This window comes from Chiloscyllium punctatum, chromosome 30 (genome assembly GCF_047496795.1).
Source record: "Chiloscyllium punctatum isolate Juve2018m chromosome 30, sChiPun1.3, whole genome shotgun sequence".
Taxonomy (NCBI): Eukaryota; Metazoa; Chordata; class Chondrichthyes; order Orectolobiformes; family Hemiscylliidae; genus Chiloscyllium; species Chiloscyllium punctatum.
The window spans coordinates 80,264,802-80,408,980 of record NC_092768.1 but is presented as its reverse complement, the minus strand read 5'-3'; positions in this window follow the sequence as shown (position 1 = coordinate 80,408,980).

Genomic DNA, 144,179 nt, shown 5'->3' with positions numbered 1-144,179 from the left:
TGCCATCATTTTATTCACAGTCACTCCGCGATTTTTTGATTCACTCCAGTGAAATATCTTTTCATACCTTGCGTCATGGCCTCTTCCGGTCAAGATCCTGAACCAGTCCAGTGAGAAACCTCTGTTGATTTGAATCCCAGGATGGAGAATCAGACGAGATGAACAGCGCCTTTTATTGGTGGGACCCCTTCACTGCAACCTCACGCCTCAAAACGGGTCTCTGCCCGCGTCAACCTGTTCTGTACATTCCTGCATTACACCGACTGACCAACATCAGATTACCACAGCTCCACTTTCTTTACTTTGAAACCCAAGGCGATAATATGAAGCGTTTGCAAAATTGAAGAGAGAAACTTTGTTGCCGAAGGTGGTTATGAAGGGAAGGACAGACACAAGGGTGTGTACAATTCAGGTCGCTTTGGATACTGTCAGCATTACCGGGGGCCCGTGCTGAGGAGTCAAAGTTTGTATCGTCCAGACATGGATACAGTTCCCATTCAGGGAATGAAGGTTTAATTCTCTTCATGTGAATTGTCTGAATGAAAACACATTCCCCGTTCCACACAGAAGACAGACCAGGATCCCTCCAGAATCAGCCCAGTGATTACTTGAACCATGTAGAAGGTCAATGACAGCAGACAGATACGATAGTGACCCCTTCAAATCTCCCTCCAATCATCTCACCTTCCTGAGTTGGGAATATGTTGGTGTTCCTTCAGTGTCTCTGGGTGTAAATCCAGGAAATCCCGCACTTGCAGCATAATGGCTGTACCTCCGTGTGAAGGAGTTCAATGGTTCACAAAAGCAACTCATCTCCTCCATCTCTGGGGGATTTAGGGATGGACAGCGAGTCCTATTCCATTGAGTGATATCATTATCCCAGGAATACGTTTCTAACAGTGGTAGGTTCCAATCGGACACCTGCAGGAGATCGGTAGTAAGTTGGGAAGTGGAGCAGGGAAGTGAAATTGACGTGAATGACAATGAGGACTGGGAGGCATGAGGCAGGAAGTGAGTCTGGATCTGGTGGTGCAAGGCTCAGTGTCGCTGCTAATGGGTCAGCCTTTACTGCAAACTGTTTACATTGGCTCACACACCATTCCTGGGCAATTCATGGCAATGACACTGTTCCTCTTTGTGTGAGGTTACCTCTGTGTGTATTAAAGCCGTCAATACTCCCCAAGAGGATGAAAAATGTCCCATTTGTCCTGTCAGTTTCAACAGATACAAGTATCTGTTTGAAGCCAATGTAAGAGAAGATTGCCCTTTTATGTGCCTTTGCATTGAAGAATGTTCAATCGTGAAATGTCTGGTTTTGCAAAAGCGGGGTTTGATTGCAAATCACACTGAGTAATATTGATACAGAAATGTATTTCCGAGTTACTGTGGTCATGTGGTTAAGGAACTGCACATATGGCCGTCCCTTAGTTATTTCAAACCCCTCCTTGGGAAGCAGCTGACCATAGGGTCCAATCCCAGCTGTGCCCGCTTGTTGTATTGAAGGCCCGTAGGTTCACCTTTTATTAAGTGTCGTGTTACTGATGAAGGGACTCAGCATCCTGTTTGAGTTCGAGCCTGTTATGGTTTGGTAAACCCACTCCTTTTTCCTGGTTTAGGTCCAGCAGGGCATGTTGTCCTTCCTAACCAATACACCAACCTGGAGTTTCTTGTCGCTGTTCCAAAAGCACTCCTTCTTCTCCTCCACTTTTATTCTCCCTCCTTCATTACAAGTTTGGTGGGAATAACGAGGTGAGGCAGGAGACACTGCAGAAAGGCCGTTGGATGTTGTGGTTATGGCACAGAAACCACGAGTGGATCACCCTCATTCTCTGCTGTCGCCATTCATTCATTTTACAGCATCAGTAATGTTTCCATATTCTCCTTTGTTGTAGTTTTTTTTCTATTGGATAAGGAATGCAACTTTAATTTCGAAAGGGTTGCAATATTTTGAGGAAGAAATGCCCCTTGTATCACATCCAAGTGGCAGACGTATTATCCATAGAATGTGAGCCAAGTTTTACAGATTCCTGCCAGTTTCCAGAAAACCTCTCAGCAGCTCCATTCTCAAACTATCCCTGAACGTCAGGCTTTTCATAGAGTAGGAATGGGAAATGAGGGATATTGGCAAATAAAGGGTCAAAGAATATGATAAAGGGTGAGGTGGATACACAGAGATAAAGACAGAAAATTAGAGACTCATCTTGAGGGAGACCCTGAAAGAATCAGATCTCGGGTCGACCTGGCTGCAAACTGGCAAAAAAACAGGATTTTGATAACTATCCTCATTCGAGCGATAAAACTGACCATTATCCCGACATTGTGGTCTAGAAATGAAGAACTAATCTGGTTCTGTCGTTGTGAATCATTGTCTCTGTTTCTCCCCACAGATGTTGTCAGGACTATTCAGTTTGCACGTCAATTCTTGTTTTTGGTTCAGATTTCCAACATCTGCATCTCTTGGTTTTCTGTTCAACTTTAAAACGGTTGGCACAAACGGTTGGAAAAGTGGTCAGAAATATTCTTACCATGATGTGTGTGCAGAACAAAGCCCGCATTCCTTGACCGGCAATAGAACCCGTGTCACGGCGGTGAGATCGCCAAATGCTGGCGACTAGACTCCAAGGGAAGGCAGAAGGCGCCCTTACATTTATTCAGAATGAAAACACTTTTGCCTTTTCATTTCTGATCAGTCTTGCTGCAGATTAGGTCCTCCTTGCCTTCGAGCTTTCACAGAGTGGGAAGAGACCGTTCGGCCCATCGTGCATTGTAGCCCATCGGATATCCATGTATTCCAGTGCCAGTTTCTAGTTTTGGATCAAAATGTTATGTGTCCTGATGTTTTAAGAGCAAATATCAACGCGATTCTCACTGTGAATTTAAACGACACGACAATGGGACTGAGGGTTGACATGGTCACACTGTGTTGTAACCACCTTGAGGACCTGAACCTCATTTTCACCCACAGAGGGAGACACACAGAAACACATCCCGGGAGGAACAGATGTCTCAGGATCATACCAGCTCCTTGTGCTTCACTTCCGCTCTCTGCTCCACACAACAGCTTCTCTGACAAAGGCATCTTTAGGTGGAACACTCGCCAGTTTGACAGGCAATGAGAGATGTGGAGCAGAGCTGGAATTTAAAATGGACAATAGACCTAAATGCAAGTTTTAAATTCGACAACACACTGATCCAAACCATTCAGATCCTCAGAACCTGACAAAACAGGACCAGCCATACACCTGTCTGACATTGAGCTGTAATGGACCCAAAAGCAACATTCCATTTGAATACACAATGATCCAATCTCTGCAGCTCGAAAGAACCGAAGGAAATAGCAACTGACAACATGCAATTGGCTGAACTAACACGTTACACTCGAGACATGTAGGATGTCAACCTACAATCGTCTGAGTCAAAGTCAGATGTTTGATCTATTGCTTCACTAGCAGGGTGCACACGCACACGCTGGACACCTTTCCATATGTGATGTAAACATGGAGATCTGGGAAACAACATTCATAAGGTGATCAACCAGCAAAGATAATCCACTTTGTGTAACACGGCCCGTCAATGGCAAAGCAAATACATTTGTCCTCAGGTACCTGCTTCTGTGTCGCCTGTTCTTCTGCTGGACGTCTCCAGCATTTTATTCACAGTTACTGCGCTGTCTTATGATGCACGACAATGAAATGTACTTTCATACTTGGATTTAGTGTCACTTCCGGTAAAGGTCCTGAACAAATTCAGCGAGAAACCTCTGGTCATTTCCAACATGGAATTTGGAATCAGACGATTTGAACGAAGGCTTTATTGGGGCCGCCCCATCACCGCAGATCAACGCCTCAAAACGAGCCGCTGTTAGTATCAAACTGTTCTGTACCTTCCTGCAGTAAATCAGGTTAGCACAGCTCCACTTTCTTCACATTGAAACCAGGGCAGCAATATGAATTGTTTGGAAACTTAGAGAGAGAAACATTGCTGCTGAAGAAGATGATGACGTGAAGATCATACACAGAGTCTGGACAGATCAGGTCACAAGTGTTACTGTCAGCTTCAGTAGGGTCACTGGTTCGGAGTCTGAGTTTGTAATGCCCAGACCGGGATACAATTCCCAGTCAGGAAATGAAGATTTATTTCTCTTCTTGTGAATTATCTTATTGAAAGCTAACTCCTGCTTCCTCACAGAACACAGACCCAGACCAACCCAGTGATTGTTTACATCTATCTAGAAGGACAATAGCAACAGATACAGGAGAGAACTGTAACCACAAATCACCCATCTCGGACCACGCCTTTCTGAGTTGGAAATATCTCGCTGCTCCTACAGTGCTTTTGGGTCGAGATCATGGAACTCCCTCCCTAACAGTATCATGGCTGTACCTTGAGTTCTTCCAGGGTTCTGTAAAGTAACTCAACATCTCAATCTCTGGAGTAAATAGGGATGGACAGTGATTCCTATCCCAGTGAGTGGCGTCCTAGGCCACGAATGAGTTTAGAACATGGTGGTTATATTCACTGTCGTGTGGAAACAGGCCTTTCGGCCCAATGCTGTCCCTCCATAGAGTAACCCACACAGACCCATTTCCTTCTGCCTAATGCACCAAACACTTTCGGCAATTGTGCTTAGAAGGTCTACTCTCAAACTATCTCCGAATGTCCGACTTTTCAAAGAGCAGAAATGGAAAATAAGGGATATTGATAGACAGAGAGTGCGGGCATGTGGGAGAGAGTGAGGTGGATACACATGAGGAAATGATAGACGAGTAGAGAAGCATATTGAGGGAGATCCTGAAAATAGAAACTCTCCATTTAAAATGGGTGCTCACTGACAGAAAGGGGAATAAAAAAGAACAATTGAAGGTCTGTGTTTCACCAGCTCAAGGCAACGGAATCAGCATTACACCCGGAAAGGTCGGTTGACATTCAGAAAGTTGACATTTCTCGGCTAATATAATATTCTGATTAATATGTTGATTTGCTAAATAAAACTGACAATTACTCTGACATTAAAACAATAAAATACATAACTGGTCTGGTTCTGTCGATCTGAAACATTAAACCTGTTTCTCTCCACAGATGCTGCCAAGTCTGCCGAGTTTCTCTGTCAATTTCCGTTTCTGATTCAGGTTTCCAGTATTCGCAGTGCTTTGTTTGAAGGTCCTCTGCATTAAGTATGGGACAACACTTGATCAATTGTCAGCTCCATACTTCATTCCCTGCTTCGGGAAGGCTGACCCTACGATTAATGGGACGAGGAAAACTCCACTTGCTGCAACAGTGAGAAAACTGAATCCTCACCAGGAGGCTAACAGGGAAAGCAAAAAGAAAAGGCACTGTGTGTTTTCATCATGAAACCGCTTTTGTCTTTTCATCTGTGATTAGTTTAGCTGCAGGTTAGTTTCTCCCTTTCTTCCGATTTTTACAGCGTGAAAAAGACCTTTCGGCCCATCTGCAGTCCGGGTCACTGGACTTCCATCTATTCTAGTCCCAGTTCCCATAAACCTGCGTTTCTGATGTTACCAGGGTGAATCTAAATGGGATTCTCCCTGTGATCTTAAATGACCCAACAATGACTGAAGTTGGACATGGTCACATTATGTTGTAACACCGCCGAGGAACTCAACCTCATATTTACCCACAGATGGAAACAAACAGAGGTCTCAGGATTAGTCCCGTTCCATATGCTTCCCATCCGCCAGTTTCTCCGACCAGCTCACCGCAACTGGTCAAAGAGGTCTGCAGCACAGAAAATGCCCTTCGGGCCATCAAATCTGAGGGTAAAGCCAAATGAATTTCAAGTCCATTGCCTTAAACACGCATCGACGATTCCAGAACCACACTGTCCTCTTCATTTTCCAGGTGTCTCAGCACATTCAAAGAATACGGCAGGAGCTCGATGGGTCTAGCAGTATCTGTGAAAAGATAAACAGAAATAACGGTTGGAGTGTGGTATATATTTCTGTTTGAGAACTCGAGCAGCCCATGTCTTATCAAATGATTAGCCTGTCTTGCTGAAGTTTGAGCGAGAATATACCCTCCAGGAAGTTGTTCAAAATGTAGTCGGCAGGATTCAACCCTGCATGGGGAAACATCAATGGATTATTAACCCATCGCCTTACTCACTCTGCCACGAATACTCTTGCGTGCAAGAGGCTTAATATTTCTTCTAGAATGGAGAGTTGTAACCTGAAACACCAGTATTTGGCTTGTCCTATCCACAGCATGACCCCAGTATTCACTCTCACCCTCTCTTGGTTCAGAACGGAGGAGGATGCTGGGAGATCAAGTTGAATGACACCCACATTGATGAGAGGTAAAGGGGATGGGAAGGATCCATTTTCATGTGGAGAGAGATTCATAAACACAGCAGTGGATCGAGAAAGAAAAATGTCCTTGTACTTGTCTAGCGCTTTCCCCGCGAGCTGGATTACGGTCAGTGACGTGCTTTTGAAAAGATTCACCATTGGCAAACCAAAGTGCAAATCTAGTCGATTTGTTTAATCAGAGGTCAAAATAGGAAAATATTTCAGGTACATACAGCTGGCACTGGGCAGTGCAGACCTATTCTCAGGGGGTTATTCTGCTCTGATTTACATCTGGGACAATTTGGGAACAGGGGGGTTTCTAACAGCGGAACGGGTCACAAATTTCAGACTCTGATGAGAAGGATATTCTTTCTTTCAGAGGGGAGCAAAACGATGGAATTCTATAGGTCGAAGGGCTGTGAAGGCTAGCTGTATTCAAGACTGAGATAGACAAACATTTAGTTAATTCACAATCAAATGCTACGGTGATCAGGCTGAAATGGGGGGGGGGGGGGAGGGTTGAGGATTTTCTGACAAAAGAAATGGCCTTTCCTGATGTTCACAATGAAAGAGATTGTCTCCAAGAAAAGACAGAGACTAAGTCGCCTGTAAACTAATTGCCTGTAAACTAATTGCCTGTAAACTAATTGCCTGTAAACTAAACTTATGGCTCGCGTTGTTCGATGGGACATATGTGATTTATTGTGCAAAATCAGCTCTAATTGTTTAATCAGATGTCAAAATATGATTTTTTTTTCAAATACTCACAGCTGGCAGTAGAGAGTGTAGACCTACCTTCAGGGGTTCATTCTGCTTTGATATACACCCAGGATAATGTGGGACTAGAGGGCCTCATCACAGCGGAAGGGGACAAACATTGAAGACTCTGATGGGGAGGATATTCTCTCTATGAGAGGGTAGTAAATCAGTGGGCGGCACGGTGGCACAGTGGTGAGCTGCTGCTTCACAGCGCCAGAGACTCGGGTTCAATTCCCGCTTCAGGCGACTGACTGTGTGAAGTTTGCTCGTTCTCCCCGTGTCTGCGTGGGTTTCCTCCGGGTGCTCCGGTTTCCTCCCACAGTCCAAAGATGTGCAGGTAAGCTGAATTGGCCCGTAGTGTTAGGTAAAGGGGTGAATGTAGGGGTAGGGGTGGGTTGCGCTTATGTGGGTCGGTGTAGACTTGTTGGGACGAAGGGCCTCTTTCCACACTGTAATGTAATCTAATAGAGGGCTGTCAAGGCGAGGTATTTTCACGGCTGAGATAGACAGACATTTAGTCAATTCACCATCAAGGGCCAGGGAGATAAGGCTGAGAAGGGGAGTTGAGGATTAAACAAATCAGCCCGTGATCTCATTGTAAACTCGCCGACTTGATCGGCGAAAATGCTTCCAACTGCTCTAATGTCTTTGCTGTTACTTGGAAGATGCTAAACCCCTCTGTAAACGAAGGAAAGCACAAAGTTAGGAAGAGATGACTGCAGGCAAACGGAGTCACAATTATTTATTGAAAGGAAAATCAAACTGTCAATTTGCCAGATTTCTTTGCTAACGTGGGCGGTCCATTTGACCAAGGGAGCTGTTGGTTGGAGTGTTCTTGGATGTGAAACAAATAAAGGTCAGTGACATTTGTTTTCTGGCAAAATACATGGCCTTTTCTGATGTTCACAATGAAAGAGATGGTTTCCAAGAAAAGACAGAGACTAAGTCACCTGTAAAGTAATCGAAGACCAAGATATGACTCGCGATGTTCTATGGGAGATATGTGATTTATTGATTATTGTTCTCCAAACTTCCTTTACAATGGAACCGGGAGTGGGAGCGGGGAAATTAAACCCAACCATGATTATTGCCATCTTTTATCACTCACACACTATTTATTTCTTGTACGTTTTATTTCACATTGTGGTTACTGCGAGTGGGCTTGTAAACTGCATCTGCTGGAGAGTTCTTTCCTCACTGTTCCTAATCTCTTCCCAAACACATTCTGCATCCTTATCTCCTGAATGAAGGTTATCTGTAACCATTGTAATAGTGTCACTAAAAGCTCTGCATATCACACGCCTCTGTATCTTATCTCCCAATATTAACTGATACTTTACTGTGTTGCAATTGTTCATAATAAGATTAAAAATACAAAGTAGAAACAGGTCAACATGGGTTTCCTAGCACGTTATTGCAGCGAAACCGCAGATGACTGCCCACCGATCTAACGGACAACACAGAATAAGCTCAGCACTAGAGGACATGTCAGGAACAGCACCAGAAACACAACAGAAATATTTCTCGGCGCTGCTATGGTGGATGTATTTCTCAATGAGCAATCGGGAGTTACATGTGTTCCATCAGGAGTGACGTCACACCCGGAAGTAACCAGTATCACAGACGGTCATGTAATCCAAGTACCAAGCCCCGGACTCCGAGACTCTCAGTTCCCTGTGGATAGCTCCAAGGAACAGCCGTCCGTGGAGTTTATGGGTTAGTTGAACTTTATGAATGCAGCTCGCTAGTTGTCGGCCTGTTTCTCCGATATAGTGTTTCATGCAGTCGCTGCGTGGAATCTACACAACCAGGTTTGTACATGATGGGTATTGGGTGTTGTGTTCTGGGGAGTTTTGTCTGAGTGAGGCTGTCGGTTTATGTGTCTGTTGTAACCCAGTGTGTTCAGAGGAGTCTGACTGTCAGTTCCCAGCAATTTATTTTAATAAAGGGGAGTATCCTTTTCAAATTGCCTGGTGGCATATCCTCGTTGCGAATTTCGTGTGCCAGATATCTGGGAATGAAATCGTGGGGATATCCATTATTGGCAAAGAAATTGTGGGGCAGTCAGGAATTGTCACGGACCAACTGTCCCGAGTAGCAATCCGTCCAGACGGCAAGGTTTGGTGAGAACAGCACAATAGTAATAGGACAGGGCAAACAGAAGGCAGACAGAGAATTTCTAGAAGCAGGGCACTCATCCGCGGATTCCAGCAATAAACAGATTCATCTGGACCCAGTCTGTAACCCCAAAAACCGGAAGCAGCAGGAATGAAACCAAATCAATTCCAACTGCCCCAGGACAGCAGCGCTTCACAACAGACTCTGCAGCCCTGAGGATGTCACCCAGAAATGTGAGGAAAATGCTGCAAACCATCTTCCCAGCTCCGCCAAACATTCCAACACCAACAACTCCAGGAGGCACACGGCCTCCACATCTTTCTGCTCCAAAACGCTCCGGTTTTCTGCAGCAGAGTATTGTACCCTGAACCCCCAGGAACAAGGTGAGGATGGCAACCCGTACACGGCCAGGAACGGCAGTGAGAGTGAGGGTGCGAGTGAACCCATGACTCGATAGAGACTAGAACTTAAATCCAGCGCCTTAGACCATCGGCCACGCTACAATACTGAGGCAAACTATCAAAATTGTCATTACTAGTGTTTCAGCATCGTTTCACTTCAGGCACGAACAGATCGCGCATTCAGGAACGAACGTGGTGCAATTTGGAAAGTATTTGAAAGCGTTTGCAAGGTTTGCACTGTTTGGACAATAGCACGAAGCAGAATTGGCTTCGACAGTTTTCCCTGGAGCTTCAGGGCTGAGGAATGGCCTTACAGAATTTTATAAAGTCATGAGGCAGACGGACAGAGAAAAGAGTCAGGGAGTAATTTTTCACAAGGCACATGAGTTCAAAGCGAGATAACATTGGTTTAATGTGAGAACAGTAACATTTAAAGGGGATGTGAGGGACACTTGTTTTGCACACAGAGATTTCCGTGTGCCCAGAATGAATTGCCATATTTAGGGGCAGAGACTGGTGCCCTCGCAACATTTCAAAGGCATCTGAAAGGGTTCGGAGAGATAAGGGACAAATTTTGGCAAATATTGGTTAGATTAATTTCGGTTATCTGTTTAGCAGAGGCAAGTTAGATAGCAGGGTCTGTTTCCATGCTTGGCAACTCTGAGACGCTCCAGAAGCTGACACCAGCTTGAATTGACCATTTGATAAAAAAAAAACGCCTGCTGTTTGTTACTCAGTGCGTTGGGCGATTTTTCCTGGAGGGTGGAGTTTGGCCTGAAGAAAAATACCACACAAATTGTGTTACCCCCTCAGCACTCCAGCGAATCCAAAAACTGACAGCTCTTAGCGTGGGACAGAAGCAAAACAGAAAAGGCGGACCCATTGCCAGACACACTGACATGCTGACTTTGAGGGAGTGCGATTCGTCTATGTCATGTACTGCTCACACAAATGGCAGCGAGACAATTCCAAACCGGTGCTTCCAAACAGACTGGCGCTTTAATGCATTGTCAAGTCCCAGAAAGTGCTCAAGTAACATCCAACAAAACAGAACAACAATGAACCATGAGAAGTGAAGATGACCAATTCCATTCTTGATTAAATTGGGTCAACAATGCGCTGGTCCCTCCATCTGATGGAGAGGACCAATCCCCAGCCTCCCTGACCAGGACAGGAATAAAGGAAACCAGAGAGCTAGAACAACGTTTCACACCGTGATTGCCCACCGTTTCACCACAGCAACAAAAACCGGCGAGCAGATTCAGTGTAGGATCTGGTTTCACATCAGCAATGAAATATCAATCCCCACTCACTTTCAGGGAAAACGGTGCCCACCGTAAATTGTCTGGAATATGAATCCCCAGCGCAGTCTGTTTGGGCCCCGGGTTATACTGCTGTACAGACTTTCATATGGACAAAGTCCTTTTCAAAGGGAGTGTTTGTGGCTGTCCATACGACAATGGCAGCTGTTACCCTCACTCTCACTGCCGTTCCTGGCCGTGTACGGGTTGCCGTCCTCACCTTGTTCCCGGGGGTTCAGGGAACAATACTCTGCTGGAGAAAACCGGAGCGTTTTGGAGCAGAAAGATGTGGAGGCCGTGTGCCTCCTGGAGTTGGTGTTGGTGGAATGTTTGGCGGAGCTGGGAAGATGGTTTGCAGCATTTGCCTCACATTTCTGGGTGCCATCCTCAGGGCTGCAGAGTCTGTTGTGAAGCGCTGCTCTCCTGTGGCAGTTGGAATTGATTTGGTTTCATTCCTGCTGCTTCCGGTTTTTGGGGTTACAGACTGGGTCCAGATGAATCTGTTTATTGATGGAATCCGCGGATGAGTGCCCTGCTTCTAGAAATTCTCTGTCTCCCTTCTGTTTGCCCTGTCCTATTACTATTGTGCTGTTCTCACCAAACCTTGCCGTCTGGACGGATTGCTACTCGGGACAGCTGGTCCGTGACAATTCGGGACTGTCACACAATTTCTTTGCCAAGAATGGATATCCCCAGGATTTCATTCCCAGATGTCTGGCACACGAAATTCGCAACGAGGATATGTCACCAGGCGATTTGAAAAGGATACTCCCCGTTATTAAAATAAATTGCTGGGAACTGACAGTCAGACTCCTCTGAACACACTGGGTTACAACAGACACATAAATCGACAGCCTCACTCAGACAAAACTCCCCAGAACACAACACCCAATACCCATCATGTACAAATCTGGTTGTGTCGATTCCACGCAGCGACTGCATGAAACACTATATCGGAGAAACAGGCCGACAACTAGCGAGCTGCATTCATAAAGTTCAACTAACCCATAAACTCCACGGACGGCTGTTCCTTGGAGCTATCCACAGGGCACTGAGTGTCTCGGAGTCCGGGGTTTGGAACTTGGATCACATGACCGTCTGTGACACTGGTTACTTCCGGGTGTGACGTCACTCCTGATGGAACACATGTCACTCCCGATTGCTCATTGAGAAATCCATCCAACATAGCAGCGCAGAGAAATATTTCTATTGTGTTTCTGGTGCTGATCCTGACATGTCCTCTCGTGCTGAGCTTATTCTGTGTTACCTGATGGATCGGTGTGTGTTTCCTTGATCGGATTGTGGGCAGTCATCCGCGGTTTAGCTGCAATAACGTGCGTTGGACACCCAGGTCCACCAGTCTCTATTTTGTTTTTCTCATATAATTCACGATTGCAACACAGTAAAGTATCAATTAATATTGGGAGGTGACATACAGAGGCGTGTGAAATGTGGAGGTTTTAGTGACACTTATACAATGGTTAGAGATTACCTTCATTCAGGAGATAAGGATGCGGAATGTGTTTGGATACAGATTAGGAACAGTGCGGAAAGAACTCTCCAGCAGATGCAGTTTACAAACTCACTCGCAGTAACCACAATGTGAAATAAAACGTACAAGAAATAAATACTGTGTGAGTGATTAAAGATGGCAATAATCATGGTTGGGTTTAATTTCCCCGCTCCACTCCCGGTTCCATTGTGAAGGAAGTTTGGAGAACAATAATCAATAAATCACATCTGTCCCATAGAACAACGCGAGTCATATCTTGGTCATCGATTACTTTACTGGTGACTTAGTCTCTGTCTTTTCATGGAAACCATCTCTTTCATTGTTACCATCAGGAAAGGCCATATATTTTGCCAGAAAACAAAAGTCACTGACATTTATTTTTTTCATATCCAAGAACACTTAAATCACCAGCTCCCTTGGTCAACTCTACCGCCCACGTTAGCAAAGAAATCTGAGAAATTGACAGTTTGATTTTCCTTTCAATAAATAATTGTGACTCCGTGTGTCTGCAGTCATCTCATCCTAACTTTGTGCTTTCCTTCGTTTACAGTGGGATTTAGCATCTTCCAACTGACAGCAAAGATATTAGAGCAGTTGGAAGCATTTTCACCGATCAAGTCGGCGAGTTTTCAATGAGATCACGGGCTGATTTGTTTAATCCTCATCTCCCCCTCTCAGCCTTATCTCCCTGGCCCTTGATGGTGAATTGACTAAATGTCTGTCTATCTCAGCCTTGAAAATACCGAGCCCTGACGGCCCTCAGTTGGAAAGAATTCCACTGATTTGCTACCCTCTCATAGAGAGAATATCCTCCCCATCAGAGTCTTCAATGTTTGAACCCTTCCGCTGTGATGAGGCCCTCTCGTCCCACATTATCCTGGGTGTGAATCAGAGCAGAATGAACCCCTGAAGGTAGATCTACACTCTCTACTGCCAGTTGTGAGTATTTGAAAACATTTCATATTTTCACATCTGATTAACCAATTAGAGCTGATTTTACACATTCGATTTGCCAATGGAGAGTCTTCTTCAAGAGCACTTCAATGGCTGTAATTCAGCTGGCGGTGTAAGTGCTAGTCAAACACAAGGACACTCGGTGCACTGCTGTGTTTATGAATCTCTCTGCACATGAAAATGGATCCTTCCCATCCACTTTACCTCTCATCAATGTGGGTGTCATTCAACTTGATCTCCCAGCATCCTCCTCCGTTCTGAACCAAGAGAGGGTGACAGTGAATACTGGGGTCATGCTGCAGAGAGGACAAGCCAAATACTAGTGTTTCAGGTTACAACTCTCCATTCTAGAAGAGATATTAAGCCATTTGTACGCAAGGGTATTCGGGGCAGAGTGATTAAGGCGATGGGTTATTAATCCATTAATGTTTCTACATGTAGGGTCAAATCCTGCCGACTGCATCTTGAACATCTTCCTGTACGGTGCATTCTCGATCAAACGTCAGAAATCCCCTGTCAGCAAGGCCAGGCCAGTTATTTGATTAGACACAGGCTGCTCGAGTTCTTAATCAGAAATATCCCACACTCTAACCGTTATTTCTGTTTCTCTTGTCACAGATACTGCTCGACCCATCGAGCTCCTGCAGTATTCTGTGAATGTACTGCACAGAAGTACTGCTTTTTATTAGAATCCTTTAATCCCAGTCCCTCTGTTCACTGCCTCTGGTCAGGGGTAACACTTGGTCCTGCCCGTCAAAGTGCCCAGGCCCACGGTTCCCACTCCCATCATTATAAACAGCCGCAGGAAATTGCCGGTTAACCATCTTTACTCCAAAGAGAAACTCACCAGCCTTGGGAATCTCTCCACAAAACGGGACTTCTCATCCCAGGACACGGTATAAGACAGAGGATTGTGAAGAGATTTTGGGAAAATATTGTCAGTTGGCAGGTGCACAAATGTTAAAGGCGCATCCCGTATAACACAGTTTCCAGCTTTGTGAATCTTCGGGAACTCTTTGGGAAATGGAATCAGAGGAGGATGAAGAAGGGCGAACTCTTGGGCTGAGCAGAAATAGTCAAGACACCTTCCTCTTCTTTAAGAGGACGCCACATAAACTGATCGGAGACATTGAACGAATTCTCGTTCCTGTACATGAGGAATACAAATCTCATCTGGACTCTAGATCAATGAAATAACTCGGGACCACACAAGACACTGGGAGGGTCGAAGGGAGATGGTCCCGGTTGGAGGAGAGCTGGTTCCCAGTGACATGGGTGTGTCTGTAGTGGGTGGGATCAGACTGTTCCCATGTCGCCATAATGAATGTCTCAGTCTATATTCTGGCAAAGTAAAACTGATAGAGGACAGTTGGCGTTCTGGGAAGGGCAGACTGAAGTGGGAAGTCAGTCAAAGCCTGCTTTAGAGGATCGTGCAAGGTGTTAGGTTAGAAGTTTCAGCGCATTCGACTGTTAAATGGAAGGTTCCTGGTTCAAGTGCCCCCAGGGCGACAGCGATGGTTGTTCTTGCTGCATCTGTTTTGGATGCTGCACAGTTTCTTGTGTCGAGTGGGGTCAGGAAAATGTTCTCCAAGCGGAACCCTTTCGTGTGAGGATCCACAAAGAAGTTTCTGCATTGCTTAATGGTTTATGTAAAGAACTGTGGATTCTTGGAATCTGAAACAAAAACAGAAGCTGCTGTCGAATCTAACGGGTTTGGCAGGACCTGTGGGAGATTACCGAGTTCTGATGAAGTTTGAAATGTTGTCTCTGATTTTCTCTGAATAGATGCTGTAAGATCTGCTGAGTTTCTCTTGCAATTCCTGTTCTTGGTTATAAATGAATGTCCGTTCCATCTATCAGGATGATACAACCAGTCCCACCATGCACCAAAATGTAACGCTTTTCAAAACTGTGAAGTGATTGGATTCGAACAAACCCGATAATGATTCACTCTTCCTCAGCTCCACAATGAGAGACACCTGGAAAATGAAGAGGACAGTGTGGTTCTGTAATCGTCGATGCGTGTTTAAGGCAATGGACTTGAAATTCATTGGGCTTTACCCCCACAGCCTGGAATCCTACCGGTTACGATTCAGTAATGTCAACAAATTAAAAGGGAGATTACACCCTGTCTTCATCTTTCACATACAAAACACAGGAGAAGGGGAAAAAAAGACATTTCAGACAGGTTGGGAATGGTGGCAATCCACAACCTTCTGTCTATCAGGGTACAACACACAGAAATCCCCAGAGAAAGTTGAGGCACTATGAATTGAACAATTCCATCCCAACTTTGTTGGAGCTACGAGCCATCCGTTGGAAAAGGAGATGAAAACAGTCAGGGGCCAGTCTTCGACTGGTGCAGACTTGATGGGCCGAAGGGCATTTTCTGTGCTGCAGACCTCTTTGACCAGCTGCGGTGAGCTGGTCGGAGAAACTGGCGGATGGGAAGCATATGGAACGGGACTAATCCTGAGACCTCTGTTTGTCTCCATCTGTGGGTAAATATGAGGTTGAGTTCCTCGGCGGTGTTACAACATCATGTGACCATGTCCCCAACTTCAGTCCCATTGTTGGGTCATTTAAGATCACAGGGAGAATCCCATTTAGATTCGCCCTGGTAACATCAGAAACGCAGGTTTATGGGAACTGGGACTAGAATAGATGGAAGTCCAATGACCCGCCCTGCAGATGGGCCGAAAGGTCTTTCTCACGCTGTAAAAATCGGAAGAAAGGGAGAAAGTAATCTGCAGCTAAAATGATCACAGACGAAAAGACAAAAGCGGTTTCATGATGAAAACACACAGTGTCTTTTCTTTGTGCTTTCCCTGTTCGCCTCCTGGTGAGGATTCAGTTTTCTCACTGTTGCAGCAAGTGGAGTTTTCCTCGTCCCATTAATCGTGGGGTCAGCCTTCCCGAAGCAGGGAATGAAGTATGGAGCTGACAATTGATCAAGTGTTGTCCCATACTTAATGCAGAGTAACTTTAAACAAAGCACTGCGAATGCTGGAATTCGGAATCAGAAACGGAAATTGACAGAGAAACTCGGCAGACTGTGGAGAGAAACAGGTTTAATGTTTCAGATCGACAGAACCAGGATAGTTATGCATTTTATTGTTTTAATGCCAGAGTAATTGTCAGTTTTACTGAGCAAATCAACATATTAATCAGAATATTATATTAGCCGAGAAATGTCAACTTTCTGAATGTCAACCGACATTTCCGGGTGTAATGCTGATTCCGTTGCCTTGAGCTGGTGAAACGCTGGCCTTCAATTGTTCTTTTTTATTCCCCTTTCTGTCAGTGAGCACCCATTTTAAATGGAGAGTTTCTATTTTCAGGCTCTCCCTCAATATGCGTCTCTACTCGTCTATCATTTCCTCTGTGTACCCAGCTCACTCTCTTCCACATGCTCCCACTCTCTGTCTATCAATATCCCTTATTTTCCATTCCTGCTCTTTGAAAAGTCTGACATTCGGAGATAGTTTGAGAGTAGACCTACTAACGGGCTTTCCCCGCCCCTGACTAGAGTGTGTAGAACTGTACTCACATTCTCCGGGCAGAGTCTATGTCACTGAGGCCTGTGGTAAGGTGACATTTCTTCACTCAAAATATGATGAGCTTTTACAATTCTTCATAGAATTCATAATCCACCAAATAAAAACAATTTCACCCCAATTATCCGATTTAAGTGAAGCCTTTGCTTCAATTGAACGAATGAATGGTGACAGCAGAAAAGGAGGGGTATCATCTTGCAGTGTGTGTGCCATTCCCACAACATTGCTGGGATATCTGCAGTGTCTCCTGCCTCACCTCGTTATTCCCAACAAAATGGGAATGAAGGAGGGAGAATAAAAGTGGAATTAGAAAGATAGAGCGTTGACTGGTCGGGCCACAGGAGGCGGTAGGACGTGGGAACATGAAATACCAATGGGCTGAGCTCAAACACCAGAAGGATTCTGAGCCGTCTCTTTCGGTATGGTGGGTCAACACAATGGCATTTACGGGATGGTTAAGTAACGAACCTTCAATATACAGGCCATGCAAGGCCAGGATTTGACACCATCCTGGTCTGGTTATTACCAGACGCTTTAACTCATTAATCCACGGAGACAGCGCAGACACTGCTCTCCAAATCCCGATCTGCAGTTCATTAACTATTCAATCAGAGGAACTCGGACATTTGTTTCGGGTTGAAATTTGCTCGGTGAGAATTTAAATCAGTCTCCCCTTATACAGAAAAGAATAGTTCACAGCTGGACATTCCCCAGTGAAAATGCACAGAAAGAGGCAATCTCTTCTTGCGTTGGGTTCAAACTGATCCCTCCATCTTCATTAAACTGACAGGATAAAGAGGATGTGTTCATCCTCCTGGAGCCCATGAACTGCGTTAATATGTACCGAGGGAATATCACCCAAAGAGAACAGGGTCATTGTGGTGAATGGATCAGGAGTGTTGTGTGAGTCAGTATAAACAGTGGGCGGTATAGGCTGATCTTTTAGTTCTAACATTGAGCCTGGCTCCACCAGCTCCTCTCTCACTTACTGATTCAATCCTTCCAGGCGTCTTTACCTTTCATTTTATTTCAATCACCCCGCTCCTCTGAATCACTTCTCTCGATAACTTGTAGGTGTCCACCTTGAAACTGGAGGAGTCGCATGGTGGCTCAGTGTTAAATACTGCTGCCTCACAGCACTAGGGTCTCAAGTTCAATTCCAGCCTCCACCAACTGTCTGTATGGTGTTTGCACATTCTCCCTGTGTCTGCGTGGGCTTCCTTCCGCAGTCCAAAGATGTGCAGGTTAGGATGAATTGGTCGTCCTGAATTGCCAAAAATGTTAGGTGCATTCGCCAGAAAGGAGATGGGTCTAGTTGGTTGGTTACTTTCTGGAGGGACAGCGTTGGGCCGCAGGGCCTGTTTCCAAGCGATAGGGAATCTAATCACCCTGTTCGAAACTCATTCGTGGCGTCGGACGCCACTCAATGGGATAGGAATCACTGTCCATCCCTATTTATTCCAGAGATTGAGATGTTGAGTTACTTTACAGAACCATGGAAGAACTCAAGTTGCAGCCATGATACTGTTCGGGAGGGAGTTCCAGGATCTAGACCCAAAAGCACTGTCGGAGCACCGAGATATTTCCAACTCAGAAAGGCGAGGTCCCAGATGGGTGATTTCTGGTTACAGTTCTCTCGTTTGTCTGTTGCTATTGTCCTTCCAGATAGAAGCAAACAATCACTGGGTTGGACTGGGTCTGTGTTCTGTGAGGAAGCAGGAGTTAGCTTTCAAAAAGATAACTCACAAGAAGAGAAATAAATCTTCATTTCCTGACTGGGAATTGTATCCCGGTCTGGGCATTACAAACTCAGACTCCGAACCAGTGACCCTACTGAAGCTGACAGTAACACTTGTGACCTTATCTGTCCAGACTCTGTGTATGATCTTCACGTCATCATCTTCTTCAGCAGCAATGTTTCTCTCTCTAAGTTTCCAAACAATTCATATTGCTGCCCTGGTTTCAATGTGAAGAAAGCAGAGCTGTGATAACCTGATTTACTGCAGGAAGGTACAGAACAGTTTGATACTAACAGCGGCTCGTTTTGAGACGTTGATCTGCGGTGATGGGGCGGCCCCAATAAAGCCTTCGTTCAAATCGTCTGATTCCAAATTCCATGTTGGAAATGACCAGAGGTTTCTCGCTGAATTTGTTCAGGATCTTGACTGGAAGTGACACTAAATCCAAGTATGAAAGTACATTTCAATGGAGTACATCATAAGACAGCGTAGTGACTGTGAATAAAATGCTGGAGACGTCCAGCAGAAGAACAGGCGACACAGAAGCAGGTACCTGAGGACAAGTGTATTTGCTTTGCCATTGAAAGGCCCTGTTACACAAAGTGGATTATCTTTGCTGGTTGATCACCTTATGAATGTTGTTTCCCAGATGTCCATGTTTCCATCACATATGGAAAGGTGTCCAGCGTGTGTGTGTGTGCATCCTGCTAGTGAAGCAATAGATAAAACATCTGACTTTGAATCAGACGATTGTAGGTTTTCATCCTACATGTCTCGAGTGTAACGTGTTAGTTCAGGCAATTACATGTTGTCAGTTGCTATTTCCTTCGGTTCTTTCGAGCTGCAGGGATAGGATCAGTCTGTATTCAAATGGAATGTTGCTTTTGGGTCCATTACAGCTCAATGTCAGACAGGTGTATGGCTGGTCCTGTTTTGTCAGGTTCTGAGGATCTGAATGGTTTGGATCAGTGTGTTGTCGAATTTAAAACTTGCATTTAGGTCTATTGTCCATTTTAAATTCCAGTTCAGCTCCACATCTCTCATTGCCTGTCAAACTGGCGAGTGTTCCACCTAAAGCTGCCTTTGTCAGAGAAGCTGTTGTGTGGAGCAGAGAGCGGAAGTGAAGCACAAGGAGCTGGTATGATCCTGAGACATCTGTTCCTCCCGGGATATGTTTCTGTGTGTCTCCCTCTGTGGGTGAAAATGAGGTTCAGGTCCTCAAGGTGGTTACAACACAGTGTGACCATGTCAATCCTCAGTCCCATTGTCGTGTCGTTTAAATTCACAGTGAGAATCGCATTGATATTTGCTCTGGAAACATCAGGACACATAATATTTTGAGCCCAAACTAGAAACTGGGACTGGAATACATGGATGTCCGATGAGCTGCAATGTACGATGGGCCGAGCGGACTCTTTCCACTCTGTGAAAGCTCGAAGGCAAGGAGGACCTAATCTGCAGCAAGACTGATCAGAAATGAAAAGGCAAAAGTGTTTTCATTCTGAATAAATGCAAGGCCGCCTTCTGCCTTCCCTTGTAGTCTAGTCGCCAGCATTTGGCGATCTCACCGCCGTGACACGGGTTCTATTCCCGGTCAAGGAATGCGTGTTTTGTTCTGCACACACATCGTGGTAAGAATATTTCTGACAACTTTTCCAAAGCTGGCAGAACATCGGTTTTGTGCCAACCGTTTTAAAGTTGAACAGAAAACCAAGAGATGCAGATGTTGGAAATCTGAACCAAAAACAAGAATTGACGTGCAAACTGAATAGTCCTGACTACATCTGTGGGGAGAAACAGAGACAATGATTCACAACGACAGAACCAGATTAGTTCTTCATTTCTAGACCACAATGTCGGGATAATGGTCAGTTTTATCGCTCGAATGAGGATAGTTATCAAAATCCTTTTTTTTGCCAGTTAACAGCCATGTCGACCCGAGATCTGATTCTTTCAGGGTCTCCCTCAAGATGAGTCTCTAATTTTCTGTCTTTATCTCTGTGTATCTACCTCACCCTTTATCAAATTCTTTGACCCTTTATCCCTCATTTCCCATTCCTACTCTATGAAAAGCCTGACGTTCAGGGATAGTTTGAGAATGGAGCTGCTGAGAGGTTTTCTGGAACCTGGCAGGAGACTGTAAAACTTGGTTCACATTCTACGGATAATATCTCTGCCACTTGGATGTGATACAAGGGGCATTTCTTCCTCAAAATATTGTAACCCTTTCGAAATTAAAGTTGCATTCCTTATCCAGTTGAAAAAAACAACTACAACATGGAAACATTACTGATGCTGTAAAATGAATGAATGGCGACAGCAGAGAATGAGGGTGATCCACTCCTGGTTTCTGTGCCATGACCACAACATCCCACGGCCTTTCTGCAGTGTCTCCTGCCTCACCTCGTTATTCCCACCAAACGTGGAATGAAGGAGGGTGAATAAAAGTGGAGGAGAGGAAGGAGTGCTTTTGGAACAGCGACAAGAAACTCCAGGTTGGTGTATTGGTTAGGAAGAACAACATGCACTGCTGGAACTAAACCAGGAAAAAGGAGTGGGTTTACCAAACCATAACAGGCTCTAACTCAAACAGGATGCTGAGTCCCTTCATCAGTAACACGACACTTAATAAAAGGTGAACCTACGGGCCTTCAATACAACAAGTGGGCGCAGATGCGATTGGACCCTATGGTCAGCTGCTTCCCAAGGAGGGGTTTGAAATAACTAAGCGACGGCCATATGTGCAGTTCCTTAACCACATGACCACAGTAACTCGGAAATACATTTCTGTATCAATATTACTCAGTATGATTAGCAATCAAACCCCACTTTTGCGATTTCACGATTGGACATTCTTCAATGCAAAGTCACATAAAAGGGCAATCTTCTCTTACATTGGCTTCAAACAGATATTTTTCATCTGTTTAACCTGACAGGACAAATGGGAGGTTGTTCATTCTCTTGGGACGTATTGACGGCTTTAATACACACACAGGTAATCTCACATGAAGAGGAACAGTGTCATTGCCATGAATTGCCCAGGAATGGTGTGTGAGCCAATGTAAACAGTTTGCAGTAAAGGCTGACCCATTAGCAGCGACACTGAGCCTTGCACCACCAGATCCAGACTCACTTCCTGCCTCATGCCTCCCAGTCCTCATTGTCATTCACGTCAATTTCACTTCCCTGCTCCACTTCCCAACTTACCACCGATCTCCTGCAGGTGTCCGATTGGAACCTCCCACTGTTAGAAACGCATTGCTGGGATAATGATATCACTCAATGGAATAGGACTCGCTGTCCATCCCTAAATCCCCCAGAGATGGAGGAGATGAGTTGCTTTTGTGAACCATTGAACTCCTTCACACGGAGGTACAGCCATTATGCTGCAAGTGCGGGATTTCCTGGATTTACACCCAGAGACACTGAAGGAACACCAACATATTCCCAACTCAGGAAGGTGAGATGATTGGAGGGAGATTTGAAGGGGTCACTATCGTATCTGTCCGCTGTCATTGACCTTCTACATGGTTCAAGTAATCACTGGGCTGATTCTGGAGGGATCCTGGTCTGTCTTCTGTGTGGAACGGGGAATGGGTTTTCATTCAGACAATTCACATGAAGAGAATTAAACCTTCATTCCCTGAATGGGAACTGTATCCATGTCTGGACGATACAAACTTTGACTCCTCAGCACGGGCCCACGGTAATGCTGACAGTATCCAAAGCGACCTGAATTGTACACACCCTTGTGTCTGTCCTTCCCTTCATAACCACCTTCGGCAACAAAGTTTCTCTCTTCAATTTTGCAAACGCTTCATATTATCGCCTTGGGTTTCAAAGTAAAGAAAGTGGAGCTGTGGTAATCTGATGTTGGTCAGTCGGTGTAATGCAGGAATGTACAGAACAGGTTGACGCGGGCAGAGACCCGTTTTGAGGCGTGAGGTTGCAGTGAAGGGGTCCCACCAATAAAAGGCGCTGTTCATCTCGTCTGATTCTCCATCCTGGGATTCAAATCGACAGAGGTTTCTCACTGGACTGGTTCAGGATCTTGACCGGAAGAGGCCATGACGCAAGGTATGAAAAGATATTTCACTGGAGTGAATCAAAAAATCGCGGAGTGACTGTGAATAAAATGATGGCAACTTCCAGCAGAGGCGCAGGCAACCCTGAAGTAGGTTCCTGAGGGTAAATATGTTTCCTTGGGCATTGAAAGACATTGCTTCACGCAGTGGGACATCCGATGGGAAACAGTGACGATAATTAGTTTTACTGATTGTTCACCTTGTGAATACTGTTTCCCCCGATGTCCATGTTTCCATTTCATATCAACTCCCTGTCGGACCTCCGGCTGACATTGGGCCACTGACATCATGGATAATGTCTCTGACTTTTGGTGGTTCGAATCCTTCCTGATTTGTGTGCAATGTACTGCAGGGATTGGATCAGTGGGTCCCGAATTTGGGAGTATTGTACCTCAATGTGTGACAGATTTTGAGGAGCTGCAGACATTGGGTCAGTGTATTTTCAAATTTGAAAGTTGCATGTGAGGCAATTGTCCATTTAAAATTCCAGTTCATCGCAACTTCTCTCAATGTCTGTAAAACTGGCTTCAGTTTCACCAAAGGCTGCCTTTTGTCGGAGAAATTTGTGTGTGTGTGTGGGGGGGGGGGGATGTGTCTGAAGTCGGTGGAGAGCTGTACTGAAGCACAAGGAGCTGGTATAATCCCGAAACCTCTGCCCTCCTCCTCCCGCCCCCCCCCCCACCACCCTCCCCCCACCCCCATCACCTCCGGGCATGTGTGTCTGTGACTCACTCTATGGGTGAAAATGTGAATGGGTTGCTCAAGGGGATTTCACTTCAGTATGACTCCCATTGTTGTCTCGTTTAAGATCACAGGGATAATCTTTACTGAATTTTGCGTTGAAAACATCAGAACACACAAGGTGTCGTGTCAAAGCTGGACACTGGATCGAAAACACATGGATATCTGATGAGCCATACTGCACGATGGGCCGAATGGTATTTTCCAATTGTGTTAATAAAAACCTCGAACACAACGAGAAATTAATGTGCAGCGAAAATGATCCAAAATGAAATGTATAAGTGCTTTCATTGAGAATAAATGTGACAGTTTCTGTCCCCTTCCCTTTTAGTCTCACGGTTAGGAGTTGGTGCACTCTCTGAAGGGGAAAGGGGGATTCCTGGTCAGGGAATGGGCGATGTGTTCTGCAAAGATATCTTGCTAACAATATTTCTGACCGATTTTCTGAAGCCGTCAGGTCATTGGTTTTGTCTCAAGCGTTTTTAAGTATAACATGAAACAAAGAACTGCAGATGTTTGAAATCTGAACCAAAACCAAGATTTGATAGAAAAACTCAGTAGGACAGTGGAGAGAAACAGAGTTAATGCTTCATATCGGCAGAGCGAGGTTACTTCAACATTTCTGTATTATATTTTTGGTAAAATGATCAGTTTTCCCTGTCAGAATATTTATCAAAATCTTTCATTAGCTTACAACCGTCAATGTTGAAAATTCAAAATGACTTTGTTGGCTGTAAGAATCCTTCCGTTACCCGGAGCTGGTGAAAGGCTGTGCTTCATAGTTACCTTTTTATTCCTATTTGTTTCTGTCAGTCAGCAGCCATGTCGATTGGAGAATTGGTCCTTTCAGTATCTCCCTCAATATGCGTCTCCATCTTTCTTTCTTTCTCTGTGAATGTCCCTGACCCTCTTTCACATTCTCGGACGCTCGGTCTGTCCATATTCCTCATTTCCCATTTCTGCTCTTTGAAAAGTCTGACATTCGGAGACAAATTGAGAGTGGCCCAGCTAACAGGCTTTCTGCCCCCTCGGTAGCATGTGTGGGATTGGGCTCACATTCTCCGAATAATGTGTCTGGCTCTTATTCCTGAGGTGAGGAGTCATTCCTTCCTCCAAATATTATGATCCTTTCGAGTTCTAAATAGACTTCATAATCCACAAGAAAAGAAACCGCAGTCACAGTGCAAACCACAACGATAGGAGTGCAATGAAGTATTTCCTGTTGGTGTGGAATGAATGAATGTTGACAGAAGAGAATTAGGGTGAACAGCTCTTGGTGTCTGCGCCATTACTGCAACATTCACCGGCGAGTCTGCCATGTCTCCTGGCTCACCTCGTTATTCCCAACAAACTGGAAATTAACGAGGCGTAATAAAGGAAGAGTAGAAGTGGAAGTTCTTGACAAACACAGGAAGGAAACTCCAGATTGAATTAATAGTTCAGAAGAAACAATATCCACTGGAGGAACTAAACCAGGGAACAGATCAGGATCACCAAAACAGGCTGACACTCAAACAGGACTCATGGTTGACTGATGAGCAACACTGACTTGGGAGATTTTGAAACAACCATGCATTTGGTAAAATACACAGGCACCACTACGATGTGAAATCTTGGTGGGCTGTTTATGATGTGGGTAAGTTCACAAACTGAGGCACGGCACCACACCACAAGTGGTTTTCACATCCCAGTTCCTTCACCAATTGATACCAGGAACTGGGAATTGTGTTTTCTGTATTAATGTTGCTCAGTGAGAATTGCATTCAACCCCGACTTTTGCAAAGACAGTTTATGGTTGAACGTTCTGCACTGAAATTGTACAGAAAAAGACAATCTCCTCTTCCATTGACTTCAAACTGATATGTTCAACTGTTTAAACTGACAGGATAAAGAGAATGTATTCATCCTCTCAGGACCCATTAACTCTTTTAATACACACAGGGAACCTCACAAAAAGAGGAACAGGGTCATTGTGATAAACTGACCTGAACAGGGTGTGAGTTAGTGTAAACAATATGGAGTAAAGATTTGGAGGTGCCGGTGTTGGACTGGGGTGGACAAAATTAAATAATCTCACAACATCAGGTTATAGTCCAACAGGTTTATTTGATAGTACCAGCTTTTGGAGTGCTGTTCCTTCATCAGGTGGTTGTGGAGCATAACATCATACCACACAGAATTTATAGTAAAAGATTACAGGGTGATGCCACTGAAATTACATTTTTAAAATTAAAGTGTATTTCTGTTCAGTCTGTATACTGTCAGAAATACCATGTTAGATGTTCTTTCATATGTAAACCGTATGTAAAAATAGCTAAATTCTCAGGTAAATCTTTAACAATAGGTGCGCCCTCAGCTCAGATTCAGCCTTGAAGGTGTGAGGTTGATATCTACCTGTGTCCCAATGTTCTGTCGTGGTCGAAGCTGGGGGTTCCCTGCCTCATGGCTTTCAAGATGTATTTAACATCGGCAGTGAGGTTCACACATCGGGTCCCATTGCCAAAGGTGATGGGACAGCCGGGTGTGTTGTCTTTGTGTACCTTCGGTAGGCAGGAGAAGTCGCCTGAATAAGAAGTACATTTCTGAGATTAGATCAGAGTGGTGCCGGAAAAGCACTTCAGGTCAGGCAGCATCCAAGGGGCAGGAAAATCGACGTTTCGGGTAAAGTCCTTCATCAGGATTTCGGAAGTGCCGAGCATAGAAACAGACCCTCCATTCCACCTCGTCCCTGCTGACCAGATAACCGGAATTAATGAGCTATATTAGCCAACATTTGTACTAAACCCCTCCAAACAATCCCTGACTACATTGCATCCAGAAGCCTTTTAAATACAGACATAGAGATGTACAGTATGGAAACAGACCTATTTAATGTTTTCACCAAATAAAGGAGCTGGAGCAGCGTCTCTGCTTCCTCCTGTATTATAGAAAGTAAAGGAGCTGGAGCAGCGTCTCTGCTTCCTCCTGTATTATAGAAAGTAAAGGAGCTGGAGCAGCGTCACTGCATCCTCCTGTATTATAGAAAATAAAGGAGCTGGAGCAGCGTCACTGCTTCCTCCTGTATTATAGAAAATAAAGGAGCTGGAGCAGCGTCACTGCTTCCTCCTGTATTATAGAAAGTAAAGGAGCTGGAGCAGCGTCACTGCATCCTCCTGTATTATAGAAAATAAAGGAGCAGGAGCAGCGTCACTGCTTCCTCCTGTATTAAAGAAAATAAAGGAGCAGGAGCAGCGTCACTGCTTCCTCCTGTATTAAAGAAAATAAAGGAGCTGGAGCAGCGTCACTGCTTCCCCCTGTATTATAGAAAATAAAGGAGCTGGAGCAGCGTCACTGCTTCCTCCTGTATTATAGAAAATAAAGGAGCTGGAGCAGCGTCACTGCTTCCTCCTGTATTATAGAAAATAAAGGAACTGGAGCAGCGTCACTGCTTCCTCCTGTATTATAGAAAATAAAGGAGCTGGAGCAGAGTCACTGCTTCCTCCTGTATCATAGAAAATAAAGGAGCTGGAGCAGCGTCACTGCTTCCTCCTGTATTATAGAATATAAAGGAGGTGGAGCAGCATCTCTGCTTTCTCCTGTATTGTAGAAAATAAAGGAGCTGGAGCAGCGTTTCTGCTTCCTCCTGTATTATAGAAAATAAAGGAGCTGGAGCAGCGTCACTGCTTCCTCCTGTATTATAGAAAATAAAGGAGCTGGAGCAGCGTTTCTGCTTCCTCCTGTATTATAGAAAATAAAGGAGCCGGAGCAGCGTCTCTGCTTCCTCCTGTATTATAGAAAATAAAGGAGCTGGAGCAGCGTCACTGCTTCCTCCTGTATTATAGAAAATAAAGGAGCCGGAGCAGCGTCTCTGCTTCCTCCTGTATTATAGAAAATAAAGGAGCTGGAGCAGCGTCACTGCTTCCTCCTGTATTATAGAAAATAAAGGAGCTGGAGCAGCGTCACTGCTTCCTCCTGTATTATAGAAAATCAAGGAGCTGGAGCAGCGTCACTGCTTCCTCCTGTATTATAGAAAATAAAGGAGCTGGAGCAGCGTCTCTGCTTCCTCCTGTATTATAGAAAATAAAGGAGCTGGAGCAATGTCACTGCTTCCTCCTGTATTATAGAAAATAAAGGAGCTGGAGCAGCGTCACTGCTTCCTCCTGTATTATAGAAAATAAAGGAGCTGGAGCAGCGTCACTGCTTCCTCCTGTATTATAGAAAATAAAGGAGCTGGAGCAGCGTCACTGCGTCCTCCTGTATTATAGAAAATAAAGGAGCTGGAGCAGCGTCACTGCTTCCTCCTGTATTATAGAAAATAAAGGACCTGGAGCAGCGTCACTGCTTCCTCCTGTATTATAGAAAGTAAAGGAGCTGGAGCAGCGTCACTGCATCCTCCTGTATTATAGAAAATAAAGGAGCAGGAGCAGCGTCACTGCTTCCTCCTGTATTAAAGAAAATAAAGGAGCAGGAGCAGCGTCACTGCTTCCTCCTGTATTAAAGAAAATAAAGGAGCTGGAGCAGCGTCACTGCTTCCCCCTGTATTATAGAAAATAAAGGAGCTGGAGCAGCGTCTCTGCTTCCTCCTGTATTATAGAAAATAAAGGAGCTGGAGCAGCGTCACTGCTTCCTCCTGTATTATAGAAAATAAAGGAGCTGGAGCAGCGTCACTGCTTCCTCCTGTATTATAGAAAATAAAGGAGCTGGAGCAGCGTCACTGCTTCCTCCTGTATTATAGAAAATAAAGTAGCTGGAGCAATGTCACTGCTTCCTCCTGTATTATAGAAAATAAAGGAGCTGGAGCAGCGTCACTGCTTCCTCCTGTATTATAGAAAATAAAGGACCTGGAGCAGCGTCACTGCTTCCTCCTGTATTATAGAAAATAAAGGAGATGGAGCAGCGTCACTGCTTCCTCCTGTATTATAGAAAATAAAGGAGCTGGAGCAGCGTCTCTGCTTCCTCCTGTATTATAGAAAAGAAAGGAGCTGGAGCAGCGTCACTGCTTCCTCCTGTATTATAGAAAATAAAGGAGCTGGAGCAGCGTCACTGCTTCCTCCTGTATTATAGAAAATAAAGGAGCTGGAGCAGCGTCACTGCTTCCTCCTGTATTATAGAAAATAAAGGAGCTGTAGCAGCGTCACTGCTTCCTCCTGTATTATAGAAAATAAAGGAGCTGGAGCAGCGTCACTACTTCCTCCTGTATTATAGAAAATAAAGGAGCTGGAGCAGCGTCACTGCTTCCTCCTGTTTTAGAGAAAATAAAGGACCTGGAGCAGCGTCACTGCTTCCTCCTGTATTATAGAAAATAAAGGAGCTGGAGCAGCGTCACCGCTTCCTCCTGTATTATAGAAAATAAAGGAGCTGGAGCAGCGTCACTGCTTCCTGCTGTATTATAGAAAATAAAGGAGCTGGAGCAGCGTCACTGCTTCCTCCTGTATTATAGAAAATAAAGGAGCTGGAGCAGCGTCACTGCTTCCTCCTGTATTATAGAAAATAAAGGAGCTGGACCAGTGTCACTGCTTCCTCCTGTATTATAGAAAATAAAGGAGCTGGAGCAGCGTCACAGCTTCCTCCTGTTTTAGAGAAAATAAAGGAGCTGGAGCAGCGTCACCGCTTCCTCCTGTTTTAGAGAAAATAAAGGAGCTGGAGCAGCGTCACTGCTTCCTCCTGTATTATAGAAAATAAAGGAGCTGGAGCAGCGTCACTGCTTCCTCCTGTTTTAGAGAAAATAAAGGACCTGGAGCAGCATCACTGCTTCCTCCTATATTATAGAAAATAAAGGAGCTGGAGCCGCGTCTCTGCTTCCTCCTGTATTATAGAAAATAAAGGAACTGGAGCAGCGTCACTGCTTCCTCCTGTATTATAGAAAATAAAGGAGCTGGAGCAGCGTCACTGCTTCCTCCTGTATTATAGAAAATAAAGGAGCTGGAGCAGCGTCACTGCTTCCGCCTGTTTTGTAGAAAATAAAGTAGCTGGAGCAGCGTCACTGCTTCCTCCTGTATTATAGAAAATAAAGGAGCTGGAGCAGCGTCACTGCTTCCGCCTGTTTTGTAGAAAATAAAGGAGCTGGAGCAGCGTCACTGCTTCCTCCACTATTATAGAAAATAAAGGAGCTGGAGCAGCGTCACTGCTTCCTCCTGTATTATAGCAAATAAAGGAGCTGGAGCAGCGTCTCTGCTTCCTCCTGTATTATAGAAAATAAAGGAGCTGCAGCAGAGTCACTGCTTCCTCCTGTATTATAGAAAATAAAGGAGCTGCAGCAGAGTCACTGCTTCCTCCTGTATTATAGAAAATAAAGGAGCTGGAGCAGCGTCACTGCATCCTCCTGTATTATAGAAAATAAAGGAGCTGGAGCAGCGTCACTGCTTCCTCCTGTATTAAAGAAAATAAAGGAGCAGGAGCAGCGTCACTGCTTCCTCCTGTATTATAGAAAATAAAGGAGCTGGAGCAGCGTCACTGCTTCCCCCTGTATTATAGAAAATAAAGGAGCTGGAGCAGCGTCACTGCTTCCTCCTGTATTATAGAAAATAAAGGAACTGGAGCAGCGTCACTGCTTCCTCCTGTATTATAGAAAATAAAGGAGCTGGAGCAGAGTCACTGCTTCCTCCTGTATCATAGAAAATAAAGGAGCTGGAGCAGCGTCACTGCTTCCTCCTGTATTATAGAATATAAAGGAGGTGGAGCAGCGTCTCTGCTTTCTCCTGTATTGTAGAAAATAAAGGAGCTGGAGCAGCGTCTCTGCTTCCTCCTGTATTATAGAAAATAAAGGAGCTGGAGCAGCGTCACTGCTTCCTCCTGTATTATAGAAAATAAAGGAGATGGAGCAGCGTCACTGCTTCCTCCTGTATTATAGAAAATAAAGGAGCTGGAGCAGCGTCTCTGCTTCCTCCTGTATTATAGAAAATAAAGGAGCTGGAGCAGCGTCACTGCTTCCTCCTGTTTTAGAGAAAATAAAGGACCTGGAGCAGCGTCACTGCTTCCTCCTGTATTATAGAAAATAAAGGAGCCGGAGCAGCGTCTCTGCTTCCTCCTGTATTATAGAAAATAAAGGAGCTGGAGCAGCGTCTCTGCTTCCTCCTGTATTATAGAAAATAAAGGAGCTGGAGCAGCGTCACTGCTTCCTCCTGTTTTAGAGAAAATAAAGGACCTGGAGCAGCGTCACTGCTTCCTCCTGTATTATAGAAAATAAAGGAGCTGGAGCAGCGTCACCGCTTCCTCCTGTATTATAGAAAATAAAGGAGCTGGAGCAGCGTCACTGCTTCCTGCTGTATTATAGAAAATAAAGGAGCTGGAGCAGCGTCACTGCTTCCTCCTGTATTATAGAAAATTAAGGAGCTGGAGCAGCGTCACTGCTTCCTCCTGTATTATAGAAAATAAAGGAGCTGGAGCAGCGTCACTGCTTCCTCCTGTATTATAGAAAATAAAGGAGCTGGAGCAGCGTCACTGCTTCCTCCTGTATTATAGAAAATAAAGGAGCTGGAGCAGTGTCACTGCTTCCTCCTGTATTATAGAAAATAAAGGAGCTGGAGCAGCGTCACAGCTTCCTCCTGTTTTAGAGAAAATAAAGGAGCTGGAGCAGCGTCACCGCTTCCTCCTGTTTTAGAGAAAATAAAGGAGCTGGAGCAGCGTCACTGCTTCCTCCTGTATTATAGAAAATAAAGGAGCTGGAGCAGCGTCACTGCTTCCTCCTGTTTTAGAGAAAATAAAGGACCTGGAGCAGCGTCACTGCTTCCTCCTATATTATAGAAAATAAAGGAGCTGGAGCCGCGTCTCTGCTTCCTCCTGTATTATAGAAAATAAAGGAACTGGAGCAGCGTCACTGCTTCCTCCTGTATTATAGAAAATAAAGGAGCTGGAGCAGCGTCACTGCTTCCTCCTGTATTATAGAAAATAAAGGAGCTGGAGCAGCGTCACTGCTTCCGCCTGTTTTGTAGAAAATAAAGTAGCTGGAGCAGCGTCACTGCTTCCTCCTGTATTATAGAAAATAAAGGAGCTGGAGCAGCGTCACTGCTTCCGCCTGTTGTGTAGAAAATAAAGGAGCTGGAGCAGCGTCACTGCTTCCTCCTGTATTATAGAAAATAAAGGAGCTGGAGCAGCGTCACTGCTTCCTCCTGTATTATAGAAAATAAAGGAGCTGGAGCAGCGTCACTGCTTCCTCCTGTATTATAGAAAATAAAGGAGCTGGAGCAGCGTCACTGCTTCCTCCTGTATTATAGAAAATAAAGGAGCTGGAGCAGCGTCACTGCGTCCTCCTGTATTATAGAAAATAAAGGAGCTGGAGCAGCGTCACTGCTTCCTCCTGTATTATAGAAAATAAAGGACCTGGAGCAGCGTCACTGCTTCCTCCTGTATTATAGAAAGTAAAGGAGCTGGAGCAGCGTCACTGCATCCTCCTGTATTATAGAAAATAAAGGAGCAGGAGCAGCGTCACTGCTTCCTCCTGTATTAAAGAAAATAAAGGAGCAGGAGCAGCGTCACTGCTTCCTCCTGTATTAAAGAAAATAAAGGAGCTGGAGCAGCGTCACTGCTTCCCCCTGTATTATAGAAAATAAAGGAGCTGGAGCAGCGTCTCTGCTTCCTCCTGTATTATAGAAAATAAAGGAGCTGGAGCAGCGTCACTGCTTCCTCCTGTATTATAGAAAATAAAGGAGCTGGAGCAGCGTCACTGCTTCCTCCTGTATTATAGAAAATAAAGGAGCTGGAGCAGCGTCACTGCTTCCTCCTGTATTATAGAAAATAAAGTAGCTGGAGCAATGTCACTGCTTCCTCCTGTATTATAGAAAATAAAGGAGCTGGAGCAGCGTCACTGCTTCCTCCTGTATTATAGAAAATAAAGGACCTGGAGCAGCGTCACTGCTTCCTCCTGTATTATAGAAAATAAAGGAGATGGAGCAGCGTCACTGCTTCCTCCTGTATTATAGAAAATAAAGGAGCTGGAGCAGCGTCTCTGCTTCCTCCTGTATTATAGAAAAGAAAGGAGCTGGAGCAGCGTCACTGCTTCCTCCTGTATTATAGAAAATAAAGGAGCTGGAGCAGCGTCACTGCTTCCTCCTGTATTATAGAAAATAAAGGAGCTGGAGCAGCGTCACTGCTTCCTCCTGTATTATAGAAAATAAAGGAGCTGTAGCAGCGTCACTGCTTCCTCCTGTATTATAGAAAATAAAGGAGCTGGAGCAGCGTCACTACTTCCTCCTGTATTATAGAAAATAAAGGAGCTGGAGCAGCGTCACTGCTTCCTCCTGTTTTAGAGAAAATAAAGGACCTGGAGCAGCGTCACTGCTTCCTCCTGTATTATAGAAAATAAAGGAGCTGGAGCAGCGTCACCGCTTCCTCCTGTATTATAGAAAATAAAGGAGCTGGAGCAGCGTCACTGCTTCCTGCTGTATTATAGAAAATAAAGGAGCTGGAGCAGCGTCACTGCTTCCTCCTGTATTATAGAAAATAAAGGAGCTGGAGCAGCGTCACTGCTTCCTCCTGTATTATAGAAAATAAAGGAGCTGGACCAGTGTCACTGCTTCCTCCTGTATTATAGAAAATAAAGGAGCTGGAGCAGCGTCACAGCTTCCTCCTGTTTTAGAGAAAATAAAGGAGCTGGAGCAGCGTCACCGCTTCCTCCTGTTTTAGAGAAAATAAAGGAGCTGGAGCAGCGTCACTGCTTCCTCCTGTATTATAGAAAATAAAGGAGCTGGAGCAGCGTCACTGCTTCCTCCTGTTTTAGAGAAAATAAAGGACCTGGAGCAGCGTCACTGCTTCCTCCTATATTATAGAAAATAAAGGAGCTGGAGCCGCGTCTCTGCTTCCTCCTGTATTATAGAAAATAAAGGAACTGGAGCAGCGTCACTGCTTCCTCCTGTATTATAGAAAATAAAGGAGCTGGAGCAGCGTCACTGCTTCCTCCTGTATTATAGAAAATAAAGGAGCTGGAGCAGCGTCACTGCTTCCGCCTGTTTTGTAGAAAACAAAGTAGCTGGAGCAGCGTCACTGCTTCCTCCTGTATTATAGAAAATAAAGGAGCTGGAGCAGCGTCACTGCTTCCGCCTGTTTTGTAGAAAATAAAGGAGCTGGAGCAGCGTCACTGCTTCCTCCACTATTATAGAAAATAAAGGAGCTGGAGCAGCGTCACTGCTTCCTCCTGTATTATAGCAAATAAAGGAGCTGGAGCAGCGTCTCTGCTTCCTCCTGTATTATAGAAAATAAAGGAGCTGCAGCAGAGTCACTGCTTCCTCCTGTATTATAGAAAATAAAGGAGCTGCAGCAGAGTCACTGCTTCCTCCTGTATTATAGAAAATAAAGGAGCTGGAGCAGCGTCACTGCATCCTCCTGTATTATAGAAAATAAAGGAGCTGGAGCAGCGTCACTGCTTCCTCCTGTATTAAAGAAAATAAAGGAGCAGGAGCAGCGTCACTGCTTCCTCCTGTATTATAGAAAATAAAGGAGCTGGAGCAGCGTCACTGCTTCCCCCTGTATTATAGAAAATAAAGGAGCTGGAGCAGCGTCACTGCTTCCTCCTGTATTATAGAAAATAAAGGAACTGGAGCAGCGTCACTGCTTCCTCCTGTATTATAGAAAATAAAGGAGCTGGAGCAGAGTCACTGCTTCCTCCTGTATCATAGAAAATAAAGGAGCTGGAGCAGCGTCACTGCTTCCTCCTGTATTATAGAATATAAAGGAGGTGGAGCAGCGTCTCTGCTTTCTCCTGTATTGTAGAAAATAAAGGAGCTGGAGCAGCGTCTCTGCTTCCTCCTGTATTATAGAAAATAAAGGAGCTGGAGCAGCGTCACTGCTTCCTCCTGTATTATAGAAAATAAAGGAGATGGAGCAGCGTCACTGCTTCCTCCTGTATTATAGAAAATAAAGGAGCCGGAGCAGCGTCTCTGCTTCCTCCTGTATTATAGAAAATAAAGGAGCTGGAGCAGCGTCTCTGCTTCCTCCTGTATTATAGAAAATAAAGGAGCTGGAGCAGCGTCACTGCTTCCTCCTGTTTTAGAGAAAATAAAGGACCTGGAGCAGCGTCACTGCTTCCTCCTGTATTATAGAAAATAAAGGAGCTGGAGCAGCGTCACCGCTTCCTCCTGTATTATAGAAAATAAAGGAGCTGGAGCAGCGTCACTGCTTCCTGCTGTATTATAGAAAATAAAGGAGCTGGAGCAGCGTCACTGCTTCCTCCTGTATTATAGAAAATTAAGGAGCTGGAGCAGCGTCACTGCTTCCTCCTGTATTATAGAAAATAAAGGAGCTGGAGCAGCGTCACTGCTTCCTCCTGTATTATAGAAAATAAAGGAGCTGGAGCAGCGTCACTGCTTCCTCCTGTATTATAGAAAATAAAGGAGCTGGAGCAGTGTCACTGCTTCCTCCTGTATTATAGAAAATAAAGGAGCTGGAGCAGCGTCACAGCTTCCTCCTGTTTTAGAGAAAATAAAGGAGCTGGAGCAGCGTCACCGCTTCCTCCTGTTTTAGAGAAAATAAAGGAGCTGGAGCAGCGTCACTGCTTCCTCCTGTATTATAGAAAATAAAGGAGCTGGAGCAGCGTCACTGCTTCCTCCTGTTTTAGAGAAAATAAAGGACCTGGAGCAGCGTCACTGCTTCCTCCTATATTATAGAAAATAAAGGAGCTGGAGCCGCGTCTCTGCTTCCTCCTGTATTATAGAAAATAAAGGAACTGGAGCAGCGTCACTGCTTCCTCCTGTATTATAGAAAATAAAGGAGCTGGAGCAGCGTCACTGCTTCCTCCTGTATTATAGAAAATAAAGGAGCTGGAGCAGCGTCACTGCTTCCGCCTGTTTTGTAGAAAATAAAGTAGCTGGAGCAGCGTCACTGCTTCCTCCTGTATTATAGAAAATAAAGGAGCTGGAGCAGCGTCACTGCTTCCGCCTGTTGTGTAGAAAATAAAGGAGCTGGAGCAGCGTCACTGCTTCCTCCACTATTATAGAAAATAAAGGAGCTGGAGCAGCGTCACTGCTTCCTCCTGTATTATAGCAAATAAAGGAGCTGGAGCAGCGTCTCTGCTTCCTCCTGTATTATAGAAAATAAAGGAGCTGCAGCAGAGTCACTGCTTCCTCCTGTATTATAGAAAATAAAGGAGCTGGAGCAGCGTCACTGCTTCCTCCTGTATTATAGAAAATAAAGGAGCTGCAGCAGAGTCACTGCTTCCTCCTGTATTATAGAAAATAAAGGAGCTGGAGCAGCGTCACTGCTTCCTCCTGTATTATAGAAAATAAAGGAGCTGGAGCAGCGTCACTGCTTCCTCCTGTATTAAAGAAAATAAAGGAGCAGGAGCAGCGTCACTGCTTCCTCCTGTATTATAGAAAATAAAGGAGCTGGAGCAGCGTCACTGCTTCCCCCTGTATTATAGAAAATAAAGGAGCTGGAGCAGCGTCACTGCTTCCTCCTGTATTATAGAAAATAAAGGAACTGGAGCAGCGTCACTGCTTCCTCCTGTATTATAGAAAATAAAGGAGCTGGAGCAGAGTCACTGCTTCCTCCTGTATCATAGAAAATAAAGGAGCTGGAGCAGCGTCACTGCTTCCTCCTGTATTATAGAATATAAAGGAGGTGGAGCAGCGTCTCTGCTTTCTCCTGTATTGTAGAAAATAAAGGAGCTGGAGCAGCGTCTCTGCTTCCTCCTGTATTATAGAAAATAAAGGAGCTGGAGCAGCGTCACTGCTTCCTCCTGTATTATAGAAAATAAAGGAGATGGAGCAGCGTCACTGCTTCCTCCTGTATTATAGAAAATAAAGGAGCCGGAGCAGCGTCTCTGCTTCCTCCTGTATTATAGAAAATAAAGGAGCTGGAGCAGCGTCTCTGCTTCCTCCTGTATTATAGAAAATAAAGAAGCTGGAGCAGCGTCACTGCTTCCTCCTGTATTATAGAAAATGAAGGAGCTGGAGCAGCGTCACTGCTTCCTCCTGTATTATAGAAAATAAAGGAGCTGGAGCAGCGTCTCTGCTTCCTCCTGTATTATAGAAAATAAAGGAGCTGGAGCAATGTCACTGCTTCCTCCTGTATTATAGAAAATAAAGGAGCTGGAGCAGCGTCACTGCTTCCTCCTGTATTATAGAAAATAAAGGAGCTGGAGCAGCGTCACTGCTTCCTCCTGTATTATAGAAAATAAAGGAGCTGGAGCAATGTCACTGCTTCCTCCTGTATTATAGAAAATAAAGGAGCTGGAGCAGCGTCACTGCTTCCTCCTGTATTATAGAAAATAAAGGACCTGGAGCAGCGTCACTGCTTCCTCCTGTATTATAGAAAATAAAGGAGATGGAGCAGCGTCACTGCTTCCTCCTGTATTATAGAAAATAAAGGAGCTGGAGTCACTGCTTCCTCCTGTATTATAGAAAATAAAGGAGCTGGAGCAGCGTCACTGCTTCCTCCTGTATTATAGAAAATGAAGGAGCTGGAGCAGCGTCACTGCTTCCTCCTGTATTATAGAAAATAAAGGAGCTGGAGCAGCGTCTCTGCTTCCTCCTGTATTATAGAAAATAAAGGAGCTGGAGCAATGTCACTGCTTCCTCCTGTATTATAGAAAATAAAGGAGCTGGAGCAGCGTCACTGCTTCCTCCTGTATTATAGAAAATAAAGGAGCTGGAGCAGCGTCACTGCTTTCTCCTGTATTATAGAAAATAAAGGAGCTGGAGCAATGTCACTGCTTCCTCCTGTATTATAGAAAATAAAGGAGATGGAGCAGCGTCACTGCTTCCTCCTGTATTATAGAAAATAAAGGAGCTGGAGCAGCGTCACTGCTTCCTCCTGTATTATAGAAAATAAAGGAGATGGAGCAGCGTCACTGCTTCCTCCTGTATTATAGAAAATAAAGGAGCTGGAGCAATGTCACTGCTTCCTCCTGTATTATAGAAAATAAAGGAGCTGGAGCAGCGTCACTGCTTCCTCCTGTATTATAGAAAATAAAGGAGCTGGAGCAGCGTCACTGCTTCCTCCTGTATTATAGCAAATAAAGGAGCTGGAGCAGCGTCTCTGCTTCCTCCTGTATTATAGAAAATAAAGGAGCTGCAGCAGAGTCACTGCTTCCTCCTGTATTATAGAAAATAAAGGAGCTGGAGCAGCGTCACTGCTTCCTCCTGTATTATAGAAAATAAAGGAGCTGCAGCAGAGTCACTGCTTCCTCCTGTATTATAGAAAATAAAGGAGCTGGAGCAGCGTCACTGCATCCTCCTGTATTATAGAAAATAAAGGAGCTGGAGCAGCGTCACTGCTTCCTCCTGTATTAAAGAAAATAAAGGAGCAGGAGCAGCGTCACTGCTTCCTCCTGTATTATAGAAAATAAAGGAGCTGGAGCAGCGTCACTGCTTCCCCCTGTATTATAGAAAATAAAGGAGCTGGAGCAGCGTCACTGCTTCCTCCTGTATTATAGAAAATAAAGGAGCTGGAGCAGCGTCACTGCTTCCTCCTGTATTATAGAAAATAAAGGACCTGGAGCAGAGTCACTGCTTCCTCCTGTATTATAGAAAATAAAGGAGCTGGAGCAGAGTCACTGCTTCCTCCTGTATCATAGAAAATAAAGGAGCTGGAGCAGCGTCACTGCTTCCTCCTGTATTATAGAATATAAAGGAGGTGGAGCAGCGTCTCTGCTTTCTCCTGTATTGTAGAAAATAAAGGAGCTGGAGCAGCGTCTCTGCTTCCTCCTGTATTATAGAAAATAAAGGAGCTGGAGCAGCGTCACTGCTTCCTCCTGTATTATAGAAAATAAAGGAGATGGAGCAGCGTCACTGCTTCCTCCTGTATTATAGAAAATAAAGGAGCCGGAGCAGCGTCTCTGCTTCCTCCTGTATTATAGAAAATAAAGGAGCTGGAGCAGCGTCACTGCTTCCTCCTGTATTATAGAAAATAAAGGAGCTGGAGCAGCGTCACTGCTTCCTCCTGTATTATAGAAAATGAAGGAGCTGGAGCAGCGTCACTGCTTCCTCCTGTATTATAGAAAATAAAGGAGCTGGAGCAGCGTCTCTGCTTCCTCCTGTATTATAGAAAATAAAGGAGCTGGAGCAATGTCGCTGCTTCCTCCTGTATTATAGAAAATAAAGGAGCTGGAGCAGCGTCACTGCTTCCTCCTGTATTATAGAAAATAAAGGAGCTGGAGCAGCGTCTCTGCTTCCTCCTGTATTATAGAAAATAAAGGAGCTGGAGCAATGTCACTGCTTCCTCCTGTATTATAGAAAATAAAGGAGCTGGAGCAGCGTCACTGCTTCCTCCTGTATTATAGAAAATAAAGGACCTGGAGCAGCGTCACTGCTTCCTCCTGTATTATAGAAAATAAAGGAGATGGAGCAGCGTCACTGCTTCCTCCTGTATTATAGAAAATAAAGGAGCTGGAGCAGCGTCACTGCTTCCTCCTGTATTATAGAAAATAAAGGAGCTGGAGCAGCGTCACTGCTTCCTCCTGTATTGTAGAAAATGAAGGAGCTGGAGCAGCGTCACTGCTTCCTCCTGTATTATAGAAAATAAAGGAGCTGGAGCAGCGTCTCTGCTTCCTCCTGTATTATAGAAAATAAAGGAGCTGGAGCAATGTCACTGCTTCCTCCTGTATTATAGAAAATAAAGGAGCTGGAGCAGCGTCACTGCTTCCTCCTGTATTATAGAAAATAAAGGAGCTGGAGCAGCGTCACTGCTTCCTCCTGTATTATAGAAAATAAAGGAGCTGGAGCAATGTCACTGCTTCCTCCTGTATTATAGAAAATAAAGGAGCTGGAGCAGCGTCACTGCTTCCTCCTGTATTATAGAAAATAAAGGAGCTGGAGCAGCGTCACTGCTTCCTCCTGTATTATAGAAAATAAAGGAGCTGGAGCAGCGTCACTGCTTCCTCCTGTATTATAGCAAATAAAGGAGCTGGAGCAGCGTCTCTGCTTCCTCCTGTATTATAGAAAATAAAGGAGCTGCAGCAGAGTCACTGCTTCCTCCTGTATTATAGAAAATAAAGGAGCTGGAGCAGCGTCTCTGCTTCCTCCTATATTATATACAAAATAAAGGAGCTGGAGCAGCGTCTCTGCTTCCTCCTGTATGATAGAAAGTAAAGGAGCTGGAGCAGCGTCACTGCTTCCTCCGGTATTATAGAAAATAAAGGAGCTGGAGCAGCGTCTCTGCTTCCTCCTGTATTATAGAAAATAAAGGAGCTGGAGCAGCGTCACTGCTTCCTCCTGTATTATAGAAAATAAAGGAGCTGGAGCAGCGTCACAGCTTCCTCCTGTATTATAGAAAATAAAGGAGCTGGAGCAGTGTCACTGCTTCCTCCTGTATTATAGAAAATAAAGGAGCTGGAGCAGAGTCACTGCTTCCTCCTGTATTATAGCAAATAAAGGAGCTGGAGCAGCGTCTCTGCTTCCTCCTGTATTATAGCAAATAAAGGAGCTGGAGCAGCGTCTCTGCTTCCTCCTGTATTATAGAAAATAAAGGAGCTGCAGCAGAGTCACTGCTTCCTCCTGTATTATAGAAAATAAAGGAGCTGGAGCAGCGTCTCTGCTTCCTCCTATATTATAGAAAGTAAAGGAGCTGGAGCAGCGTCACGGCTTCCTCCTGTATAATAGCAAATAAAAGAGCTGGAGTAGCGTCACCGCTTCCTCATGTATTATAGAAAATAAAGGAGCTGGAGCAGCGTCACTGCTTCGTCCTGTATTATAGAAAATAAAGGAGCTGGAGCAGCGTCACCGCTTCCTCCTGTATTGTAGAAAATAAAGGAGCTGGAGCAGCGTCACTGCTTCCTCCTATATTATAGAAAATAAAGGAACTGGAGCAGCGTCACTGCTTCCTCCTGTACTATAGAAAATAAAGGAGCTGGAGCAGGGTCACCGCTTCCTCCTGTATTATAGAAAATAAAGGAGCTGGAGCAGCGTCACTGCTTCCTCCTGTATTATAGAAAATAAAGGAGCTGGAGCAGCGTCTCTGCTTCCTCCTGTATTATAGAAAATAAAGGAGCTGGAGCAGTGTCTCTGCTTCTTTCTGTATTGTAGAAAATAAAGGAGCTGGAGCAGCGTCACTGCTTCCTCCCGTATTATAGAAAATAAAGGAGCTGGAGCAGCGTCACTGCTTCCTCCTGTATCATAGAAAATAAAGGAGCTGGAGCAGCGTCTCTGCTTCCTCCTGTATTATAGAAAATAAAGGAGCTGGAGCAGCGTCTCTGCTTCCTCCTGTATTATAGAAAATAAAGGAGCTGGAGCAGCGTCACTGCTTCCTCCTGTATTATAGAAAATAAAGGAGCTGGAGCAGCGTCACTGCTTCCTCCTGTATTATAGAAAAAAAAGGAGCTGGAGCAGCGTCACTGCTTCCTCCTGTATTATATAAAATAAAGGAGCTGGAGCAGCGTCTCTGCTTCCTCCTGTATTATAGAAAATAAAGGAGCTGGAGCAGCGTCACTGCTTCTTTCTGTATTATAGAAAATAAAGGAGCTGGAGCAGCGTCACTGCTTCCTCCTGTATTATAGAAAATAAAGGAGCTGCAGCAGCGTCACTGCTTCCTCCCGTATTATAGAAAATAAAGGAGCTGGAGCAGCGTCACTGCTTCCTCCCGTATTATAGAAAATAAAGGAGCTGGAGCAGCGTCGCTGCTTCCTCCTGTATTATAGCAAATAAAGGAGCTGGAGCAGCGTCTCTGCTTCCTCCTGTATTATAGAAAATAAAGGAGCTGGAGCAGCGTCGCTGCTTCCTCCTGTATTATAGAAAATAAAGGAGCTGGAGCAGCGTCGCTGCTTCCTCCTGTATTATAGAAAATAAAGGAGCTGGAGCAGCGTCACTGCTTCCTCCTGTATTATAGAAAATAAAGGAGCTGGAGCAGCGTCACTGCCTCCTCCTGTATTATAGAAAATAAAGGAGCTGGAGCAGCGTCACTGATTCCTCCTGTATTATAGAAAATAAAGGAGCTGGAGCAGCGTCACTGCTTCCTCCAGTATTATAGAAAATAAAGGAGCTGGAGCAGCGTCACTGCTTCCTCCTGTATTATAGAAAATAAAGGAGCTGGAGCAGCGTCACTGCTTCCTCCAGTATTATAGAAAATAAAGGATCTGGAGCAGCGTCACTGCTTCCTCCTGTATTATAGAAAATAAAGGAGCTGGATCAGCGTCACTGCTTCCTCCTGTATTATAGAAAATAAAGGAGCTGGAGCAGCGTCACTGCTTCCTCCTGTATTATAGAAAATAAAGGAGCTGGATCAGCGTCACTGCTTCCTCCTGTATTATAGAAAATAAAGGAGCTGGAGCAGCGTCACTGCTTCCTCCTGTATTATAGAAAATAAAGGAGCTGGAGCAGCGTCTCTGCTTCCTCCTGTATTATAGAAAATAAAGGAGCTGGAGCAGCGTCACTGCTTCCTCCTGTATTATAGAAAATAAAGGAGCTGGAGCAGCGTCACTGCCTCCTCCTGTATTATAGAAAATAAAGGAGCTGGAGCAGCGTCACTGCCTCCTCCTGTATTATAGCAAATAAAGGAGCTGGAGCAGCGTCTCTGCTGCCTCCTGGATTATAGAAAATAAAGGAGCTGGAGCAGCGTCACTGCTTCCTCCTGTATTATAGAAAATAAAGGAGCTGCAGCAGAGTCACTGCTTCCTCCTGTATTATAGAAAATAAAGGAGCTGGAGCAGCGTCACTGCTTCCTCCTGTATTATAGAAAATATGTTGGTACTCTCTCCAATGTTCTGATGGAATGGCAATCTGCACTTATTCTTCCATTTAGTATTTCAATTAAATCTCCCTTTTACTCATTTCCCTGTCTTAATTCTTCCATTTACTGATGCCCTCTTTTATTCTACCATTTAAGGGTGCGCTACTCTAATTCTCCCATTTCCTGGTGCCATATACCCATTCTCTAATTTAGCTCCACTGTGCACCAGGCCTTTCATTCAGTATTATCCTGCCACAATTCTCCCATTTCGTAGTCTGCTGCCAGAATTCTCTAATCTTGGAGATCCCTGCATTAAATCTCCAAATTACCGATCGTTCATATATCTTCCCTTTAGTGGTGATCTGCACCAACTCCCCCATTTAGTGGTGCACTGTATTGAATCTCGAACATTGATACTTTGCAACATTTGTCCTATTTCCCGATTCACTGCCTGTGTTCTCCCAGTTGCTCCAATTCTCGAAGTTATCAACACCCTGCGCCAGGTCTTTCATATACTGATACCCCACACCAATTCTCCAATTCAGTGTTGCTAAGCACCATTTCCCCCAATTACTGATGTCCTGAACAAGTTCTCCACTCAGTGTTGCCTTAAACCAATCCTCATACTGACTGATGCCCTCACCCAATTTAGGGGTGCGCCAGTCTAAATCTCCCAGAAGGTATTGTCCTGCCCCAATTCTGCCATGCAGTTGCAACACAGCATAACTCACCCATTTAGCACTGAACTGCACTAATTCACCCATTATCTGATGTCTTGTTGAAAATTCTCACAATTCGATAAGCCCTTTCGAAATTTATCCATTTAGTATTTTATTGCAATGATTCTCCAATTTAGTGGAGAGCTTACAGTATTCTTAAATTTGGGCATGGATAGGTTGGACTGAGGGATCTGTTTCCGTGCTGTACATCTCTCAGGCTGTAATTAGTGCTCCCCTTCCCTGCACCATTTCTCCCATTTACCAATCCTGCACTAATTTGGGAATTTCACCAACTCACCCACTGAGGTTATCCTGCCCCAGTCCTCCCACTTAGAATTTAACGGCACCTGCATGAATTCTCCAATTATTGTTGGTCTGCATCAATTCCTTCCATTTAGTTGTTCCCTGATACACATTTCCAACGTACGGATGCCCTGCTGATTATATTTGTTCATTTAGTGATGCACTGACCAGACTCTCCAATTTACCGATGCTTCCAACATTTCTTTTTATTGATTCCCTGGCCCCTATTCCCCAGTTTAGACACGCTCTGCTCCAATTTTCTAATATATAGACACTCCCACCAATTTTCCAATGTAAGGGCACTGTGCACCAGATCTCCCTTTTGTTGATTCACATCAAATCTCGAATTGACTCATACTCCTGTACTCCCTCTTCTCCTTACTGATGCCCGACCCCGATTTTACCATTTAAGGGTGCGCTACTCTAATTCTCCCATTTCCTGTTGCCATACACCCATTCTCTTATTTAGCTCCACTGTGCACCAGGTCTTCCATTCAGTATTTCCCTGCAACAATTCTCCCATTTAGTAGACCGCTGACAGAATTCTCTAATCTTGGCAATCCCTGCATCATATCTCCAAATTCCCCAAACAGCAAGTATCCCCCCTTTCGTGGTGAACTGCACCAACTCCCCCATTTTGTGGTGCACTGTATTGAATCTGGACCACTAATCCTTTGCAACATTTGTCCTATTTCCTGATTCACTCTCCATGTTCTCCCATTTGCTCCAATTCTCGAAGTTATCAGCACCCTGCACCAGGTCTTTCATTTACTGATACCCCACACCAATTCTCCAATTCAGTGCTGCTTCGCACCATTTCCCCCAATTACTGATGTCCTGAACAGGTTCAGTGTTGCCTTACCCCAATCCCCATACTGACTGATTCCCTCGCCCAATTTAGGGGCGCCCTACTCTAAATCTCCCAAAAGGTAAAGTCCTGCTCCAATTCAACCATTTAGTTGCAACACAGCATAACTCACCCATTTAGTGCTGAACTGCACTAATTGACCCATTATCTGATGCCCTGTTGCAAATTCTCACATTTCGATAAACCCTTTCAAAATGTATCCATCTGGTATTTTCTTGCAATGATTCTCCAATTTACTGTAGAGCTGACAGAATTCTTAAATTTAGGCGTGGAGAGTTGGACTGAAGGGTCTGTTTCCGTGCTGTCCATCTCTAAGGCTGTAATTAGTGTCCCGCTTCCCTACACCAATTCTCCCATTTCCCATTGAGGTTATCCTGCCCCAGTCCTCCCACTGAGAATTTCATGGCACCTGCATAAACTTTCCAATTATTGTTACCCTGCATCAAATCCTTCCAGTTAGTTGTTCCCTGATGCACATCTTCTCCGTACGGGTGTCCTGCTGAATTGTTTTCATTTAGTGATGCTCTGAACTGAATCTCCAATTTACCAATGCTTACAATATTTCTTCTTTTTATTGATTCCCTGGCCCTTAATCCCCAATTTAGACAGGCTCTGCTCCAACTTTCTAATACGTTGGCACTCCCACCAATTTTTTTAAAGTAACAGCACTGTGCACGAGATCTCCCATTTATTGATTCCCACCAAATCTCCCATTTACCCATATCCCTGTACTAATTCTTCTATTTACTGATGCCTGAGCCCGATTCTACCATTTAAGGGTGCGCTACTCTAATTCTCCCATTTACTGATGGCCAACACCAATTCTCCAATTCAGTGTTGCTAGCACCATTTCCCCCAATTACTGATGTCCTGAACAAGCTCTCCACTCAGTGTTGCCTTACACCAATCCTCATACTGATGCCCTCGCCCAATTTAGGGGCACCCTACGCTCAATCTCTCAAAAGGTAATGTCCTGCTCCCATTCTCCCATTTCGTGCAACACAGCATAATTCACCTATTTAGTGCTGAATTGCACTAATTCACACAGTATTTGATGCCCTGTTGCAAACTCTCACACATATCGATAAGCCTTTTCCCAATTTTTCTATTTAGTAGTTTCTTGAAATGATTCTCCAATTTAGTGGAGAGCTGCTGGAATTCTCAAATTGAGATGTGGACAGGTTGGACTGAAGGGTCTGTTTCCATGCTGTACATCTCTAAGGCTGTAATTAGTGCTTCGCTTCCATGCACCAATTCTCCCATTTACCAATCCTGCACTATGTCGGGAATTTCGCCAACTCACTTATTGAGATTATTCGGTCTCTGTCCTGCATGGCACCTTTAATAGCACCTGCATGAATTCTCCAATTATTGTGGCACTGTATCAATTCCTTCCATTTAGTTGTTCCCTGACACACACACATCTTCTACGCACAGATGCCATGCTGATATTTTTTTTTCATTTAGTGATGCATTGAACTGAATCTCCAATTTACCAATGCTTGCAACATTTCTTCTTTTTATCTATTCCCTGGCCCGTATTCCCCAATTTAGACAGGCTTTGCTCCACTTTTCTAATGTAATGGCACTGTGCAGCAGATCTCCCAATTATTGATTCCCACCAAATCTCCCATTTCCTCATATCCCTGTACTAATCCTTCCATTTACTGATGCCTGAGCCCGATTCTACCATTTAAGGGTGCGCTACTCTAATTCTCCCATTCCCTGTTGCCATGCAGCAATTCTCTAATTTAGCTCCACTGTGCACCAGTACCATTCACTGATACCCCACATCAATTCTCCAATTCAGTGTTGCTTAGCACCATTTCGCCCAATTGCTGATGTCCTGAACAAGTTCTACATTCAGTGTTGCCTTACACCAATCCTCATACTGACTGATACCCTCGCCCAATTTAGGGGTGTCCGACTCTCATTCCCACATTAAGTAATTTCCTGTCCCAATTCTCCCATTTACTGCTAAACTGAAACTCTCCCATTTGGTTCTCACTGCATCAATTTGCCATTATTGGATGCTCTGTTCCAAATTCTCTTATTTCGATAAGCCCTTGCCCAATTCTTCCATTTAGTATTTCCTTGGAATGTTTCTCCAATTTCGTGGAGCGCTGCCAGAATTCTAAGATTGAGTCATACACAAGTTGGATTGAAGGGTCTCTTTCTATGTTGTACATCTCTATGATTGTATGACTCTATTTATAACTCCGCTGCTCTGCACCATTTCTCCCATTTACCAATCCTGCACAAATCCTGAAACTGCACCAACCCTCCCTTTGAGTATTATCCTGCCCTATTTAATGGCACCTGCATGAATTCTCCAGTTATTGTTGCCCTGCATCAATTACTTCCTTTTAATTGTTCCCTGATACACATCTTCCACGTACGGGTGCCCTGCTGAATTGTTTTTATTTAGTGATGCACTGAACTGAATCTCCAATTTCCCGATGCTTGAAACATTTCTTCTTTTTATTGATCCCCTGGCCCCTATTCCCCAATTTAGACAAGCTGTGCTCCAATTTTCCAATATACTAACACTCCTACCAGTTTTCCAAAGTAATGGCACTGTACACCAAATCTCCCATTTATTGATTCTCACCAAATCACCCATTTACTCATCCCCCTGTACTAACTCTTCCATTTGCCCGATTTACCATTTAAAGGTGCGCTACTCTAATTCTCCCATTTACTGGTGCCATGCACTTATTTTGTATTTTAGCTCCACTGTACACCAGTTCTTCCATTTTTTTTATTCCTCTCCAACACTCCTCCAATTTTCTAGTCTGCTGCCAGAATTCTCTAAGCTTTGCGATCTCTGCATCATATCTACAAATTATCGATCCTACATATTTCCTCCCTTTTATGGTGATCTGCACCAATGCTCCCATGTCGTGGTACACTGTATTGAAACTGGACCAATAATCCTTTGCAACATTTGTCCTATTTACTGATTCACTGCCCGTGTCCTCCCATTTGCTCCAATTCCCGAAGTTATCAGCACCCTGCACCAGGTCTCTCATTTACTGATGCCCCACACCAATTCTTCAATTCAGTGTTGCTGAGCACCACTTTCCCCAATTACTGATGTCCTGAACCAGTTCTCCTCACAGTGTTGCCTTACACCAATCCTCATCCTGACTGATGTCCTCGAACAATTTAGGGTGTCCAACTCTAAACCTCCCATCAAGTATTGTCCTGCCCGAATTCTCCCATTTAGTGTTACACTGCACCGATTCTCCCATTAACTGATGCCCTGTTACATTTCTCACATTTCGATAAGCCCTTCCCCAATTCTCCCAGTAAGTAGTTCCTTGTAATGATTCTCCAATTTAGTGGAGCGCTGCCAGAATTCTTTAATTGTGGCATGGATAAGTTGGACTGAAGAATCTGTTTGTGTGTTGTAAATCTCTGTGATTGTGTGACTCCATTAATGGCCATTTCCCCCATTTCCCAATCCTGCACACATCCTGGAACTGCACCAACTCTCCCACTGAGTGTTATCCTGATCCAGTTCTCCCACTTCGAATTTAAATGGCACCTGCATGGATTCTCCACTTAATGATGCCCTGCATTTTTTTTTCATTTCGTGATGCACTGATCTGAATCTCCAGTTAACTGATATTTGCAACACTTCTTTTATTGAAGGTAGAAGACAGAGGGTGGTGGGGGAGGGTTGCTTTTCAGACTGGAGGCCTGTGACTAGCAGTGTGTCACAAGGATCGGTGCTGGGTCCACTGTTGTTTTGTAATTTATATAAATGATTTGGATGTGACCACAGGACGAATGGTTAGTAAGTTTGCAGATGACAGTAAAATTGGAGGTGTCGAGGACAGTGAAGATGATTATCTCAGATTACAACGGGATCTTGATCAGATGGGCCTCTGGGCTGAGGAGAGGAAGATGGAGATTAATTTAGTCAAGTCTGAGGTGCTGCATTTTGGAGAAGCAAAAGAGAGCAGGACTTACACACTTAATGGCAAGGTACTAGGGATGTTGCTAAACAAATAGACCTGGAGTGCAGTTTCATAGATCGTTGAAATTGGACAAACATTTTTGTCTTTTTTGTCTTTATTGGTCAGTTAATTGTGTAAAGGAGTTGGGAGGTCATGTTGCAGTATTGGTTCGGCCACTTTTGGTATATAATGTGCAATTCTGGACTCCCTCCTGAAAGAAGGGTATTGTGAAACTATAAAGGGTTGAGAAAAGATTTACAAGGATGTTGCCAAGGTTGGAGGGTTTGTGCTGGAGGGTAAGACTGTATAGATTGAGATTACTATCCATGGAGCGTCAGTGGCTGAGGGGGATCCTTATAGACGTTCACAAAAACATTAAGGTCCTCAAAAGGTTATAAAGGCAAGGTGATTTCCCTGTGGTGTGGGAGTCCAGAAGCAGATGGCATATGTTAAAATTGAGAGGGAAATATAAAAGGGACCTAAGGGGAACGTTTTTCATGCAGAGGGCACTGTGTGCATGAGCTGCCAGAGGAAGTAGTGGAGGCTGGTACAATTCCAACATTTAAAAGGTATCTGGGTGGGTGTAGGAATTAAAAAGGGTTCAGAGGAACATGGGCCAAATTCTGACAAATAGGATGAGATTTACATCGGATATCAGTTCAGCATGGATGTGTTGGACTGAATGATTTGTTTCTGTGCTTATATGCTCTGAGTGGGTTGAGCTCCGGATTGTAGATTTATGAAGCAGTAAATAAAGTATGGTACAGAGTTAGACCGAGAGATCCTGCTGATCTCATCAGCTTTATCCTGTTTCCCTGATCCTCCTCCTTCAATCAATCCATTTTTCCGATCCTCATTCAGAATTCCTGGAGCTCTGTAACTGACCTGGAACAATGTGTTGAAAGTCCTATTGCAGTCCACACGAGGTACCTTTCCCACTGCCCTGCTCCCACGGCCTGCAATGCTGTAGACTGAGCAGACAACCCGAAGCACAATGATGAGCTCCTTCCGGCCCACGGCCCTCCTTCTCACTGAATGAAGACAATCACTAGAAGCAGAATCCAGCTCTTGTTGGAGCCTTGAATACCCGACTCTGTCTCTCTGAGTGAAGATTGGACTCAGAAACAGAAATGAAATCAACTTCCTATCTGCATTGTGTCACTCTTTAAGATCTCTGTGTGTCTGAGTTCAGGTCATTTGATTGGAGACTGTGGATAGTGGGTCCCCAGTGAAATGGAAAGAATGGTGAAGGAGCTCACTGAGGGACATCTCTCAAAGTGAGAGTCAGAAAGATGGTATTCCACATTGGAAGGGTTTAAGGGGAATTGATGGCTCAGAAAAATGTTATAGTGATGTTTGTAAAACTTAGGACTCTGAGTGTTTTGTGGCTGGAGTTTATTTTATCCTTGTGTAGATTTGACACATTAATCCTCCCTCCCCACCACGACAGAAGCTGTTGGAACTGTTCAGTGTTTCCAGTGGCTTCTGTAATTATTTCAGGTTCTTGACGGGAGCAGTCCCTCCCTTTTCGAACAAAACAAACCCATCCTTGTGCTGTACCCAATATTTCAATAAGAAATGGGAAGCAGCAGAGGGGAAAGCTTCCGAGATGCCGAGCAATGCTGCCGGTTCCACACTGCAATTCACAGGAACCATCACCAGGAAAAGCTCTTTTCTCTGTGAACAAACAGAATATCAAGGAGTCGGATTGGGGAATGTGTCCTCTCACAGAAACAGGAACAGGGAGATGTCATTCCCTCTGAAATAAACACAGGCCATGCTGAGAAATCTGATAAGGTCAGGCAGCATCTATAGGGAGAAGGGAAAGGTTACCCCGTGTGTTATGAGGGTGGGGGGATTCAGAAGACCGGAAGGAAGTTAGAAAAGTAATGATTTCTGAGGAATTGGAATGGGGGTAACGCTGAAGAAAGAATGAGATGGTTTGTAATAGGGTGGGGGCTGCAGAGATTTAATGATAAACGGTTTCATGGAACTAAATCCAAAAGGGATCGGGAATAAGTTCATTAAACATCTAAGAGCTCAGGAAATGTGAGCAGGAGGAGACTATACAGCCTGTTTAAACTGTTCAGTCTGTTCTGGCAGTCAATCCAATCAGAGCTGGTTTGAGATTTCAAATCCGGTTTCCTATCCACCCCCCATATCCCGTGACTCCCTGAGACCCCGGCAATCTGTCTATTCCAATCTGAAATGTACTCAGTGAGGGAGCATCCACAATCCTCAGGGACAGAGAATATTAAAGACTCAGAGGCCTTAGAGTGAAGCGCTGTCTCCTCATCTTAGTCCCAAATAACCTGCCCCTTACCCTGAGAGGGTGGCAATCAAACCCGAATGAACTGCGGATGCTGGAACATTAACGCTGATTTCTCTGCACAGATGCTGCCTGACCTGCTGAGCTTTTCCAGCAACTCCTGAGACTGTGTTATTGTGTTTCAGATTCCCAGACCCACAGGATTAATTTCTCAGCATCTCCCCTCTCAAGCCTCATCACAATCTGATACATTCAAATAAAATCGCCTTTCAATTTTCTCGAATATAGACCCAATTTATTCAGATACTCAGCCCTGGAGCACACGGGTCCCAAATACTGAGCTTTATTTTGTGGTTCTGTTCGCTGAGCTGGGAATTTGTGTTGCAGACGTTCTGTCCCCTGACTAGGGGACATCCTCAGTGTTTGGGAGCCTCCTGTGAAGCGCTTCTGTGATCTTTCCTCCGGCATTTATAGTGGGTTGAATCTGCCGCTTCCGGTTGTCAGTTCCAGCTGTTTTGCTGCAGTGGTCGGTATATTGGGTCCTGGTCGATGTGCTTATTGATTGAATCTGTGGCCCTTTTGAACAGTGTCTTGATGCAACTTATTTTGTGTGTGTTGGAGTGGTTGCTTACGTAGTTCAGGACTTGGTCTGTGTGTGTACCTTTCCTGTAAACCTTTGTGGTGAATTCTCCGTTCGGTGTTCTCTGTACCATCACGTCTAGGAATGGGAGTTGGTTGTCCTTTTCTTCCTCTCTAGTGAATCGGATTCCTGTGAGGTTGGCGTTGATGATCCGGTGTGTGTTCTCTATTTCTGTGTTTTTAATGATTGCAAAGGTGTCAACCACATATCTGACCCAGAGTTTGGGTTAAATTTGCGGTTAGACTGTTTGTTCTAATCTTTGCATTACCGCTTCTGCTGTGAGTCCGGAGATGGGTGAGCTCATGGGTGTGCTGTTGATTTGTTCATATATTTGGTTGTTGAATGTGAAGTGTGTTGTGAGACACAGGTCCAGTAGTTTGAGTATGCCATCTTTGTTGATAGGTTCCCCGTCCTGTTGTCTGTTCTGTATGTCCAGCAGGTTGGCTATTGTTTCTCTGGCTAGGGTTTTGTCGATAGAGGTGAACAGTGCCGTTACATCGAATGAGACCATAGTTTCTTCCTTGTCTATGTGTATATTTCAAAAGGGCCACAATACACTGCAGCACACCAGAACTGCAAAAAGAGGAAGAGGAACACCTATACAAGGTATTTGCCAAAAACTGATACTCCCGCAATTTCATCAACAGATGCCTAAGGCAAAGACAATGGAATGAGGACATACCACAACCCAAAGGACTAGCCACACTACCATATATCAAGAACATTTCCGAACTGACAGCCAGACTACTGCGACCACTAGGACTCATAACAGCACACAAACCAACAGCCACGCTCAGACAACAACTCACCAGGACGAAGGACCCGATACCCAACATGAGCAAAACCAACGTAGTGTACATAATCCCATGCAAGGACTGCACAAAACACGACATAGGACAAACACGAAGACAGCTAACGATCTGCATCCATGAACACCAACTAGACATGAAACGACACGCCCAGCTATCCTTAGTAGCCACACACACAGATGACAAGCAACATGAATTTGACTGGGACAACACTACTATTATAGGACAAGCCAAACAGAGAAAAGCCAGGGAATTCCTAGAGGCATGGTACTCATCCACAGATTCAATCAATAAGCACATCGACCTGGACCCAATATACCAACCACTGCAACGGACAGCTGGAACTGACAACCGGAAGGGGCAGAGACAAACCACGACAAATGCCGGAGGAAAGATCACAGAAGCGCTTCACAGGAGGCTCCCAAGCACTGAGGATGTCACCTAGACAGGGGACGAAACGTCTGCAACACAAATTCCCAGCTCGGCGAACAGAACCACAACAACGAGCATTTATTTATTTATAAACATTATTTATTTATAAACATAAATAATATTACATATAATAAATAACAAATATTTATGATAATAAATAGAATAATTATCTGTAATTCAGTGTGGAAACCCAACAAGTGACTAAAAATTTTTAAAACTGTACTCTGCTGGTTTATCCTTCTTATTACATCATTCTCTTCCCTTCTGTAGTTGATCTCCTTGCCTCTATTTTCATTTTAACCTCATTTAACCAATTTACCAATTTATGCTTGTCTAACTTTAAAGCCTGTTCCTAACTATACATTTTTGAATCTTAATTGTCATAATCTGAAAGCTAGTTTTAAGATTTGAATTTTCAGCTAATCAAAAATTGCAAGAGGAGAATAACTAAATCGGTGATTTGTCTCATTCACTTGTCCTGGTCACTGTATCACATGGTTGTGACATTATGGAGCTTGCCAACTCCATGGCAACGTGGCAGTGATGCTACAAAAGAAAGTAGTTGGTATACCATCCTATTCCTCGATATGTTTGCCTGTCCCTATTTTCCCAAAGGTTGGAATGCTGGGTGACAGCAATACCTGTTTAAGTCAGGCAGTAGTTCTTTTTCATCCGTTAGGGACACCTAATGATATGGATAGAATTCAGTTTGAATTTCTGAAGAGAGCACTGATTGGAGTGGTACCAAGCAGACTTTATGTATTACTGAGTGGGGATCCAGCTGAAGAAGATGATGGAAAATAAGTTTTCAGTTATTTTTGTGGATATTGGAGGATCAACAGAGCTTAGTTCTCATTGTCTTGTTTTGAGAGCAGATATTCTCTGTTTAATATATCAATGGATATTATTTTTACAATATATATACCTAAGTATTATACAACATTTTATTTTCTTATTTAATTTATATGTATGAAATTCATTTATTCAGTATTTCATATTTAAAATGTAAAATACATACAGTTCCCAACTTTGAAATCCACGATAACTACCCAGTTTTAGTCCCTTAGTTTAAATCCAATATTAAGTTCCTTAAGTACTCGTGACTAGTCATTGCTCCATTATAATGCTATGGGTCGTGAAATAACTGGAGCTGCCTTGAAAGGATTTGTTTCTTCAAGTTAAAAAAACTTCTAATGTATGTATAATGTTCACATCCAAGGACACAGATATTAACCATGGGATTTTCTTTTGATGATTTATTACAATCTAATGTTGAACCGAAACTTCAACTGTATTGAGGGAGTGGACTTCCTGAATAAAACTATGGCTGGCACATCATAATCACCAATGAAACACATCAGTCTTAACATGAAGTGGAAACAAATGAGTCTGAAACAATAAAACAATGTTATAATGTTGTTTTCCTCCGTATTAAGCTGATTTGAAATCTAATAAGGCTGGCTTTCATGTAAGGATAACAGAGATTAGTTAGAAACTGACAGTAAGGCAGGCATGACCTGTAAAAAGAACAGGAGCTAATATTTTATTTCATAATCACTGAAAAATCCTTAACCTTAAAAGAAATCATGTTAAATTTCCATAATAGAAATTAGATTCAAAACAGTCCCGGTTCTCAAGCTCCAGGGAACAAAGTACAAACATTCAATCACCAAGTGTGCATTCAAACCGAATCACAAAGGGTTAAACTTTCTACCAGCTGTCCAGCTCTTATTCCTCTCTCTCACACACACACCATCTCACAGTTTTTAGCTTGGGAGTTTAGTCTGATAAATCCTGGCTGTGGCATCATTGCTTAACCAAATGTGGAAGAATTGTTACTGCTGGCCAGCCTTATCTTTTAACACATCAAGAAAGAACAGCCACCTTCCATATTCCATAAACAAAGAATAATCACCTAAACAAACAAACAAAATCAATAAACCAAGACAGGCCGAGCTGAACAGATGTAACAGGTACAACAAACAACAAAACTAATGAGTGGCCAACCATCGAACCTTTGAGTGGGGAAAGGGGATTATTTTGTGAAAAACTGGTGATTCATCCTCTGCCTCTTCCACAAGGCCCTAATAGAACGATGGAGTTGATTGGGGGGGGGGGGGTCTCCAACCCAGCCTTGATGGTTTGTTTAGACTGCTGTAACTACAGAGAGAGACAGGCAGTTTAATGCTCAGCATAGAATTATACTGAGCATTAATAGCATTTAAATTCCAAGCCCGATCGCCGGAATAGGACTCAGAAAATTATCTAAAACGTTCCAAAAAAATCCTCAGCATACTCCTTATTTTGGGGGTGAAGTTCAAGGATACGTGTAAAGCTAATAGGCTTTGCGAATATAACAGATGCAGCAGCAAGAATATTATATTGTCGTTGTTGTTCCTGGACTACAGCATTAGCGAAAGCAGTAACGTTATTGAGAATTAAGTAAAACAGCTACACATTCCAAAGACTGATCAGCCTCTAAGGAAGAGTTTGAAATGGGACAAAAAAAAGCCACAAAAAAAGGAACACTACTCATCTAAATCCGATTTATCATTGTCTTCCTCGTTAAAACTACAGCCAACCATCGAACTGCACAGTGCTTTTTTTTAACCAGTCACTTGTGACTTCTCCTTTTGATTCAGTCATTGTTTTGGTTGAGCACCTTCACTTTTAAGAACCCCAACAGACTTCATAGCACCATTTGCAGTTAATTCAATCCCCAATTTGGTGGCAGTATCCTGCCACGGGCGCAAACTGATTCTTTATGCCTCTCATCACAAAACTGTTGCCATTGTCCAATTAACTCTTTCGTTCCCGCTCCCATGTTTTGTTGCCAAATCAATTGCTGAGCTGATTTAACCAATTGGACAGGTTTAAGGACACCTCATGGCCATTCTCCATCACCCAATGTTTTGTTTAGACATCCAGACAGTTTTCTAAAGGCCCCAGACTTTTAGGGAAATTTTTCAAATAATTTCACTAACTGAAGATGGATCATTTGTTCTGTCTATGTACACGATTACATTACATTACATTCCTTACAGTGTGGAAACAGACCCTTCGGCCCAACAAGTCTGCACTGACCCGCCGACGCGCAACCCACCCAGACCCATTCCCCTACTTTTACCCTGCACCTAACACTAAAGGCAATTTAGCATGGCCAATTCACCTAACCTGCACATTTTTGGACTGTGGGAGGAAACCGGAGCATCTGGAGGAGACCCACAAAGACACGGGGAGAATGTACAAACTCCACACAGTCAGTCGCCTGAGGCGGGAATTGAAGCTGGGTCTCTATAGCACTGTGAGGTCGCAGTGCTAACCAAAATTATTTCAGTTTTATAGCAACTAGTTTTTTAAAAATTACTCACTAATCAGACTTCTACAAAGACTAAGTATTTCACAAAACCTTTTTTAAAATTAACTTTTATTATAAAATATTGCGATATAACTACATTTAAAAAATCAACTTAATAATTTAATAAATAAAAACTCAATACTTAATTGTGAGAAACAAAACTCACATATTCATAAATTTCAGTCAGAGTCAGACTCTGAAGCAGTGAATTTTATTGATATGTCCTTGCAAGAACGGGTGCCTAATGAGTGAGCATCCCGATCTGAGGGTTACATTCCGATTTGTGCTGCTCAGCTGCATCTCTCGGTCCTCCCCTTTAACCCCATTGGTTACTTTTGCTGTAGCACGTAGCCTATCACAATCTCTAGCTTCTCTCCGCCTCTGTTTACTTCTCCCATTACTCTAAGCCTGCTGCCCCTTACTCCTATTTATCTCATTCCTTATATGTGACTATCCTGGCATAGTTTGCTGTCTTCGTGCGATCATCCTGCCAAACTAAATTCCATCTGTTGGCCACATCCCTCCTGAGACTGGCACACTATTCTCCTGTTACTGGTCCATCCCGCGACACGGTCACTCTGCCCTATTAGTCAGAGAGAATTCCACCTGTTTTTGCTTCTTATGCTTTCCTATGCCTGGTATATCCTGCTACACAGTCGCTCTGCCCGATGAGTCAGAGCTAATTCGACCTGTTTTCGCTTCTCATTGTCGAGAATTTGGATGCGCAGCCTAATTTTATAATGTAAGCTTTTGCAGAAGCAACACCTGTTCTCTTATTGTGCACAATTTTAACCCGATACCTTACATTAAGTATTATATTTTATTATATTAATAATAACCTATCATTAAAAACTGGGGGCCTCTTGCCTCCCTAAACACTTTAAATATCATACTTCTTTAATACCTGCCTATTTTGGAACTGTTGAGTGCAACAGCTTCCGAAAATACTGCTGAAAATACAAACATCCAATTTCTGTACAACCTGGAAATGTAAAAAACTTGGGGGAGATCGAATTTTTTTTCAAAAACTCGGAAATTAATGAAGTTCAAACGATCGAAGTTTTATTTTAAAACTGCAAAGAAACGAAGTTCAAACGATCCGAACCCCGAAAATAAAAGAAAAAAGTTTACGCAATCAAAGTTATTTTTTAAAACCCAAAAATTAACAAGGCTTGGGAATTCAGATTTCAACCCTCCCCTCAGAGTTGAGCAATTTTCGAAGCCCACTGCCCAGAACCAAAGCAGCTTCAACTTCAATTAATCTCTCCCCACTTTGTTTTAACATTTAAGAAGTCCCCCAGACCCAACCCTTGCTCAGGCCGATCCTTTCGGGCTGGACTGGAAAACAAACAGGGAGGGTTCATGTCAGACACCACTTGAATGAGAGGAAAACCAAACGCTTTTAAAATACTCAACAGTGAAGGACATTTAACTCTTACACTGTTCTCAATCTGTCTGAGCCGAAAATGTGTCGTAGCACCAAAATGAAGAACTTACACCCCTCAAGAGGGGCTTCTTGGTTCGAGATTGTTCAAAAGAATCGACACATGTGGTCTGTTCAAAAAGCAAGGGCCATGAGTTTATTGAATTGAAGTACCTTGATGCGATTCTGTCCAGCAACACAGAGATTGAAGCTTCTGTGTTCCGTGGTGAAGTTGGGCAATTCCATTTGAAAATTACACATTATTTATATGTTCTTTAAGAAATAGTACAGCCTTAATTACAAGAAAGACCAATCACATATAGTAAGGTGACATGATTTCCAATGTGGTGATATAATTGAGAACAGGCTAATCCTGTGGTATTCCTTGAAAAAGAAATCTTAATTACATAAATTGTCATCTTATGTGTCAGTTCAGTGTTAGTTCAAATGGGAAATTAGTGCGTCAGGATTCAATTTATGACAACTCTATTGTGCCCTTATCTTTGAATTTCAGCTTAATTCTGCAAATCAGGCCATTTTAAATCAGGAAACCATTTTGGAGTAAATAAAAATCTGCACAAACTTGTTGCCTAATTCAAATTTTAGGTCCTCATAATGGGGAGATTTTGAGTCTCCTCGGTTTAGGGCACTGACTCTGTACTGGCTGGTTAAACGAATATAACCAGGGGATTTAGAGTCTCCTTAGTCAAGGAACTGACTCTGTCCTGGCTGGTTAAAAATATATAACCAGGAGATTTACAGTCTCCTCAGTCAAGGCACTGACTCTGTACTGGCTGGTTAAATATATGTAACCAGGAGATTTTGGCGGCACGGTGGCACAGTGGTTAGCACTGCTGCCTCACAGCGCCAGGGACCTGGGTTCAATTCCAGCCTCAGGCGACTGAATGTGTGGAGTTTGCACATTCTCCCCATGTCTGCGTGGGTTTTCTCCGGGTGCTCCGGTTTCCTCCCACAGTCCAAAGATGTGCAGGTCAGGTGAATTGGCCATGCTAAATTGCCCGTAGTGTTAGGTAAGAGGTAGATGTAGGGGTATGGGTGCGTTGCGCTTCGGCGGGGCGGTGTGGACTTGTTGGGCCGAAGGGCCTGTTTCCACACTGTAAGTAATCTAATCTAATCTAATTTACAGTCTCCTCAGTCAAGGAACTGACTCTGTACTGGCTGGTTAAATATATATAACCAGGAGATTTAGAGTCTCCTCAGTTTGGGGCACTGACTGTGTGTTGGCTGGTTAATTATATATAACCAGGATATTTAGAATCTCCTCAGTTTAGGGAACTGCATCTGTGCTGTCTGTTTAAATATATATAATCAGAAGATTTACACTCTCCTCAGTTAGGGCACTGATTCTGGGCTATCTGATTAAATAAATATATATAACCAGGAGATTTAGAGTCTCCTCAGTTTGGGCACTAACTCTGTGCTGTATGTTTAAATATATATATAAAACCAGGAGATTTAGAGTCTCCTCAGTTTGGGCACTGATTCTGGGCTGATTAAATAAATGTATATAACCAGGTGATTTTGAGTCTCCTCAGTTTAGGGCACTGACTCTGTGTTAGCTGGTTAAATAAATATATAAAACCAGGAGATTTAGTGTCTGCTCACTTTAGGACACTGATTCTATGCTGGCTGATTAAATAAATATACATAACTAGGGGAGTTAGAGTCTGCTAATTCTAGGGCACAGACAATGTGCTGGATGGATAAATATATATAAAACCAGGATATTTCGTGTCTCCTCAGTTAAGGGCACTGACTGTGTGGTGGCTGGATATAACTTTTATAACCAGGACGTTTTGAGTCTTCTTAGTTTGGGGCGCTGATTCTGGGCTGGCTGGTTAAATAAGTAGATATATCCAGGAGATTTAGACTCTGTTCAGTTTCGGGCTCAGACATTGTGCTGGATGGATAAATGCATACATATAAACAGGAGATTTAGAGTCTCCTCAGTTTAGGGTACTGACTCTGTGCTAGCTGGTTAAATAAATATATATAACCAGTAGATTCAAATTCTTCTCTGAGTTTAGAGCACTCATGCTGTGCTGAATCATTTAAATATATATATAAGAAGATTTCAGGTCTCATCAATTTAGGGCACTGACGCTGTGCTGGCTGGTTAAATAAATATAGATAACCAGGAGATTTAGAGTCTCCTCAGTTTACGACAATGACTGTGTAGTGGATGGCTAAAATTTTTATAACCAGGATATTTAGAATCTTCTCAGTTTAGGGCACTGACGTTCTGCTGGCTGGTTAAATAATTATATATAACCAGGAGATTCAGATTCTCCTGAGTTTAGATCACTCACTCTGTGCTGGATGGTTAAAAAATATACATAACCAGGAGATTTACAGTCTCCTCAGGTTAGGGCACTGACTCTGTGCTCTGTGTTAAAATATATATAACCAGGAGATTTAAACTCTCCTCATTTTAGGGCACTGACTCTGGGCTGGGCTGGTTAAATAAATATATATAACCAGGAGATTTAGAGTCTCCGCAGCTCAGGGCATTGACTCTGGGCTGGGCTGGTTAAATATATATATATATATCACCAGGAGAATTAAAGTGTATTCAGTTAAGGGCACTGACTCCTGGCTGGCTAATTAAGTACATACATTCAAGAGATTTAGAGTCTTCTCAGCTGTGGGCCCCAGATTCTGAGCTGGCTGGTTAAATAAATATATATATCCAGGAGATTCAGAATCTCCTCAATTTTGGATCCTGCCACTGGGCTTGTTGGTTAATTATCTATGAACTGAAGATTTTGAGTCTCCTCAGTTTAGGGAACTGATTCTCTTCTAGCTGGTTCAATAAATACTTTTGTCCAGGAGATTGAGAGTCTCCTCAGTTGCAGGAGCTGACTTTTTGCTGGCTAGTTAAATAAATATATATAACCAGGAGATTCAGAGTTTCCTCAGTCTAAGGCATTGACTTTGTGCTGAATGGTTCAATAAATACATGTAAAACCATGGGATTTAGAGTCTGTTCAGTTTAGGGCACAGACTCTATGATGGATGGTTAAATATATATCACCAAAGATTTAGAGTCTGCACATTATGGGGCACTGACACTGTGCTGGCTGGTTAAATAAATACATATAAACAGGAGATTTAGAGTCTCCTCAGGTTAGGGCATTAACATTCTGCTGGCTGGTTCAATAAGTATATATAACCATTAGATTCAGATTCTCCTCAGCTAAGGGCATTAACTCTGTGCTGTCTGTTTAAATATATATAACCAGGAGATTTAGTGTCTCCTCAGTTTGGGGCACTGACTCTTGGCTGGCTGATGAAATAAATAGATATATCCAGGAGATTTAGTGTCTCCTCAGTTTAGAGCACTGTCTCTGTGCCTGCTGTTTTAATTTATATATAACCAGGATATTTAGGGTTTCCCCAGTTTTGGGCACTGACTCTCAACTCTACATTTTAATAGATATATATATAACGAGAAAATTTAGAGTCTCCTCAGTTTAGGGCATTGACTCTGTTGGCTGGTTAAATATATATGACCTGGAGATTCAGAGTCTCGTCATTGAAGGGGACTAAGTTTCTGCTGGCTGGTGGAATAAATATATATATATATAAAACCAGGTGAATCAGATTCTCCTCTGTTTAGGGCATTGACTCTGTGCTGGGTGGTTAAATAAATATATATATACCCAGAGATTTAGGGTCTCCTCATGTTTTGGTCACTGACTCTGTGCTGGCTGATTAACTGAATATATGTAACCAGGAGATGTAGAATCAGCTCATTACAGGGCACTATCTCTGTGCTGGCTGGTTAAATACATCTTTACAATCAGGGGATTTAGTGTCTCCTGAGGTTAGGGCATTGACATTCTGCTGGCTGGTAAAATAAATATATATAACCATTAGATTCAGATTCTCCTCAGTTTAGGGCACTGACTTGGTGTTGGCTGGTTAAATAAATATATAAACAGACGATTTTGGGTCTCCTCAGTTTAGTGCACTGACTCCGTGCTTCCTGATTAAATACAGAAATATAACGAGGAGATTTAGAGTCTCCTCAGTCTCGGGAACTGACATTTTGCTGGCTAGTAAAATAAATATATATAACCAGGAGATTCAGAATCTCCTCTGTCTAGGGCATTGACTTTTTGCTGGATGGTTAATTAAATATATGTAAAACCAGGAGACTTAGAGTCTGTTCAGTTTAGGGTACAGACTCTGTGCTGGCTGGCTAAATATATATCACCAAAGATTTAGAGTCTGCTCATTATGGGGCACTGACACTGTGCTGGCTGGTTAAATAAATACATATAAACAGGAGATTTAGAGTCTCTTCAGGTTAGGGCATTGACATTCTGCTGGCTGATTAAATAAATATATATAACCCGACGATTTAGGGTCTCCTCGGTTTAGGGCACTGACTCTGTGCGAGATGATTAATTAAATATAACCTGGAGATGTAGAGACTCCTCATTTTAGAGTCTGCTCATTATAGAGCATTGACCCTGTGCTGGCTGGTTAAATACAGAAATATAACCAGGAGATTTAGAGTCTCCTCATTTTAGGGCACTGACTCTGTGCTGGTTGATTAAATATATAAATGTAATGAGGAGATTTAGAATCTTCTCAGTTAATGCACTGACTCTGCACTATCTGGTTAAATATATATAACCAGGAGATTTAGATTCTCCTCATTTTAGGGCACTGACCGTGAGCTGGCGGGTTAAATAAATAGATATAACTAGGAGATTTAGAGTCGCCACAAAACCAGGAGATTTAGAATCTCCTCAATGTGGGTGGCACGGTGGCACAGTGGTTAGCACTACTGCCTCACAGTGCAGGAGACCCAGGTTTGTTTCCCGTCTCAGGTGACTGACTGTGCGGAGTTTGCACATGTCCAGGAGATTTAGAGTCTCCTCAGTTTCGGGAACTGACTTTTTGCTGGCTAGTTAAATAAATATATATAACTAGGAAATTCAGAATCTCCTGAGTCTAGGGAATTGACTTTGTCCTGAATGGTTCAATAAATATATGTAAAACCAGGAGATTTAGAGTCTGTTCAGTTTAGGGCACCGACTCTATGCTGGATGGTTGAATATATATCACCAAAGATTTAGAGTCTGCACATTATGGGGCACTGACACTGTGCTGGCTGGTTAAATAAATACATATAAACAGGAGATTTAGAGTCTCCTCAGGTTAGGACATTGACATTCTTCTAGCTGGTTAAATAAGTATATATAACCACTAGTTTCACATTCTCCTCATTTTTGGGCAGTGACGCGGTATTGGCTGGTTAAGTGTATAGAACAGTATTTAGAGTCTCCTCAGCTAAGGGCATTAACTCTGTCCTGTCTGTTTAAATATATATAACCAGGAGATTTAGAGTCTCCTCAGTTTGGGGCACTGACTCTGGGCTGGCTGGTTAAATAAATAGATATATCCAGGAGATTTTGTGTCTCCTCAGTTAAGGGCACTGACTCTGTGCTGTCTGTTTTAATATATAAATATGTAACCAGGATATTTAGGATTTCCCCAGTTTTTGGCACTGACTCTCAACTCTACATTTTAATAAATATAGAAAACAAGGAAAATTAGAGTCTCCTCAGTTTAGGGCACTGATTCTGTTGGCTGGTTAAATATATATGACCTGGAGATTCAGAGCCTCGTCATTGAAGGGGACTGAGTTTCTGCTGGCTGGTGGAATAAAAATATATATAAATCCATCTGATTCGTATTCTCCTCAGTTTAGGGCATTGACTCTGTGCTGGGTGATTAAATAATCATATATACACAGAAGATTGAGGGTCTCCTCATGTTTAGGTGACTGACCCTGTGCTAGCTGATTAAATGAATATATGTAACCAGGAGATGTAGAGTCAGCTCATTAAAGGGCACTATCTCTGTGCTGGCTGGTTAAATACATCTTTACAACCAGGGGATTTAGTGTCTCCCACTGTTTAGTGCACTGACTCAATGCTGTTCATTTAAATATATATAACCAGGGTATTTAGAGTCTCCTCAGTCTAGGGACTGACTCTGTGCTGGATGGTTTAATAAATAAATATAAGCAGCACATTTAGACTCTGCTCATTATAGGGCATTGACCCTGTGCTGGCTGGTTAAATGCTGAAACAGTACCAAGATATTTAGAGTCTCCTCAGTTTGGGGCACAGACTCTGTGCACGCAGGTTAAATATATATAACCAGGAGATTTAGAGTCTACACATTTTAAGGCCCCGACTCTGTGCGAGATGGTTAATTAAATATAACCTGGAGATGTAGAGACTCCTCATTTTAAGGCACTGACTGTGAGGTGGCTGGTTAAAACTTTTATAACCAGGATATTGAGAGTCTCCACAGTTTGGGGCACTGACTCTGGGCTGGCTGGTTAAATGAATAGATATAACCAGGAGATTTAGAACCTGTTCAGTTTAGGGCACTGACTCTGTGCCTTCTGGTTAAATATATAAAACCTGTATATTTAGCGTCTCCTCAGTTTTGGGCACTCTCTCAGTTCTGGCTGATTAAATAAATATATATATATATATATCCAGGAGATATAGAGTCTCCTCAGTTTAGGGCACAGACTCGGAGCTGGCTGTTTAAATATATATAACCAGGAGACTGAGAGTCTCCTCAGTTTATAGCACTGACTGTGGGCTGGTGCCTTAAATAAATATATATAACTAGGAGATTTGCAGTCTCCTCAGTTTAGGGCTCAGAGTATGTGCTGGATGGATTAATACATATATATAGCCGGGAGATTTTGAGTCTCCTCAGTTTCGGGCACTGCCTCTTTGCTGTCTGTTTAAATACATACATCCAGGATATTTAGAGTCTCCTCAGTTTGGAGCACTGACTCTGGGCTGGCTGGGTCAATATACATAACCAGGAGATGTAGAGAATCCTCACTTTAGGTTACTGAATCTGTGCTGGCTGGTTAAATATATGCATGTAACCAGCAGATTTAAATTCTGTTTGATTTAGTACACTGACTCTGTGCTGGCTGATTAAATAAATATTTATAACCAGGAGATTTAGCATCTCCTCAGTCAGGGCACTGACTCTGCGCTGTCTCTTTCAATGTATATAGCCAGCGGGTTAGAGTCTCCTTAGTTTGGGATACTGATTCTGGGCTGGCTGGCTGGTTAAACAAATATATATTATCAGGAGATTTAGAATCTACTCAGTTAAGCGCACTGAGTCTGTGCTGTCTGTTTAAATATATATAACCAGGAAATTTAGAAACTCCTCAGTTTAGGGCACTGCTTATGGGCTAGCTGTTTAAATTAACAGATGTAACCAGGACATTTCGAGTCTGCTCATTTTGGGGCATTGTTTCTATGCTAGCTGATTAAATAAATATATAACCAGGAGATTTAGACTCCTTATTTTTAGGGCAATGACTGTGTGGTGGCTGGTTATTTTTTTGTAAACAGAGTATTTAGAGTCTCCACAGTTTGGGACACTGACTCTGGGTTGACTGGTTAAATAAATAGATACAACCAGAATATATAGAATCTTCTCAGTTTAGGAGCCTGACTCGGTGTTGGCTGGTTAAATATTTATAACCAGGATAATTACAGTCTCCTCAGTTTAGGTCACTGACTTGCTGCTGGCTGGTTAAATAAATATATATAACCAGGATATTTAGCATCTCTTCAGTTTAGGGCACTGTCTTTGTGTTAGCTGGTTTAACAAATATATACTACCAGGAGCTTTAGAGTCTACTAAGTTAAGAGCACTGAGTCTGGGCTGGCTGATTAAATATATATATAACCAGGAAATTTAGAAACTCCTCAGTTTAGGGCACTGATTGTAAGCTGGCTGTTTAAATAAATATATGCAAACAGGACATTTAGAGTCTGATCATTATAGGGCACAGACTCGGTGCTGGCTGGTTAAATATATATAACCAGGAGACTGAGAGTCTCCTCAGTTTATGGCACTGACTGTTGGCTGGCAGCTTAAATAAATATATATATAACTAGGAGACTTACAGTCTCCCCAGTTTAGGGTTCAGACTATGTGTTGAATGGATTAATACATATATATAGCCAGGAGATTTCAAGTCTCCTCAGTTTGGAGCACTGACTCTGGGCTGGCTGGGTCAATATACATAATCAGGAGATGTAGAGAATCCTCACTTTAGGTTACTGAATCTGTGCTGGCTGGTTAAATATATGCATGTAACCAGGAGATTTAAATTCTGTTCAATTTAGGGCACTGACTCTGTGCTAGCTGGTTAAATGTATTTTGCCAGGAGGGTTAGAGTCTCCTCAGTTTGGGATACTGACTCTGGGCTGGCTGCTTAAACAAATAGATATAACCAGGAGATTTAGTGTCTGTCAATTTAGTGTAATGGCTCTGTGCCTGCTGTTTATATAAAAATAACCAGGATATTTAGGGTTTCCCCAGTTTTGGGCACTGACTCTCAACTCTACGATTAAATATACATATATAACGACGAGATTCGAATCTCTTCAGTTAATGCACTGACTCTGCGCTATCTGGTTAAATGTATATAACCAGGAGATTTACATTCTCCTCATTTTGGGGCACTGATTGTGGGCTGGCGGATTAAATAAATAGATATAACCAGGAAATTTAGAGTTGCCTCAGTTTAGGGCTCAGACTATGTGCTGAATTTATAAATACATATAAATTACCAGGAGATTTAAATTCTCCTCAGTTTGGGCACTGACTCTGTGTAAGCTGGTTAAACAAATATGTATAACCTGGAGATTTAGAGTCTCCTCAGGTGAGGGCACTGACTCTGTGCTGTCTGTTAAAATATATATAACCACGAGATTCAGATTCTCCTCAGTCAAGGCAGAGACTCTGTGCAGGATGGTTAAATAAACATCCATATCCAGGAGATTTAAATTCTCCACACGCTAGGGCACTGACATTGTGCTGGCTGGTTACATAATTATATATATAATCAGGAGATTTAGAGTCTCCTCAGTTTAGGGCACTCTCTCTGTGCTGGCTGGTTTAATATATATAACCAGGAGATTTAGAGTCTGCACAGTTATGGGCACAGCCAGCACATTGTCTGGATCCTAAAATGAGCAGACTCTATATCTCCTGGTTATATATTGATTTACCCAGCCATTCCAGAATCAGTGCCCCAAACTGAGGAGACTCTAAATGTCCTGGTTACATATATTTATTTAACCAACCAACACAGAGTCAGCATTGACTTTATGCTGGCTGACTAATTTCTAAACAACAGGAGATTTAGAGTGGTCTCTGTAAAGGGCACTGTCTCTGTGCTGTCTGTTTAAATATATATAACCAGAAATTTAGAGTCTCCTCAGTTTAGGGCACTGTCTCTGTGCTGGTGGGTTAATTAAATATATTTATAACTAAAAGATTTCGAATCTCCTCAGTTTAGGGCTCAGACTACGTGCTGGATGGATAAATACACATAAATAACCAAGAGTTTGAGTCTCCTCAGTTTAGGGCACTGACTCTGTGCTGTCTGGTTAATTATATGTAACCAGGAGATTGAGAGTCTCCTCAGTTTTGGGCACTGACTTTCTCCTGGTTTTATATCTATGTATTTATTCATCCATCACATAGTCTGAGCCCTAAACTGAGGTGACTCTAAATCTCCTGGTTATATATTTATTTAACCCGCCAGCTTCAGTCAGTGCCCGAAACTAAGGAGACTCTAAATATCCTGGTTATATGTTTTTCCTTAACTATCCAGCTCAGTGTCAGTGCCCTACAATGAGCAGGTTCTAAATCTCCTGGTGATGTATATTTATTTAGTCAGCCAGCACAGATTCAGTGCCCCTAAATGAGGAGACTCTAAATCTCCTGGTTGTGTATATTTAACCAGCCAACACAGTCAGTGCCCTAACCTGAGGAGACACTAAATCTCCTGATTATGCTGCCTGGTTAAATAAATATATAGAGTCAGTGCCCTAAACTGAGGAGACTCTGAATCTCCTGGTTTTATATATTTAAACATCAGCACAGAGTCAATGCCCTAAACTCAGGAGATTCTAAATCTGCTGGTTATATATCTATATAGCACATAGTCTGAGCCCTAAACTGAGGAAACTGTAAATCTCCTAGTTGTATAAATGTATGTAACCCGCCAGTCCACAGTCAGTGGCCTAAGCTGAGGAGACTCTATATCTCCTGGTTATATATATGGACAGCGCAGAGTCAGTGCCCTTTAATGAAGAGAATCTAAACCTCTTGGTTTTAGATATTTATTTAACCAACCAGCACAAAGTCGGTGCCCTATAATGGGCAGAATCTAAATCTCGTGGTTGTACATATTTATTTAATCAACCAGCATAGAATCAGTGCCTTAAAATGAGGAGACTCTAAATCTCCTGGTTATAAAAATTTATTGAACAAGCCAGCACAGCGTCAGTGCCCTAAACTGAGAAGACATTAAATCTCCTGATTATATGTATTTATTTAACCAGCCAGCACAATGTCAGTGCCCTAATCTGAGGAGTCTATAAATATTCTGGTTATACATATTTAACCAGACATCACAGATTCAGTGCCCTGAAGTGAGGAGACTCTAAATCTCCTGGTTACATGTATTTATTTAACTCACCAGCAGAAAGTCAGTGCCCTAAACTGAGAAGACTCTAAATCTCCTGGTTATATATATTAAACTAGCCAACACACAGTCAGTGCCCTAAACTAGAGACTCTAAATCACCTGCTTGTATATGTTTATTTAACCAGCCAGCCCAGAGTCAATGCCCCAAACTGAGGAGACTCTAAATATTCACGTTTTAAAAAGTTTAACCAGCCTCCATACAATCAGTGCCCGAAACTGAGGAGATTCTAAATCTCCGGGAAATATCTTTTTAAACAGCCAGCACAGAGACAGTCCACTAAACTGAGGAGAGGGAAAATCTCCGGGTTATATATATATATTAAACAGGCCAGCACAGAGACAGTGCCCGAAACTAAGGAGAGTGTAAATCTCCTGGTAATATATATTTAACCAGCCAGTGCAGATTGAGTGCCCTAAACTGAGGAGAGTGTAAACCTCCTGGTTATATATATTTTACAAGACAGTGCAGAATCATTGCCCTAAACTGAGGAGAGTGTAAATCTGCTGGATATATATGTTTTACCAGCCAGCACAGAGTCAGTGCACAAAACTGAGGAGAGTGTAAATCTCCTGGTTACATATATTTAACCAGCTAGCACAGAGTCATTGCACTAAACTGAGGAGCGTATAAATCTCCTGGTAATATATATTTAACCAGCCAGCACAAAGTCAGTGCCATAAACTGAGGAGAGGGTAAATCTCCTGGTTTCAAGTATATATATTTAACCAGCCACCACAGAGTCATTGCCTTAAACTGAGGAGAGTGTAAACTCCTGCTTATAGATATCTAAATAGCCAGCACAGACTCAGTGCTCTAAATTGAGTCGAGTGTAAATCTCCTGGTTATGTATACTGAACCAGCCAACATTGAGTCATTGCCCTAAACTTAGAAGAGGGGAAATCTCCCGGATATCAATTTAAACAACCAGCACAGAGTCTGTGTCCTAAACTGAGGAGAGGGTAAATCTCCAGGTTATATATATTTAACCAGCCAGCACAAAGTCAGTGCCCGAAACTGAGGAGAGGGTAAATCTCCTGGCTATATATATTCAACCACCCAGCAGAGTCAGTGCTCTGCACTGAGGAGAGTGTAAATCTCCTGGTTATATATATTTAACCAGACAGTACAGATTCAGTGATCTAAACTGAGGAGAGGGTAAATCCCCTGGTTATAAATATTGAACCAATCAGCACAGAGTCAGTGCCCTAAACTGAGGAGAGGGCAAATCTCCTGGTTATATGTATTGAACCAGCCAGTACAGTCATTGCCCTAAACGGTGGTGAGTGTAAATCTCCTGGCTATATATATTTATACAGCCAGCACAGAGTCGTTGCCCGAAACTGAGGAGAGGGTAAATCTCCTGGCTATATATATTCAACCACCCAGCAGAGTCAGTGCTCTGCACTGAGGAGAGTGTAAATCTCCTGGTTATATATATTTAACAAGCCAGTACAGATTCAGTGATCTAAACTGAGGAGAGGGTAAATCCCCTGGTTATAAATATTGAACCAATCAGCACAGTATCATTGCCCTAAACGGAGGAGAGTGTAAATCTCCTGGTTAGATACATTTAACCAGCCAGCACAGATTCAGTGCCATAAACTGAGGACAGCTTAAATCTCCTGGTAATATATGTTGAAACATCGAGCGCAGAGACAGTGCCCTGAACTGAGGAGAGGGTAAAACTCCCGGTTATATACATTTAACCAGCCAGCACAGACTCATTGCCCTAAACTGAGGACAGCGAAAAGCTCCTAGATATATAAATTTAAACAGTCAGCGCAGAGTCAGTACCCTGAACTGAGGAGAGTGTCAATCTTCTGGTTATATCTATTTAACCAGCCAGCACAGAGTCAATGCCTTAAACTGAGGAGAGTGTAAAACACCAAGTTATATATATTTAAACAGCCAACACAGAGTCATTGCCCTAAACTGAGGAGAGGGTAAGTCACCTGGTTATATATATTTAACCGGCCAGCACATATTCAGTGCCCGAAACTGAGGAGAGATTAAATCTCCTGGTTATATATATTCAACCAGCCAGAACAGTATCATTGCACTAACCTGAGGAGAGAGTAAATCTCCTGGCTGTATATATTTAACCAGCCAGCACAGATTCAGTGCCGTAAATTGAGGACAGGGTAAATCTCCTAGGTTATACATATTCAACGAGCCAGCACTGAGTCAGTACCCTAAACTGAGGAGAGGGGAAATCTCCTGGTTATATATATTTAACCAGCCAGCACAGCGTCAGTGCCCGAAACTGAGGAATGTGTAAATCTCCTGGTTATATCTTTTCATCCAATCAGCACAGAGTAAGTGCCCTGAACAGAGGAGAGGAGAAATCTCCTGGTTTTATATATAGTTCACAAGCCAGCACAGAGTCATTGCCCTAAACCAAGGAGAGTGTAAATCTCCTGGTTATATATATTTAACCAGCCAGCACAGAGCCAGTGCCCTAAACTGAGGAGAGCATAAATCTCCTGGTGATATATATTTAAATATCCAGCGCAGAGTCAGTGCCCAAAACAGAGGCGAATGTACATCTCCTAGTTATATATATTTAACCAACCAGCACAGAGTCAGTGCTATACACTGAGGAGAGTGTAAATCTCCTCGTTCTATAAATTTTACCAGACAATTCACAGTCAGTGCCCTAAACTGAGCAGAGTGTAAATCTCCTGGCTATATATATTTAACGAGCCAGCACATATTCAGGGCCATAATCTGGGGAGAGAAGAAATCTCCTTGTTATATATTTTTAACCAGCCAGCACAGAGTCAGTGCCCTAAACTGAGGAGAGGATAAATCTCCTGCTTATAGATATTTAAACAGCCAGCACAGAATCAGTGCCCATAACCGAGGAGAGTTTAAATCTCCTGGTTTTCTATATTAAACCAGCCAGAACAGAGTAATTGCACTAAACTGAGGAGAGTGTAAATCTCCTGGTGATATATATTTAACCAGCCAGCACAGATTCAGTGCCCTAAACTGAGGTGAGTGTAAATCTCCTGGTTATATATATTTAACGAGTCAGCACAGAGTCAGTGACCTAAACTGAGGAGAGGGTAAATCTCATGGTTTTATATATATATATTTAACCAGCCAGCACAGAGTCAATGCCCGAAACTGAGGATAGTGTAAATCTCCTGGCTATATATATTCAACCAGCCAGCAGAGTTCAGTGCCCTGTACTGAGGAGAGAGTAAATCTCCTGGTTATATATATTCAACCAGCCAGCACAGAGTCATTGCCCTAAACTGAGGAGAGTGTAAATCCCCTGGATATATATATTGAATCAGCCAACACAGAGTCGTTGCCCTAAACTGTGGACAGTGTAAATCTCCTGGTAATATATATTTAACCAGCCAGCACAGACTTAGTGCCCTTAACAGAGGAGACTTTAAATCTCCTGGTTAAATATATATTAAACCAGCCAGCACCGAGTCAGTGCCTTAAACTGAGGAGAGTGCAAATATCCTGGTTAAATACATTTAACCAGCCAGCACAGTTTCAGTGACCTAAATTGAGGAGAGTGTAAATCTTCTGGTTATGTTTATTCAACCAGACAGCACAGACTTAGTGCCCTAAACTGTGCAGACGGTAAGTCTGCTGGTTGAATATATATTTAACCAGCCTGCACAGACACATTGCCCTAAACCGCGGAAAATGTAAATATCCTGGTTATATAAATTTAAACAGCCAGCACAGACCATGTGCCCTGGACTGAGTAGAGGGTAAATCTCCTCGTTATATATATTTGTCCAGCCAGCACAGAGTCAGTACCCTACACTGAGAACAGTGTAAATCGCCTGCTTATATATGTTTAAACAACCAGCATGGAGTCAGGGCCCGAAACTGAGGAGAGTGTAAATCTCCGGGTTGTATGTATTTAACCAGCCAGCACACATTCATTGCCCGAAACTGAGGAGAGGGTAAATCCCCTTGTTGTATATTTTTAACCTGCCAGCACAGAGTCATTACCCTAAAATGAGGAGAGTGTAAATCTTCTGGTTACATATATTTAACCAGATAACACAGAGTCACTGCCCTAAACTGAGGAGAGTGTAAATCTCCTGGTTATATATATTTAACAAGCCAGCACAGACTTAGTGCCCTTAACAGAGCAGACTTTAAATCTCCTGGTTAAATATATATTAAACCAGCCAGCACAGAGTCAATGCCCTAAACTGAGTAGAGTGTAAACCTCCAGGCTAAAGATATTGAACCAGCCAGCAGAGTCAGTGCCCCAAACTGAGGAGAGAGTAAATCTCTTGGCTATATATATTCAACCAGCCAGCAGAGTCAGTGCCCCAAACTGAGGAGAGAGTAAATCTCTTGGCTATATATATTCAACCAGCCAGCAGAGTCAGTGCCCTGAACTGAGGGGAGTGTAAATCTCCTGGTTTTATATATATTTAACCAGCCAGTACAGAGTTAGTGATCTAAACTGAGGAGAGTGCAAATCCCCTGGTTATATATATTGAATCAGCCAACACAGAGTCATTGCCCTAAACTGTGGACAGTGTAAATCTCCTGGTGATATATATTTAACCAGCCAGCACAGACTTAGTGCCCTGAACAAAGCAGACTTTAAATCTCCTCGTTAAATATATATTAAACCAGCCAGCACCGAGTCAGTGCCTTAAACTGAGGAGAGTGCAAATATCCTGGTTAAATACATTTAACCAGCTAGCACAGTTTCAGTGACCTAAATTGAGGATAGTGTAATTCTTCTGGTTATGTATATTCAACCAGACAGCACAGACTTAGTGCCCTAAATTGTGCAGACGGAAAGTCGCCTGGTTGAATATATATTTAACCAGCCAGCACAGAGTCATTGCCCTAAACGGAGGAGAGTGTAAATCTCCTGGTTATATAAATTTAAACAGCCAGCACAGATCATGTGCCCTGGACTGAGTAAGGATAAATCTCCTGGTTATATATATTTTACCAGCCAGCACAGAGTCAGTACCCGACACTGAGGAGAGTGTAAAACACCTGGTTATATATATTTAAACAGCCAGCACACATTCATTGCCCGAAACTGAGGAGAGGGTAAATCCCCTTGTTATATATTTTTAACCAGCCAGCACAGAGTCATTGTCCTAAAATGAGGAGAGTGTAAATCTCCTGGTTATATATATTTAACCAGCCAGCACCGAGTCATTGCCTTCAACTGAGGAGAGCGTAAATCTCCTGGTTATATATATTTAACCAACCAGCACAGATTCAGTGTCATAAACTGAGGACAGGGTAAATATCCTAGGTTGTATATACTCAACGAGCCAGCACAGAATCGGGGTGCCCGAAACTGAGGTGAGAGTAAATCTCCTGGTTATATATATTTAACGAGCCAGCGCAGAGTCAGTGCCCGAAACTGAGGAGAGTGTAAATCTCCTGGCTGGATATATTCAACCAGCCAGCACACATTTAGTGCCCTAAACTGAGGAGAGGGTAAATCCCCTTGTTGTATATATTTAACCAGCCAGCACAGATCCATTGCCTGAAACTGAGGAGAGTGTAAATCTCCTGGTGATATATATATATTTTAACAGCCATCACAGAGTCATTCCCCAAAACTGAGGAGAGTATAAATCTTCTGGTTATATATATTTAACGAGATAACACAGAGTCAGTGCCCTAAACTGAGGAGTGTGTAAATCTCCTGGTTATATATATTTAACTAGCCAGCACCGAATCATTGCCTTAAACTGAGGAGAGTGTAAAACACCTGGTTATATATATTTAAACAGCCATCACAGAGTCATTGCCCTAAACTGAGAAGAGTGTAAATCTTCAGGTTACATATATTTAACCAGATAACACAGAGTCATTGCCCGAAACTGAGGAGAGTGTAAATCTCCCGGATATCAATTTAAACAGCTAGCACAGAGTCATTGCCCTAAACTGAGGAGAGTGTAAATATTCTTGTTATATATATTTAAACAGCCAGCACAGAGTCAGTGCCCTAAACTGAGGAGAGGGTAAATCCCCTGGATATATATATTGAATCAGCCAACACAGAGTCGTTTCCCTAAACTGTGGACAGTGTCAATCTCCTGGTTATATATATTTAACCAGCCAGCACAGACTTAGTACCCTTAACAGAGCAGACTTTAAATCTCCTGGTTATATATATATTTAACCAGCCAGCACCGAGTCAGTGCCTTAAAATGAGGAGAGTGCAAATATCCTAGTTAAATACATTTAACCAGCCAGCACAGATTCAGTGACCTAAATTGAGGAGAGTGTAAATCTTCTGGTTATGTTTATTCAACCAGACAGCACAGACTTAGTGCCCTAAACTGTGCAGACGGTAAGTCTGCTGGTTGAATATATATTTAACCAGCCAGCACAGAGTCATTGCCCTAAACCGCGGAGAGTGTAAATCTCCTGGTTATATAAATTTAAACAGCCAGCACAGATCATGTGCCCTGGACTGAGTAGAGGGTAAATCTCCTGGTTATATATATTTTACCAGCCAGCACAGAGTCAGTACCCAACACTGAGAACAGTGTAAATCCCCTGGTTATATATGTTTAACCAACCAGCATGGAGTCAGGGCCCGAAACTGAGGAGAGTGTAAATCTCCTGGCTGGATATATTCAACCAGCCAGCACAGAGTCATTGCCCTAAACTGAGAAGAGTGTAAATCTTCAGGTTACATATATTTAACCAGATAACACAGAATCTGTGCCCTAAATGAGGAGAGTGTAAATCTTCTGGTTATAAATTTTCAACCAGCCACCACAGATCCATTGCCCGAAACTGAGGAGAGTGTAAATCTCCTGGTTATATATATTTTAACAGCCAGCACAGAGTCAGTGCCCGAAACTGTGGAGAGTGTAAATCTCCCATTTATCAATGTAAACAGCCAGCACAGAGTCAGTGCCCTAAACTGAGGAGAGGGTAAATCTCCTGGTTATATATATTTAACCAGCCACACAAAGTCAGTGCCCTAAACTGAGGAGAGTGCAATTATCCTGGTTATATAAATTTAAAAACCCCGCACAGATCATGTGCCCGAAACTGAGGAGAGTGTAAATCTCCTGGTTATATATATTTAAACAGCCAGCACCGAGTCAGTGCCCTAAACTGAGGAGAGTGTAAATCTCCTGGTTATATATATTTAAACAGCCAGCACCGAGTCATTGCCTTAAACTGAGGAGAGTGTAAATCTCCTGGTTATATATATTTAACCAGCCAGCACAGATTGAATGCCATAAACTGAGGATAGGGTAAATCTCCTAGTTTATATATACTCAACGAGCCAGCACAGAATCAGTGCCCGATACTAAGGTGAGAGTAAATCTCCTGGTTATATATATTTAACGAGCCAGCTCAGAGTCAGTGACCGAAACTGAGGATAGTATAAGTCTCCTGGCTAGATATGTTCAACCAGCCAGCACAGACTCAGAGCCCAAAACTGAGGAGAGGGTAAAACCCCTTGTTGTATATATTTAACTAGCCAGCACAGAGTCATTGCCCTAAATTGAGGAGAGCGTAAATCTTCTGGTTACATATATTTAAACAGCCAGCACAGAGTCATTGCCCTAAACTGAGGAGAGTGTAAATTTCCTGGTTATATATATTTAACCTGCCAGCACAGAGTCATTGCCCTAAACTGAGAAGAGTGTAAATCTCCCAGTTATCAATTTAAACAGCCAGCACAAAGTCAGTGCCCTAAACTGAGGAGAGGGTAAATCTCCCGGTTATATATATATTTAACCAGCCAGCACAGAGCCAATGGCCAAAACGGAGGAGAGTGGAAATCTCCTGGTAATATATATTCAACCAGCCAGAAGAGTCAGTGACCTAAACTGAGGAGAGGGGAAATCTCCTGGTTATATATATTTCACCAGACAGCACAGAGTCAGTGCCCGAAACTGAGGACAGTGTAGATCTCCTGGTTATATATATTTACACAAGCAGCACAGTGCCATTGCCCGAAACTGAGGAGCAATGAAATCTCCTTGTTATATACATTTAACCAGGCAGCACGGAGTCAGTGCCCGAAACTGAGGAATGTGTAAATCTCCTGGTTATTTGTATTCATCTAGTCAGCACAGAGTAAGTGCCCTAAACTGAGGAGAGGGGATATCTCCTGGTTATATATATTTAAACAGCTAGCACAGAGTGAGTGCCCTGAACAGAGAAGAGGGGACATCTCATGGGTATATATATTCAACCAGACAACACAGTGTCAGTGCCCTAAACTGACTAGAGTGTAGATCTCCTGGTTTTATATATATTTCACAAGACAGCACAGATTTCCTTCACCTAAACTGTGGAGAGTGAAAATCTCCTGGGTATATATATTTAAAAGTCCAGCACAGAGTCATTGCCCTAAACTGAGGAGAGTGTAATTCTCCTGGTTATATCTATTTAACCAGCCAGCGCAGGGTCAGTGCCCTAAACTGAGGAGAGAATAAATCTCCTGGTTATAGATATTTAAACAGCCAGCACAGAATCAGTGCCCACAACTGAGGAGAGTGCAAATCTCCTGGTTAAAAATATTGAAACAGCCAGCACAGAGTCAGTGCCCTAAACTGAGGAGAGGGTAAATCTCCTTCTTATATATATTTAAACAGTCAGCGCAGAGTCATTGCCCTAAACTGAGGAGAGTGTAAATCTTCTGGTTATATATATTTAACTAGATAACACAGTGTCAGTGCACGAAACTGAGGAGAGTGTAAATCTCCTTGTGATATATATTTAACCAGCCAGCACAGAGTCATTGCCCTAAACTGAGGAGAATGTAAATATTCTGGTTTTATATATTTAACCAGATAACACAGACTCAATGCCCGAAAGTGAGAAGAGTGTAAATCACCTGGTTATATATACTTCACCAGACAGCACAGAGTCAGTGCTCTAAACTGAGGAAAGCGATAATCTCCTGGTTGTATAAATTGCAAAAGCCAGCACAGAGTCATTGCCCGAAACTGAGGAGTGTGCAAATGTCCTGGTTATATATATTTAACCAGCCAGCTCAACGTCGTTGCCCTAAACTGAGGAGAGAGTTATTCTCCTGGTTATATATATTTATACAACCAGCACAGTGTCATTGCCCTAAACTGAGGAGATGTAAATCTCCTGGTTATATATATTTAACCAGCCAGCACAGAGTCAATGCCCTCAACTGAGGAGATGTAAATCTCCTGGTTATATATATTTCACCAGACAGCACAGAGTCAGTGCTCTAAACTGAGGAAAGCATAAATCTCCTTGTTGGATAAATTTCAAAAGCCAGCACAGAGTCATTGCCTTAAACTGAGGAGAGTGTAATTCTCCTGGTTATATATATTTATACAACCAGCACAGTGTCATTGCCCAAAACTGAGGAGAGGGGAAATCTCCTGGTTATATATTTTTAACCAGCCAGCACGGAGTCACTTCCCCAAACTGAGGAGAGTGTAAATCTCCTTCTTATATATATTTTAACATCCAGCACAAAGTCAATGCCGTAAACTGAGGTGAGTGTAAATCTCCTAGTTATACATATTCAAACAGCCAGCAGTGTCATGCCCTTAACTGAGGAGAGTGTAAATCTTCTGGTTATATATATTCAACCAGCCAGCACTGAGTCAGTGCCCAAAACTGAGGAGAGTGTAAATCTCCTGGTTATATATATTTAGCCAGTCAGAACAGAGTAGGTGCCCTCAACTGAGGAGAGGGGAAATCTCCTGGTTATATATATTTAACCAGCGAGCGCAGATTCCGCCCCATAAACTGAGGAGAGGGGAAATCTCCTGGTTATATATTTTTAACCAGCCAGCACGGAGTCACAACCCAATCCGACGAGAGTGTAAATCTCCTGGTTATATATATTTTAGCAGCCAGCACAAAGTCAATGCCCTAAACTGAGGAGAGGGTAAATCCCATGGTTATATATATTTACCCAGGCAGCACGGAGTCAGTACCCGAAACTGAGGAATGTGTAAATCTCCTGGTTATATATATTTAGCCAGTCAGCACAGAGTAAGTGCCCTAAATCGAGTAGAGGGGAAATCTCCTGGTTATGTATATTTTATCAGCCAACACAGTGTCATTGCATTAAGCTGAGGAGAGTGTAAATCTCCTGGTTATATATATTTAACCAGACAAAACAGAGTCAGTGCCCTAAACTGAGAAGTCTGTAAATCTTCTGGCTATATATATATTCAACAAGCCAGCACAGACTCAGTGCCCTATATTGAGGAGAGTGTAAATCTCCTCGTTATATATGTTCAAACAGCCAGCAGTCAGTGCCCTAAACTGAGAAGAGTGGAAATCTCCTGGTTATATATATTTAACCAGCCAGCACAGACTTAGTGCCCTAAACTGTGCAGATGGTAAATCTCCTGGTTAAATATATATTTAATCAGCCAGCACAGAGTCATTTCCCTAAACTGAGGAGAGTAAAATTACCCTGGTTATATAAATTTAAACAGCCAGCACAGATCATGTGCCAGAAACTGAGGAGAGGGTAAATCTCCTGGTTATATATATTTAACCAGCCAGCACAAAGTCAGTGATCTAAACTGTGGAGAGTGTAAAACACCTGGTTATATATATATATATATATATATTTAACCAACCAGCACAGAGTCAGTGCCCTGTACTGAGGAGAGTGTAAATCTCCTGGTTATATATATTTAACCAGCCAGTACAGATTCAGTGATCTAAACTGAGGAGAGGGTAAATCCCCTGGTTATATATATTTAAACAGCCAGCACAGACTTAGTGCCCTGAACAGAGCAGACGTTAAATCTCCTTGTTAAATATATACTTAATCAGCCAGCACCAAGTCAGTGCCTTCAACTGAGGAGAGTGTAATTATCCTGGTCATATGGATATTTAAGTAGCTAGCACAGATTCAGTGGCCTAAACTGAGGTGAGTGTAAATCTCCGGGCTAGATATATTCAACCAGCCAGCACAGAGTCAGTGCCTTAAACTGAGGAGAGTGTAAACTCCTGGATATAAATATTTAAGCAGCCAGCACAGAGTCATGGCCCTAAACTGAGGACAGCGATAATCTCCTGGTTATATATATTTAAACAGCCAGCACAGACTCAGTGCCCTAAACTGAGGAGAGGGTAAATCTCCTGGTTATATATATTTAAACAGCCAGCACAGCGTAAGTGCCCTAACTGAGGAGAGTGTAAATCTCCTGGTTATATATATTTAACCAGCCAGCACAGAGACATTGCCTTCACTGAGGAGAGTGTTAATCTCCTGGCAACATATATTTAAACAGTCAGCACAGAGTCATTGCCCTCAACTGAAGAGAGTGTAAATCTTCTGGTTACATATATTGAACCAGATAACACAGATTCAGTGCCCTAAACTGAGGAGAGTGTAAATCTCCTCGGTATATATATTTAAACAGCCGCACAGACTCAGTGCCTTAAACTGAGAAGTGTGTAAATCTCCTGGTAACATATATTTAAACAGCCAGCACAGAGTCAGGGCCCTAAACTGAGGAGAGTGTAAATCTTCTGGTTATATATATTTAACCAGCCAGCACAGAAGTAGTGCCCTAAACGGAGGAGAGTGTAAATCTTCTCATTATATATATTCAACCAGCCAGCACGGAGTCAGTGCCCGAAACTGAGGAGAGCGTAAATCTCCTGGTTATATATATTTAACCAGCCAGCACAGAATTAGTGCCCTAAACTGGGAAGACTGTAAATCTCCTGGCTATTTATATTCAACAAGCCAGCACAGACTCAGTGCCCTGTACGGAGGAGAGTGTAAATCTCCTAGTTATATATATTCAACCAACCAGCAGTCAGTGCCCTAAAATGAGGAGAGTGTAAATCACCTGGTTATATATTTTTAACCAGACAGCACAGAGTCAGTGCCCTCGACTGAGGAGAGGGTAAATCTCCTGGTTATGTACATATTTAACCAGCCAGCACAGACTCAGTGGCCTGTACTGAAGAGAGTGTAAATCTTCTGGTTATATATATTCGACCAGCCAGCACGGAGTCAGTGCCCAAAACTGAGGAGAGTGCAAATCTCCTGGTTAAAAATATTTAAATAGCCAGCACAGAGTCAGTGCCCTAAACTGAGGAGAGGGTAAATCTCCTTCTTATATATATATTTAAGCAGCCAGCACAGAGTCATTGCCCTAAACTGAGGAGAGGGTAAATCTCCTGGTTATATATATTTAAAAAGCCAGCACAGAGTCATTGCCCTAAACTGAGGAGAGGGTAAATCTCCTGGTTATATATAGTTAACCAGCCAGCACAGAGTCAGTGACCTAAACTGAGGAGAGTATAAATCTCCTAGTTATATATATTCAACCAGCCAGCACAGAGTCTATGCCCTAAACTGAGGAGAGGGGGAAACCCCTGGTGATATATATTTAAATATCCAACGCTGAGTTAGTGCCCAAAAAGGAGGAGAGGGTAAATCTGGTTATATATATTTAAACAGCTAGTACACAGTCCTTGCACTAACCTGAGGAGTGCGTAAATCTCCTGGTTATATATATTTAACTAGACATCACAGTGCCAGTGACCAAAACTGACGAGAGTGAAAATCTCCTGGTTATATATATTTAACCAGCAGACACAGACTCTGTGACCTAAAGTGAGGAGACGGTAAATCTATGGTATTATATATATATATTTAATGAGTCTGCACATAGTCATTGCCCTTAACTGAGGAGATTGTAAATATCGTGGTTTTATATATATTTTAACTAGCCAGCGCAGAGTCAGTGCCAAAAACTGAGGAGAGCATAAATTTTCTGGTTATATATATTTAACCAGACAACACAGAGTCAGTGACCTAAACTAAGGAGAGTGTAAATCTTCCGGTTATATTGATTCAAGCAACCCACACAGAGTCAGTACCCTCAACTGAGGAGAGGGTAAGTCTCCTGGTTATATATGTATTACCGGACAGCACTGATTCAGTGCCCTAAACTGAGGAGAGGGTAAATCCGCTGGTTATATATATTTAACGAGCCAGCACAGAGTCATTGCCCTAAACTGAAGAGAGTGAAAATCTCCTGGTTATATATATTTAACCAGACAACCCAGAATCAATGCCAATACTGCTGAGAGTGTAAATCTCCTGGTGATAGACAATTAACCCGCCATTACTGACTCAGTGCCCTAAACTGAGGAGTGGGCAAATCTCCTGGTTATATATTTTCAACCAGCCAGCACAGAGTCAGTGCCCTAAACTGAGGAGAGGGTAAGTCTCCTGGTTATATATATTGAACCAGACAACACAGAGTCAGTGCCCTAAACTGAGGTCAGTGTGCTGGCTGGTTCAATATATATAACCAGGAGATTTACACTCTCCACAGTTTAGAGCAATGACTCTGCTGGCTGGTTAAATAAATACATAACCGGGAGATTTACACTCTCTTCAGTTTCGGGCACTTACACTGTGCTGGATGGTTGAATATTTATTGTCAGGAGATTTACACTCTCCTCCGTTTAGGGCACTGACTCTCTGCTGGCTGCTTAAATGTAAATATAACCAGGAGATTTACACTCTACTCAGTTTAGGGCACTGACTCTGTGTTGTCTGGTTAAATATAGATATAACCCGGAGATTTCCCCTCTCCTCAGTATAGCGCAATGAGTCTGTGCTGGCTGGTCAAATATATATAACCTGGAGATTTGCAATCTCCTCAGTTTAGGGCACTGAGTTTGTGCTGGCTCATAAAATACATGTAACCAGTTGATTTACACTGTCCTCAGTTTAGGGCAATAATTCCGTGCTGTCTGGTTAAATATATATAAAGAGAAGATTTACAGTCTCCTCAGTTTAGGGCACTGAGTCTGCGCTGGTTGGTTAAATATCTATATCCAGGAGATTTACACTCTCCGCAGTTTAGGGCAATGACTCTGTGCGGGCTGGTAAATTATATATACCAAGGACATTTAAACTCTCTTCAGTTTAGGGCACTTACACTGTGCTGGCTGGTTAAATAAACACATAACCAGGAGATTTACCTTCTCTTTACTTTCGGGCACTGAATCTGTGCTGGCTGGTTAAATGTATCTAACCAGAAGATTTACACTCTCCTAAGTTTCAGGCACTGACTCTGCGCTGGCTGTTTATATATATATATAAAACCAGTATATTTATACTCTCCTCAGTTTAGGGCACTGAGTCTGCACCTGCTGGTTAAATATATATATCCAGGAGATTTACACTCTCCTCAGTTTAGGGCACTGACTCTGCGTTGGCTTGTTAAATATATATAACCAGGAGATTTACACTGTCCTCAGTTTATGGCACTGAATCTGTGCTGGCTGGTTAAATATATATAACCAGGAGATTTACACTCTCCTCAGTTTAGCGCACTGTGTCTGTGCTGGCTGGTCAAATATATATAACTAGGAGATTTACACTCTCGCATTTTAGGGCACTGAGTCTGTGCTGGCTGGTTGAATATATATATAACCAGGAGATTTACACTGTCCTCAGTTTATGGCATTGAATCTGTGCTGGCTGGTTAAACATATATAACCAGGAGATTTACACTCTCCTCAGTTTAGGGCAATGACTCCATGCTGTCTGGTTAAATATATATAACCTGGAGATATATCCTCTACTCAGTTTCGGGCACTGACTCTGCACTGTCTGGTTAAACATATATAACAAGGAGATTTACGCTCTCCTCAGTTTAGAGCAATGACTCTGTGCTGGCTGGTTAAATATATGTATATAACCAGGAGATTTCCCCTCTCCTCAGTTTAGGGCACTGAGTCTGTGCTGGCTAGTTAAATATATATAACCACTAGTTTTACACTCTCCTCAGTTTAGGGCACTGACTCTGTGCTGACTGGTTAAACATATATAACCAGGAGAGTTACACTGTCGTCAGTTTAGTGCACTGTCTCTGTGTTGACTGGTTAAATATATATAACCAGGAGATTTGCACTCGCTTCAGTTTAGGGCACTGACTCTGTGCTGGCTGGTTAAGAATATGTATAACCAGGAGATTTACACTCTCCTCAGTTTCTGGCACTGACTCTGTGCTGGCTGTTCAAATATATATAACCAGGAGCTTTACACTCTCCTCAGTTTAGGGCACTGACTCCGTGCTGGATTGTTAAATATATGTAACCATGAGATTTTCCCTCTCCTCAGTTTAGGGCACTGACTCTGTGCTGGCTGGTGAAAAATATATAACCAGAAGATTAACACTTTCCTCAGTTTAGGGCAAAGACTCTGTACTGGCTGGTTATATATATATATATATATATATATATAACCCGGAGATTTACCCTCTCCTCAGTTTAGGGCACTGAAACTGTGCTGTCTATTTAAATATATATAGCCAGGAGTATTACGCTCTCCTCAGTTTAGGGCAAAGACTCTGTGCTGGATTTTTAAATATATATCTATAACCAGGAGATTTACCCTCTCCTCAGTTTCGGGCACTGACTCTGTGCTGGCTGCATAAATATCTATAACCAGGAGATTTACCCTCTCCTCAGTTTCGGGCACTGACTCTGTGCTGGCTGCATAAATATATATAACCAGGAGATTTACACTCTCCTCAGATTAGGGCACTGGGTCTGTTCTGGCTGGTTGAACATACATAACCAGAAGATTTACACTCTCCTCAGTTAAGGGCACTGGGTCTGTGCTGGCTTTTTATATATATATAACCAGGCGATTTAAACTCTCCTCAGTTTCAGGCACTGGATCTGTGTTGGCCGGTTAAATATATATAACCAGGAGATTTACACTCTCCTCAGTTTAGGGCACTGACTCTGTGCTGGCTGGTTTAATATATCTAGCCGGGAGACTTACACTAACCTCAGTTTAGGGCACTGACTCTTAGCTGGCTGGTAAAATTTGTATAACTCGGAGATTTACACTCTCCTAAGTTGAGGGCACTGACTCTGTGCTGGCTGTTAAAATATATACAACCAGGAGATTTACACTCTCCTTCGTTTAGAGCACTGACTCTGTGCTGGCTGGTTAAATAAATACATAACCAGGAGATTTACACTCTCTTCAGTTTAGGGCACTGACTCTGTGCTGGCTGTTAAAATATATATAACCAGGAGAATTACACTCTCCTCAGTTTAGGGCAATGACTCTGTGCTGGCTCGTTCAATATATATAACCAGGAGATTTACACTCTCCTCAGTTTAGGGCAATGACTCTGTGCTGGCTGGTTCAATATATATAACCAGGAGATTTACACTGACCTCAGTTTAGGGCACTTACGCCGTGTTGGCTGTTTAAATATATATAACCAGGAAATTTACACTCTCCACAGTTTAGGGCAATGACTCTGCTGGCTGGTTAAATAAATACATAACCAGAAGATTTACACTCTCCTCAGTTTAGGTCACTGAATCTGTTCTGGCTGGTTAAATATATATAACCAGGAGATTTCCCCTCTCCTCAGTTTAGGGCACTGACTCTGTGCTAGTTGGTTGAATATATCTAGCCGGGAGACTTGCACTACCCTCAGTTTCGGGCACTGACTCTAAGCTGACTGGTTAAATATATATAACCCGGAGATTTACACTCTCCTAAGTTTCGGGCACTGACTCTGTGCTGGCCTGTTAAAATATATATAACCAGGAGATTTACACTCTCCTTAGTTTAGAGCACTGAATCTGTGCTGGCTGGTTGAATATATCTGGCCGGGAGACTTACACTAAACTCATTTTAGGGGACTGACTCTAATCTGGCTGGTCAAATATGTATAACCCAGAGATTTACACTCTCCTAACTTGAGGGCACTGATTCTGTGCTGGCTGTTAAAATATATCTGACCAGGAGATTTACACTCTCCTTCGTTTAGAGCACTGACTCTGTGCTGGCTTTTTAAATATATATAACCTGGAGATTTGCATTCTCCTCAGTTTAGGGCAATGACTCTGTGCTGGCTGGTTCAATATATATAACCAGAAGATTTCCACTCTCCTCAGTTTAGGGCAATGACTCTGTGCTGGCTCGTTCAATATATATAACCAAGAGATTTACACTGACCTCAGTTTAGGGCACTTACGCCGTGCTGGTTGTTTAAATATATATAACCAGGAAATTTATACTCTCCACAGTTTAGGGCAATGACTCTGTGCTGGCTGTTTCAATATATATAAACAGGGGATTTGCCATCTCCTCAGTTTAGGGCATTGACTCTGTGCTGGCTGGTTAAATATATATATATATATATATATATATATATATAAAACCAGGAGATTTACCCTCTCCTCAGTTTGGGGTACTGACTTTGTCCTGGCTCGTTAAATATATATGACCAGGAATTTTACTCTCTCCTCAGTTTAGGGCACTGACTCTGTGCTGGCTGGTTGAATATATATAACCAGGAGATTTACTCTCTCCTCAGTTTAGGGCACTGAGTCTGTGCTGGCAGGTTAAATATATATAACCTGGAGATTTACAATCTCCTCAGTTTAGGGCAATGACTCTGTGCTGGCTGGTTCAATATATATAACCAGGAGATTTACACTCTACTCAGTTTAGGGCACTCACTCTGCGCTGTCTGGTTAAATATATATAACCTGAAGACTAACACTCTCCTCAGTTTAGGTCACTGAATCTGTGCTGGCTGGTTAAATATATATAACCAGGAGATTTAAACTCTCAGTTTAGGGCACTGACTCTGTGCTGGCTTGTTGAATATGTCTAGCCGGGAGGCTTACACTAACCTCAGTTTAGGGCACTGACTCTAAGCTGGCTCGTCAAATATGTATAACCCGGAGATTTAAACTCTCCTAAGTTGAGGGCACTGACTCTGTGCTGGCTGTTAAAATATATATAACCAGGAGATTTACACTCTCCTTCGTTTACAGGACTGACTCTGTGCTGGCTTGTTAAATATATATACCCACGAGTTTGACACTCTCCACAGTTTAGAGCAATGACTCTGTGCTGGCTGGTTAAATAAATACATAACCAGGAGATTTACACTCTCTTCAGTTTAGGGCACTGAGTCTGTGCCGGCTGGTTAAATGTATATAACCAGGAGATTTACACTCTCCTCAGTTTCGGGCACTGACTCTGCGCTGGCTGTTTAAATATATATAACCTGGAGATTTGCAATCTCCTCAGTTTAGGGCACTGACTCTGTGCTGGCTGGTTCAATATATATAACTAGGAACTTTACACTGACCTCAGTTTAGGGCACTTACGCCGTGCTGGCAGTTTAAATATATATAACCAGGAAATTTGCACTCTCCACAACTTAGGGCAATGACTCTGTGCTGGCTGATTGAATATATATAACCAGGAGATTTACACTCGCCTCAGTTTAGGGCACTGAGTCTGTGCTGGCTGGATAAATATATATAACCAGGAGATTTACAATCTCCTCACTTTAGTGCAATGACTCTTTGCTGGCTGGTTAAGTATATATGTAACCAGGCAATTTAAACTCTCCTCAGTTTAGGGCACTGTCTCTGTGCTGGCCAATTAAATATATATAACCAGGAGAATTACCCTCTCCTCAGTTGAGGGCACAGAGTCTGTTCTGGCTGGTTGAACATACATAACCAGAAGATTTCCACTCTCCTCAGTTTAGGGCACTGAGTGTGTGCTGGCTGGTTAAATATATATAACCAGGAGATTTACACTCTCCTCAGTTTAGGGCACTGACTCTGTGCTCGCAGGTTGAATATATTTAGCCAGGAGACTTACTCTACCCTCAGTTTAGGGCACTTACGCTGTGCTGGCGGTTTAAGTATATATAAAACCAGGATATTTGCAATCTCCTCAGTTTAGGGCACTCACTCTGTGCTGGTTTTAAAATAAATATAACCAGGAGATTTACATTCTCCTCAGTTGAGGGCACTGACTCTGTGCTGGCTAGTTAAATATATACAACAAGGGGTTTTACCCTCTCCTCAGTTTTGGGCTCTGAGTCTGTGCTGGCCGGTTAAATATATACAACCAGGAGACTTACCCTCTCCTCAGTTGAGGGCACAGAGTCTGTTCTGGCTGGTTGAACATACATAACCAGAAGATTTCCACTCTCCTCAGTTTACGGCACTGAGTCTGTGCTGGTTGGTTAAATATATATAACCAGGAGATTTACACTCTCCTCAGTTTAGGGCACTGACTCTGTGCTCGCAGGTTGAATATATTTAGCCAAGAGACTTACTCTACCCTCAGTTTAGGGCACTTACGCTGTGCTGGCGGTTTAAGTATATATAAAACCAGGATATTTGCAATCTCCTCAGTTTAGGGCACTCACTCTGTGCTGGTTTTAAAATAAATATAACCAGGAGATTTACATTCTCCTCAGTTGAGGGCACTGACTCTGTGCTGGCGAGTTAAATATATAAAACCACGAGTTTTACACTCTCCTCAGTTTAGGGCACTGAGTCTTGCTGGCTGTTTAAATATATATAACCAGGGGATTTACACTCTACTCAGTTTAGGGCAATGACTCTGTGCTGGCTGGTTAAATATATATCACCAGGAGATTTACCCTCTCCTCACTTTAGGGCACTGAATCTGCGCTGGCTATTTCAAAATATATCACCAGGAGATTTACGCTCTCTCAGTTTAGGGCAATGACTCAGTGCCGGCTTGTTAAATATATAAACATAACCAGGAGATTTACACTCTCCTCAGTTTCGGGCAATGACTCTGTGCTGGCTGGTGAAATAGACATAACCAGGAGATTTCTCCTCTCCTCAGTAGAGGGCACTGTGTCTGTGCTGGCTGGTAAAATATATAAAACAACGAGATTTACACTCTCCACTTTGTAGTGCAATGACTCTGTGCTGGCTGGTGAAATATATATAACCAGGAGATTTCCCCTCTCCTCACTTTAGGGCACTGTATCTGTTCTGGCCGGTTAAATATATATATCCAGGAGATTTACACTCTCCTCAGTTTCGGGCACTGACTCTGCTGGCTCGTTAAATATATATAACCAGGAGATTTACACTGTCCTCAGTTTAGGGCACTGACTCTCTGCTGGCTGCTTAAATGTAAATATAACCAGGAGATTTACACTCTCCTCAGTTCAGGGCACTGACTCTGCATTGGCTTGTTAAATATATATAACCAGGAGATTTGCACTCTCCTCAGTTTAGCACACTGTGTCTGTGCTGGCTGGTCAAATATATATAACTAGGAGATTTACACTCTCGCATTTTAGGGCACTGAGTCTGTGCTGACTGGTTGAATATATATAACCAGGAGATTTACACTCTCCTCAGTTTAGGGCAATGACTCTGTGCTGGCTAGTTAAATATATACAACAAGGGGTTTTACCCTCTCCTCAGTTTTGGGCTCTGAGTCTGTGCTGGCCGGTTAAATATATATAACCAGGAGACTTACCCTCTCCTCAGTTGAGGGCACAGAGTCTGTTCTGGCTGGTTGAACATACATAACCAGAAGATTTCCACTCTCCTCAGTTTACGGCACTGAGTCTGTGCTGGCTGGTTAAATATATATAACCAGGAGATTTACACTCTCCTCAGTTTAGGGCACTGACTCTGTGCTCGCAGGTTGAATATATTTAGCCAGGAGACTTACTCTACCCTCAGTTTAGGGCACTTACGCTGTGCTGGCGGTTTAAGTATATATAAAACCAGGATATTTGCAATCTCCTCAGTTTAGGGCACTCACTCTGTGCTGGTGTTAAAATAAATATAACCAGGAGATTTACATTCTCCTCAGTTGAGGGCACTGACTCTGTGCTGGCGAGTTAAATATATAAAACCACGAGTTTTACACTCTCCTCAGTTTAGGGCACTGAGTCTTGCTGGCTGTTTAAATATATATAACCAGGGGATTTACACTCTACTCAGTTTAGGGCAATGATTCTGTGCTGGCTGGTTAAATATATATCACCAGGAGATTTACCCTCTCCTCACTTTAGGGCACTGAATCTGCGCTGGCTATTTAAAAATATATCACCAGGAGATTTACCCTCTCCTCACTTTAGGGCACTGAATCTGCGCTGGCTATTTCAAAATATATCACCAGGAGATTTACGCTCTCTCAGTTTAGGGCAATGACTCAGTGCCGGCTTGTTAAATATATAAATATAACAAGGAGATTTACACTCTCCTCAGTTTCGGGCAATGACTCTGTGCTGGCTGGTGAAATATACATAACCAGGAGATTTCTCCTCTCCTCAGTAGAGGGCACTGTGTCTGTGCTGGCTGGTAAAATATATAAAACAACGAGATTTACACTCTCCACTGTGTAGTGCAATGACTCTGTTCTGGCTGGTGAAATATATATAACCAGGAGATTTCCCCTCTCCTCACTTTAGGGCACTGTATCTGTTCTGGCCGGTTAAATATATATAACCAGGAGATTTACACTCTCCTCAGTTCAGGGCACTGACTCTGCTGGCTCGTTAAATATATATAACCAGGAGATTTACACTGTCCTCAGTTTAGGGCACTGACTCTCTGCTGGCTGCTTAAATGTAAATATAACCAGGAGATTTACACTCTCCTCAGTTCAGGGCACTGACTCTGCATTGGCTTGTTAAATATATATAACCAGGAGATTTACACTCTCCTCAGTTTAGCACACTGTGTCTGTGCTGGCTGGTCAAATATATATAACTAGGAGATTTACACTCTCGCATTTTAGGGCACTGAGTCTGTGCTGGCTGGTTAAACATATATAACCAGGAGATTTCCCCTCTCCTCACTTTAGGGCACTGTATCTGTTCTGGCCGGTTCAATATATATATCCAGGAGATTTACCGTCTGCACAGTTTAGGCCACTGAATCTGTGCTAGCTGCTTAAATATACATATGACCAGGATAATTACACTCTCCTCAGTTGAAGGCACTGACTCGGTGCTGGCTAATTAGGTATATATTTAACAAGGAGATTTAACGTCTGCTCTGTTAAGGGCACTAAGTCTGTTCTGGCTATTTAAATATATATAACCAGGGGATTTACACTCTCCTCAGTGCAGGGCACTGACTCTGTGCTGGTTGGTTAAATATATATATAACCAGGAGATTAACACTCTCCGCAGTTTAGGGCACTGACTTTGTGCTGGCTGGTTAAATATATATAACCAGGAGATTTACACTCTCCTCAGTTTAGGGCACTGACTCTGTGCTGGCTGTTTAAATTTATATAACCAGGATAATTATACTCTCCTCAGTTTAGGGAAATGACTCTGTGCTGGCTGATTAAATATATATTTAACCAGGAGATTTACCATCTGCACAGTTTAGGGCACTAAGTCTGTGCTGGCTGTTTAAATATATATAACCAGGAGATTTACCCTCTCCTCAGTTTAAGGCATTGACTCTGTTTTGTCTGGTTAAATAAATATAACCAGGAGATTTACCCTCTCCTCAGTTTAAGGCATTGACTCTGTGCTGGCTAGTTAAATATATATATATATAAAACCAGGAGATTTACACTCTTCTCAGTTGAGGACACTGACTCTGCTGACTGGTTTAATATTCATAGCCAGGAGATTTTCACACTCCTCAGTTTAGGGTATAGACTCTTTGCTGGCTGGTTAAATATGTATATATAACCAGGAGATTTTCCCTCTCCTCAGTTTAGGGCACTGACTGTTCTGGTTGTTTACATTGATAAACGGGAGATTTACACTCTCCACAGTTTAGGGCAATGACTCTGTGCTGGCTGGCTAAATATATATAACGAGGAGATTTACACACTCCTCAGTTTGGGGCACTGACTCTGTGCTGGCTGGTTAAATATATATAACCAGGAGATTTTCACTCTCCTCAGTTATGGTCACTGGCGCCGTGTTGGCTGGTTAAATATATATAACCAGGAGATTTACCCTCTCCTCAGTTTTGAGCACTGATTCTGTGCTGGCTGTTTAAATATCTATAACCATGAGATTTATTCTCTCCTCAGTTTAGGCCACTGACTCTGTGCTGGCTGGTTGAATATATATAACCAGAAGATTTAAACTCTCCTCAGTTTTGGGCACTGATTCTGCGCTGGCTGGTTAAATATATGTAACCAGGAGATTTACACTCTCCTCAGTTTGGGGAAGTGCTGGCTGGTTAAATATATATAACCAGGAGATTTCCCCTCTCCTCAGTTTAAGGCAATGACTCTGTGCTGGCTATTAAAATTTATCCAACAAGGAGATTTATGCTTTCCTCAGTTTAGAGCACTGACTCTGTGCTGTCTGGTGATATATATATATATAACCAGGAGATTTCCCCTCTCCTCAGTTGAGGGCACTGACTCAGTGCTTGCTGGTTGAATATATATAGCCAGGAGATTTCCCCTCTCCTCAGTTTCGGGCACTGAGCCTGTGCTGGCTGGTTAAATATGTACATAACCAGGAGAGTCACCCTCCCCTCAGTTGAGGGCACTGACTCTGTGCTGGCTGCTTAAATATATATATAAGAAGGAGATTTACACTCTCCTCAGTTTAGGGCAGTGACTCCGTGCTGGCTGGTTAAAAATATATAACCAGGAGATTTCCACTCTTCTCAGTGTAGGGCACTGACTGCTGGCTGTTTGAACATATATAACGAGGAGATTTACACTCTCCTCAGTATAGGGCACTGAGTCGGTGCTGGCTTGTTGAATATATATATAGCCAGAAGATTTACAGACTTCTCAGTTTAGGGCACTGAGTCTGAGCTGTCTGTTTAAATATATTTAACCAGGAGATTTACCCTCTCCTCAGTTTAGGGCACAGACTCCGTGCTGGCTGGTTGAATATATATAACCAGAAGATTTACACTCTCCTCAGTTTCGGGCACTGACTCTGTTTTGTCTGGTTAAATATATATAACCAGGAGATTTACACTCTCCTCAGCTTAATGCAATGACACTGTGTTGGCTGGTAAAATATACATAACCAGGAGATTTCCCCTCTCCTCGATTTAGGGCACTGACTCCGTGCTGCCTGGGTAAATATATATAACCAGGAGATTTACACTCTCGTCGGATTGGGGTAGTGACTCTGTGTTGGCTGGTTAAATATATATAACCAGGAGATTTCCCCTCTCCTCAGTTGAGGGCACCTACTCTGTTCTGACTGGCTAAATATATATGACCAGGAGATTTACACTCTCCTCAGTTTTGGCCACTGACTCTGTGCTGGCTGGTTAAATATATATATCCAGGACATTTACCCTCTCCTCAGTTTAGGGCAATGACACTGTGCTGGTTGTATAAATATATATATAACCAGGAGATTTACACTCTCCTCAGTTTAGGGCACTTACGCTGTGCTGGCTGGTGAAATATATATAACCAGGAGATTTCCCCTCTCCTCAATTTAGGGCACTGACTCAGTGCTGGCTGGTTGAATATATATAACCAGAAGATTTACACTCTCCTCAGTTAAGGGCACTGACACTGCTGGCTGTTTGAATATGTATAACTAGGAGATTTACACTCCCCTCAGTTTAGGGCATTGACTTTGTGCCGGCTGCTAAAATATATATAAGAAGGAGATTTACACTCTCCTCAGTTTGGGGAAGTGACTCTGTGCTGGCTGGTTAAAAATATATCACCAGGAGATTTACACTCTCCTCAGTTTAGGGCACTCACTCTGTGCTGGCTGGTTAAATATATATAACCAGGAGATTTCCCCTCTCCTCAGTTTTGGGCAATGACACTGTGCTGGTTGTATAAATATATATAACCAGGAGAATTACACTCTCCTCAGTTTAAGGCAATGACTCTGTGCTGGCTTTTGAAATTTATCCAACAAGGAGATTTATGCTTTCCTCAGTTTAGAGCACTGACTCTGTGCTGTCTGGTGAAATATATATAACCAGGAGATTTACATCTCCTCAGTTGAGGGCATTGACTCTGTGCTGGCTGGTTAAATATATATAACCAGGAGATTTACATTCTCCTCAGTTTAGGGCAATGACACTGTGCTGGTTGTATAAATATATATAACCAGGAGAATAACTCTCTCCTCAGTTTAGGGCAATGACGTTGAGCTGGCTGGTTAAACATATATAACCAGGACATTTGCACACTCCTCAGTTTCGGGCAATGACTCTGTGCTGGCTTTTGCAATTTATACAACCAGGAGATTTTCGCTTTCCTCAGTTTAGAGCACTGACTCTGTGCTGTCTGGTGAAGTATATATAACCAGGTGATTTACACTCTTCTCAGTTTCGGGCACTGAGTCTGTGTTATCTGGTTAAATATATAAAACCAGAATATTTACATTCTCCTCAGTTTAGGGCAATGACTCTGTGCTGGCTGGTTAAATATATATAACCAGGAGATTTACACTCTCCTCAGTTTAGGGCAATGACTCTGTGGTGGCTGGTTAAATATATATAACAAGTGGATTTACCCTCTCCTCAGATTCGGGCACAGAATTTGTGCTGGCTGGTTAAATAGATATAACCAGGAGATTTACACTCTCCTCAGTTTAGGGCAATGACTCTGTGCTGGACTTTTAAATATATCTACCCAGGAGATTTTCACTCTCCACAGTTTAGGTGAAGGAAATCTGTGCTGTCTTGTGAAATATATATAAAACCAGGAGATCTACACTCTAGTCAGTTTAGGGCACTGACACTGTGTTGTCTGGTTAAATATATATAACCAGGAGATTTATGCTCTCCTCTGTTTAGGGCACTCACTCTGTGCTGGCTGGTTGAATATATATACCCAGGAGATGTCCCCTCTCCTCTGTTCAGGGCACTCACTCTGTGCTGGCTGTTTAAATATACATAACCAGGAGATATCCCCTCTCCTCAGTTTAGGGCACTTACTCTGTGCTGACTAGATGAATACAAATAACCAGGAGATTTACACATTCCTCAGTTTCGGGCACTGACTCCGTACAGGCTGGTTAAATATATATAACAAGGAGATTTCATTGCTCCTCAGTTTCGGGCAATGGCACTGTGCTGCTTGTGTAAATATATATAACCAGGAGATCTACACTCTCCTCAGTTTTGGGCAATGACTCTGTGCTGGCTATTGAAATTTATCCAACCACGAGATTTACGCTCTCCTCATTTTAGAGCACTGACTCTGTGCTGTCTAGTGAAATATATATAACCAGGAGATTTCCCCTCTCCTCAGTTGAGGGCACTGACTATGTGCTGGCTGTTTAAATATATATAACCAGAAGATTTATGCTCTCCTCAGTTCAGGGAACTGACACTGCTGGCTGGTTGAATATGTGTAACAAGGAGATTTACACTCACCTCAGTTATGGGCACTGACTCCGTGCAGGCTGGTTAAATATATATAACAAGGAGATTTTCCCTCTCCTCAGTTTAGGGCACTGGATATGTGCAGGCTGGTTAAATATATATAGCCAGGAGATTTCCACTCTTCTCAGTTTAGGGCACTGAGTCTGAGCTGGCTGGTTAAATATATAAAAAAAGGAGATTTACACTCTCCTCAGTTTAGGGCAGTGACTCCGTGCTGGCTGGTTAAAAATATATAACCAGGAGAGTTACACTGTCCTCAGTTTAGGGCACTGACTGCTGGCTGGTTGAATATATATAACTAGGAGATTTACACTCTCCTCAATATAGGGCACTGAGTCTGTGCTGGCTTGTTGAATATATATAGCCAGAAGATTTACAGTCTTCTCAGTTTAGGGCACTAAGTCTGTGCTGGCTGGATAAATGTATATAACCAGGAGATTTACCCTCTCCTCAGTTTAGGGCACTGACTCAAAGCTGGCTGGTTAAATACATATAACCCGGAGATTTACATTCTCCTCAGTTTCGGGCACTGACTCCGTGCTGGTTGGTTAAATATACATAACCTGGAGATTTACGCAGTTCTCAGTATAGGTGACTGACTCTGTGCTGGCTGGTTAATTACATATAACCAGGAGATTTACACGCTCCTCAGTATAGGGCACTGACTCTGCTGTCTGGTTGAATATATATCGCCAGGAGATTTACACTCTCCTTAGTTGAGGGCATTGACTCTGTGCTGGCTGGTTCAATATATATATAACCAGGAGATTTACCCTCGCCTCAGTTTAGGGCACTGAGTCTGTGCTGGCTGGCTAAATATATATAAACAGGAAATTTACACTCTACACAGTTTAGGGCACTGAATCTGTGTTATCTGGTTAAATATATATAACCAGTAGATTTACACTCTCCTCAGTTTTGGGCACTGACTCTTCTGGCTGGTTGAATATACATAACCAGGAGATTTACACTCTCCTCCGTTTAGGCCATTGGCTCTGTGCTGGCTGGTTAAATATATATATAACCGGGAGATTTACCCTCTCCTCAGTTTAGGGCACTGAATTTGTGCTGGCTGTTTAAATTGATAACTGGGAGATTTACACTCTTCTCAGTTTAGGGCAATGACTCTGTGCTGGCTGGTTAAATATATATAACCAGGAGATTTACCCTCTCCTCAAATTAGGGCACTGACTCTGTGCTGGCTGTTTAAATATATATAAACAGGAGATTTACATTCTCCTCAGTTTCGGGCACTGAATCTGTGCTGGCTGGTTAAATAACCAGGAAATTTACACTCTCCTCAGTTTAGGGCAATGACTCTGTGCTGGATGTTTAAATATATGTTACCAGAAGATTTACGCGCTCCTCAATTTAGGGCAATGACTCTGTGCTGGCTAGTTAAATATATACAACAAGGGGTTTTACCCTCTCCTCAGTTTTGAGCTCTGAGTCTGTGCTGGCTGGTTGAACATATCTAGCCAGGAGACTTATACTATCCTCAGTTTTGGTCAATGACTCTGCGCTGGCTCGTTATTTATATATAACCAGGAGATTTACTTTCACCTTAGTATCGGGCACTGATTCTGTGCTGGCTTGTTGAGTATATATAAACTAGGAGATTTACCCCGTCCTCAGTTTATGTCATTCAATCTGTGCTGGCTGGTTAAATATATATAACCAGGAGATTTACACTCTCCTCAGTTTAAGGCAATGACTCTGTGCTGGCTGTTTAAATATATATAACCAGGTGTTTTACACTCTCCTCAGTTTAGATCACTGACTCTTTACTGGCTGGTTAAATATATATAACCAGGAGATTTACACTCTCCTCAGTTTAGGGCACTGACTCTGTGTTATCTGTTTAAATATATATAACCAGAAGATTTACACTCTCCTCAGTTTTGGGGAATGACTCTGTGCTGGCTGGACAATATATATTTAACCAGGAGATTTATCGTCTGCACAGTTTAGGGCCCTAAGTCTGTTCTGGCTGGTTAAATATACATAACCAGAAGATTTACACTCTCCTCAGTTTAGGTTACTGAATCTGTGCTGGCTGGTTAAATGTATCCAACCAGGAGATTTACACTCTCCTCAGTTTAGGGCACTGAGTCTGTGCTGGCTGGTTAAATATATATATAACCTGGAGATTTACACATTCCTCAGTTTAAGGCACTGACTAGGTTCTGGCTGGTTAAATATATCGTTAACAAGGAGATTTAACGTCTGCTCTGTTAAGGGCACGAAGTTTGTGTTGGCTGATTAAATATATATAACCAGAAGATTTACACTCTCCTCAGTTTAGGTTACTGAGTCTGTGCTGGCTGGTTAAATATATAAAACCAGGAGATTTACACTCTCCTCAGTTTAAGGCACTGACTCGGTGCTAGCTGGTTAAATATATATTTAACACGGAGATTTAACGTCTGCCCTGTTAAGGGCACGAAGTTTGTGTTGGCTGATTAAATATATATAACCAGGAGATTTACACTCTCCTCAGTTTAGTGCACTAAGTCTGTGCTGGCTGGTTAAATACAAATAACCAGGAGATTTGCCCTCTCCTCAGTTTAGATCACTGACTCTGTACTGGCTGGTAAAATATATATAACCAGGAGATTTACACTCTCCTCAGTTTCGGGCCCTGACTCCATGCTGGTTGTTTAAACATATATAACCAGGGGATTTACACTGTTCTCAGTATTGGGTACTGACTCTGTGCTGGCTGGTAAAATATATATAACCAGGAGATTTACCCTCTACTCAGTCCAGGGCACATGATCTGTGCTGGCTGTTTAAATTTATATAACCAGGAGATTTACACTCTCCGCGGTTTAGGGCAATGACTCTGTGCTGGCTGGTTAAATATATATTCAACCAGCAGACTTACCGTCTGCACAGTTTAGGGCACTAAGTCTGTGCTGTCTGGTTGAATAAACATAACCAGAAGATTTACACTCTCCTCAATTTAGGTCACTGAAAATGTACTGGCTGGTTAATTGTATTTAACCAGGATATTTGCACTCTCCTCAGTTTAAGGCACTGACTCGGTGCTGGCTGTTTTAATATATATATAACCAGGAGATTTAAAGTCTGCTCTGTTAAGGGTACTAAGTCTGTGCTGGCTGGTTAAATATATATAACCAGGAGATTGACACTGTCCACAGTTTAGGGCAACGACTCTGTGTTGGCTGATTCAATATATATATCCAGGGGATTTACCCTCTCCTCAGTTTAGGGCAATGACTCTGTAATGGCTGTTTAAATATATATAACCAGGTGTTTTACACTCTCCTCAGTTTAAAGCAATGATTCGGTGCTGGCTAGTTAAATATATATAACCAGGAGATTTACACTCTCCTCAGTTTAGGGCACTGACTCTGTGCTGGCTGTTTAAAAATATATGACAAGGAGATTTACACTCTCCACAGTTTATGGCACTGACTCTGTGCTGGATGGTTAAATAAATATAACCAGGAGATTAACACTCTGCTCAGTTTAGGGCACTGACTCTGTGCGGGCTTGTTCATTATACATAACCAGGAGATTTACACTCTGCTCAGTTGAGCGCTATATCTTTGTGCTGGCTGGTTAAATATATATAACCAGGAGATTTACAACCTACGCTGTTTAGGGCACTGACTCGGTGTTGTCTGGATAAATATATATAACCATAAGATTTACGCTTTCCTCGGTTTAGGGCACTGAAACTGTGCTGGCTATTTAAATACATATAACCAGGAGATTTACACTCTCCTCAGTTAAGGGCACTGACTTTGTGCTGGCTCTTAAATAAATATAACCAGGGAATTTACCTTCTCCTCAGTTTAGGGCACTGACTCTGTGCTGGCTGTTTAAATATATATATAACCAGGAGATTTACACTCTCCTCAGTTTAGTGCCATGTCTCTGTGCTTGCTGGTTAAATATATATATATATATATATATATCCAGGAGATTTAAACTCTCCTCAGGTTAGGTCACTGAATGTGTGCTGGCCGGTTAAATATATATAACCCGGATAACTACCCTCTCCTCAGTTGAGGGCGCTGACTCTGTGCTGGCTGTTTGAATTTACATAACCAGAAGATTTACACTCTCCTCAGTTTAGGTCACTCAATCTGTGCTGGGTGGTTTAATATATGTAACCAGGAGATTTATACTCTCCTCAGTTTAGGGCACTGACATTGTGCGGGCTGGTTAAATATATATAACCAGCAGATTTACACTCTCCTCAGTTTCGGCCAATGACTCTGTGCTGGCTGGTTAAATTTATGTATATATATAACCAGGAGATTTACCCTCTCCTCAATTTCAGACACTGAGTCCGTGCTGGCTGCTTAAATATATATATAAGAAGGAGATTTACACTCTCCTCAGTTTAGGGCAGTGACTCCGTGCTGGCTGGTTAAAAATATATAACCAGGAGATTTCCACTCTTCTCAGTGTAGGGCACTGACTGCTGGCTGTTTGAACATATATAACGAGGAGATTTACACTCTCCTCAGTATAGGGCACTGAGTCGGTGCTGGCTTGTTGAATATATATATAGCCAGAAGATTTACAGACTTCTCAGTTTAGGGCACTGAGTCTGAGCTGTCTGTTTAAATATATTTAACCAGGAGATTTACCCTCTCCTCAGTTTAGGGCACAGACTCCGTGCTGGCTGGTTGAATATATATAACCAGAAGATTTACACTCTCCTCAGTTTCGGGCACTGACTCTGTTTTGTCTGGTTAAATATATATAACCAGGAGATTTACACTCTCCTCAGCTTAATGCAATGACACTGTGTTGGCTGGTAAAATATACATAACCAGGAGATTTCCCCTCTCCTCGATTTAGGGCACTGACTCCGTGCTGCCTGGGTAAATATATATAACCAGGAGATTTACACTCTCGTCGGATTGGGGTAGTGACTCTGTGTTGGCTGGTTAAATATATATAACCAGGAGATTTCCCCTCTCCTCAGTTGAGGGCACCTACTCTGTTCTGACTGGCTAAATATATATGACCAGGAGATTTACACTCTCCTCAGTTTTGGCCACTGACTCTGTGCTGGCTGGTTAAATATATATATCCAGGACATTTACCCTCTCCTCAGTTTAGGGCAATGACACTGTGCTGGTTGTATAAATATATATATAACCAGGAGATTTACACTCTCCTCAGTTTAGGGCACTTACGCTGTGCTGGCTGGTGAAATATATATAACCAGGAGATTTCCCCTCTCCTCAATTTAGGGCACTGACTCAGTGCTGGCTGGTTGAATATATATAACCAGAAGATTTACACTCTCCTCAGTTAAGGGCACTGACACTGCTGGCTGTTTGAATATGTATAACTAGGAGATTTACACTCCCCTCAGTTTAGGGCATTGACTTTGTGCCGGCTGCTAAAATATATATAAGAAGGAGATTTACACTCTCCTCAGTTTGGGGAAGTGACTCTGTGCTGGCTGGTTAAAAATATATCACCAGGAGATTTACACTCTCCTCAGTTTAGGGCACTCACTCTGTGCTGGCTGGTTAAATATATATAACCAGGAGATTTCCCCTCTCCTCAGTTTTGGGCAATGACACTGTGCTGGTTGTATAAATATATATAACCAGGAGAATTACACTCTCCTCAGTTTAAGGCAATGACTCTGTGCTGGCTTTTGAAATTTATCCAACAAGGAGATTTATGCTTTCCTCAGTTTAGAGCACTGACTCTGTGCTGTCTGGTGAAATATATATAACCAGGAGATTTACATCTCCTCAGTTGAGGGCATTGACTCTGTGCTGGCTGGTTAAATATATATAACCAGGAGATTTACATTCTCCTCAGTTTAGGGCAATGACACTGTGCTGGTTGTATAAATATATATAACCAGGAGAATAACTCTCTCCTCAGTTTAGGGCAATGACGTTGAGCTGGCTGGTTAAACATATATAACCAGGACATTTGCACACTCCTCAGTTTCGGGCAATGACTCTGTGCTGGCTTTTGCAATTTATACAACCAGGAGATTTTCGCTTTCCTCAGTTTAGAGCACTGACTCTGTGCTGTCTGGTGAAGTATATATAACCAGGTGATTTACACTCTTCTCAGTTTCGGGCACTGAGTCTGTGTTATCTGGTTAAATATATAAAACCAGAATATTTACATTCTCCTCAGTTTAGGGCAATGACTCTGTGCTGGCTGGTTAAATATATATAACCAGGAGATTTACACTCTCCTCAGTTTAGGGCAATGACTCTGTGGTGGCTGGTTAAATATATATAACAAGTGGATTTACCCTCTCCTCAGATTCGGGCACAGAATTTGTGCTGGCTGGTTAAATAGATATAACCAGGAGATTTACACTCTCCTCAGTTTAGGGCAATGACTCTGTGCTGGACTTTTAAATATATATACCCAGGAGATTTTCACTCTCCACAGTTTAGGTGAAGGAAATCTGTGCTGTCTTGTGAAATATATATAAAACCAGGAGATCTACACTCTAGTCAGTTTAGGGCACTGACACTGTGTTGTCTGGTTAAATATATATAACCAGGAGATTTATGCTCTCCTCTGTTTAGGGCACTCACTCTGTGCTGGCTGGTTGAATATATATACCCAGGAGATGTCCCCTCTCCTCTGTTCAGGGCACTCACTCTGTGCTGGCTGTTTAAATATACATAACCAGGAGATATCCCCTCTCCTCAGTTTAGGGCACTTACTCTGTGCTGACTAGATGAATACAAATAACCAGGAGATTTACACATTCCTCAGTTTCGGGCACTGACTCCGTACAGGCTGGTTAAATATATATAACAAGGAGATTTCATTGCTCCTCAGTTTCGGGCAATGGCACTGTGCTGCTTGTGTAAATATATATAACCAGGAGATCTACACTCTCCTCAGTTTTGGGCAATGACTCTGTGCTGGCTATTGAAATTTATCCAACCACGAGATTTACGCTCTCCTCATTTTAGAGCACTGACTCTGTGCTGTCTAGTGAAATATATATAACCAGGAGATTTCCCCTCTCCTCAGTTGAGGGCACTGACTATGTGCTGGCTGTTTAAATATATATAACCAGAAGATTTATGCTCTCCTCAGTTCAGGGAACTGACACTGCTGGCTGGTTGAATATGTGTAACAAGGAGATTTACACTCACCTCAGTTATGGGCACTGACTCCGTGCAGGCTGGTTAAATATATATAACAAGGAGATTTTCCCTCTCCTCAGTTTAGGGCACTGGATATGTGCAGGCTGGTTAAATATATATAGCCAGGAGATTTCCACTCTTCTCAGTTTAGGGCACTGAGTCTGAGCTGGCTGGTTAAATATATAAAAAAAGGAGATTTACACTCTCCTCAGTTTAGGGCAGTGACTCCGTGCTGGCTGGTTAAAAATATATAACCAGGAGAGTTACACTGTCCTCAGTTTAGGGCACTGACTGCTGGCTGGTTGAATATATATAACTAGGAGATTTACACTCTCCTCAATATAGGGCACTGAGTCTGTGCTGGCTTGTTGAATATATATAGCCAGAAGATTTACAGTCTTCTCAGTTTAGGGCACTAAGTCTGTGCTGGCTGGATAAATGTATATAACCAGGAGATTTACCCTCTCCTCAGTTTAGGGCACTGACTCAAAGCTGGCTGGTTAAATACATATAACCCGGAGATTTACATTCTCCTCAGTTTCGGGCACTGACTCCGTGCTGGTTGGTTAAATATACATAACCTGGAGATTTACGCAGTTCTCAGTATAGGTGACTGACTCTGTGCTGGCTGGTTAATTACATATAACCAGGAGATTAACACTCTCCACAGTTTAGGGCAATGACTCTGTGCTGGCTGTTTCAATATATACAACAAGGGGATTTACCCTCTCCTCAGTTTAGATCACTGATTCTGTACTGGGTGGTTAAATATATATAACCAGGAGATTTACACGCTCCTCAGTATAGGGCACTGACTCTGCTGTCTGGTTGAATATATATCGCCAGGAGATTTACACTCTCCTTAGTTGAGGGCATTGACTCTGTGCTGGCTGGTTCAATATATATATAACCAGGAGATTTACCCTCGCCTCAGTTTAGGGCACTGAGTCTGTGCTGGCTGGCTAAATATATATAAACAGGAAATTTACACTCTACACAGTTTAGGGCACTGAATCTGTGTTATCTGGTTAAATATATATAACCAGTAGATTTACACTCTCCTCAGTTTTGGGCACTGACTCTTCTGGCTGGTTGAATATACATAACCAGGAGATTTACACTCTCCTCCGTTTAGGCCATTGGCTCTGTGCTGGCTGGTTAAATATATATATAACCGGGAGATTTACCCTCTCCTCAGTTTAGGGCACTGAATTTGTGCTGGCTGTTTAAATTGATAACTGGGAGATTTACACTCTTCTCAGTTTAGGGCAATGACTCTGTGCTGGCTGGTTAAATATATATAACCAGGAGATTTACCCTCTCCTCAAATTAGGGCACTGACTCTGTGCTGGCTGTTTAAATATATATAAACAGGAGATTTACATTCTCCTCAGTTTCGGGCACTGAATCTGTGCTGGCTGGTTAAATAACCAGGAAATTTACACTCTCCTCAGTTTAGGGCAATGACTCTGTGCTGGATGTTTAAATATATGTTACCAGAAGATTTACGCGCTCCTCAATTTAGGGCAATGACTCTGTGCTGGCTAGTTAAATATATACAACAAGGGGTTTTACCCTCTCCTCAGTTTTGAGCTCTGAGTCTGTGCTGGCTGGTTGAACATATCTAGCCAGGAGACTTATACTATCCTCAGTTTTGGTCAATGACTCTGCGCTGGCTCGTTATTTATATATAACCAGGAGATTTACTTTCACCTTAGTATCGGGCACTGATTCTGTGCTGGCTTGTTGAGTATATATAAACTAGGAGATTTACCCCGTCCTCAGTTTATGTCATTCAATCTGTGCTGGCTGGTTAAATATATATAACCAGGAGATTTACACTCTCCTCAGTTTAAGGCAATGACTCTGTGCTGGCTGTTTAAATATATATAACCAGGTGTTTTACACTCTCCTCAGTTTAGATCACTGACTCTTTACTGGCTGGTTAAATATATATAACCAGGAGATTTACACTCTCCTCAGTTTAGGGCACTGACTCTGTGTTATCTGTTTAAATATATATAACCAGAAGATTTACACTCTCCTCAGTTTTGGGGAATGACTCTGTGCTGGCTGGACAATATATATTTAACCAGGAGATTTATCGTCTGCACAGTTTAGGGCCCTAAGTCTGTTCTGGCTGGTTAAATATACATAACCAGAAGATTTACACTCTCCTCAGTTTAGGTTACTGAATCTGTGCTGGCTGGTTAAATGTATCCAACCAGGAGATTTACACTCTCCTCAGTTTAGGGCACTGAGTCTGTGCTGGCTGGTTAAATATATATATAACCTGGAGATTTACACATTCCTCAGTTTAAGGCACTGACTCGGTTCTGGCTGGTTAAATATATCGTTAACAAGGAGATTTAACGTCTGCTCTGTTAAGGGCACGAAGTTTGTGTTGGCTGATTAAATATATATAACCAGAAGATTTACACTCTCCTCAGTTTAGGTTACTGAGTCTGTGCTGGCTGGTTAAATATATAAAACCAGGAGATTTACACTCTCCTCAGTTTAAGGCACTGACTCGGTGCTAGCTGGTTAAATATATATTTAACACGGAGATTTAACGTCTGCCCTGTTAAGGGCACGAAGTTTGTGTTGGCTGATTAAATATATATAACCAGGAGATTTACACTCTCCTCAGTTTAGTGCACTAAGTCTGTGCTGGCTGGTTAAATACAAATAACCAGGAGATTTGCCCTCTCCTCAGTTTAGATCACTGACTCTGTACTGGCTGGTAAAATATATATAACCAGGAGATTTACACTCTCCTCAGTTTCGGGCCCTGACTCCATGCTGGTTGTTTAAACATATATAACCAGGGGATTTACACTGTTCTCAGTATTGGGTACTGACTCTGTGCTGGCTGGTAAAATATATATAACCAGGAGATTTACCCTCTACTCAGTCCAGGGCACATGATCTGTGCTGGCTGTTTAAATTTATATAACCAGGAGATTTACACTCTCCGCGGTTTAGGGCAATGACTCTGTGCTGGCTGGTTAAATATATATTCAACCAGCAGACTTACCGTCTGCACAGTTTAGGGCACTAAGTCTGTGCTGTCTGGTTGAATAAACATAACCAGAAGATTTACACTCTCCTCAATTTAGGTCACTGAAAATGTACTGGCTGGTTAATTGTATTTAACCAGGATATTTGCACTCTCCTCAGTTTAAGGCACTGACTCGGTGCTGGCTGTTTTAATATATATATAACCAGGAGATTTAAAGTCTGCTCTGTTAAGGGTACTAAGTCTGTGCTGGCTGGTTAAATATATATAACCAGGAGATTGACACTGTCCACAGTTTAGGGCAACGACTCTGTGTTGGCTGATTCAATATATATATCCAGGGGATTTACCCTCTCCTCAGTTTAGGGCAATGACTCTGTGATGGCTGTTTAAATATATATAACCAGGTGTTTTACACTCTCCTCAGTTTAAAGCAATGATTCGGTGCTGGCTAGTTAAATATATATAACCAGGAGATTTACACTCTCCTCAGTTTAGGGCACTGACTCTGTGCTGGCTGTTTAAAAATATATGACAAGGAGATTTACACTCTCCACAGTTTATGGCACTGACTCTGTGCTGGATGGTTAAATAAATATAACCAGGAGATTAACACTCTGCTCAGTTTAGGGCACTGACTCTGTGCGGGCTTGTTCATTATACATAACCAGGAGATTTACACTCTGCTCAGTTGAGCGCTATATCTTTGTGCTGGCTGGTTAAATATATATAACCAGGAGATTTACAACCTACGCTGTTTAGGGCACTGACTCGGTGTTGTCTGGATAAATATATATAACCATAAGATTTACGCTTTCCTCGGTTTAGGGCACTGAAACTGTGCTGGCTATTTAAATACATATAACCAGGAGATTTACACTCTCCTCAGTTAAGGGCACTGACTTTGTGCTGGCTCTTAAATAAATATAACCAGGGAATTTACCTTCTCCTCAGTTTAGGGCACTGACTCTGTGCTGGCTGTTTAAATATATATATAACCAGGAGATTTACACTCTCCTCAGTTTAGTGCCATGTCTCTGTGCTTGCTGGTTAAATATATATATATATATATATATATATCCAGGAGATTTAAACTCTCCTCAGGTTAGGTCACTGAATGTGTGCTGGCCGGTTAAATATATATAACCCGGATAACTACCCTCTCCTCAGTTGAGGGCGCTGACTCTGTGCTGGCTGTTTGAATTTACATAACCAGAAGATTTACACTCTCCTCAGTTTAGGTCACTCAATCTGTGCTGGGTGGTTTAATATATGTAACCAGGAGATTTATACTCTCCTCAGTTTAGGGCACTGACATTGTGCGGGCTGGTTAAATATATATAACCAGCAGATTTACACTCTCCTCAGTTTCGGCCAATGACTCTGTGCTGGCTGGTTAAATTTATGTATATATATAACCAGGAGATTTACCCTCTCCTCAATTTCAGACACTGAGTCCGTGCTGGCTGGTTAAATATATATATAACCAGGAGATTTACACTCTCCTCAGTTTAGGGCACGGACTCAGCGCTAGCTGTTTAAATATATAAAACAGGTGGTTTACACTCTCCTCAGTTTTGGGCACTGACTTTGCACCTGCTGGTTAAATATAACCAGGAAATTTACCCTCTCCTCAGTTAAGGGCACTGACTTTGTGCTGGCTGGTTAAATATATCTAACCAGGAGATTTACCCTCTCCTCCGTTTAGTGCACTGAGTCTGTGCTGGCTGTTTAAAAATATATTACAAGGAGATTTACACTCTCCGCAGTTTAGGGCAATAACGCTATGCTGGCTGGTTAAATATATATATATAACCAGGAGATTTAGACTCTCCTCAGTTTAGGGCACTGACTCTGTGCTGGCTCTGTAAATATATATAACCAGAAGATTTACACTCTCCTCAGTTTAAGTCACTCAATCTGTGATGGCTGGTTTAATATATATAACTAGGAAATTTAAACTCTCCTCAGTTTCGGGCACAGAATCTGTGCTGGCCGTTTAAATATATATAACCAGGAGACTTACCCTATCCTCAGTTGAGGGCACTGAATCTGTGCTGTCTGGTTAAATGTACATAACAAGAAGATTTACACTCTCCTAAATTTCAGGCCTGACTCTGTGCTGGCTGTTTAAATATATATAACCAGGATATTTATACTCTCGTCAGTTTAGGGCACTGACTATGCGTCTGCTGGTAAATATATATAACCGGGAGATTTGTACTCTCCTCAGTTTAGGGCAATGACTCTGTGCTGGTTGGTTAAAATATATAACCAGGAAATTTACACTCTCCTCAGTTTAGGGCACTGACTCTGTGCTGGCTGTTAAAATATATATAACCAGGAGATTTACCCTCTACTCAGTCCAGGGCACATGATCTGTGCTGGCTGTTTAAATTTATATAACCAGGAGATTTACACTCTCCGCGGTTTAGGGCAATGACTCTGTGCTGGCTGGTTAAATATATATTCAACCAGCAGACTTACCGTCTGCACAGTTTAGGGCACTAAGTCTGTGCTGTCTGGTTGAATAAACATAACCAGAAGATTTACACTCTCCTCAATTTAGGTCACTGAAAATGTACTGGCTGGTTAAATGTATTTAACCAGGATATTTGCACTCTCCTCAGTTTAAGGCACTGACTCGGTGCTGGCTGTTTTAATATATATATAACCAGGAGATTTAAAGTCTGCTCTGTTAAGGGTACTATGTCTGTGCTGGCCGGTTATATATATATAACCAGGAGATTGACACTGTCCACAGTTTAGGGCAACGACTCTGTGTTGGCTGATTCAATATATATATCCAGGGAATTTACCCTCTCCTCAGTTTAGGGCACTGACTCTGTGCTGGCTGTTTAAATATATATAACCAGGTGTTTTACACTCTCCTCAGTTTAAGGCAATGATTCGGTGCTGGCTAGTTCAATATATATAACATGGAGATTTACACTCTCCCCAGTTTAGGGCACTGACTCTGTGTTATCTGGTTAAATATATATAACCAGAAGATTTACACTCTCCTCAGTTTTGGGGAATGACACTGTGCTGGCTGGACAATATATATTTAACCAGGAGATTTACCGTCTGTACAGTTTAGGGCCCTAAGTCTGTGCTGGCTGGTTAAATATACATAACCAGAAGATTTACACTCTCCTCAGTTTAGGTTACTGAATCTGTGCTGGCTGGTTAAATGTATCCAACCAGGAGATTTACACTCTCCTCAGTTTAGGGCACTGAGTCTGTGCTGGCTGGTTAAATACAAATAACCAGGAGATTTGCCCTCTCCTCAGTTTAGATCACTGACTCTGTACTGGCTGGTTAAATATATATAACCAGGAGATTTACACTCTCCTCAGTTTAGGGCACTGACTCGGTGCTGGCTGGTTTAATATATTTATAACCAGGAGATTTAAAGTCTGCTCTGTTAAGGGTACTAAGTCTGTGCTGGCTGGTTAAATATATATAACCAGGAGATTGACACCGTCCACAGTTTAAGGCACTGACTCGGTTCAGGCTGGTGAAATATATCGTTAACAAGGAGATTTAACGTCTGCTCTGTTAAGGGCACGAAGTTTGTGTTGGCTGATTAAATATATAAAACCAGGAGATTTACACTCTCCTCAGTTTAGGGCTCTGACTCTGTGCTGGCTGGTTAAATATATATAACCAGGAGATTTTCACACTCCTCAGTTTAAGGCACTGACTCGGTTCTGGCTGGTTAAATATATATTTAACAAGGAGATTTAACGTCTGCCCTGTTAAGGGCACGAAGTTTGTGTTGGCTGATTAAATATATATTACCAGGAGATTTACACTCTCCTTAGTTTAGTGCACTAAGTCTGTGCTGGCTGGTTAAATACAAATAACCAGGAGATTTGCCCTCTCCTCAGTTTAGATCACTGACTCTGTACTGGCTGGTTAAATATATATAATCAGGAGATTTACACTCTCCTCGGTTTCGGGCACATGATCTGTGCTGGGTTTTTTAATTTATATAACCAGGATAATTGCACTCTCCTCAGTTTAGGGCACTGACTTTGTGTGGCTGGTTAAATATATATAACCAGGAGATTCACCCTCTCCTCAGTTTAGGGCACTGACTCTGTGCTGGCTGTTTACATTGATAAATGGGAGACTTACACTCTCCACAGTTTCGGGCAATGACTCTGTGCTGGCAGTTTAAGCATATACATTACCAGGAGATTTACCCTTTCCACAGTTTCGGGCACTGACTCTGTGCTGGCTGTTAAAATATATATAACCAGGAGATTTACACTCTCCTCAGTTTCGGGCAATCGATCTGTGCTGGCTGGTTGAAAATTTATAACCAGAAGATTTACACTCTCCTCGTTTAGGGCACAGATTCTGTGTTATCTGGTTAAATATATGTAACCTGAAGATTTACACTCTTCTCAGTTTAGGGCAATGACTCTGTGCTGGCTGGTTGAATATATCCAGCCAGGAGATTTACACGCTCCTCAGTTGAGCGCTATATCTTTGTGCTGGCTGGTTAAATATATATAACCAGGAGATTTAAACTCTCCTCAGGTTAGGCCATTGAATCTGTGCTCGCCGTTTAAATATATATAACCAGGAGACCTACCCTCTCCTCAGTTGAGGGCACTGAATCTGTGCTGGGTGGTTGAATATACACAACCAGAAGATTTACACTCTCATCAATTTTGGGAACTGACTCTAAGCTGGCTGTTTAAATATATCTAACCAGGAGATTTATACTCCCCTAAGTTTATGGCACTGACTCTGTGCTGGCTGTTTAAATATGTGTAACCTGGATATTTACACTCTCCTCAGTTTCGGGCACTGAGTCTGTGCTGGCTGCTTAAATATATATAACCAGGAGATTTACACTCTCCTCAGTTTAGGGCACTGAGTCTGTGCTGGCTGGTTAAAAATATATAACCAGGAGATTTGCACTCTTCACAGTTTCGGGCAATGACTCTGTGCTGGATGGTTCAATATATATAACCAGGGGATTGACCCTCTCCACAGTTTAGAGCACTGAATCTGTACTCGCTGGTTAAATATATATAAAAAGGTGATCTACACTCTACTCAGTATAGGGTACTGACTCAGCTGGCTGGTTGAATATATATAATCAGGAGATTTACCCTCTCTTCAATTTCGGGCACTGACTTTGTGCTGGCTGTTTAAATTGATAACTTGGAGATTTACACTCTCCTCAGCTTAGGGCAATGACTCTGTGCTGGCTGGTTAAATATATGTTACCAGGAGATTTACACTCTCCTCAATTTTGGGCATTTACGCTGTGCTGGCTGTTTAAATATATATAACCAGGAGATTTACCCGCTGCTCAGTTTAGGGCACTGACTCTGTGCTGGCTGGTCCAATATACATAACCAAGGGATTAACCCTCTCCTCAGTTTCGATCATTGCTTCTGTACTGGCTGGTTAAATATATATAACCAGGAGAATTAACCTCTCCTCAGTTCAGGGCACTGACTCTGTGCTGGCTGTTTAAATTGATAACTTGGAGATTTACACTCTCCTCAGTTTAGGGCAATGACTCTGTGCTGGCTGGTTGAATATTTATAGCCAGGAGATTTACACTCTCCTCAGTTTAGGGCACTGAATCTGTGCTGGCCGGTTAAATATATATAACCAGGAGACTTTCCCTCTCCCCAGTTGAGGGCACGAACACTGTGCAGGTTGGTTGAATATATCTAGCCGGGAGACTTACACTACCCTCAGATTAGGGCACTGGCTCTAAGCTGGCTGGTTAAATATATATAACCCAGAGATTTACACTCTCCTAAGTTTCGGGCACTGACTCTGTGCTGGCCTGTTAAAGTATATATAACTCAGTGCTGGCTGGCTGCGCTGGCTGGTTAAATATATATAGAACCATGACATTTACACTGACGTCAGTTTTGGGCACTGACTCAGTGCTTGCTGGTTAAATATATATAACCAGGAGATTTACACTCTCCTCAGTTTCGGGCAATGACTCTGCGCTGTCTGGTTAAATATATATAACCAGAAGATTTACACTCTGCTCAGTTTCGGGCAATGACTCTGTGCTGGCTCATTAAATAAATATAACAAGGAGATTTGCAGTCTTCTCAGTTTAGGGCACTGAGTCAGCGCTGGCTGGATAAATATATCTCACCAGGTGGTTGACACTCTCCTTAGTTTAGGGCACTGACTCTGCGCTGTCTGGTTAAATATATATAACCAGGAGATTTACACTCTCCTCAGTTGAAGGAAATGTTTCTGTGCTGGCTGGTTGAATATATCTAACCGGGAGACTTACACTAACCTCAGTTTAGTGCACTGACTCTGTGTTGGCTGGTCAAATATGTATAACCCGGAGAGTTACACTCTCCTAAGTTGAGGGCACTGACTCTGTGCTGGCTGTTAAAATATATATAACGAGGAGATTTACACTCTCCATTTAGAGCACTGACTCTGTGCTGGCTTGTTAAATATATATACCCACGAGTTTTACACTCTCTTCAGTTTAGGGCACTGAGTCTGTGCTGGCTGGTTAAATATATATAACCAGGAGATTTACACTCTTCTCAGTTAAGGGCAATGACTCTGTGCTGGCTGGTTGAAGAGATCTAGCCGGGAGACTTGCACTAACCACAGTTTAGGGCACTGACTCTAAGCTGGCTGGTCAAATTTGTATAACCCAGAGATTTACACTCTCCTCAGTTTAGGACATTACCTCTGTGCTGACTGTTTGAATATATATAAATAGGAGATTTACGCTCTCCCCTCAGTTTAGGGCACTGACTCGGCGCTGGCTGGTTAAATATAGAGAACCAGGAGGTTTTCACTCTCTTCAGTTTCGGGCAGTGACTCTGTACTGGCAGGTCGAATATGCATAACCAGAAGTTTTACAGTCTCCTCAGTTTAGGGTACTGACTCTGTGCTAGCTATTTAATATATATAACCAGGAGATGTACACTCTCCTCAGTTTAGGGCACTGACTTTGTGCTGGCTGGTTAAATATGTATAACCAGGAGATTTACACTCTCCTCAGTTTAGGGCACTGACTTTGTGCTGGCTGGTTAAATATATATAGCCAGCAGATTTACACTCTCCTCAGTTTAGGGCCCTCACTCTGCGCTGTCTTGTTAAATATATAGAACCAGAAGATTTACACTCTCCTCAGTTTAGGCCAATGACTCTGTGCTGGCTCGTTAAATTTATATATATATATATATATATATAACCAGGAGATTTACCCTCTCCTCAATGTAGGGCATTATTTTTGAGCTGACTGGTTAAATATATAGAACCAGGAGATTAACACTCTTCTCAGTTTAGGGCAATGACTCTGTGCTGGCTGGTTAAATGTATATAACCAGGAGATTTACTCTCTCCTCAGTTCAGGGCACTGACTATGTGCTGGCTGGTTAAATATATATAACCAGGAGATTTACACTCTTCTCAGTTCAGGGCAATGACTCTGTGCTGGCTTTTTAAATATACATAACCAGGAGATTTTCACTCTTCTCAGTTTCGGTCACTGACGCTGTGCTGGCTGGTTAAATGCATATAACAAGAAGATTTCCCCTCTCCTCAGTTTAGGACACTACCTCTGTGCTGACTATTTGAATATATATAAAAAGGAGATTTACGCTCTCCCCTCAGATTAGGGCACTGACTCAGCGCTGGCTGTTTAAATATATATAACCAGGAGATATACACTCTCCTCAGTTTAGAGCAATGACTCTGTGCTGGCTAATTAAATAAATACATAACCAGGAGATTTACACTCTCTTCAGTTTTGGGGCACTGAGTCTGTGCTGGCTGGTTAAATGTATATAACCAGGATATTTACACTCTCCTCAGTTTAAGGCAATGATTTAGATTTTTTAGATTACTTACAGTGTGGAAACAGGCCCTTCGGCCCAACATGTCCACACCAACCCGCCAAAGCGCAATCCACCCATACCCCTACATTTACCCCTTAGCTGACACTATGGGCAATTTAGTATGGCCAATTAACCTGGCCTGCACATTTTTGGACTGTGGGAGGAAACCGGAGCACCCAGAGGAAACCCACGCAGACAGGGGGAGAATGTGCAAACTCCACACAGTCAGTCGCCTGAGGCGGGAATTGAACCGGGTCTCTGGTGTTGTGAGGCAGCAGTGCTAACCACAGTACCACCGTGCCGCCCCAACGAGATTCTGAAATCTACTGAAATAAGCTGGAGATTTACACCCTCCCCAGTTTAGGGCACTCACTCTGCGCTGTCTGGTTAAATATATATAACCGGAAGATTTACACTCTCCTCAGTTTAGGCCAATGACTCTGAGCTGGCAATTTAAATTTATATATATATCTCACCAGGAGATTTACCCTCTCCTCAATGTAGTGCATTATTTCTGAGCTGGCTGGTTAAATATATAGAACCAGGAGATTTACACTCTTCTCAGTTTCGGGCAATGACTCTGTGCTGGCTGTTTAAATAGATATTTATATATATAAAAATATATATATATATAAAAAAGCAGGAGACTTATCCTCTCCTCGGTTTAGGGCATTGACTTCGTGCTGGCTGGTTAAAAATATATAACCAGGAGAAGTACACTCTCCTCAGTTTTGGGCATTTACGCTGTGCTGGCTGTTTAAATATATAGAACCAGGAGATTTACACTCTCCTCAGTTTAGTGCACTGACTATGTGCGGGCTGGTTAAATATATATAACCAGGAGATTTACTCTCTCCTCAGTTCAGGGCAATGACTCTGTGCTGGCTTTTTAAATATACATAACCAGGAGATTTTCACTCTTCTCAGTTTCGGTCACTGACGCTGTGCTGGCTGGTTCAATACATATAACAAGAAAATTTCCCCTCTCCTCAGTTGAGGACACTACCACTGTGCTGACTATTTGAATATATATAAAAAGGAGATTTACGCTCTCCCCTCAGATTAGGGCACTGACTCGGCGCTGGCTGGTTAAATATATATAACAAGGAGGTTTACACTCTCCTCAGTTTCGGGCAGTGACTCTGTGCTGGCTGGTTAAATATACATAACCAGGGGATTTACCCTCTCCTCAGTTTAGATCACTGACTCTGTACTGGCTGGTTGAATATATATAACCAGGAGATTTACACTCTCCTCAGTTTCGGGCAATGACTCTGTGCTGGCTGGTTAAATTTATATATATATATATATATAAACCAGGAGAGTTCCCTCTCCTCAATTTCGGGCACTGACTCTGTGCTGGCTGGTTAAATATATATAACCAGGAGATTTACACTCTCCTCAGTTTCGGGCATTCACGGTGTGCTGGCTGTTTAAATATATAGAACCAGGAGATTTACGCTCTCCTCAGTTTAGTGCACTGCCTATGTGCCGGCTGGTTAAATATATATAACCAGGAGATTTACTCTCTCCTCAGTTCATGGCAATGACTCTGTGTTGGCTGTCAAAATATAATAACGAGGAGATTTACACTCTCCTCCGTTTAGAGCACTGACTCTGTGCTGGCTTGTTAAATATATATACCCACGAGTTTTACACTCTCCTCAGTTTGGGGCACTGACTCTGTGCTGGCTGTTTAAATATATATAACCAGGAGATATACACTCTCCTCAGTTTCGAGCAATGACTCTGTGCTGGCTGATTAAATAAATACATAACCAGGAGATTTACACTCTCTTCAGTTTAGGGCGCTGAGTCTGTGCTGGATGGTTAAATATATATAACCACGAGATTTACACTCTTCTCAGTTTAGGGCATTTACGCTGTGCTGGCTGTTTAAGTATATATAACCAGGAGATTTACACTCTCCTCAGTGTCGGGCACTGACTGTGCGCTGTCTGGTTAAATATATGTAACCAGGAGATTTACACTCTACTCACTTTAGGGCACTACCTCTGTGCTGGCTGCTTGAATATACATAAGTAGGAGATTTACGCTCTCCCCTTAGTTTAGGGCAATGACTCGGCCCTGGCTGGTTAAATATATTTAACCAGGAAGTTTACACCCACCTCAGTTTCGGGCAGTGACTCTGTACTGGCTGGTTGAATATGTATAACCAGAAGATTTACAGTCTCCTCAGTTTAGGGCACTGACTCTGCGCTAACTCTTTAATATATATCACCAGGAGATTTACACTCTCCTCAGTTTAGGGCACTGACTTTGTGCTGGCTGGTTAAATATATATAACAAGCAGATTTATCCTCTCCTCAGTTTAGTGCACTGACTCTGTACTGGCTGGTTGAATATATATAACCAGGAGATTTACACTCTCCTCAGTTTAAGGCAATGATTTAGATTTTTTAGATTACTTACAGTGTGGAAACAGGCCCTTCGGCCCAACAAGTCCACACCAACCCGCAATCCACCCATACCCCTACATTTACCCCTTAGCTAACACTATGGGCAATTTAGTATGGCCAATTAACATGGCCTGCACATTTTTGGACTGTGGGAGGAAACCGGAGCACCCAGAGGAAACCCACGCAGACAGGGGGAGAATGTGCAAACTCCACACAGTCAGTCGCCTGAGGCGGGAATTGAACCCGGGTCTCAGGTGTTGTGAGGCAGCAGTGCTAACCACTGCACCACCGTGCCGCCCCCACGAGATTTCCACTACCCTCAGTTTAGGGCACTTACTCCAAGCTGGCTGGTTAAATATATATAACTCGGAGATTACACACTCTTCACAGTTTAGGGCAATGACTCTGTGCTGGCAAGTTAAATGTATATAACCAGGAGTTTTACACTGTTCTAAGTTTCGGGCACTGACTCTGCGCTGGCTGGTTAAATATATAAATCTGGAGATTTGCAATCTCCTCAGTTCGGGCAATGACTCTGTGCTGGCTGGTTCAATATACATAACCAGGAAATTTACACTGACCTCAGTTTAGGGCACTTATGCCATGCTGGCTGGTTAAATATATACAACCAGGAAATTTACTCTCTCCACAGTTTAGGGCACTGACTCTGTACTGGCTGGTTAAATATATATAACCAGGGGATTTACACTCTACTCAGTTTAGGGTACTGACTGTGCTGGCTGGTTGGACATAAATAACCAGGAGATTGACACTCTCCTCAGTTTCGGGCACTGAATCTGTGATGGCTGGTTAAATATATATAACCGGAAGATTTACACTCTCCTCAGTTCAGGGCAATGACTCTGTGCTGGCTGGTGAAATATATATCTATAAAACCAGGAGATTTATCCTCTCCTCGGTTTAGGTCACTGTCTTCGTGCTGGCTTGCTAAATATATATAACCAGGAGATTTACACTCTCCTCAAATTAGGACATTTACACTGTGCTGGCTGTTTAAATATATATAACAAGAAGATTTCCCCTCTCCTCAGTTTAGGACACTTCCTTTGTGCTCACTGTTTGAATATGTATAACCAGGAGATTCACACTCTCCTCAAATTAGGGCATTTATGCTGTGCTGGCTGTTTAAATATATATAACAAGAAGATTTCCCCTCTCCTCAGTTTAGGACACTTCCTTTGTGCTCACTGTTTGAATATGTATAACCAGGAGATTTATGCTCTCCCCTCAGTTTCGGGCACTGAATCTGTTCTGGCTGGTTAACTATATATAACCAGGTGAATTACACTCACCTCAGTGTTTGGCAGCGACTCTGTGCTGGCTGGTTGAATGTATATAACCAGAAGATTTACAGTCTCCTCAGATTAGGGCACTGAATCTGTGATGGCCGGTTAAATATATATAAACAGGATATTTACACTCTCCTCACTTTAGGGCACTGACTATGCGCCTGCTGGTTAAAAATGTATAACCGGGAGATTTGCACTCTCCTCAGTTTATGGCACTTACGATGTGCTGGCTGGTTAAATATATATAACCAGAAGATTTACAGTCTCCTCAGTTTAAGGCACTAACTCTCTGCTGGTTGGTTAAATACATATAACCAGGCGATTTATACTCACCTCAGTTTCGGGCACTGACTCTGTGCTGGCTGGTTAAATAAATATAACCAAGGAATTTACCTTCTCCTCAGTTTAGGCCACTGACTCTGTGCTGGCTGTTTAAATATATATAACCAGGAGATTTAAACTCCCCTCAGTTTAGGGCATTGAGTCGATGTTGGCTGTTTAAATATATATAACCAGGGGATTTACACTCTACTCAGTTTAGGGCACTGACTCTGTGTTGTCTGTTTAAATATGTATAACCAGGAGATTAACACCCTCCTCAGTTTAAGGCAATGACTCTGTGCTGGCTGGTTAAATATATATAACCAGGAGATTTACCCTCTCCTCAGTTTAGGGCGCTGAGTCTGTGCTGGCTCGTTATATATATATAACCACGAGTTTTACACTCTCCTCAGTTTAGGGCAATGACTCTGTGCTGGCTGTTTAAATATATATAACCAGGGGATTTACACTCTACTCAGTTCAGAGCAATGACTCTGTGCTGGCTGGAATAATAAGTACATAACAATGAGATTTACAGTCTCTTCAGTTTAGGGCACTGACTCTGTGCTGGCTGTTTATATAATTGTTACCAGGAGATTTACACTCTCCTCAGTTTAGTGCTATGTCTCTGTGCTGGCCGGTAAAATATATATAACCAGGATACCTACCATCTCCTCAGTTGAGAGCGCTGACTCTGTGCTGGCTGTTTGAATATACATAACCAGAAGATTTACACTCTCCTCAGTTTAGGTCACTCAATCTGTGCTGGCTGGTTACATATATATAACCAGGAGATTTATACTCTCCACAGTTTAGGGTAATGACTCTGTGCAGGCTGGTTTAATATATATAACCAGGAGATTTTAACTCTCCTCAGTTTACGGCAATGTCTCTATACTGGCTGTTTAAATATATATAACCAGGAGAGTACGCCTCTCCTCACTTCAGGGATGGGCTGGCTGTTTAAATATATATAACCAGGAGATTTACACTCTACTCAGTTTAAGGCAATGAATCTGTGCTGGGCGTTTAAATATATATAACCAGGAGACTTACCCTCTCCTCAGTTGAGGGCCCTGAATCTGTGCTGGCTGGTTAAATGTACATAACAAGAAGATTTACACTCTCCTAAGTTTCAGGCCTGACTCTGCACTGGCTGTTTAAATATATATAACCAGGATATTTATACTCTCGTCAGTTTAGGGCACTGACTATGTGCCTGCTGGTAAATATATATAACCGGGAGATTTGCACTCTCCTCAGTTTAGGGCAATGACTCTGTGCTGGTTGGTTAAAAATATATAACCAGGAGATTTACACTCTCCTCAGTTTTGGGCACTGACTCTGTACTGGTTGGTTAAATATATATAACCAGGAGATTTACACTCTCCTCGGTTTAGGGCATTGAGTCTGTGCTGGCTGTTTTCACTCTCCTCACTTTAAGGCAATGATTCTGTGCTGGCTGTTTAAATATATATTACCATGAGATTTCCCCTCTCCGCACTTTAGGACACTGAGTCTGTGCTGGCTGTTTAAATATTTCTAATCAGGAGATTTACTTTCTCCTCAGTTTAGCGCTATGTGTCTGTGCTGGCCCATTAAATATATCTAACCAGGATACTTACCCTCTCCTCAGTTGAGGACACTGACTCTGTGCTGGCTGTTTAAAAAATATATGACAAGGAGATTTACACTCTCCGCAGTTTGGCGCAATGACTCTATGCGGGCTGGTTAAATATATATAACCAGGACATTTACACTCTCCTCAGTTTATGGCACTGACTCTGTGCTGGATGGTTGAATAAATATAACCAGGAGATTACCACTCTGCTCAGTTTAGGGCACTGACTCTGTGCTGGCTCTTTGAATATATATAACAAGGACATTTGCAGTCTTCTCAGTTTAGGGCACTGACTCTGCGCTGGCTGGTTAAATATATATATAAAACCAGGATTTTTACACTCTCCTCAGTTTTGCGCCATGACATTGTTCTGGCTAGTAATACATATGTAACCAGGAGATTTTCCCTCTCCTCAGTTTAGGGCACTGACTCTGTGCTGGTTGTTTAAATATATATAACCAGGTGATTTACACTCTCCTCAGTTTAGGGCACTGACATTGTGCTGGCTGGTGAAATATATATTACCAGGAGATTTACACTCTCCTCAGTTAAGGGCACTGTCTCCGTTTTGGCTGGTGAAATATATATAACCAGGAGATTTACACTCTCCTCAGTTCAGGGCACTGACTCTGTGCGGGCTGGTTGAATACCTATAACCAGGAGATTTACCCTCTCCTCAGTTTAGGGCACTGACTCTGTGCGGGCTGGTTGAATAGATATAACCAGGAGATTTACCCTCTCCTCAGTTTAGGGCACAGACTCAGCGCTAGCTGTTTAAACATATATAACCAGGAGATTTTCCCTTTTCCCAGTTTAGGACACTGACTCTGTGCTTTCTTGTTGAATATATATAACCAGGAGATTTACACTCTCCTCACTTCTGGCAATGAGTCTGTGCTGGCTGGTTAAATATATCTAACCAGGAGATTTACCCTCTCCTCCGTTTAGTGCACTGACTCTGTGCTGGCTATTTAAAAATATATAACAAGGAGATTTACACTCTCCACAGTTTAGGGCAATGACTCTATGCTGGCTGCTTAAATATATCCATAACCAGAAGATCTACACTCTCCTCAGTTTAGGGCACTGACTCTGTGCGGGCTGGTTCATTATATATAACCAGGAGATTTACACTCTCCTCAATTTAGGCACTGACTCTGTGCAGGATGGTTGAATAAATATAACCAGGAGATTAATACTCTCCTCAGTTTAGGGCAATGACTCTGTGCTGACTGGTTAAATATATATAACCAGGAGATTTTAACCCTCCTCAGTTTAGGGCACTGAATCTGCGATGGTTGGTTAAATATATATATAAAACCAGGAGATTTACACTCTCCTCAATTTATGGCACTGACTCTGTTCTGGATGGTTGAATAAATATAACCAGGAGATTTAAACTCTCCTCAGGTTAGGGCATTGAATCTGTGCTGGCCGATTAAATATATATAACCAGGAGACTTACCCTCTCCTCAGTTGAGGGCACTGAATCTGTGCTGGGTGGTTGAATATACACAACCAGAAGATTTACACTCTCATCAGTTTCGGGCACTGACTCTAAGCTGGCTGTTTAAATATATCTAACCAGGAGATTTATACTCCCCTAAGTTTAGGGCACTGACTCTGTGCTGGCTCGTTGAATATATATAACACGAGTTTTACACTTTCCTCAGTTTAGGGCACTGAATCTGTGCTGGCTGGTTGAATATACACAACCAGAAGATTTACACTCTCCTCACTTTAAGGCAATGACTCTGTGCTGGCTGGTTAAATATATATAACCAGGAGATTTACACTCTCCTCAGTTTAAGGCAATGACTCTGTGCTGGCTGGTTAAATAAAAATAACAAGGAGATTTACAATCTACCCCGTTTAGGGCACTGACTCGGTTTCGTCTGGTTAAATATATATAACCATAATATTTACGCTCTCCTCAGTTTAGGGCACTGACTTTGTGCTGGCTCTTAAATAAATATAACCAGGGAATTTACCTTCTCCTCAGTTTAGGGCACTGACTCTGTGCTAGCTGTTTAAATATATATAACCAGCAGATTTAGACTCTCCACAGTTTAGTGCTATGTCTCTGTGCTTGCTGGTTGAATATACACAACCAGAACATTTATACTCTCATCAGGGCACTGACATTGTCCTGGCTGGTGAAATATATATTACCAGGAGATTTACACTCTCCTCAGTTAAGGGCAATGTCTCCGTTCTGGCTGGTTAAATATATATAACCAGGAGATTTACACTCTCCTCAGTTGAGCTATATCTTTGTGCTGGCTGGTTAAATATATATAACCAGGAGATTTAAACTCTCCTCAGGTTAGGGCATTGAATCTGTGCTGGCCGTTTAAATATATATAACCAGGAGACTTACCCTCTCCTCAGTTGAGGGCACTGAATCTGTGCTGGGTGGTTGAATATACACAACCAGAAGATTTACACTCTCATCAGTTTCGGGCACTGACTCTAAGCTGGCTGTTTAAATATATCTAACCAGGAGATTTATACTCCCCTACGTTTAGGGCACTGACTCTGTGCTGGCTCGTTGAATATATATAACCACGAGTTTTACACTTTCCTCAGTTTAGGGCACATCTCTGTGCTGGCTGTTTAAATATATATAACCAGGAGATTTACACTCTCCTCTGTTTAGGGCACTGATTCTGTGCTGGCGAGTTGAATATATATAACCACGAGTTTTACACTTTCCTCAGTTTAGGGCACTGACTCTGCGCTGACTGTTTAAATATATATAACCAGGAGATTTACACTCTCCTCAGTTTAAGGCAATGACTCTGTGCTGGCTGGTTAAATAAAAATAACAAGGAGATTTACAATCTACCCCGTTTAGGGCACTGACTCGGTTTCGTCTGGTTAAATATATATAACCATAATATTTACGCTCTCCTCAGTTTAGGGCACTGACTTTGTGCTGGCTCTTAAATAAATATAACCAGGGAATTTACCTTCTCCTCAGTTTAGGGCACTGACTCTGTGCTAGCTGTTTAAATATATATAACCAGCAGATTTAGACTCTCCACAGTTTAGTGCTATGTCTCTGTGCTTGCTGGTTGAATATACACAACCAGAACATTTATACTCTCATCAGGGCACTGACATTGTCCTGGCTGGTGAAATATATATTACCAGGAGATTTACACTCTCCTCAGTTAAGGGCAATGTCTCCGTTCTGGCTGGTTAAATATATATAACCAGGAGATTTACACTCTCCTCAGTTGAGCTATATCTTTGTGCTGGCTGGTTAAATATATATAACCAGGAGATTTAAACTCTCCTCAGGTTAGGGCATTGAATCTGTGCTGGCCGTTTAAATATATATAACCAGGAGACTTACCCTCTCCTCAGTTGAGGGCACTGAATCTGTGCTGGGTGGTTGAATATACACAACCAGAAGATTTACACTCTCATCAGTTTCGGGCACTGACTCTAAGCTGGCTGTTTAAATATATCTAACCAGGAGATTTATACTCCCCTACGTTTAGGGCACTGACTCTGTGCTGGCTCGTTGAATATATATAACCACGAGTTTTACACTTTCCTCAGTTTAGGGCACATCTCTGTGCTGGCTGTTTAAATATATATAACCAGGAGATTTACACTCTCCTCTGTTTAGGGCACTGATTCTGTGCTGGCGAGTTGAATATATATAACCACGAGTTTTACACTTTCCTCAGTTTAGGGCACTGACTCTGCGCTGACTGTTTAAATATATATAACCAGGAGATTTACACTCTCCTCAGTTTCGGGCACTGACTCTGTGCGGGTTGGTTCATTGTATATAACCAGGAGATTTACCCTCTCCTCAGTTTAGGGCACTGAGTCTATGCTGGCTAGTTAAATATATATAACCAGGAAATTTACACCTTCCTCAGTTGAGCGCTATATCTTTGTGCTGGCTGGTTCAATATATATAACCAAGAGATTAGCACTCTCCTCAGTTTAGGGCAATGACTCTGTGCTGTCTGGTTAAATATATATAACCAGGAGATTTACACACTCCTCAATTTCGGGCACTGAGTCTGTGCTGGCTGGTTAAATATATATAACCAGAAGATTTACACCCTCCTCTGTTTAGGGCAATGACTCTGTGCTGGCAGATTTAATATAGATTTAACCAGTAGATTTCCCCTCTCATCAGTTTAGGGCACTGACTCTGTGCTGGCTGTTTAAATATATATAACCAGGAGATTTACACTCTCCTCAGTTTGGGGCTCTGACTCTCTGCTGGCTGGTTGAATATATATATAACCAGGAGATTTACCCTCTCCTCATTTTAGGGCACTGACTCTGTGCTGGCAGTTGAAATATAGATATAACCAGGAGATATCCCCTCTCCACAGTCTAGGGCACTGAGTCTGTGCTGGCTGGTAAAATATATAAAACAAGGAGATTTACACTCTCCTCTGTTTAGTGCAATGACTCTGTGCTGGCGGGTTAAATATATATAACCAGGTGAATTCCACTCTCCTCAGTTTAGGGGACTGACTGTGCACTGTCTGGTTAAATATGTATAACCAGATGATTTACACTCTCCTCCATTTAGGGCACTGACTCTGTGCTGGCTGGTTAAATATTTGTAACCAGCAGATTTACCCTCTCCTCAGTTTAGGGCAATGACTCTGTACTGGCTGGTTATATAAATATATAACGAGGAGTTATACACTCTCCTCTGTTTAGGGCACAGACTCCGTGCAGGCTGGTTATATATATATAACCAGGAGATTTACACACGCCTCAGGTAAGTGCAAGGACTCTGTGCTGGCTGGTTAAATATATGTATCCAGGGGAATTACCCTCTCCTCAGTTTAGTGCACTGAATCTGCGCTTCCTATTTAAATATATATAAAACCAAGAGATTTACGCTCTCCTCACTTTCGGTCACTGACTCTGTGCTGGCTGGTTAAATATATATAACACAAAGATTTCCCATTTCCTCAGTTTAGAGCACTTCCTCTGTGCTGACTGTTTCACTATATATAACCAGGAGATTTGCGCTCTCCTCAGTTTAGGGCACTGAGTCTGTGCTGGCTGGTTAAATATATATAACCAGGAGATTTACACTCTCCTCAGTTTAGGGCACTTCCTCTGTGTTGGCTGGGTAAAGATATATAACCAGGATATTTACTCTCTCCTCCGTATAGGCCACTGACTCTGTGCTGTCTGCTTAAACGTATATAACAAGGAGATTTACACTCTCCGCAGTTTAGGGCACTGACTCTGTGCTGGCTGTTTAAATATATATAACCTGGAGATTTCCACTCTCCTAAGTTTAGGGCACTGACTCTGTGCTGGCTGTTTAAATATATACAACCAGGAGATTTAAATTCTCCTCAGTTTAGAGCAATGATTCTGTGCTGGCTGGTTAAATATATATAACCAGGAGATTTACATTCTCCTCAGTTTAGGACACTGACTCTGTGCTGGCTGGCTAAATATATATAACCAGGAGATTTACACTCTCTTCAGTTTAGGGCACTAAGTCAGTGCTATGTAGTTAAATGTTTCTAATCACGAGATTTACCCTCTCCTAAGTTTCGGGTACTCGCTCTGCGCCTGCTGGTAAAATATATATAACCGGGAGATTTACTGTCTCCTCAGTTCAGGGCACTTACGCTGTGCTGGCTGTTTACAAATATACAAACCGGAGATTTACGCCATCCTCAGTTTAGGGCACTGAGTCTGTGTTGGCTGGTTAAATATATATAACCAGGAGATTTACACTCTCCTCAGTTTAGGGCACTGAGTCTGATTTACACTCTCCTCAGTTTAGGGCACTGATTCTGTGCTGGCTGGCTAAATATATATAACCAAGAGAATAACACTGTCCTCAGTTTAGGGCACTGACTCTGACCCTGCGGGTTAAATATATATAACCAGGAGATTTACACTCTCCTCAGTTTCGGGCGCTGACTCTGTGCTGGCTGTTTACAGATATATAACCAGGAGATTTGCACTCTACTCAGTTTTGGGCACTGACTCTGTGCTGGCTGGTTAAATATATATAACCAGGAGATTTATTCTCTCCTCAGTTCATGGCACTTACGCTGTACTGGCTGTTTATAAATATATAACCAGGAGATTTACACTATCCTCAGTTTAGGGCACTTACTCTATGCTGTCTGGTTAAATAGATATAACCAGGAGATTTACCCTCTCCTCAGTTAAGGGCACTGAAACTGTGCTGGCTATTTAAATATATATAACCAGGAGATTTACCCTCTCCTCAGTTTAGGGCAATGACTCTGTGCTGGCTGGTTAATTATATATATAACCATGAGATTTATACATCTCCACAGTTTAGGGCACTGAGGCCGTGCTGGCTGGTTGCATGCATATAGCCAGGAGATTTACACTGTCTTTAGTTTCGGGCACTGACTGTGCTGGCTGGTTAAATATATATAACCAGAAGATTTGCACCCTCCACAGTTTAGGGCACTGACTCTGTGCTGGCTGTTCAAATATATATAACCAGGAGATTTACACTCTCCTCAGTTTAGTGCACTGACTCCGTGCTGGCTCGTCAAATATATATAACCAGAAGATGTCCATTCTCCTCAGTTTAGGGCACTGACTCTGTGCTGGCTGTTTAAATATTTTTAACCAGGAGATTTACGCTCTCCTCAGTTTAGGGCACTGACTCTGTGCTGGCTGTTTAAATATATATAACCAGGAGATTTACACTCTCCTCAGTTTAGGGCACTTACTCTACGCTTGCTGGTTAAATATATCTAACCAGGAGATTTACACTCTCCTCAGTTTCGGGCACTGACTGCGCCTGATTGTAAAATATATATAACCGGGAGATTTGCACTCTACACAGTTTGGGGCAATGACTCTATACTGGCTTGTTAAATATGTATAACCAGGAGATTTACTCTCTCCTCAGTTCAGGGCACTTACGCTGTGCTGGCTGGTTAAATATATATTACAAGGAGATTTACAGTCTGCTCACTTTAGGGCACTGAGTCTGTGCTGGCTGGCTAAATATATATAACCAGGTGAATAACGCTCTCCTCAGTTTAGGGCATTTACGCTGTGCTGGCTGTTTAAATATATATAACCAGGAGATTTACACTCTCCTCAGTTTAGGGCACTGACTCTGTGTTGTCTGGTTAAGTATATATAACCAGGAGATTTACACTCTCCTCAGTTTTGGGTAGTGTAACTGTGTTAGCTCTTTACCTATATATAACCAGGAGATTTTCACTCTCCTCAGTTTTGGACACTGACTTTGTGCTGGCTGGTTAAATATATATAACTAGGAGATTTACCCTCTTCTCAGTTTAGGGCACTGAGTCTGTGCTGTCTGGCTAAATATATATAAACAGGACAATTACACTCTCCTCAGTCTAGGGCACTGACTCTGACCCTGCTGGTTAAATATATATAACCAGGAGATTTACACTCTCCTCAGTTTAGGGCATTTACGCTGTGCTGGCTGGTTAAACATATATAACCAGTGGATTAACTCTCTCCTCAGTTTAGGGCACTGACTCTGTGCTGGCTGGTGTAATATATATAACCAGGGGATTTACAATCTCCTCAGTTTCGGGCATTTACGCTGTGCTGGCTGTTTAAATATACATAACCAGGAGATTAACAGTCTCTTCAGTTGAGGGCACTGACTCTGTTCTGGCTGGTTAAATGTATATAACCAGGAGATTTACACTTTCCTAACTTTCGGGCTCTGACTCTGCGCTGGCTGTTAAAATATATATAACCAGGAGGTTTGCATTCTCCTCAGTTTAGAGCAATGATTCTGTGCTGGCTGGTTAAATATATATAACCAGGAGATTTACACTCTCTTCATTTTATGGCACTGAGTCAGTGCTATGTGGTTAAATGTTTCTAAACACGAGATATACACTCTCCTAAGTTTCAGGCACTGATTCTGCGCCTGCTGGTAAAATATATACAACTGGAAGAATTGCACTCGACACAGTTTGGGGCAATGACTCTGTGCTGGCTGGTTAAATATATATAACCAGGAGATTTACACTCTTCTCAGTTTAGGGCACTGAGTCTGTGCTGTCTGGCGAAATATATATAACCAGGACAATTACACTCTCCTCAGTCTAGGGCACTGACTCTGACCCTGCTGGTTAAATATATATAACCATGATATTTACACTCTCCTCAGTTTAGGGCACTGAGTCTGTGCTGGCTGGTTAAACAGATATAACCAGGAGATTTACACTCTCCTCAGTTTCGGGCACTGAGTCTGTGCTGGCTGTTGAAATATATACAACCAGGAGATTTAAACTATCCTCAGTTTAGGGCACTGAAACTGTGCTGGCTGTTTAAATATATATAACCAGGAGATTTACTCTCTTTTCAGTTTAGGGCAATGACTCTGTGCTGGCTGGTTAATTATATATATAACCATGAGATTTATAAATCTCCACAGTTTAGGGCACTGAGTCCGTGCTGGCTGGTTGATTATAGATCGCAAGGAGATTTACGCTCTCCTCAGTTTAGGGAACTGACTCTGTGCTGGCTGGTTGAATATATATAACCAGGAGATTTACACTCTCCTCAATTCAGGGCACTTACGCTGTGCTGGCTGTTTACAAATATATAACCATGAGATTTACGCCATCCTCAGTTTTCGGCACTGACTCTGTGCTGGCTGGTTAAATGGATATAACCAGGAGATTTACACTCTCTTCTGTTTAGGGCACTCAGTCTGATCTACACTCTCCTTAGTTTACGGCACTGAGTCTGTGCTGGCTGGCTAAATATATATAACCAGGAGAATTACACTCTCCTCAAACTAGGGCACTGACTCTGACCCTGCTGGTTAAATATATATAACCAGGAGATTTACACTCTCCTCAGTTTCGGGCACTGAGTCTGTGCTGGCTGGTTAAATATATATAACCAGGAGATTTACACTCTCCTCAGTTTTGGACACTGACTCTATGCTGGCTGGTTAAATATATATAACCAGGAGACTTACACTCTCCTCAGTTTAAGGAACTGACTCTGTGCTGGCTGTTTATATAGATAGAACCAGGAGATTTATACTCTCCTCAGTTTAAGGCACTGAGTCTGTGCTGGCTGTTTAAATATATACAACCAGGAGATTTAAACTCTCCACAGTTTAGGGCACTGAAAGTGTTCTGGCTATTTAAATATATATAACCAGGAGATTTACACTCTCCTCAGTTTTGGACACTGACTCTATGCTGGCTGGTTAAATATATATAACCAGTGGATTAACTCTCTCCTCAGTTTAGGGCACTGAGTCCGTGCTGGCAGGTTGATTATAGATCGCAAGGAGATTTACGCTCTCCTCAGTTTAGGGAACTGACTCTGTGCTGGCTGGTTGAATATATATAACCAGGAGATTTACGCTCTCCTCAGTTTAGGGCACTGACTCTGTGCTGGCTGGTTAAATGGATATAACCAGGAGATTTACACTCTCTTCTGTTTAGGGCACTCAGTCTCCTTAGTTTACGGCACTGAGTCTGTGCTGGCTGGCTAAATATATATAACCAGGAGAATTACACTCTCCTCAAACTAGGGCACTGACTCTGACCCTGCTGGTTAAATATATATAACCAGGAGATTTACACTCTCCTCAGTTTAAGGAACTGACTCTGTGCTGGCTGTTTATATAGATAGAACCAGGAGATTTATACTCTCCTCAGTTTAAGGCACTGAGTCTGTGCTGGCTGTTTAAATATATACAACCAGGAGATTTAAACTCTCCACAGTTTAGGGCACTGAAAGTGTTCTGGCTATTTAAATATATATAACCAGGAGATTTACACTCTCCTCAGTTTTGGACACTGACTCTATGCTGGCTGGTTAAATATATATAACCAGTGGATTAACTCTCTCCTCAGTTTAGGGCACTTACTCTACGCTTGCTGGTTAAATATATCTAACCAGGAGATTTACACTCTCCTCAGTTTCGGGCACTGACTGCGCCTGATTGTAAAATATATATAACCGGGAGATTTGCACTCTACACAGTTTGGGGCAATGACTCTATACTGGCTTGTTAAATATGTATAACCAGGAGATTTACTCTCTCCTCAGTTCAGGGCACTTACGCTGTGCTGGCTGGTTAAATATATATTACAAGGAGATTTACAGTCTGCTCACTTTAGGGCACTGAGTCTGTGCTGGCTGGCTAAATATATATAACCAGGTGAATAACGCTCTCCTCAGTTTAGGGCATTTACGCTGTGCTGGCTGTTTAAATATATATAACCAGGAGATTTACACTCTCCTCAGTTTAGGGCACTGACTCTGTGTTGTCTGGTTAAGTATATATAACCAGGAGATTTACACTCTCCTCAGTTTTGGGTAGTGTAACTGTGTTAGCTCTTTACCTATATATAACCAGGAGATTTTCACTCTCCTCAGTTTTGGACACTGACTTTGTGCTGGCTGGTTAAATATATATAACTAGGAGATTTACCCTCTTCTCAGTTTAGGGCACTGAGTCTGTGCTGTCTGGCTAAATATATATAAACAGGACAATTACACTCTCCTCAGTCTAGGGCACTGACTCTGACCCTGCTGGTTAAATATATATAACCAGGAGATTTACACTCTCCTCAGTTTAGGGCATTTACGCTGTGCTGGCTGGTTAAACATATATAACCAGTGGATTAACTCTCTCCTCAGTTTAGGGCACTGACTCTGTGCTGGCTGGTGTAATATATATAACCAGGGGATTTACAATCTCCTCAGTTTCGGGCATTTACGCTGTGCTGGCTGTTTAAATATACATAACCAGGAGATTAACAGTCTCTTCAGTTGAGGGCACTGACTCTGTTCTGGCTGGTTAAATGTATATAACCAGGAGATTTACACTTTCCTAACTTTCGGGCTCTGACTCTGCGCTGGCTGTTAAAATATATATAACCAGGAGGTTTGCATTCTCCTCAGTTTAGAGCAATGATTCTGTGCTGGCTGGTTAAATATATATAACCAGGAGATTTACACTCTCTTCATTTTATGGCACTGAGTCAGTGCTATGTGGTTAAATGTTTCTAAACACGAGATATACACTCTCCTAAGTTTCAGGCACTGATTCTGCGCCTGCTGGTAAAATATATACAACTGGAAGAATTGCACTCGACACAGTTTGGGGCAATGACTCTGTGCTGGCTGGTTAAATATATATAACCAGGAGATTTACACTCTTCTCAGTTTAGGGCACTGAGTCTGTGCTGTCTGGCGAAATATATATAACCAGGACAATTACACTCTCCTCAGTCTAGGGCACTGACTCTGACCCTGCTGGTTAAATATATATAACCATGATATTTACACTCTCCTCAGTTTAGGGCACTGAGTCTGTGCTGGCTGGTTAAACAGATATAACCAGGAGATTTACACTCTCCTCAGTTTCGGGCACTGAGTCTGTGCTGGCTGTTGAAATATATACAACCAGGAGATTTAAACTATCCTCAGTTTAGGGCACTGAAACTGTGCTGGCTGTTTAAATATATATAACCAGGAGATTTACTCTCTTTTCAGTTTAGGGCAATGACTCTGTGCTGGCTGGTTAATTATATATATAACCATGAGATTTATAAATCTCCACAGTTTAGGGCACTGAGTCCGTGCTGGCTGGTTGATTATAGATCGCAAGGAGATTTACGCTCTCCTCAGTTTAGGGAACTGACTCTGTGCTGGCTGGTTGAATATATATAACCAGGAGATTTACACTCTCCTCAATTCAGGGCACTTACGCTGTGCTGGCTGTTTACAAATATATAACCATGAGATTTACGCCATCCTCAGTTTTCGGCACTGACTCTGTGCTGGCTGGTTAAATGGATATAACCAGGAGATTTACACTCTCTTCTGTTTAGGGCACTCAGTCTGATCTACACTCTCCTTAGTTTACGGCACTGAGTCTGTGCTGGCTGGCTAAATATATATAACCAGGAGAATTACACTCTCCTCAAACTAGGGCACTGACTCTGACCCTGCTGGTTAAATATATATAACCAGGAGATTTACACTCTCCTCAGTTTCGGGCACTGAGTCTGTGCTGGCTGGTTAAATATATATAACCAGGAGATTTACACTCTCCTCAGTTTTGGACACTGACTCTATGCTGGCTGGTTAAATATATATAACCAGGAGACTTACACTCTCCTCAGTTTAAGGAACTGACTCTGTGCTGGCTGTTTATATAGATAGAACCAGGAGATTTATACTCTCCTCAGTTTAAGGCACTGAGTCTGTGCTGGCTGTTTAAATATATACAACCAGGAGATTTAAACTCTCCACAGTTTAGGGCACTGAAAGTGTTCTGGCTATTTAAATATATATAACCAGGAGATTTACACTCTCCTCAGTTTTGGACACTGACTCTATGCTGGCTGGTTAAATATATATAACCAGTGGATTAACTCTCTCCTCAGTTTAGGGCACTGAGTCCGTGCTGGCAGGTTGATTATAGATCGCAAGGAGATTTACGCTCTCCTCAGTTTAGGGAACTGACTCTGTGCTGGCTGGTTGAATATATATAACCAGGAGATTTACGCTCTCCTCAGTTTAGGGCACTGACTCTGTGCTGGCTGGTTAAATGGATATAACCAGGAGATTTACACTCTCTTCTGTTTAGGGCACTCAGTCTCCTTAGTTTACGGCACTGAGTCTGTGCTGGCTGGCTAAATATATATAACCAGGAGAATTACACTCTCCTCAAACTAGGGCACTGACTCTGACCCTGCTGGTTAAATATATATAACCAGGAGATTTACACTCTCCTCAGTTTAAGGAACTGACTCTGTGCTGGCTGTTTATATAGATAGAACCAGGAGATTTATACTCTCCTCAGTTTAAGGCACTGAGTCTGTGCTGGCTGTTTAAATATATACAACCAGGAGATTTAAACTCTCCACAGTTTAGGGCACTGAAAGTGTTCTGGCTATTTAAATATATATAACCAGGAGATTTACACTCTCCTCAGTTTTGGACACTGACTCTATGCTGGCTGGTTAAATATATATAACCAGTGGATTAACTCTCTCCTCAGTTTAGGGCACTGACTCTGTGCTGGCTGGTGTCATATATATAACCAGGAGAATTACACTCTCCTCAGTTTAGGGCACTAACTCTGTGTTGTCTTGTTAAATAAATATAACCAGAAGATTTACACCCTCCACAGTTTAGGGCAATGACTCTGTGCTGGCTGCTAAAATATATATCACCAGGAGATTTACCCTCTCCTCAGTTAAGGGCACTGAAACTGTGCTGGCTGTTTAAATATATATAACCAGGAGATTTACGCTCTTTTCAGTTTAGGGCAATGACTCTGTGCTGGCTGGTTAATTATATATATAACCATGAGATTTATAAATCTCCACGGTTTAGGGCACTGTGTCCGGGCTGGCTGGTTGCCTGCATATAGCCAGGATATTTGCACTGTCCTTAGTTTCGGGCACTGACTCTGTGCTGGCTGGTTAAATATATATAACCAGGAGATTTTCACTCTCTTCATTTTAGGGCAATGACTCCGTGCTGGCTTTTTCATATATATATATATACATAACCAGGAGATTTATTAATCTCCTCAGTTTAGGGCAATGAGTCTGTGCTGGCTGTTTGATTATCGATAGCAAGAAGATTTACGCTCTCCTCAGTTTAGGGCACTGACTCTGTGCTGGCTGGTTGAATATATATAACCAGGAGATTTACAATCTCCTCAGTTTAGGGCACTGACTCTGTGCTGGCTGTTTAAATATATTTTACCAGGAGATTTACACTCTCCTCAGTTTAGGGCACTGACTCCGTGCTGGCTGGTTAAATATATATAACCAGGAGATTTTCCCTTTTCCCAGTTTAGGACATGACTCTGTGCTTTCTTGTTGAATATATATAACCTGGAGATTTACACTCTCCTCAGTTTCGGGCACTTACTCTACGGTTGCTGGTTAAATATATCTAACCGGGAGATTTGCACTCTACACAGTTTGGGGCAATGACTCTTTCCTGGCTTGTTCAATATGTATAACCAGGAGATTTACTCTCTCCTCAGTTCAGGGCACTTACGCTGTGCTGGCTGGTTAAAAATATATAACAAGGAGATTTACAGTCTGCTCAGTTTAGGGCACTGAGTCTGTGCTGGCTGGTTAAATATATATAACTAGGAGATTTACCTTCTCCTCAGTTTAGTGCACTGACTCTGTCCCTTCCGGTTAAATATATATAACCAGGAGATTTACACTCTCCTCAGTTTAGGGCATTTACGCTGTGCTGGCTGGTTAAACATATATAACCAGTGGATTAACTCTCTCCTCAGTTTAGGGCACTGACTCTGTGCTGGCTGGTGTAATATATATAACCAGGGGATTTACAATCTCCTCTGTTTCGGGCATTTACGCTGTGCTGTCTGTTTAAATATACATAACCAGGAGATTAACACTCTCTTCAGTTGAGGGCACTGAATCTGTTCTGGCTGGTTAAATGTATATAACCAGGAGATTTACACTTTCCTAACTTTCGGGCTCTGACTCTGCGCTGGCTGTTAAAATATATATAACCACGAGTTTTACACCCTCCTCAGTTTTGGGCTGTGACTCTGTGCTGGCTGTTTAAATATATAAAACCAGGAGGTTTGCATTCTCCTCAGTTTAGAGCAATGATTCTGTGCTGGCTGGTTAAATATATATAACCAGGAGATTTACACTCTCTTCATTTTATGGCACTGAGTCAGTGCTATGTGGTTAAATGTTTCTAAACACGAGATATACACTCTCCTAAGTTTCAGGCACTGACTCTGCGCCTGCTGGTAAAATATATACAACTGGAAGAATTGCACTCGACACAGTTTGGGGCAATGACTCTGTGCTGGCTGGTTAAATATATATAACCAGGAGATTTACACTCTCCTCAGTTTAGGGCACTGAGTCTGATTGACACTCTCCTTAGTTTAGGGCACTGATTCTGTGCTGGCTGGTGTAATATATATAACGTGGAGATTTACACTCTCCTCAGTTTAGGGCACTGACTCTGTGCTGGCTGGTTGAATATATATAACCAGGAGATTTACACTCGCCTCATTTTCAGGCAATGACTCTGTGCTGGCTGGTTAATTGTATGTGCCCAGGAGATTTCCACTATCCTCATATTAGGGCACTGACTTAGTGATGGTTGTATAAATATATATTACCAGGATATTTCCCCTCTCCTCAGTTTAGGGCACTGACTGGGTGCTGGCTGTTTAAATATTTTTAACCACGTGATTTACGCTCTCCTCAGTTTAGGGCACTGTCTCTGTCCTGGCCGGTTAAATATATATAACCAGGAGACTTACACTCTCCTCAGTTTTGGGCACTGAATCTATGCTGGCTGGTTAACTATATATAATCAGGAGATTTACGCTCTCCTTAGTTTAGGCCATTGAGTCTGTGCTAGCTGTTTAAATATATTTAACCAGGAGATTCACACTCTCCTCAGTTTAGGGCAATCACTCTGTGCTGGCTGGTTAAATATATATCACCAGGAGATTTACACTCTCCTCAGTTTAGGGCACTGATTCTGCGCCTGCTGGTTAAATATACATAACCAGGAGATTTGCACTCTCCTCAGTTTAGGGCAATGACTCTGTGCTGGCTGGTTAAATTTATATAACCAGATGATTTACTCTCTCCTCAGTTTAATGCACTGAATCTGTGCTGGCTGGTTAAATAGAAATAACCAGAAGATTACCCCTCTCCTCAGTTTAGGGCACTGACTCTGTGCTGACTGGTTAAATATTTTTAACCAGCAGATTTACGCTCTCCTCAGTTTAGGGCACTGGCTCTGTGCTGGATGTTTAAATATATATAACGAGAAGATTTCCCCTCTACCACTTTAGGGCACTGAATCTGCGCTGGCTGGATAAATATATATAACCAGGAAATTTACACGGTCCTTAGTTTAGTGCAATGTCTCTGTCCTGGCTGGTTAAATACATATAACCAGGAGATTTACACTGTCCTTAGTTTAGGGCACTGACACCGTGCTGGCTGGTTTAATATATATAACCAGGAGATTTAACCTCTCCTCAGTTTAGGGAACTGAGTATATGTTGGCTCGTTAAATAAAAATAACCAGGAGATTACACTATCCTCAGTTTATGGCACTGAATCTGTACTGGCCGGTTAAAGACATATAACCAGGAGATTTACACTCCCTTCAGTTTAGGGCACTGACTCTGTGCTGAATGGTTGAATATATATAACCAAAAGATTTACAATCTACTCAATTTAGGGCACTGATTCAGCGCTGTCTGGTTAAAAAGATGTAACCAGGAAATTCACACTCTCCTTAGTTTAGGTCACTGAATCTGTGCTGGCTGGTTAAATATATATAACCAGAAGATTACCCCTCTCCTCAGTTTAGGGCACTGACACCGTGCTGACTCTTTAAATACTTTTAACCTGGAGTTTTAATGTATGCACAGTTTCGGGCAATGACTCTGTGCTGACTGGTTAAATATATATTACCAGAAGATTTTCCCTGTCCACAGTTAAGGGCACTGACTCTGTGCTGGCTGGTTAAATATATATATGACCAGCAGATTTACCCGCTCCTCAGTTTAGGGCACTGACTCTGCGCTGGCTGGTTAAATATATACAACCAGGACATTTACCCACTCCTCAGTTTAAGGCACTGACTCAGTGCTGGCTGGTTAAATATACATGACCAGAAGATTTAACCTCTCTTCAGTTTAGGGCACTGAGTCTATGCTGGCTGGTTAAATATATACAAACAGGAAATTTGCACTCTCCTCAGTTTAGGTCACTGAACCTGTGCTTGCTGGTTAAATATATATAACCAGGAAATTTACACTCTCCTCATTTTAGGGCACTGACTCTGTGCTGGCTGGTTGAATATATATAGCCAGGAGATTTACAATCTCCTCAGATAAGGCACTCACTCTGTCTTGGCTGGATAAAAATATATAACCAGGAGATTTACACTGTCCGTAGATTAGGGCACTGACTCCGTGCTGGCTGGTTAATTATATATAACCTGGAGATTTACACTCTCCTTCGTTTAGTGCACTGACTCTGTGCTTGCTGGTTGAATATATATAACCAGGGGATTTACACTCTCCTCAGTTTCGGGCTGGCTGGTTAAAAATATATAACGAGACGATTACCCCACTACCACATTAGGGCACTGACTCTGCTGGCTGTTTAAATATTTTTAACAAGGAGATTTACGCTCTCCTCAGTTTAGGGCACTGAGTCCGTGCTGGCTGGTTGAATATATATATACCAGGAGATTTACTCTCTCCTCTGTTTTGGGCACTGACACTGCGCTGGCTGTTTAAATATATATAACCAGGAAATTTACACTCTCCGCCGTTTAGGGGACTGACTCTGTGCTGGATGGTTAAATATATATAACCAAAAGATTTACAGTCTTCTCAATTTTGGGCACTGTCTCCGTGCTGGCTGGTTAAATATAAATAACCAGGAGATTTACACTTTCCTCAGTTTAGGGCACTGACTCTGTGCTGGCTGTTTAAAAATTTATAACGAGAAGATTACGCCTCTACCACATTAGGGCACTGACTCTGCTGGCTGTTTAAATATTTTTAACTAGGAGATTTACGCTCTCCTCAGTTTCAGGCACTGACTCTGTGCTGACTGGTTAAATATATATAACCTGGAGATTTACACTCTCCTCAGTTTAGAGCACTGAGTCCGTGCTGGCTGGTTGAATACATATAACCTGGAGATTTACACTCTCCTCTGTTTTGGGCACTGACTCTGCGCTGGCTGTTTAATTATATATAACCAGGAGATTTACCCTCTCCTCAGTTTAGGGCACTGAATCTGTGCTGTCTGGTTAAATATATATAACCAGGAGATTTTACATCTCCTCAGTTTTTAGCACTGAATCTGTACTGGCCGTTTAAAGAAACATAACCAGGAGATTTACACTCTCCTCCGTTTAGGGGACTGACTCTGTGCTGGATGGTTAAATATATATATAACCAAAATTTTACAGTTTTCTCAATTTTGGGCACTGATTCTGCGTTGGCTGTTTAAATATATATCACCTAGAGATTTACACTCTCTTAAGTTTAGGGCACTGAATCTGTTCTGGCTGGTTAAATATATATAACCAGGATATTTCCCCTCTCCTCAGTTTAGGGCACTGACTCTGTGCTGGATATTTAATCATATATAACGAGAAGATTTCCCCTCTACTACTTTAGGGAACTGACTCTGCGCTGGCTGTTTAAATATTTTTAACCAGGAGACATATGCTCTCCTCAGTTTTGGGCACTGACTCTGTGCTGGCTGGATAAATATATATATAACCAGCAGATTTACCCTCTCCTCAGTTTAGGGCACTGAATCTGTGCTTGCTGGTTAAATATATATAACCAGGAGATTTACACTCTCCTCAGTTTAGGGCACTGACTCTGTGCTGGCTGGTTGAATATATATATCCAGGAGATTTCCCCTCTCCACAGTTTAGGACACTGACTCTGTGCTTTCTGGTTGAATATATATAACCAGGAGATTTACACACTCCTCAATTTGGGGCAATGACTCTGTACTGGCTGGTTAAATATATATAACCAGGAGATTTACTCTCTCCTCAGTTCAGGGCACATACGCTGTGCTGGCTGCTTAAAAATATATAACCAGGAGATTTACGCCATCCACAGTTTAGGGCACTGAGTCTGTGCTGGCTGTTTAAATATATACAACCAGGAGATTTACAATCTCCTCAGTTTAGGGCACTCACTCTGTCTTGGCTGGTTAAAAATATATAACAAGGAGATTTACACTGTCCTTAGTTTAGGGCACTGACTCCGTGCTGGCTGGTTAATTCTATATAACCTGGAGATTTACACTCTCCTTCGTTTCGAGCACTGAATCTGTGCTTGCTGGTTGAATATCTATAACCAGGGGATTTACACTCTCCTCAGTTTTGGCCACTGTCTCTGTGATGGCTGGTTAATTATATATAACCAGGAGATTTACACTATCCTCAGTTTAGGGCACTGACTCTGTGCTGGCCGGTTAAATATATAGATAATCAGCAGATTTACCCTCTCCCCAGTTTAGGGCACAGACTCTGCGCTGGCTGGTTAAATATATACAACCATGACATTTACCCGCTCCTCAGTTTAAGGCACTGACTCTGTGCTGGCTGGTTAAATATATATAACCAGGAGGTTTAACCTCTCCTCAGTTTAGGGCACTGAGTCTATGCTGTCTGGTTAAAAATATATAACCAGGAGATTTACACTGTCCTTAGTTTAGGGCACTGTCTCTGTCCTGGCTGGTTAAATATATATAACCAGGACATTTACCAGCTCCTCAGTTTAAGGCACTGACTCTGTGATGGCAGTTTAAATATATATAACGAGAAGATTTCCCCTCTCCAACTTTACGGCACTGATTCTGTGCTGGCTGTTTAAATATTTTTAACCAGGAGATTTACGCTCTGCACATTTTCGGGCACTGACTCTGTTCAATATATATATAACCAGCAGATTTACCCTCCACTCAGTTTAGGCCACAGAATCTGTGCTGGCTGATTAAAAATTTTTTACCAGCAGATTTACACACTCCTCAGTTTAGGGCACTGACTCTGCACTGGTTGGTTTAATGTATATAACCAGGAGATTACCACTCTCCTCAGTTTCGGGCAGTTTCTATGTGCTGGCTGTTTTAAAATATATAACGAGAAGATTTACCCTCTACCACTTTAGGGCACTGACTCCGTGCTGGCTGTTTAAAGATATATAACCAGGAGATTTAACCTCTCCTTTGTTAAGGGCACTGAGTCTATGCTGGCTGGATAAATATACATAACCAGGAGATTTACACTCTCAACAGTTTAGGACAATGACTCTGTCTTGGCTGGTTAAATATATATATATCCAGGAAATTTAACCTCTCCTCAGTTTCGGGCACTGAGTCTGTATCTGTACTGGCTGGTTAAATATATATAACCAGGAGATTTCCACTCTCCTCAGTTTAGGGCACTGACTCTGTGTTGGCTGGTTAAATATATATAACCAGGAGATTTACCCTTTCCTCAGTTTAGGGCACTGAATCTGTTCTGGCTGGTTGAATATATCGAGCCAGTAGATTTACAATCTCCTCAGTTTCGGCACTGACTCTGTGCTGGCTGGTTAAATATATATAAGAAGGAGATTTACCCTCTCTTCAGTTTAGGGCACTGACTCTGTGCTGGCTGGTTGAATATATATAACCAGGAGATTTACTCTCTCCTCAGTTTCGGGCACTGACTCTGTGCTGGCTGGTTGAATATATATAACCAGGAGATTTACTCTCTCCTCAGTTTAGGGCACTGACTCTGTGCTGGCTGGTTGAATATATATAACCAGGAGATTTACCCTCTCCTCAGTTTCGGGCACTGATTCTGCGCTGGCTGGTTGAATATATATATCCAGGAGATTTACTCTCTCCTCAGTTTAGGGCACTGACTCTGCGCTGGCTGGTTGAATATATATAACCAGGAGATTTACTCTCTCCTCAGTTTAGGGCACTGACTCTGTGCTGGCTGGTTGAATATATATAACCAGGAGATTTACTCTCTCCTCAGTTTAGGGCACTGACTCTGTGCTGGCTGGTTGAATATATATAACCAGGAGATTTACTCTCTCCTCAGTTTCGGGCACTGACTCTGTGCTGGCTGGTTGAATATATATAACCAGGAGATTTACTCTCTCCTCAGTTTCGGGCACTGACTCTGTGCTGGCTGGTTGAATATATATAACCAGGAGATTTACTCTCTCCTCAGTTTCGGGCACTGATTCTGCGCTGGCTGGTTGAATATATATAACCAGGAGATTTACTCTCTCCTCAGTTTAGGGCACTGACTCTGTGCAGGCTGGTTACATGTATTTAACCACGTGATTTAACCCTCTCTTCTGTTTCGGGCACTGAATCTGTTCTGGCTGGTTGAGTATATATAACCAGGAAATTTACACTCTCCCCAGTTTTGGGCACTGACTATGTGCAGGCTGGGTAAATATTTATGACCAGGAGACTGACACTCTCCTCAGTTTTGGACACTGTTTCCGTGCTGGCTGGTTAAATATATATAATCAGGGGATTTACACTGTCCTTAAGTTAGGGCACTGACTTTGTCCAGGCTGGTTAAATATATATAATCAGGAGACTTACCCTCTCCTCAGTTTCGGGCACTGACTCTGTGCTGGCTGGTTAAAGATATACAACCAGGAGATTGACACTTTCCTCAGTTTACGGGACTGACTCTATGCTGGCTGGTTGAATATGTCTAACCAAAAGATATACACTCGATTCAGTTTAGGGCACTGATTCTGTGCTGGCTGGTTAAATATTTATAACCAGGAGATTTGCACTCTCCTCAGTTTACGGCACTGAATCAATACTGGCTGGTTGAATATATATTGCCTGTAGATTTACCCTCTCCTCTGTTTTGGGTACTGACTCTGCGCTGACTGTATAAATATATATAAACAGAATATTTACACTGTCCTCAGTTTAGGGCACTGACTCTGCTGGCAGGTTAAAGATATATAACCAGGAGATTTACACTTTCCTCAGTTTAGGGCACTGACTGTGTGATGTCTGGTTAAATATATATAACCAGGAGATTTGCACTCTTCTCAGTTTCGAGCACTTACTCTGTGCTGTCTGGGTAAATATATATAACCAGGAGATTTGCACTCTTCTCTGTTTCGGGCATTGACTATGCGCTTGCTGGTTAAATACATATATAACCAGGAGGTTTACACTCTCCTCAGTTTTGGGCACAGACTCTGCGCTGGCTGGTTAAATATATACAACCATGACATTTACCCGTTCCTCAGTTTAAGGCAATGACTCTGTGCTGGCTGGTTAAATATATATAACCTGGGGATTTTCCCTCTCCTCAGTTTAGGGCATTGGATCTGTGGGGGCTAGTTGAATATATATAACCCGGAGATTATCACTCTCCTCCGTTTAGGGCACTGACTCTGTGCTGGCTGGTTAATTATATATAACCAGGAGATTAACTCTCTCCTCAGTTTAGGGCACTGAGTCTGTGCTGGCTGGTCAAATATATATAACCAGAAGATTTTCCCTCTTCTCAGTTTAGGGCACTGAGTCTGTGCTGTCTGTTTCAATGAATTTCGCCAGGAGATTTACACTCTCCTCAGTTTAGGGCACTGACTCTGTGCTGGCTGGGGAAATATTTATAACCCGGAGATCTACACTCTCCTCAGTTTAGGGCACTGACTCTGTGCTGGCTGGTTGAACATATATAACCAAAAGATTTGCATTCTACTCAGTTTAGGGCACTAATTCTGTGCTGGCTGGTTAAATATATACAACCAGGAGATTTACACTCTCCTCAGCTTAAGGCAATGACACTGAACTTGCTGTTTAAATAAATACATAACCAGGAGATTTATACTCTCTTCAGTTTAGGGAACTGACTCTTTGCTGGCTGGTTAAATATATATAAATAGCAGATGTACACTGTCCTTAGTTTATGGCACTGACTCTGTGCTGGCTGCTTTAATATAAATAACGAGGAGATTTACACTGTCCTCATTTTAGGGCACTGACACTGTGCTGGCTGGTTAAATATACATAACCAGGAGATTTACACTCTCCTCAGTTTAGAGAGCTGACTATGTCACGATGGTTAAATATATATACCCAGGAGACTTACACTCTCCTCAGTTTAGGGCACTGACTCTGTGCTGGATGTTTAAATATTTTTAACCAGGAGATTTACGCTTTCCTCAGTTTTGGGCACTGACTCTGTGCTGGTTAAATATATAAATCCAGGAGATTTCACCTCTCCTCAGTTTAGGACACTGAATCTGTGCTTTCTGGTTGAATATATAGAACCAGTAGATTTACTCTCTCCTCCGTTGAGGGCACTGGCACTGTGCTGGCTGATTGAATATATATAACCAGGAGATTTACACTCTCCTCAGTTTAGCGCACTGACATTGCACTCCCTGTTTCAGTATATATAACCAGGACATCTTCACTTTTCTCAGTTTAGGGCACTGACTATGTCAGGCTGGTTAAATATATATAACCAGGAGATTGACACTCTCCTCAGTTTCGGGCACTGACTCTGTGCTGGCTGGTTAAGTATATATAACCAGGAGATTTACACTGTCCTTAGTTGAGGGCACTGTCTCTGTCCTCGCTGGTTAAATATATATAACCTGGGGATTTTCCCTCTCCTCAGTTTAGGGCATTGGATCTGGGGGGGCTAGTTAAATATATATAACCAGGAGATTTACACTCTCCTCAGTTTAGCGCACTGACATTGCGCTCCCTGTTTCAATATATATAACCAGGAGATCTTCACTCTACTCAGTTTAGGGCACTACGTCTGCGCTGGCTGGTTAAATATATATAACCAGGAGATTTACACTCTCCTCAGTTGAGGGCACTGACCCTATGCTTGCTGCTTAAATATATAAATCCAGGAGATTTCACCTCTCCTCAGTTTAGGACACTGAATCTGTGCTTTCTGGTTGAATATATAGAACCAGTAGATTTACTCTCTCCTCAGTTGAGGGCACTGACACTGTGCTGGCTAGTTGAATATATATAACCAGGAGATTTACACTCTCCTCAGTTTAGCGCACTGACATTGCGCTCCCTGTTTCAATATATATAACCAGGAGATCTTCACTTTTCTCAGTTTAGGGCACTGACTATGTCAGGCTGGTGAAATATATTTAATCAGGAGATTTACACTCTCCTCAGTTTAGAACACTGACTGTGCTTGCTGGTTGAAAATACATAACCAGGAGATTGACACTCTCCTCAGTTCGAGCACTGACTCTATGCTGGCTGGTTAAGGATATATAACCTGGGGATTTTCCCTCTCCTCAGTTTCGGGCAGTGAATCTGTGCTGGCTGGTTAAATATATATAACCAGGAGATTAACACTCTCCTCAGTTTAGGGCACTGAGTCTGTGCTGGTTGGTTGAATATACCTAGCCAGGATATTTACACTCTCCTCAGTTTAGGGCACTGTCTCTTTACTGGCTTGTTAAATATTTATAACAAGGATATTTGCACTCTTCTCTGTTTAGGGCACTGACTCTGTGCTGGCTGTTTAATTATATATAACCAGGAGATTTACACTCTCCTCAGTTTAGGGCAATGACTATGTGCAGGCTGGTTAAATATTTATAGCCAGGAGATTTAAACTCTGATCAGTTTTGGACACTTACTCCGTGCTGGCTGGTTAAATATGTATATAACCGGGAGATTTAACCTTGCATCAGTTTAGGGCACTGACTCAGTGCTGGCTGGTTGAATTTATAAAACCAGGCGATTTATACTCTCCTCAATTTAGGGCACTGAGTCCGTGCTGGCTGGTTAAATCTATATAACCTAGCGATTTTCACTCTGCTCAGTTTCGGGCACTAACTCTGCACTGGCAGGTTAAATATATATAACCAGGAGATTTACATTCTCCTCAGTTTAGGGCACTGACTCTGTGCTGGCTGGTTAAATATATATAACCAGGAGGTTTACACTCTCCTCAGTTTAGGGCACTGAGTCTGTGCTGTCTGGTTAACTATATATAACGAGGATATTTATCCTCTCCTCAGTTTAGGGCACTGGCTCTGTGCTGGCTGGTTTAATATAGATAACCAGGAGATTTACGCTCTACTCAGTTTAGGGCACTGACTCTATACTGGCTCGTTAAATATATATAAATAGGAAATTTACACTTTCCTTAGTTTTGGGCACTGTCTCTGTCCCTGCTGGTTAAATATATATAACCAGTAGATTTACACTCTCGTCAGTTTAGGGACATGATCTGTGCTGGCTGTTTAAATTTATATAACCAGGAGATTTACACTCTCCTGCGTTTAGGGCACTGAGTCCGTGCTGGCTGGTTAAATATATATAACCAGGTGATTTGCAATCTCCTCAGTTTAGGGCACTCACTCTGCGCTGGCTGGTTAAATATATTTCACCAGGAGATTTACACTCTCCTCAGTTTAAGGCAATGACTCTGTGCTGGCTGGTTAAATTTATATGACGAGGATATTTTATTCTCTCCGCCGTTTACGGCACTGGCTGTGAGCTGGCTGTTTAAATATACATAAACAGGAGATTTACACTCTCCTCACGTTAGGACAATGTCTCTGTGCTGGCTGGTTAAATATATATACATATATAAAACTTGGAGATTTACCCCCTCTTCAGTTTAGGGCAATGACTCTGTGCTGGCAGGTTATATATATACCCTGGAGATTTACACTCTCCTCAGTTTAGGGCACTGACTCTGCGCTGGCTGGTTGAATATATATAACCAGGAGATTTACACTCTCCTCAGTTTACGGCACAGATTCTGCGCTGGCTGGTTAAATATATACAGCATGGGGATATACACTCTCCTCAGTTTAGGGCACTGAGTCCGTGCTGGCTGGTTGAATATATATAACCAGGGGATTTAACCTTTCCTCAGTTTAGGGCACTGAATCTGTGCTGGCTGGTTTAATATAGATAACCAGGAGATTTACACTCTCCTCAGTTTAGGGCACCGCCCCTACACTGGCTCGTTAAATATATATAAATAAGAGATTTACACTGTCCTTAGTTTTGGGCACTGTCTCTGTCCTGGCTGGTTAAATATATATAACCAGGAGATTTACCCTCTCCTCAGATTAGGAACATGATCTGTGCTGGCTGTTTAAATTTATATAACCAGGAGATTTACACTCTCCTCAGTTTAGGGCACTGACTCTGCGCTGGCTGGTTAAATATATATATTCAGGTGATTTACGCTCTCCTCAGTTTTGGGCATTGACTCTTTGTTCGCTGGTTAAATATATATAACCAGGAGATTATACTCTCCTCAGTTTAAGGCAATGACTCTGTGCTGGCTGGCTAAATTTATATAACCAGGAGATTTACACTCTTCTCAGTTTAGGGCACTGACTCTGTGCTGGCTGGATAAATATATATAACCAGGAGATTTACACTCCCGTCAGTTTAGGACTCTGACACTGTGCTGGCTGGATAAATATATATAAACAGGAGATTTACACTGTCCTCAGTTTCGGGAACTGACTCTGTGCTGGCTGGTTAAATATATATAACCAAGAGATTTACACTGTCCCAGACTATAAACGGATCTGTCAGTTTGTTCCTTGCTTTTCCTGGCGATGGTTCCTGTGAATTACAGTGTAGAACCGGGCAGCATTGCTCGGCATCTCGGAAGCTTTCCCCTCTGCTGCTTCCCATTTCTTATTGAAATATTGGGTACAGCACAAGGATGGGTTTGTTTTGTTTGAAAGTGAGAGACTGCTCCCGTCAGGAACCTGAAATAATTACAGAAGCCGCTGGAAAAACTGAACAGTTCCAACAGCTTCTGTAGTGGTGGGGAGGGAGGGTTAATGTGTCAAATCTACACAAGGATAAAATAAACTCCAGCCACAAAACAGTCAGTGTTCCTAAGTTTTACAAACATCCGCATAACATTTTTCTGAGCCATCAATTCCCCTTAAACCCTTCCAATGTGGAATAGCATCTTTCTGACTCTCACTTTGAGAGATGTCCCTCAGTGAGCTCCTCCACCATTCTTTCCATTTCACTGGGGACCCACTATCCACAGTCTCCAATCAAATGACCTGAACTCAGACACACAGAGATCTTAAAGAGTGACACGATGCAGATAGGAAGTTGATTTCATTTCTGTTTCTGAGTCCAATCTTCACTCAGTGAAACAGAGTCCGGTGTTCAAGGCTCAAACAAGAGCTGGATTCTGCTTCTGGTGATTGTCTTCATTCAGTGAGAAGGAGGGCCGTGGGCCGGAAGGAGCTCATCATTGTGCTTCGGGTTGTCTGCTCAGTCTGCAGCATTGCAGGCCGTGGGAGCAGGGCAGTGGGAAAGGTACCTCGTGTGGACTGCA